This window comes from Leopardus geoffroyi, chromosome B4 (assembly GCF_018350155.1).
Source record: "Leopardus geoffroyi isolate Oge1 chromosome B4, O.geoffroyi_Oge1_pat1.0, whole genome shotgun sequence".
Lineage (NCBI taxonomy): Eukaryota > Metazoa > Chordata > Mammalia > Carnivora > Felidae > Leopardus > Leopardus geoffroyi.
The window spans coordinates 46,791,958-46,936,136 of record NC_059341.1 but is presented as its reverse complement, the minus strand read 5'-3'; the positions used below and the strand labels follow the sequence as shown (position 1 = coordinate 46,936,136).

At 44.2% G+C, this 144,179-nt stretch overlaps 2 protein-coding genes across 4 annotated transcripts; one reads left to right on the top strand and one right to left on the bottom strand.

The window, feature by feature from the left end:
- Positions 1 to 79,509: 79,509 nt before the first annotated feature.
- On the top strand, positions 79,510 to 95,544 carry GSG1 (germ cell associated 1). Of its 3 annotated transcripts, none has more exons than XM_045462844.1 (6): positions 79,510 to 79,747; positions 89,585 to 89,906; positions 91,319 to 91,489; positions 92,209 to 92,361; positions 93,039 to 93,150; positions 95,129 to 95,544. In XM_045462844.1, the coding sequence occupies exons 1-6, from the start codon at positions 79,700 to 79,702 to the stop codon at positions 95,469 to 95,471; spliced, it is 1,149 nt and encodes a 382-aa protein (XP_045318800.1). In that variant the 5' UTR covers positions 79,510 to 79,699; the 3' UTR covers positions 95,472 to 95,544. The 3 variants fall into 3 exon arrangements, with proteins under 3 accessions (XP_045318800.1, XP_045318801.1, XP_045318802.1); XM_045462845.1 differs by having other exon boundaries at positions 79,511 to 79,747; positions 91,319 to 91,366; XM_045462846.1 differs by lacking the exon at positions 91,319 to 91,489 and having other exon boundaries at positions 79,511 to 79,747.
- A 716-nt stretch (positions 95,545 to 96,260) lies between these two features.
- FAM234B (family with sequence similarity 234 member B) lies at positions 96,261 to 131,336 on the bottom strand. Its single transcript, XM_045462842.1, has 13 exons — positions 131,209 to 131,336; positions 120,099 to 120,497; positions 116,868 to 116,966; positions 113,331 to 113,519; positions 112,151 to 112,281; positions 108,381 to 108,528; positions 107,879 to 108,020; positions 106,733 to 106,876; positions 106,488 to 106,569; positions 103,596 to 103,751; positions 101,137 to 101,254; positions 99,355 to 99,575; positions 96,261 to 98,772 (listed from the first exon to the last, which is right to left on the bottom strand). The coding sequence occupies exons 1-13, from the start codon at positions 131,243 to 131,245 to the stop codon at positions 98,767 to 98,769; spliced, it is 1,872 nt and encodes a 623-aa protein (XP_045318798.1). The 5' UTR covers positions 131,246 to 131,336; the 3' UTR covers positions 96,261 to 98,766.
- Between the last annotated feature and the right edge of the window lie 12,843 nt (positions 131,337 to 144,179).

The window sequence follows — 144,179 nt, the reverse complement described above, 5'->3', positions numbered from 1 at the left end:
TCTATTCCACCGTTTGTAATGGCTACAAAGAATTCCATCACGTGTATCCACGTAATGGATACTTATGTCGCTTTGATTTTTTGTCACCGTAAACAAACCTGTGGTAAAACCCTTTGTATATAACATATCTATACACGTAATGACATATTTGCCATATTTTTAAATACTGTGTCCCTCATTCATTGGACTGACACAAAGTACAGATGTCATCACCCAATTGTGTGCAGTCTTAGAAAAGTCACTTAAGCACTCTGGATCCTATTCCTCATGATCTTGAGGGTCCCTTCCAGTATCAACATTTTTTGGTCACTTTCCCCATTCTAAAAACTCAGGCAAAGCATGTATAGATGGATACCAACCAGCTGTCTCTGGCCTCTTCCTTCTCTTTTTATCTCATGAACAATAATCGACAATTCATATTGTTGTCCTTCTGATCTATCATCTGAGCACATGAAGCCAAATAAGCCTGCCCAACCCTAAAGATATAGGGCTGGGTAGTTGCCAGCAATTTGAGATTTAAAAGATTCTTTAGTTCTAGCTAAATCTCCCTGGACTGCCCCGTCAGCGTTTTCAACTCGCACACACGCATTTCCCAAAATTCCAGGCTCATGGCATCATTTCACCCTCAGTTTATGCCTTAATCCCATGGCTCAGGATGTGACCCTAGTCAGCCCCGCAGGCTGGAGTCACACAGAACTCAGAGGGGCAGCAGGAGTTGTGCCAGTGATCCGTCCCTAATGAGCGCCTGGTCTCGGGGGGATGCCCTCAGCAACCTACAGGTGCAGGGAAACAAACAAGTCTGTGGTGGTAGAGCTTTTGCCAAAGAAGTTCGAGCCTTAGCTCAGAAGCAATAAAAGGCAAGGTCCGTGCTAGCTGGTGGAAAGCGACAGCTGCACGATTCCTCAGCCCTGGTGCTGGCTGACTGATGGATGGGGGAGGAGCTGGCTCACTGGGCATTTGTTGGATGTCTTCCGCCTGTTGAGGGAGAGCTTTTGGCACGATTCTGAGGATTAGGGTCCACCAGACTGTGGACTCCAGAAAGGAGGCCTGCTAAAAATCACAACAGTAAAAATTTACATTTGCATAGCACCTTATGGACATACATTCCTTGTATTTTAACCTCTTCTTCCTTTCTTTCTTCTCTCTCTCTCTCTCTCCCCCCACCCCTTCCTTTCCTCCCTTCTTTCCTTCCTCTCCTTTCTTTCTTTCTTTCTTTCTTTCTTTCTTTCTTTCTTTCCTTCCTTCCTTCTTTTACATTATTGGAAGGATAAAATTGAGGTTCAGAGAGTCCTAATTGTATGGCCAAGGCCACAGAAATATTAAGGAATAGCACCTAGTTTTCTTAGGCTTTGGGGTTTGTTGTTTTGTTTGTTTGTTTGTTTTAACTCTTTGTTAAGTTTTCTCTTTCCTCTACTTTGCTTACCTCTCTCTGGCTCATGGGAGCTAGAAGAGGTCTGCTGAAGATCCAGAATGGTCCAAAAACGTGGAGGACTTCCAGATATGTGAGGCGGTTTTGAACCCCTCCAGTGGGGTGCTATCCAAATTGAAGCTTCCTAGACCTTCATGGAGGAGCTTATGACTTAAAGAGATCCCTGCATCCATGCTCTCTGAGTGAAGAACTCACTCAACCCAAATGAGCCCTGCAATGGCCTCTAGGTTCCTTATCCCAGGCTTATCTTGCATGCCCAGAGATCTGGTGAGAACCAATCTCCCTAGGAAAGTTTACTTGAGTATCCTGCCCCACCAAATTCAGTGAACTATCTCAAGGTTGGGTCTCAGGCACCCTTTGGTCATATCCAGAGACTTTCCCCACAACTCTTAGTTGTGGACAAAGAATTAAATGTTATAAGGACTTTACGACAGAAGGTGTACATCCAGTAAATAGATCATTGGGAGGACTTAAGGAAACAGTTAAATTATCTTCTCAAAAGAGAGCATTAATTGTTTTCAGAGTATATAGAGGAGGGAGCTGCCATCTATGGGGTTTAAAAAGAAGTTATGGTCAGAGAAAAGGCCGTGACGTTGACATTCAGAACTCGGGCAAAGTACTTAAGGTTCTATTTGGGGAAATTCCCAGGGTTAGGAACTGCTGTGCTGTGAACAATCCATTCTAGGGAGATGGAGAGGCTGATGTGAAGGAGAGCACAGCCCCACTTGAGAAAGGGCTGCAGGGAACATTCTCCTGGCTGGGAGGGGACAACCCATCTGTGAATATCCCAAAAGAGTGACACAAATCAAGAAGTGGTAAATCACTGAGGCTGCAGAAATGGAAGGCTGCATGAGGGTAGGAGTCCTTCCTTATTCATGGATGCATCCCATGCAGCTACAACAGTTCCTGGTGCCTGATAACTACTTGTTGGGTGAATGAAGCAAAACCTTACCCAGGCTTGAACAAAGATTGTGGAGTACTCTCAGGAAGGAAGTAGACTGATCCACAACGGATAGTGTTTCCCCCTTAATTAACCCATCAGACAGTAACAATAAAAAATAAAGAGAACAGTACCTGAAAGAAAGCAAATCATTCACCACAATAGAAATGAGTAAGCTAAAACAAAAAACAAACAAACAAACAGCAACAAAAAAAACAAGCCCAGGTAAATTTTACAAATGCTACAACACCTACGGTGAACAGCTAATGGGAAGGAACTCGGGGGAAGTCTCCCAACCATGTGCCCACTTATACCGAGCATTTTAATAGAGGACAGAGGGAGAACATGACCGCAGGAAAGGAATGTGTCATGTGAGTGAGCAAGCTGTCTGGACTTTTAACTGCCACAAAATGAAAAGCATCACGGGGGTACTAGAATCACAGAAATTGCTGGGTTGAAGATAAGGCTCTGCTCAACAAATCCAAAATCAGATTTGTGATCATCTCTCTCAAACGTGCACTCCTCCCGTGTTCCTTATCAGCAGAGCCTTCCCTGACCCCCTGCTTCCTAAGACTAGGCGAAGTGCCCCTCGGTGCCCCCAAATCTCTCTGTGCTTACCCTCCAACAGACTTCCTCACTAAGTTCTGAGCTCCTTCACAGCAAGGCACTGTATCTTATTCTTTGCTGTACCTCAGCCCCTAACACAGCATCTTGCATATATACTAAGTACTCAACACATAACTGTCCCAAAATTAAATGAATTAATGGTTCCATCATCTACCCACCCAACCTAGAGTTCTACCCTCCATGTCCAAAGTCACAGTCTGAGTTAGTCCATTTAAAATGTGTTTCAGGGGGCTCCTGGGTGGCTCAGTCGGTTGAGCGTCCGACTTCAGCTCAGGCCATGATCTCGTGGTTTGTGAGTTCGAGCCCCGCGTTGGGCTCTGTGCTGACAGCTCAGAGCCTAGAGCCTGCTTTGGATTCTGTGTCTCCCTCTCTCTCTGCCCCTCCCCCGCTTGTGTTTGCTCTCTCTCTCTCTCTCAAAAATAAATAAATGTAAAATGTGTTTCAGGCCTGCCCCCTCCTCTCATTGCGCACTGCCCAGGCCTTTGCTCAGGTCTTCTTTTGTCTAGACTCTTACAAAGGCCTCCTGACATTGGTGTCCTTGTCTCTGAGCGCTCTCCGTTCTAATCCATCCTCCACATCACAGGTGGCAAGTCAGCAGTCCACACCTATGACTTGTTCCACCCTAAAAATGTTCTAAAAATACTATGAATTTGTTTTCTACATTTTAAAATCAGGGAAGCTCTAATAACATTTTGACTTTCCAAAGTTTCTTTAAAAATTAGAAGGACTCAGTTAAGCGTCTGACTCTTGATTTCGGCTCAGGTCGTGATCTCACAGTTTCATGAGATCGAGCCCTGCGTTGGGCTCTGCACTGACAGCTCAGAGCCTGCTTGGGATTCTCTCTCTGCCCCTCCCCCAATTTGCACACTCTCCGTGTCTCTCAACCTAAATAAATAAACTTCAAAAAAAAAAATCAGTGGGGCGCCTGGGTGGCGCAGTCGGTTAAGCGTCCGACTTCAGCCAGGTCACGATCTCGCGGTCCGTGAGTTCGAGCCCCGCGTCAGGCTCTGGGCTGATGGCTCAGAGCCTGGAGCCTGTTTCCGATTCTGTGTCTCCCTCTCTCTCTGCCCCTCCCCCGTTCATGCTCTGTCTCTCTCTGTCCCAAAAATAAATAAACGTTGAAAAAAAAAATTAAAAAAAAAAAAATCAGAAAGACTAGAAACAAAGGCACTTGATTCCCACATGGCTGCCATGAGCTGAAAGGAGCTGGAGGCATGGAGCTTGTCACCTTCAGCAGGGACATCCCCCTTCTCCCCACGTGGCCTGCTTCCCTTGGCATATGGGCCTGCTCCTCGACAGGCACGGATGCTTGTGACATCTCTCCCATTCTCCCATCAGAGTTATCTGCATGAAACACAGATCTGATCAAATTGGATCACATGACTACAATCTTACTTTGCTGGCAAAATAAAATCATGGTATGCATTCCATACCCATCACACACACTGGCTCCATCCATCTTTTTAAGCCTACACCTCCCTTTTTTATCACCCTGCGCCTTGAGCGTAATGGGCATTTTCCCATCTCTGAGGCTTTGCTCAAGCTCCGTTCTCTAGCCTGAGCGACAGGCCCTGTGCTGTAGTGGTCGAGAGAACATGCTGGAATCAGACTGCTTAGGTGCAAATCCTCTCTAAGACTTCCTCATCTGTAAAATGGGGGTAATACTAGTTGATACTTCATGGGGTTATGGGGAGGAGCAAATAAATAGTATTTGTGAAACTCCTAATGCAGGGCCTGGCACATAGCAAGGGCTTAACAGGTGATACTTCTGTTGTTGCTGTCGTCTTGCCCTTCTGTCCCTGAAGAAATGCCGTTCTACCTCCATGTCTGGATCAAATGTCGCCTTCTTGGTGAAGCCTTCCTCATCCTTCCACCCCACCCTAAACAGAATGAGTAATCTGTCCCGTCCCCAGGCACCAGAGGATTTTGCACATACCTCTAGGAAGGCAGTGTCCACATTCTCTCGCCTTTAGCTGTACGATGCCCATCCCCTACACGCACCACTCACTTGCTAAGGGCCAAGTTGGACATTTTCTAGCATCCAGTGCCTGGACCCCAGCTGCTCAGTGTTTCTGGAATGAGTTAGGTTGGACATGAAGACGGCAATAGCCAGAGAGCCAAATTTTTCCCCAGAGTTCTACACACCAAAGATTGTCACTTGATGCCATTTGTCACCTGAATGCCATCCGTAAAGGGCAATAAAAAAAGAAAAGGATAAATTCAGAGCACTAAGAGAAAACTACAGCACTTAACTGTATGGTTTTTGCTTTTCTCACCCTCAGTTTTCTTACCCGTACGATGGGAGATAATAATGCCTTTCCCACCTCACTGCAATATATAAGGATCCAATGAGGATAACGTAGGTGCAAACATTTGTAAACATTTGTAAACTACAAACGTGAATTTACATATGATGTTAATAACATGAGAATGAAAGCATACTATGTATTTTCTGATTTGGAATGGAGGGTAACTGAGTGTTTAAAACCCTCTACTCTTCTCTGCCCCTTCCCCACTCATGCTCTGTCTCTGTCTCTCAAAGATAAATAAACGTTAAAAAAAAATGGGGCGCCTGGGTGGCTCAGTCGGTTGAGCGACCGACTTCGGCTCAGGTCATGATCTCACGGTTGGTGAGTTCGAGCCCTGCATCCGGCTCTGTGCTGACAGCTCAAAGCCTGGAGCCTGCTTCTGATTCTGTGTCTCCCTCTCTCTCTCTCTGCCCCTCCCCTGCTCATGCTCTGTCTCTCTCTGTCTCAGAAATAAATAAACATTTAAAAAATAATAAATAAATAAATAAATAAATAAATAAATAAATCCCTCTACTCAGATCAAAACCCTTGAAGCCCTGCTCCTTGATCACTCACCTGGATCTCTGCAGCCCCTTCCTATCTGTCCAGGGGCCATGTTCTGGTCCCTTTCCACTCTCATCAGAGTGCTTTTCCCAAACTATTATTATGAGCCTCTACTATGGGAAGCTGTTCAATGGCTCCCCACTGTTGTTAGGACGTGGACCCTCTACGTGGCGATCGGCAAGGCCCTTCACAGTCTGATTGTACCTATCTCACCAGTCCTACCTGTCACCAACCCGTCACCCCACCCCTCATACCTCACATCCCTGCCACACAGTTCTAGCACACCTCCAAGGCTTTTATATCCTGCCCTGATGAGATCCCTCTTCTCTCTGGCCTGTTCTCTAAGATTCGGTGTGGGCATCAACTTCTCCAGGAAGACACTGTCTGCCCCAATAGGGATTCGGTGCCTGCCCTGGATGCTCCCACAAGCTCTGAGCACACCTGTCTTTAACATTAATCACCAGGAAACACAATATTCATTTACTTGTCTGTCTTCCTCTTTCCATTAGATGGCAAGATCCTGGAAGATAATAATGGTCTCTGGTGTTTGAATCCTCACCAATTACTGACCACGTCTAAGCATAGTTCGTCCTCTATTATTTTTTATTGAACAAAATTTATTTATAAGGGAATGGAGAATGTATTGGTTATAACATTAATGTACTACAAGTAAGTTCATCTCTTTCCCCCTTCCAAAAAAAAAAATAATAAATCATCTCCTGTCTTCAGGAACTTGCTTTTACAGACATAAAGAAATCAGAATTTAAGTGATGGCGGATGTGAGGCCTTTTAGCACTGTGTTTAAGCACACAGACGTTGGTGTTAGACAGAGGCTGAGTTTCCATTTTGGCCATATTACTTACTAACTGTGAGGGCATGTTGTGCAACCTCTCTAAAGCTCAGTTTCCTTCTCTACAAAACAAGTATAATGAGAGTACGTGCTTCATAAATTTTTTACGGCAATGGGACAAGATGATGCAGGTAGAACACAGTGCCTGGTGTGTAATAAGTGTTCAATAAATGTTAAAAATAAAGTGAGGGTGAAGAAGTCCTGGTAACTGCCTTTTGATCAATGAATCAGCAAGGGTTTGAATGTGTCTATTGGACCCTTGGGAAGCAAAGAGAGGTCTGGATCCCCAGCATGCCATAGACTCTGGATGGTACGTAGGAGGACAATGTAAGAAGCCTCGGAAATGCTTGCTCCCTGTGCAGAGAGGCAGGCCTGAGCTCAGGGGAGAGCACACCCATTTGCAAAGCGGCTTAAACACTTCAGAAACGGAATGTGGTCCTGCTCTTCAGATCACCCGGGCTGTTAGCCTCTCTCACGCACCATGGACTTTCCATTTGCTCTGAAACGCTCAGGTCCCTCAGCCCCACGCTTTTCCCCCCACCCTTCCAAGTGCCTTCCGGCCTTCTTGACTCACTTAACTTTTGATTCTCTCAGGCCTCTTCCAGGCCAGTTTTAAATGCCTGAAACTCTCACAGTGTCATAGTCAGTTGTATTAGGTTTTTATCATATGGCTTTTGAGCACCCACATGGGTAAACTATGCAGACCAATGAAAGAAAGGAAGAGATAGTGCCTGGGGAGGGCAGAAGTCCCAGAGCCAGCTCTCCCAAGGTCCCCTTCTGATTGATACTCCCAGGGAAGGACTGATAGGTGCGCTGCAACTCCGTGATGCTTGTGAACAGGCATCTTCTGGTAGGAAGGTTTCCAGGAGCTCCTGGACCCTTGGATGATGTTTGCTTTAGTCCTGCTCCTTGGTCACCCCATCCACCTTCTCTTTGCCTCTTCCCGACTCCCCTGTCCCAGCGGCAGGCCCCAGGCCCTGAACATGCTCCGGTGGCCCCAGGTCAGAGGATGTGACCCAACCACACCCCCACCTCTGGTGACAAGGGTACATCACCTAACCTGTCTATGTCCCCCATTTAGTCATCTACCGCGGGCAGAAAGCTCTAGAGTGAAATATGAGCTTGACTGCTATTAGCAGCCCCAGACCTATGACACGATTCCACAACAGCCACAGGGTGCCCATCATTTTGTGTCACAGAGTTATGCGATATCCTGATAATGGTAATAATGGGTAGGCTTGCTGAATGCTTTATATGTACCTTACAACACCCCTGGTTTGGGTGTGGTTTGTTTGTTTGTTTGTTTGTTTTTTAATGTAGCATTCCCAATTTGGAGATGAGGAAGCTGAGGTTCCGAGAATTAAGTAGCACACCTGGTCACAAGGTTAGGAGGCAGCCAAGTGAGACTTGAACCCACATCCCTCTAGCTGAGGGCACAGCCCCTGCTTTTCCGCCCATGCCACCACCACTTCCTGGGGCAAACAACATTCCCACATCCGTGCCACCTCCCAGGTCCAGCTGCAGTGGTTGGGACCCTCGGACATCCCTGGTAAATTTCTGGATGCTGATGTATCTTGCCCAAAGAGCACGGTTAGGCACTATGAGTATTTTTCTTTAAAGTGTGTAATATACGGGGCACAGATAAGAGAAGACACTCATTGCAGCGTGCCAAATCTCAGTATACCGACACCACTTTTGGCCCCTTTCATTCCTTCTTTGATTAGATAAAGTTTTGTCAACTTTCAAACGTATAGATTGAGCCCCACCCCCTGCATGAATTTCTGCTGGCTACTCCCTGGCCTTCCCCTCTGCTACGTACTTACTCAGCTTGGACCATGCAATTCCAGTACTCGTATCTTTCGATTTGTTACTCAAACGTCACCTTCTCAGTAGGAACTCTCCCGGTCACCTGTTCTAAAATGGCAACCGCTCCCCAACACTTCCTACCCCACTTTGCTGTTTTCCTAAGCTATCTCCTCACTGTCCCACAGGCTACATATCCTACTTATTTCTCCACTAGAGCATAGCTACCTGAGGGCAGGCATTTATTTATGCTTTTCCTTATGGCTGCATTCCCCGAGCAGTGTCTGATAGGTGCCCAGTATTTACTGGTTGAAAGCTTGGCATACTTGGTTTCCGGTTATATCAGTCGAATTAGTTCTTGCTCTTTCATTAACTATAAAGTCCTCAAAGACATTACACATACCCTATAGATCTTTTGTATCCCCACACGCTTGGGGAGATGCCAGGAACTCAGAAGTTATTTTTTTTAAGTTTTATTTATGTAGATAATTTCTACACCCAATGTGGAGCTTGAACTCATGATCCTGAAATCAAGAGTCTCATGCTTTTCCGACTGAGCCAGCCAGGTGCCCCAACATAGAAGTTACTTTAAAATCCACTTGCCAGGGGTGTTTGGGCATCTGACTTTGACTCAGGTCATGATCTCACAGTTTGTGGGTTTGAGCCCTGCATCGGGCTCTGTGCTGACAGCTCAGAGCCTGGAGCCTGCTTCGGGTTCTGTGTCTCCCTCTCTCTCTGCCCCTCCCCTGCTCACACGCTGTCTCTCTCTCTCTCGTTCTCTCTCTCTCTCAAAAATAAAATAAACATTAAAAGATTTAAAAAGTAAAATAAAATCCACTTGCCTGGTTGAGTAGCAAATTATGTGAAATTGAGGGCCATAAGTTCAGTATTGAGGGATGTGGATCTTTCCATCATTGTGAATTTACCTCTGTTTGGAGAAGTTTAATCTGCATGGCAGGGTTAGAGGTGGAGTCCTCAACGGTAAAAATTGATTTCTCTTTTACTCCAAGATTAACTGCTGGTGACCGTTTGTACCTTCTCAAACTAGTTTTCTCTTCCCCTAGCCCTGGAAGACAATTGGGTTCTCTCTCTATCCATCATTCTGACAGCTCCCTACGCTAGGAACGGAATTCAGCGTGTTGCACAAATTCTTGTGCCTGCTGGGTCTGGGTGAGGATGCACACTCCCCAGCCCGTAGCAGGAGTGAGTGGCTCAGAGGGCAGAGCCCAGCATTCACAAGCCTGCGGGGCTGTGTGCCGCCTGCTCTGTGCACAGGTTGTGTGTGCCCCGGGGAGATCATGGATTTCCACGGCTGTCTCACCCGCAGCAGCGTGCACGTGTGTACACGTGCCCGTGCACGTGTGTGCACAAGCACGTGTGTGCCCAGCCAGCTCTGCCTGATTCTTTGCCCTCCCGAAATGGGCTGGCTCCTCTGGGAGCATCGCTGTGTTGAAATCCTGTGGGAGGGACCAGCTTTGACCCTAAGAGAATGCAGAGGATTAGCTCCGTCTGCCACCACCCAAATCAGGCCACAAGTTGCAGTGGTTCGACAATGAAATCATCTTTTCTTCTGGTTTTGGTGGTTACTATTTTTAACTGGGTTGAATGGCCAGGAAGAACCTGAGGGGAAGGTAGCCAGAGCAGCAAAGACCAGTTTCCTGGCTTAGGAGCCCCACAGCCCAGGGATAGTTTCCTGTTTGCTGGAGGAGAGCTGTGTGTGTGTGCGTGTGTGTGTGTGTGTGTGTGTGTGTGTTGCTGGGGGTGGGGGGAGGGCCATTATTCCCTCACAGTTTTTAAGGTTTTGCAACATTTTAAGGAAGAGAAATAAGAAATCTTTGGCTCTGCCCAGGCTTAGACTTCACAGCAATTATTTTTTCTGTTGGGGAAGGAGGGTGTTGATGAGCAGGAGAGAGCAAAAGAAAGAGAGAGCAGAATGGGGGGGGGGGTAAGCTTTGGTGGAACAGGATGTACTTAAAATTCTCCCTGTCTGTTATCCATCCAAAAACTGGCCTCTCCATGGGTGTAGGAGGCCACGGCAACTTCATACATATTTATAGTATTCGACAGATTTGTGGAACACAACTCTAACGATGTATTTTAAATGAAGCTAGAAGAAATGCATTTCTATTTCCCTGGGAGAGTTCTTAATTTTTTTGTTTTGTTTTTTTGGATGTAACATGGTGTGGAGAGATGGTGCTGGAGGAAGTGTCACGGATAATGACAGTGTGTGAAGCTGACGTGAGTCTGGGTGGGAGCCGGATGACCCAATCTAGATCGGGCCACCCTGGAAGACCGCCAGCCACTCGAACTAGCCTGACTGTTCCCAGATCTGGGAGCCCCCAGAAGCAGGGTGAAGCTGAAAGATCCCACCACTTCTCTGCCTACCACGCTTTCCAAAGACTTTTTGATGACCTGATTCTCTCCGCTCATGTTAGCCCCCGTGCAAACTAACTCTGTCCCCTCAAAGGTCTCCGAGGATCAGGACGTCCCAGGGGTCAAGATTTCTGGAACCAGAATGCAGACGTCATGAGCCCAAACCCAATATTCTATTTCCTCTGGTTTCCCAATTATATCGCAGGAGTTTCTGTGTCCGAATCCCAAAATACATTTGTTATTTTCCAAATTAAATACGGGCCTCACTGAACTTCACCGGCCCACATTTTTTTCTCTGCATCAACAGCTTCTTTACTGACCTGACTATCAAAAATGCCAAGATGCGGGGCGCCTGGGTGGCGCAGTCGGTTGAGCGTCCGACTTCAGCCAGGTCATGATCTCGCGGTCCGTGAGTTCGAGCCCCGCGTCAGGCTCTGGGCTGATGGCTCAGAGCCTGGAGCCTGTTTCCGATTCTGTGTCTCGCTCTCTCTCTCTGCCCCTCCCCCGTTCATGCTCTGTCTCTCTCTGTCCCAAAAATAAAATAAACGTTGAAAAAAAAATTAAAAAAAAAAATGCCAAGATTCAACAAAAATATATTCACTATCACTCCTCCAATCCCAAAGCCCTTTTTTTCCCCGAGTCCTGCTAATCATTCCTCTGCCTTACTTCCTGTTTTGTGATCTTTTTCTCTATCCCAAAGGTATCAACACTAGTTCATCGTTTAAGCTTCTCGATGCTAGATAGACTACTGAGCTGTCTTCCTCGGGATTTCTTTGGTTTCCGTTTTTTTTTTTTTTTTGGTTTTTGGGTTTTTTTGTTTGTCTGTTTTTTGTTCTTGTCATTAATTGATAGCTCCTTAGCTCCTCAGAATAACCAGCTTTGGAGACCACTTCATATCCAATTCAGGACCTGTAGATGGCTCCTTACTTTCTCATCCCTACACCCACCTCAACCCCATCACCCCCTGCCACCATACAACATGGCCCTATGGCCCTAGTCATGTTCGTTTCCTATCCAGTCCTCCATTCGCCTGGAAGAGTCCCACTCCTTTGCCGTCTCACTAAGATTCCCATAGTTTCCCCTTCTCTCCGAACCAATCTTTGTCCATCCTTCCTTCAAGCCTCAGCTTGGCTCCACTGCTGGGAGACTGACCCTCGTTCCCTTCTGATGCTCCCTTCATGTTCTTTTCTTTGCCATTTTGATCAAATACCTCTGTCATGGCCTCGTGGTTTCATGTTTACTCAGTGACCCCCCCCCCCCTAAGGAAAAGTGCAAGATCGTGCCTGCCCTTTCTTCTGTAGCAGTTAAATGTTGTCATGTCACAGCCCCTGCTTCCTCTCCTTGGAGCCCAGTGTAGTACGTGGCACATACATTGCTGTTGGAGGATTGACAACAACTAATTGGCTTCCATTTGCAACTAATTCGACAGCAACCGGGCTTGCTCCGTCCCATTAACTACATGTGCCCATTGCAGCAAGGGGACATGTCGAGGGCTCGGAGTTCAGAGGGAGGCTCATGGGCGGAGCCCAGGGCTTGGCTACACAGGCCAGCTTGAAGAAGGCTGAGCTCCCAACGTGTTTTGCTTGTTCTGCAACTAGTGAGCTCTCTTTGTTTTTATTCTCATGTCTGTAAATTACGGGTGAGATGACTCAGCCAAGAAATCCCATGCACGGGGGTATCATGGTATTTTTGTAAATATGATAATCTCCGTAGAGTCAATCCATAAGGCAGTTTATGTATAATGATAAGGACTCCAAAATGTTTGCTCATATTTCCTGTGCAAACATGACATATAACCTGAGGAACCAGAGGCTTTGGTCTCCCCACCACCACCAATACCACATCCACTATTGGCGAAAATGACCAGGAGTGGGGATCCTCGGAAGGGTATGGCCTTTTTTCCCTTTATCTGCACTTAAAAAAGTATGTCAAGACACTTTCCTAAAAGTTTTTTTTTTGAGTGTTCAGAAATTACACCCTTTCCCCCATAAGTCTTTCTGGATGCCATAGGAAAAGTCTTCTGTGCATCCTCTAGAAATAGCATCTCTCATGAGAAGACAGCAGACTCATACTGCGGCTTTCAGCTTTAGGCCTTCTGTTGGAGGGCTTGTTTGATCCCCTCAGAACTGTCTGCAGAGCTCCAGAAGCAGGCCAAAGATGTGGAAGGTCATGACTGAAAAAATGGCTCTGCTGGGGCCCCTTATTATTGTCTGTACTCTCAGATGCTCTATGGAAGGAGGCAGAATGAGGGGCTAAATCTACACTTGACCACACTTCTATGCTATGCTCACATAGGCTTGTCCTCTGGTGGCCAAGAGAGGTTGTTCTTGAAGGTGCCGGAGTACGCACAAGAACATAAAGTTGTGGGAAATGGCTTATATTTTCTTTCAATAGGAACACTATCTTGTTACAAGTTCCAGAATGAAAACCTGTACTTTGTCTTGTTTGATAATATCTCATTCGGATACCTCCAGCTCTGTGCTCCATCACCAGGGCCTGCCAGTTAAAGTTCTGCATTTCCACAACCAGGGTCATGAACCTGGAAGGAATCTCCTCAAGCAGGTTCAGCTACAGAATTAAATCAATCCACCAAATGAACAAGGTGGTGGCAGGCTCATGCACCTTTGGCAAAAGTCATTCTGAGGGAAACGTCTCATTGGTAACCCCAAATCTTCCTTTCAGGGTCAAAGGGGTCATTTCCAACCTTCAGGATACGACACTGTTTTCTCCTTCTTTTCACTTCATTATGTCACCTCTGAGACATACGGGCATTATTACTATTTCTGTCAATAAAATGAATGGGAATAGATTGTTTTGGGAATTTCAGAATTTCTTGAATGCACAGAGAGCCTCCTGGCTGAACCAGACTGGACATCCGTGAAGAAGAGGCTCTGGAGTCAGGTGAACCAGATTTATCTGATTTCCAGCTGCAAGGCCTTGGATGAGGCATTCAGTCTCTCTGAGCCTCGGTTTCCTCATCTCTAAAATGGGGCTAATGCCACCTCGCTGATTGAGTCACTAGTAACAATAAATGTGATAAATAGAAGTAAATTCCTTGGCGCATAGGCATACAATAAATGATAGATTTAATCTAACATATCACCATTGGAGGAATAGGCACCACAACATGCAGGAAAACACTCATAGATGGAGAAAAGTTTATCGCTGAGGCATTTTCTCTAGCTTAGGTCACCGAAGGATTAAATTAATGCATGCAAGAGGGTAGAGCTAAGCATAACAGACAGGTGAAAAAGAAGGTGGAGAACAAGTCAACAGAAAAGAACATTCCACAGGAAATTACACCTTTGGAATCCAAAGACAAGGGCTGGGCTTTTGAACTTTAGTCACTGCTGAGGAGCAATGAGGTAGAGAGCTCATGGTGGGTGTCCTCTCAGGCAACAAATCCACGTGGCGGGGACCTGAGCTGCGACAGCAGAAAGGCCATTTCCCTCCTCTCCGGGAAGGCCTGCTGGCACCAAGGGAGGAAGTGAACCCAAACGCCATGTCTCCTTTAGCACACGTGTGACTCGGGGCCAGGAGGCATGGGAAAAGCCTAGAAATACAGGGTGGAGAACCGCTATAAACCTGGTGTCTGAGCGGAATGCAATGACTGCAGGTCCCCTGTGCAGCGTTGTGGAGCAAGGCAGGCTAACTGCAACACCAGCCTCTCTGAGTGATGATGATGAAAGCACTATACTTCCCGACACTTGATTCCCAGAGTAATGACATCTCTCTATGTATCCAGGGTGCACTAATCCCGGGTTCGCCCTTCAATGATCTCAATACCTTCCAATTAGATAATTTGCCTCTGATTGGTGTGGCCTTTGAGAAGCGTATTGGGCTACAAATCACAGGAGATTAGGTCCCACTAAGGAAAACAGAAGATGGCTAATTAACTTTTCAATTTAGTTATTATTAATTGTATTGTTAGCATATTGGCCAGAGATTATACCACTGTGTGTGTGTGAGTGTGTGTGTGTGTGTGTGTGTGTGTGCGCGTATGCACGCACGTGCACTCAGTATGTAGGCATTACTGCATATGCACATATTTTAATAATATAAATAATTAGCAACTTAAATATACTCATTTTGTTGGCATGTGTGCTTTAGATCTTGAGAATCCCTAGAGGGAAATAAAAATGCGGACGCCCCCCTCCAGCGGGACCAGCACAGAGTGAGTTATTTGTGTCGCGGAAAAATATTAGGCGGAAGCGGGAATCAAAATCATACTTCCAGGGTGGCATGGAAATTGAGGCAGAGGACAGTCTTTGCACGGAAGAAGAAAAGGGTAGGGGCAAGTGGGAAGGTGGGGAGACATACATCTGGAGCAGCCATTTGTCAGGTCTTCCCGGAGAAGGTGAAGATGCCAACAGAGGGAAAGAAGGGCGTTTTATGTCACGCAGCCAGGACTTTGACAGTGGCTCAGAGTCTCAGAGGTGTGACAAACCGTGATGACTTGGCCACAAGGCTTCAGTTTTCTGCGGTTCCCGCTTTACTCATCTGAGAAACCTGGGACCTCCTAGCCGGGGTGAAGGAACGAACCCGAGAGAACGAGTTGCTGATTCAGAAGCTGGAGCAGGAAAGGAGGTGCAGTTCCTGGCTTCTCCTCCTTCCGCCTTCTGGCCTCCCTTCTCTTCTCCCCATAAGACTCAGAGCCTGTCTGGCCGGCTATACCACCTCCACTGGCGAACCTCAGATTCGCTCAGGTCTAAGGGGACTGAGCTCCTGGGGGCAACAGCCCTTCGGAGTTTTCTCTCCAGCAGGACAGTTTGAGGTGTGGCCTCCAAGCATATCTGAAAGGTCAGCCCACGTGGGAATGATTCCTTGAGTTAGTCTGGCCCCATGTCCAAGAGTTTACCTTGGATTCCATGTCTCTCATTTCATCTCTCTTCCCCTTGTCCTACTTTCCCGTGCGGCTGGGAGCAGTTTTTCCATTTCATTTTGCAGACATGTGAGGCATCTCACTCCCCCGGCTCCCCCACCCCACCCTTCCACACATCTGGAAGAGCAATATTCACATCTGGAGACCATTCGCATCTGGAAGATTTTTTTTTTTTTTTGTGACATTCTTTTCTTTGAAACTCAATCCATGTAACCTCTTGTTCAAACGGGCCTCTGAACTACTGGAATCATTTGCAGAGGCTCAGGAAAAAAGTCCCGAGTTTTATCCCTACATGGTGGAATTTATGACTCAAACCAAGCCCAACATTATGTTTCTGATTGCTTTCTTTCTTTTCTTTTCTTTTTTTTTTTTTTCCTGTAGTAATTACTTTTCTGAGCTTCATGTTGGAAAGGACTGGAAGTGCCAGCCTAGGTCACACACAAGAGGAAGGTGGGAAGTGAGATGCTCAGCAAGCACATTGGTTTAAGTCTGGTGCCTAGCTAGGTGACTCTGAAGAAAATAGTCATTTCCTCATCAGTAAAATGGTTTTCTTTTGGGGGGGGGGGTTGTTTTTTTTGTCTAAAACTAGGTTAATGAACATGCTTCGTTGTCACATAAGATTGTTTGAGGATAAGGTGAGATAACGCAGCCTAACGAACCTGCCTGGTCTCACACCTGGGTAAGATAAGGATCGGTGGGGGGGGGAAGACCCCGAGGCTATTGCTCTGTGATGTACCACTGAGCACAGAAAGGCGGGAGTCTCTGGAACACAAATCCCACTGTTGGCCACATGCTGTCATGTTAAATGAGTTGACACTGGAGTATTTGATCAGTGGTTCTCCGTGCGCATACAAATCACCCGTCCGTTGTGGAAAAAAATGTAGATTCTGGTTCAGCAGGCCTGGGGAGGGACTGAGGTTTGCACTTCTAACAATCCCAGGTGATGCCTACCCCGTCCCCAGACATCCTAGGTACGAGGAAAGTAGAACTCCCCACCCCAAAACTTCAACCTCTGCTAACAAGTGAATCTGCCATGTTTGCAGTGCCAAACCTTCATCTCAAGCACAGTCAGTGGGAGGAGAGGCATGGAGAGAAATGAAATTCACATTCCTGAAATGCACAAAGACCTGTTCAGCATAACTTTGACCCTCTCCTGCCTGAAGGCAGAAGCCACGTGGCGTTGGGCGTGAAGGGAAAACTAACTGCCCCATTTCACCCCATTCCCTGCCTTCGAGTATTTCCCCTCCTGAGTCAGGTTCATGCCAAGTCAAGAGTGCCACAGCTATAGATGGCTGCCTCTGACCTTCAGTGAGCTGCTCAACTCCCAGCCTGGCTGCTATGAAAGGGAGAAAGACCAGTGCCTTTCAGTGGGGCACTTGCAGCCAGCCTCTCTTGCCCCTGAGCTGTGTTGCCTGGCAACCAGAGGGCAGGGGGACCAGGGTGATGGGAGTCTGTAAGGAGGCTGGGAGGAAATAATGGACCAGGAGAGACAGGGCTGAAGCCATCTGAGCTGCGGTCACACAGACTCGCACACCCAGCAGTGTGGAATGTTGTTATAAGCCTCAGAGGGAGGGTCCAGTGGGTGTGAACCTAGAAAGCAGGAGGCCAGAAGTTTACAAACATTCATTTTTCCCATTTTATTATTTTAAAGATACTAATAACAAAAAGGGGGGGGGGCATCCTCCTTCTTCGATGAGTTGGCGAGGCAGGAAGAAAAAACTGAAAACCTGCTTATAAAAACCAAGGGAATCATTAAAGGGTGTGGAGAGGAGTGAAAAGAAGTTGGTAAAAATTCTGTACTGAAAACTAAAACATGCCTTGGAACGTGGCCCAAAAATAGTTTATAGTAAGGTTTAAAAGCTAAAATAAGACGCCTTCTCCGGGGGGCTCCTAGTGGCTCCCGAATGAAGAGGGGTGGGGCAGCTCCACGCGGTCCCCCAGAGGGCCGGGGTGATGGACTGTGGGCCAGGGAGGCAGCAAAAGTGGAAGGAAAATTTGCTACTCCATCACCATTTCCTCCCAGGTTGAAAGGCTTCGTTCAGGCCCTGAAGAGTGTCTTTAAGACTGTTGCGCCTGCTTCTGCTCCGGCGCCCCTGCTTCCTGGCGTGCCCACATTTCAAATCCTACCATAAGGATGTCACCATAAGGATGAGCCTTCTAAAACACAGATGGAATCGCACTGCTCAAAACTTCTCATGCTTCTCCGTTGCCAACAAAGGAAATTCCAAACTTCTTAGCATGGTATTCAATGCTTTCCACAGCCCTGCCCCGGTCTCCTTTTCCAGAGTCATCTCCAGCTACTCCTACCGAGCCCCAGCCGCCCTGCAGCCCAGACACCCTAAAGCACACCAGTCTCCACCAAGCCCCAAACCCTTGGGCCCTTCTGTGTCACTGCACACTGTGCTAACTCCTCATCTGGCTCATCTCCCAAACGAGCCCTATTTACCCTTTTAAAATTACAAAGCGATAGAAAGGTAAAAATTTCAAAGGAATACATGGCAATGATTTAATAATTTTTAAAGGTGCAGAAGATTTGGGGGTGCCTGGGTGGCTCAGGGGGTTGAACGTCCAGCTTTTGATTTCAGTTCAGGCCATGATCTCAAGGTCCTGGGATCGAGCCCCACATGGATCAAGCAAGGAGCCTGCTTGGGATTCTCTCTCTCTCTCTCTCTCTCTCTCTCTCTGCCCCTCTCCCCATCTCTCTCTGTCCAGAAAGAAAGAAAGAAAGAAAGAAAAGATAAGAAATAAATTTAAAAGGTGCAGATTTAAAATGCAATGAAACAGTCTCTTGCCTTCTTCCTCCCCTCCCCAGGCCCTCTTCCTCAACCAAATCACCTGCCACTCTTAAATTTTCTTTCCTGGTGGTTCCCTTCATTTTTCTAGAATCTATTTCTTGCTTTATTTCTTATTTCAGCAATTTTACATAGGATTTTTGCCTTCTGACTCTAATAAATGAGTGTTTGGCACACATAGAACATATCTCTGTTTTTTATTTTCCCGGTGGAAACTTTTAATCACTTTAAGATCTGGGCCAAGAATAAGCAAAGTATGATAAAAGACTAAGAGCTCAGGCTAGGAAGTCCTTCTGGCTGGGTCCAGATTGCTAACTGCTTATCATCCCTGTGATCTTAGCCGATTGACTTAACCTTTTCTGTGCTTCTGATGTCTTCAAAATGGCAGAGGATACAATTAGTGTTTTCTTCACTGTGAAATCTGTACTGGTCTCTCCCTAGACCTTCAGCGAAACTTTCATCGGCATTTCTCTTCACTGCTGCTCAAGGGCAGAGGGGCTGTTTCCAGAATCCAAGTCCCCCTCTGGCTTGTTTCACTCTCTCCCCGACGGGTGTACATTTCCCAATGGCTTCCTTAGAGAGATGGCGTAACAAGACTCTCCACAACTCATCCGTCTGAAAATGCCTTTTCTTCTGCCTTCAAAATTCACAATGATTTTTGCTGGATACAGACTTCTAGTTGAAAGTTATTTCCTTTATCATTTGAAGCACTGCTTTATTATCTTCTAATATCTACTGTTGCTCTGAGAAGCCTTGGATGCCCATTTATTTGGGGGTTGTCGCTCATTTTTCTTCATTTCTCTCTCTCTGGAAACGTTTAAGATCTCTCTTTCATTATTAATGTTCTGAATTTTTATGTTGCATTAGGATGGCTACTAAGTAAACACTTCTTTCTTAACTTTTGTGTCCTTGAACTCCAGGAAATTCTCTTATAATGTTTCTTCCATAATTCCTTCCCACATAGTTTTCTTTTTAGATCTCCTCTCAGGTGGATGTTGAGTTCCCGGGTTATTCTAAATGTTGGTGGTGGTCATTTTATACTCTTTTTTCTTTCCTTTTTCCTCTATTTTATCCTCCCTCTTTTTAGCTGGCACTTCAAGGTGTCTTCTTCTTGTTTAATTGACGTCGTATCTTCATGAATGTCTCTGCGGTTACAAATTAGTTTCTTTCAAGCTCCTTATTTACCTTGAATTATCTCTTGTGTTCTCATGGGATCTTTTCTCTATTTCACAATGTCTCCTTTTCATGTACCACAATTCCCTCAAATACCTAGTCATTGACGGGATTAGCAAGGCTGACCGTGAACTCCGTATAGACCGACAGGCATTGGTTGAGTATTGGAAGAAATGGAGTATTGGTAGAAATGGAGCCCAGAAGTGGCATTAGCTCCAGCACTAAGGAAAGGGTGTTCAATATCGTTAGAGAGGAGCCAGCCGTCTCCCATGAGCTCACAGTGGAGAAGTAGGGGGTTTCTCTCAGCCCAAATCTCCCTCCTGCCTCCCATGAAATCTAGTGATTTCTCTAGAGAAATCTAGAGATTTTGAAATCTACAGTCTTGAGTCCTTCCAGGAATCTTCAAGAAAAATTGCCCTTGACGCCTGCCTGCACTGTGGATAATCTGTACTGCATCTTCCTCTGTCGACTTCATCAGCCCTCAGTCCTCCTCCCACTTCCTACAATCTGTGTATCACACAATTGTTTATCCTCTGAAGACCTGTCCACATTGTGCTCATTGCTGGTAGTTTATACTAGTTTTTATTCCTTTGCTGTCATGTCATGAGAGCTCAGAAGGTTAAAAAATAATAATAAATGTGTGTTTCAAGAAACCAAAAATAAAAATGGCAATTCTAAAAGTTTCCGGAGAGGAGGTTTAGATCTCCTGAAAAGGAACAGGAATTCCCAATATCAACAATAGATACTGGCCAAAAGAATAATCTTTCCAGTGTTGAAAGACAAGAACCTTTAACCAAGAATGTTAACACCGACTAAACTATTTTTAAAACTTGGGGCAAATGAATGCTATCTCAGGCATGTGTATAAGGTCCTTTAATATTCTCTTTGAAGAAGTACTCTAGTAAGAAGAGAAAGAAATGCAGGAAAACACTATGAGACTTATGTTAATTAAGAATGAATAAACACAGGGGCACCTGGGTGGCTCACTCGGTTAAGCTCCGACTCTTAGTTTTGGCTCAGGTCATGATCTTGCAGTTTCGAGAGTTCAAGCCCTGTGTCAGGCTCAGCGCTGACAGCACAGGGCCTGCTTAGGATTCTCTCTCACTCCTCTCTTTCTCTGCCCCTACCCCACTCATTCTGTCTCTGTCTCTCTCAAAATAAATAGATAAACGTAAAAAAAAAAAAAAAGAAAAAAGAAACATCATTTTTTCCCTGAAAAAGAAACAATAAAATGTAAGTTAAAAGATACGGAGTAGGGAAGTAGGACTGAGAAGACTCACAGAGTGTTCTATGATACGGATACATGGTGCCCTCCACACCCAGGCACATTACAAGTATAAAGTATCAAAATTAGCAAAGAATGAATTAAAAACTTGCATGGATAAATAACCATTATAGAAATTAAATTATCAATTGCCTTATGAAGCTAATACGTATAAACTTGATTCCAAAACAGGATGAGAACACAAGACAAAATTCTGTTATCTACATACATGGATAATTATATGTCTAATAGATATAAGAAACCCTTACAAATCAGCGTGAAAAAGAATGGAAACTCATAAGCAAAATGAGCAAGATGTATAATAACACGCACTTTAGATAATGGATACCAAAGATGAGATGAGATATGTATTTCTAGGAAGGCCTAGAAATCAGAGAAAATTGTAATACAGTGATATACTGCCTTATACACACGCAAGATAGAAAGATTAGATCTGGGTAATACCAAGTGATGGAGAAGATTCAGAGAAGGAGACTTGCTCATGCATTTCTGAAGCAACATTAAACCAGCCCAGCTATTCTGGAAAGCAAACAGGCAGGTGAGTGCACACCTTGCGCCCAGCAATCCCCGGTGCTGGGTATGCAGGAACTCATATATAAGGGTATTTGTCTTATCATTAGAGAATGCCATATGTGTGTCAGGGATTGGTGGCTGGAGGAAGTGAGAAATGAGGGAGGGGGCAAAAGGGAAATGGGGACGAAGATCAGGGATGAACAGGAAAAACGAATAACAAACTAAAACCAAAGTGCGACCTTGCATTCAGTGTTCACAAACTGAAGAATGTGTTTAACTCAACTCTCTGTATCTGAGGTTCCACAAAGCAAAGCTCACGATGCACAAGCCTCCATTTGCCACCTGGTATCCTCTCCTGGGTCAGGGCACTTGTGGTAGAAAAATAAATGAGCGGGCGCTGCCAGACTGTATCATAGCTTTGACCAAAGACCTGAGCTGTGGCACGGAGGTCACCTTCCCTGTCCCTGACCTTCCAACCATCTACCTCCCCCCCATTCATCTGGAAAAAAAGAGAAGGCCTCACCTTTGGTAAACAAACCCCTCCCTGGCCCTCATTGATCTCCAGGCTTAGTGTTTCCCACCCAAATCTCCTTTCCTTTGACAGAACCCTCGGGAGTGCATTGCTCAACCCCCAAGCGATCCTGTCCACTTCACCTGAGGTCACACTAGAGCAGTCAACATCTGTGGCCGTACTCACCAGAGCGTCACTGCAGCCACCGCGTGGGTCCCAGACCCGTGTGCAGAAGAACTAAGAAAGTAGATGAAGGCAAGACCTGTGTTTTCTGGGGGAAATTATTCTCACAGCTTACTCCTGCACCCTCCTAGGTAATAAATTGCACACCAGGATAAAGAAACTCCACCTCCGGCAGATAAGGATTTGAACGAACTTTTGAAGTGAACCAGTGATACAGACAAGACAGTACAAAGGTGAACTCTAAGAGCTCGTGAAGTTACAAGAGGCAGATCCTTTTAACGGGCGCATGGTTGGCCCCTTTTTTCTCCCGCAGAGGCCCACACCAGACTTCTCTTTTAGAACCAAATCTTCAGTGTTTCTATTTCCCCTCGATTCCTCTTCCATGGATCTTGCCTCATCTGATTCCCCAGCTCAGACACCCACACAGCATCATCTTCCCCACCTCCCTCAACTCACCTAGAGCAGGGACCCCCAATCTCAGACATCTCCAGACTTCACCAGACCTCAAAATGGCCTCACATCCTTTCCAGCTTGCTTGTCCTCAGCTACCAAATAGATGATCAGCAGCAGCCCTCATTTGATTTACCTTACAGGCAAAGCAGCACACTGAGGCCTTACGGAGAAAAACTACAGAAATAAAAGTTATAGATAGTCCTTGCCCTTAAGGACTGTGACTTAGTGTCTGTAGATCACCTGTTAAGTGAAAGCCATTATCCTCAGCACTTTGATATACAGTCCTTTACTTATCATCGCAATAACCCCAGAAGTTAAAGCCTCATTTTCTCTGTTTTCCAGATGAGTAAACTGAGCCTCTCAAAGGTTGAGTTTCTCGAACTGGCAAATGGTGAGTCCAGGATGATTTTTTCTTTTTTTAATGTTTGTTTTTGAGAGAGAGGGAGAGACACAGAGCAAGAACAGAGGAGAGGCAGAGAGAGAGACACACACACACACAGAATCTGAAGCAGGCTCCAGGTTCTGAGCTGTCAGCACAGAGCCCGACACGGGGCTCAAACTCACGGACTGCAAGATCATGACCTGAGCCGAAGTCAGAGGCTCAACCAACTGAGCCACCCAGGTGCCCCTGCCAAGTCCAGGACTTCTGACTCCAAGCCTAGGCAGTGTTCACAACAGCATAGTTGCATTAAAGACAATCAATCCGGGGTGCCTGGGTGGCTCAGTTGGTTAAGCATCTGACTTCAGCTCAGGTCATGATCTTGAGGTTCATGAGGTCGAGTCAGGCTCTATGCTGACAGCTCAGAGCCTGGAACCTGCTTCCAATTCTGTGTCTCCCTCTCTCTCTGCCCCTCCCTTGCTCATACTCTGTTCTCTGCTCAAAATTTAAAAAAAAAAAAAAAAAAAAAATTTTTTTAAAGCAATCAATCCTACTTGGAAATTCAGCGCACTGTGCCCTGAAATTGACTCAAAACATTTTCAAAATAGCCGGTCAAGGAGAACTAATGTGTGATAAAATAAACTCTGAGCTTGAGTGTTTTGCTCTTTTCTGTGGAAAGGAAGGGTTCAACAGAGAAAGGTTGCTAACGGGGACACCTTTGAAATCAAGTTTGAAAGAACAGAGGGCTCTAGTATTGGCAAGGGAGAGAAAATGAAGTGGGAACAAGCATCTTCCCTTACAGTTACTTAGACATTCCTCCTGTACCAGAATGAATTTTCCACTCTGTCTCCCAGAGTAGGAGGAGTCGTGCTGAAACGTGGCAGGGTGAATTCAGGTTAAATAACACAAAGAAATATCTCCGGTGATGAGATGGTTAAAGACCAAACTATTTCACTGAAGGAAGTGGTGAAATGTAGATTTTTTTTCCCCCTTCGATGATTTTGGCTTGCTCCTGCTGGAGACACGGGTTGGAATACGCGAGCTCTAGAAATCTCATCTGCAGACGGCAGTCCCACAGCTACCAGATTACTTTATTATGCTCACATAAAAAGGGTTCAGGGCAGCCTGTGTAACAACAATTACTCAACCCCAGACCCTCCCAGAGAGCTATGGCAAAGGCTTTTCTCACCTTTCCTCCCTGGTTCCCATACTCCAACAAGCATGAACCAGAAAGGGCCTGAGTCACCGGGTCACGTGACAGAAAGTGCACACGGGGCCTCTCCGCACTTGGCACGGCCTCATGAAACCGAAATCACCGGTGCCCTGCAAGCTGAGGAGCACCGGGCAGGTACAGGTTTGTGCTGGGGAAACAGACCAGCGCTGCCCTCTAGCCACTCGAGCTTTAAAGGAAACTCCTGCTTGGAAATGATGGAGTCCCAGGCCCAGTGGCCTGGCCGAAAGGCCAGTTGAGTGGGCCACTTAAGGCCCGTTGTTCACATTTGGGGTCTGTGGGAGGCTGCAGGGCCGGGCCGGCCGAGGCGAGGTCTCAGCACTGCACACTGTGGTCCACAGCAAAGGACGCTCGCGACGGCTCCTTCCCGGCCCTCTGGCTGCTGCTCAGCTGTGTGTCCGTCAGTCAGGCAGTCAGTCAGTCAGTTGATGAGCTCATTGATCGATTAGTTAGTTCGTTAGTTTTCTAAATAGCACAAGGGCACAGCCCACCTCCTAGAAAATGATGTTTCACGGGCTCATTAATGATTTCACTGCCCCTGAGGGAAATCAGAAAACTGCCTGGAACAGGAAGAACTCCTGAGGAAACGTTGCTCCTCCTGCGAGAATCATTTCCACCTTCCCAAGAATCACGGACTCAGACAGAGACTATTCAAATTAGTCAGATCCTAGGAATCATCCAGAGCAAGCTCCTTGTTTTCCAGGAAAGGAAGCCCAAGCCCAGAGAGATGAAGCGACTCGCGCAGGGTCACACATCTGGTCAGTGCCCTTCAAGCCCTGGGAGTGGACCAGCGCACATCCAAGGTGAAGGAGGAGGAAACAGGCCATTTCCCTCTTGTGTTTCAGGTAACGGGGTTTGCCTGATATTGACAAGTATAGTTTTACACGTTTTTGCCTCCTGTCCATGTCCCAACCACCACCATCGTCACCAAACACACACGTAAATTGCCCGTTCTACTGCTTCTGAGAACTCACTAAGCCTTTTAGTTCCATGAGAAGATCTTAAATTTATAGGTGCCTTTCATTCCTGCTAGCAGAAATGGGAATGGCTTCTGGCCCACAGAAGGGGGTGGCTATCCTTGGCAAGGTCAGGCTGAGTGGTGAATACAGGGTTTCTTTGCCATCCAGAGTTGTCATCCACCTTCCCCGCCCCCTTCTTCCCTCCCAATTCCCAGAACCCCCCTCCTCACCACTAAAGGGGATCAGTCAGGTGTAGACATGTGGGTCGTTGTAAGAGCCAGGGTTTTCAAACCAAAAGGCCTTCATACACGTTAGCTGCATGGCATTACTCAAGACATTTAGTGACTGGAAGCTTCAAATTGAGGACAGTAATGCCATGGTGCCATAAGAATGAAATGAGGTCATATTTTGGGAAAGCCCTTTTGAAATTGTTGAGAGGAAACGTAAGAGATTTTCATTGCCGCCTCTGAGCTGCCCTGTGCCTGATCATTCATTAGAGTTCACAGCCCGAAGGAAGGGTGTCAGCAGCAGGGCTGGGCCAGGGACAGGGCTGGAGATTGGAAACGTAGTCTTCTCCACCTGTGTACACAGGAAAGAGTCTCTTGCCACAGTCCTCAGAGGGGACTCGGTAGAGGCAGGTCGTGTCTGGGGCCAGATGTGAGCACAATCCCAGAATGCACTGTGGCTGCTGCTGTGTGTCCGTCTCTGAAGCTTTTTTTTTTTTTTTCTTTTTTTCTTTCTTTCTTTTTTTTTTTTTTTTTTTCCCTGATCTGGGTTCTCATGGAGCATTTTGAAGAGGCTGTGTCACTACCGGCCTGGCCAACTGGCAGCTTGTTCTAGGGCAACAACTCATTTTTTTTTTTTTTTTTTTCTGAGTCTGAGCTTGTGTGAGTGGAGAATATTGGAGATGTGGGCACGTATTCCCTGCTGCCCCGTGTTCTTTGACCACTCTGTTCACCCTCTGACTCCACTATCTTCAGCAGTCTTGACAGGACATGATAATCTCCTATCCAACGGAGAGTGATGTCCTTCTCCATCTCAAGACTTTGCTCCTTCCAGAAAGAACGTCCTCTCTTACTCAAGTTAACCACGTCACCTATTTCATCACTTCTTCCCAAACCCTCCTCTCTCCCTCACTAAGCATGGCTGACCCCATTCAGCAGCCCCTTCCATTTCTCCTCTCCACAGACCTTTTCCCCCTCTGCTTAGGAGCACGTTCAGACTTCTATTAATTTGCAAAATGCTCCTTAATGCTTCTTACGCTAATTGCCATCTTATTTTGATTTTCCTTCCATTGCCACACCTCTTAAATCAGTGATCTACACAAGCAGTGTCTTCTTTTCCTAAAATCAGTTATGTTGCCTTAACCTCATGCTCTATACAAGGGTTACTCCCAAAGGTCCCCAAGGTATTGTCACAAGATCAATGGCTAATTTTCAGCCCTCATTCTTCATTGGCAGTATGGATTCTCCACTCAGTGGGATTCACTCCTCCCACGACGTTGACGGTAACACACCATCTCATGTCTCCATCTCTCTGCCTGTTGCCATGTCTCCTTTGTCAATTCATTTTCCTTTTACTGGCTTCTTAACATTGACGTTTGTCGGGATCTAGCTCCCAGGGCCTCTGCTACTCTGTTTATTCTCTTCTTCTTGTTATTTTCACCCAATCTCTTAGATGAGTGTTTGTTTGTTTCATTCTGAAAACGTGTCCAAAATCATAATTTTTATATACAACTGCTCTGACCTGAAAATTCCTGCTGGATGTTGTCTTCCTCAGGGTCTTCATAGTGATTTGATATATATAAAATTAATTGCTTCATCTTTCCGGATTCTGTGTTTCTTTTAATAATACAACTTCTCTCTTAATTAATCACTGAAGAGTTAACCTTGAGAACCATTCTTAATTCCTCTTTCGTCCCCATATTTAGTCAACTTACCAAGTCAAGTTTATTTTTCTAAAAAGTTTTGCAATCTCCTTTTCTTCTTATCCATTTTATTCCTATTGACTTCGCCTTCCCTAATTCAGAAAATTCACTCTTCATTTATTCATTTACCAAATCTGTATTGAGTGCCTATTCTGTGCCAGGCTTTGTGCAGGGAACTAGGCAAGTGACAGCAGACAGACTGCCCCTGCTTCAGCAATGGAATTTACAAGCTGGTAAGAGAGACAGATGTTGCTCAAGAAAACATTAATGAACATATGACTGTAAGTTGAAATGAGTATTCAGAAAGAGAGGAACGCAATTAAGGAATGAAACATGAAGTATGAGTAGAAGTTGATTAGAAAAGTGGGTGTGGGGGCGCCTGGGTGGCGCAGTCGGTTAAGCGTCCGACTTCAGCCAGGTCACGATCTCGCGGTCCGGGAGTTCGAGCCCCGCGTCAGGCTCTGGGCTGATGGCTCAGAGCCTGGAGCCTGTTTCCGATTCTGTGTCTCCCTCTCTCTCTGCCCCTCCCCCGTTCATGCTCTGTCTCTCTCTGTCCCAAAAATAAATAAACGTTGGAAAAAAAAAATTTTTTTTTTTTTTAAAAAGAAAAGTGGGTGTGGCATGCCGAGAAAAGGAAGAAAGTTATTCACTGATGGAATAATTTATTCAGACTATTTGATCAAAGGGAGCAGAGTAGGTAGGTTCAAGAAACTTAAAAGCGGCCAGTGAGGGTGGAGCTGAGAGGACAAGAGGAAAAATGAGACTGGAGGGGGGAAGGGAAAGGCCATGTCAGGCCTGGTCCATCAGGGTAAGTTAACTGGTTGGACTCCATCTTAACATTGATGAGGAGCAAATGAAGAGTCTTTACTATTACTCACTTTGACTATAGCAAAGGCCTCCTGCCTGAGAGTCTGGTTTTCTTACTCTAATCTGCACTATATGTCACCACAAGAGTTTTTATAAGATAAAACTCCAACCTATCTAGATTTCTTTCCCAAGACCAGCTGACACAACTTGTACATCACAGCCAAATGGTTTACCCTTTGAGCTCTGGGCTATTTGGTGCTTTTTGACTCTGTGCCTTTGCTTACCCCCAACTCTGCTTCAATTGCCATCTGCTGCTCCGCTCTCCCGTACAGCTGCCTACCAATGAAGGGATCATTTAAATCCATTATTTTCTGGAAATCAGAAATATCCTGACCATTCTAACTAAAAATGGCTCTCCGTGCGCTCAACAACCATGATACTTGCCACCTGCATATTGCAAGAGCCTGAGTTGTAGAGCTAGAAAGTTTTGGTTTGAATCCTGGCTTGGAGCAAATTACTTAATTCTGGGAACCTCGGATACCTAATCTATAAAGTGAATAAAATCATTGTATTTATAGGCTTATTGGTAGAATCAAATCAGAACGCATTTCTAAAGTATCTAAAAGGGTACCGCACGCATAGAAAACATTGAATATTTGTTAATTACCTTGCCCCTATTCAGCTCTTACTTTCCTAAAGAAATGGTAGGCTTTTTAAAGAATAGGATTGTCTGTTATTTACTTTTGCATTTTTACACTTAGCATAGCGCCTGACCTATAATATCCAGTCAAAAATGGTGAATGATTGAAGAATTGTTTAATGAAGTGGAATTCAACATCAGAAAATCACTTAACTAACAAACCAGAAAATCAGATTAAAGGGAGGAAAAGTCTGATGCTTTTAATAAACACAAAATAATCAGCCAAAATTTAATTTGGTCATGAAAAAAAAAATCTTAACAAAGAATAAGATTCAATGTTCTTCATCCAAAATGTGTGTTCACTGAGATCCTATAGATAATGTATTTGATGGTAAAATCTTAAAAGCAATTACATTAAAGTCAGGAATAAGACAAGGATGATTGTAACAGCATGTCCATTCAGTACTAGAAATTCTAACTAATGATATAAGACAAGGATTAGAAATAGAAAGTGTACAGAGTCCAAAGGAATTTACAAAGCTGCTCCTACTGGAAGAGGATAGGATTATCTATAGAAAATCTATATAGAAAATTAGTATCAATAAAATTAATACAAGCATTCTGCAATGTTATTTTAAAAATCAATATATAAAAGTCAATAGAGCATATACATGCAATGAAATACTGTTCAGCCTTAAAAAGCAATAAAGGACTAGTATATGATGAAGCATAGATGTACCTTGAAACATTACGCTAAATGAAAGAAGACAGTCAGTCACAAAAGACCAGCTTTTATATGATTCTATTCATATGAAAATCCAGAATAGGAAAATCTAGAGACAGAAAGTAGATTAGCAGTTACTTGGGGCTGGAGGAGTGAGGAGAAATGGAGGGATCCGTGAATAACTTAAACATACCAGATTTCTTTTTGTAATGAAGATGATTGAAAATTATGGTGATGGTTGCACATATATATATATATTTTAATTAGGCTCCACGCCCAATGTGGGCTTGAACTCACGACCCTGGGATCAAGAGTGGATGCTCTACCAACTGAGCCAGCCAGGCACCCTGGTTGCACATATTTTTGAATATACCAAAACCCATCGAATGTATACTTTCAATGGATGAATTGTATAATATGTGAATTATAATTCAATAAAGCTGTTTAAAAGTCACAGATGTCTAAAAATAATAAACAATTAGCAAATTTAATGGAAGAAATTTCATTCACAAAATCAACAAAATCTGTAAAGTGCCTAGAAGACTAACAAATGTTGTGTAAAATCTTTATTGAGAAAATTACAATATTAAAATGCTTGCAGCACCTAGGGCATTTTAATGCCTGGGTGGCTCGGTTAAGCATCCGATTTGGGCTCAGGGCATGATCTCATGGTTCGTGAGTTCCAGCCCTACATCAGGCTCTGTGCTGACAGCTGGGAGCCTGGTGGCTTTGAGTTCTGTGTTTCCCTCTCTCTCTGTTCCTCCTTCACTCACACTCAGTCTCTCTCTCTCAAAAATGAATAAACATTAAAAAAAGTTGTTTTTTTTTTTAATGCTTGGGGCACCTGGGTGACTCAGTCTAAGCATCTGACTCTTAAGCATCTTGGCTCAGGTTATGATCTTATGGTTTGTGAGCCCAAGCCCACATCGGGCTCTGTGCCGACAGCATAGAACCTGCTTGGGATTCTCTCTCTCCTGCTCTCTCTGCCCCTCCTCCACTCATGCTTGTTCTCTTTCAAAATAAATAAACATTTAAATAAAATCTTTTTTAAAAACAAAAAATAAAATGCTTAAGAAAAGACCAGAATAAATGGAGAAATAAAACATGTCCATGAATAGAATATTTAATATTGAAAAAACATCAATTTTCCCTAAATAAATCCATAAAAGGAATATGATTCCATTCAATGTTTATTTGATCCTAACATTTGCATGGAAGGGAAAGGGGCTAAAAATAACCAAGACGCTCCTGAAATAGACAAAGTGAGAAACAAGGCTTGCCCTATCAGATATCAAACTTCTCATAAAGTAGAATTATTGACAGTGTATGAGTAAGGAATGGGCAAATGAGCCAACAGAACCAAATAGAGAGCTCAGAAACAGTCTTTCATATAAATTAAAACTTGATGTATGAGATAAGGGACCTTAAAAAAATCAATGGAAATTTTTTTGAAAGATGGAATATTTAATAAATCATCCTGATACAACTGATTACCTACAAAATGTTATCTCCCCCATCCCACCAACCACAGAAATAAATTCCAAATGAATCGAATACAAATTTGAAAAGAAAATTTCACAACTTTTAGAAGAAAAGTGAGAAAATATCTTCATGATCTCAGGATAGAGATTTTCTTAAATGAGCAAAACAAGCACTAACTTTATGTGAAAAACTGGATTGATTTGATTAAATGGGTTTTTCTAAAATTCTGCACTATTACAAATATAAAAACAAGGTGAAAAGATAAGTCACAGACTGGGAGACTATATTTTCAATGCATGTAATAACAAAAGATAAATGTTCAGAAAATATGAAATGCTTACTTAATTCAATATGAAAGAATAACCTAATAGAAAATGGTCAAAAGAGACAAATGAGAAATAATACAGGAGAAACCCAAATGGCCAATATACTTATGAAACTATACTCAACTCACTAGAATCCAGAAAATGGAGGTTCTTTTAAAAACCAAAGCTTGAGGGTGGGGGGGGGCGCACCTGAGTGGCTCAGTCAGTTGAGCATTCGACTTCGGCTCCGGTCATGATCTCGCAGTTGAGTTCATGAGTTCGAGCCCCACATTGGGCTTGCTGTGGTCAGTGCAGAGCCTGCTTCAGATCCTCTGTTCCACTTTCTTTGCCCCTCCCCCACTTGCATTCTCCTTCAAAAATAAATAAACATTAAAAATAAATAAATAAAGCTTGGGGTGCCTAGGTGGCTCAGTTAGTTAAGTAACCAACTCTTGATATACACTCTGGTCATGATCTCATGGTGGTAAGATAGGGCTCACACCGAGCATGGAGCCTGTTTGGGATTCTCTCTCTCCCTCTCTCTCTGTCCCTCCCCCACCTCGTGTGCACCCACCAACCCTCTCAAAATAAATAAATAAACATTTTTTTTTTTTTTTAAAGTAAAGCTTGTCAAGGGTGCCTGGGCGTCTCAGTCGGTTAACTGTCCGACTTCAGCTCAGGTCATGATCTCACAGTTCGTGGGTTCAAGCCCCGCATTGGGCTCTGGGCTGACAGCTCAGAGTCCAGAACCTGCTTTGGATTCTGTGTCTCCCTCTCTCTCTCTCTCTCTCTCTCTCTGCCCCTCCTCCACTCATGCTCTGTTTCTCTCTCAAAACAAACAACAAAAACATTAAAAATTAAAAAAAAAAAAAAGACCTCTTGCAAATAAATAAAATCAAAAACATCCATGATAGATGAATGAGAAGGTAACATGAATGGAGAATTTACAGAAAATAAAATATTGTTAATAAATATTTTCAAATAATTATTGTTAATAAACATTATCAAATAAATTCAAATGAAGAGTAAATAGATATTATTTTCCTTATTAGCTTAACAAAAATATTTTTCTTGGTAATTCTTAATGTTGTCCAAGGTGTGATTCCATGTCCACTCATATGCCACTGCTAAGAGTATAAATTACCATCAATGGTCAGAAAAACTGGCAGTTTGCATTAAAATGTCCAAAATTTTTTATCTTGCAATTACCCCTCCAGGTATCTATCAGAAATAAAGACAGGAATTCAATGAAGATTTGTGTTCAGAGACATTATGTGTTGCATTGTTTGTAATAATAGTCCAAAAAAGGAAGAAAAAAAAACAACCTAAATTATCCAAAATAAGGGAATGTTTTGATAACTTATGGATCATAGTTTACCCATAAGATAGACATTAAGAATAAGATGGACATAAGAATGATGTAGTCATTCACTTCTGATGATGTTTATTAAGCATTCATTTTTTTTTTTTTAATTTTTTTTTTCAACGTTTATTTATTTTTGGGACAGAGAGAGACAGAGCATGAACGGGGGAGGGGCAGAGAGAGAGGGAGACACAGAATCGGAAACAGGCTCCAGGCTCTGAGCCATCAGCCCAGAGCCCGACACGGGGCTCGAACTCACGGACCGCGAGATGGTGACCTGGCTGAAGTCGGACGCTCAACCGACTGCGCCACCCAGGCGCCCCAAGCATTCATTTTTTTTAATGTTTGTTAATTTTTGAGAGAGAGACAGAGACAGAGCACAAGGAGGAGAGAGGCAGAGAGAGAGAGGGGCAGAGAGGGAGGGAGACACAGAATCCAAAGTAGGCTGCAGGCTCTGAGCTGTCAGCACAGAGCCCAATGCAGGGTTTGAACTCATGAACTGTGAGATCACGACCTGAGTCAAAGTTGGGGGCTCAACCGACTGAGCCAACCAGGTGCCCGGCTTATGAAGCATTCTTAAAGATACTAGGGAATCACTGTGATTGAGGGTGAAGTGATAGGTAGGGGCACAGACCTGCATTAGTGTTGCCCCAGCAACATAAACATACACAGGTGTCCTCGTTATCTACATGTTCATTATCCAAAGCCTTCATAGTTGCAAAACTTAATGAAACAAGGAGAGGTTATTCGCAGGGTTGTGCAAATCACTAGCAAATAAGGATCTGGAGAGTTCAATCAATTAAAAAACCAAAAAACGCGAAGAGAAAATTAACAAGAGTGATGACAAGATGGGCCATTCAAAAGAGAATAACTTAAAAGTATTAGGAGAGGCCATTCAGGAAATTAACAAATGCTTCAAACCTCTTTGCCCAATTGGTCCTCTTTATAACTGTGCTACAAAATAATCACGTGTAAAGTGAAAGATGTAGTATTAAGCTATCTTTCATTTTCTTTGGGAAAATCATCCCACAATCCCTTCCCCCATCATTTTCTTTATTGACATTTTCTTCTAAGAATTAGTGTATAATTGCAAGTAGAACCTAAATTTTATTTGAAAGGTTCATAGTAAAATTATTTGTATAATTTTTATTATATTTTCAAGATAAAAATCACAATTAATCCTTTTCACTACTTATGAAATTTTGATTCTGATTTTAATTGATTAACTCCACATGAGTCTAGGTTAATAAAGTTTTCCTAATTATTAGCTATAGAAAATAAGGAGTAGAACAGCACTGTCCAACAGAAAGATAATGTGGCCCACTGGTGTTATTTAGGTGAAATTAATGTGAATGATATATTGTACTTATAACTATCCAAAGTACAATAATTTCAACATGTGATCAATATAAAAATTGTTCATTTTTTTTTTTTTTTTACTATATCTTCAAAATCCAGTGTGTATCTCTCAATTTGAACTAGCCACATTTCAAGGATTATATAGCTCAGGTCTAGAAGAAAATGCACCAAAATGTATTTCCAAAATGCATATAAAATGGTTGCACGTGAATGGAGGGATGAAGATATAAGATACTACCTTCATAATTTAAAACTTTTAGAACTTCGGCATTCAAGGATCCCATATCTTTAGCTTTCTGTTTTCATTTATGAAGGGTAATATTTTTCTGTCTCTCTCATTTGGGGCTTAAATGTTTAATATTTTTTTCCTGTTTCTCTTTATATTTTTTGCTAGTTGCATTTCCTTTTCTGCTTTAGCTCTTCTGGTTTTCTCAGCAAATTATTTCAATTTTTGACCATCCTTTTCACTGATTGCCTGGCAAACTTCCTCTTCTGAGATCATTTTAAAGCAACCCTTGACCCTGCCAATTTAATTTCTTTCTACCCTTTCCTGCTTTCTCATGGATCAAGATCTTTTTTTCTTATGTTATTAAAACCATATTGTTTTCTTATGAAACAGGCAGTTCTCTTAGACCTCTTTGTCTTAAAAAAAAAAAAAAAAAAAAACCCTCCCCAGGGGACCTTTTAAGCTGTTGGAATCCAGTTAGTTGATTTTCATTATTTTTTTCTCCTACTGATTTCCTTCCTTCCGTCCTTTAGAATCATACATTTATAATGCATTAAATGTATGGTCACTTCCAACCAGGTTGATAAATTTAAATTTTCTTTCCTTTTTCTAATGTTTTGTTTATTTTTGAGACAGAGAGACAGAGCGTGAGTGGGGTAGGGGCAGAGAGAGAGAGAGAGAGAGAGGGAGACACAGAATCCAAAGCAGGCTCCAGGCTCCCAGCTGTCAGCGCAGAGCCCCACGCAGGGCTTGAACTCACAAACCTTGAGATCATGACCCCAGCCGAAGTCCCACGCTTAACCGACTGAGCCACCCACGCGACCCTATAAATTTAAATTTTTAAATACTTATTCCGTGAACGTAAGTATCACATTAAGAGCTGTGTTTTAGATCCAGTGATCTGATTTCTCCCTCACGTGCCATAAAGGGCTATTTGTCCTACAGGAGCCTGACAACTTAGTTCATATCACTTTCATGCTGTCTCCTTTCAAAGAAGGTATACACAGAAATTGTTGGGCTACACTGTTGCATTCTGTGCCAAAAGCTTTGGGTAAATTCTTCAAAGAAAGCCGTGGAGCTTGCTCAAGAGATTATGTATCATTTTCTTAAAGGCCAATAGCTCAATTTCACTTTTTTGATGCCCTTAAAATCCCTGAATTGGGGCTTTTGAGAGACAAAAGAATTGAGGAAAGAATTATCAATATACGTATGACCTAAATAATTTTGAAATCTTCCCTGGATAATAGGCAACTGGCGCTCATTACTGTAAGAAACCACCCACTCAGAAAGTGGAAGAGTTTGTTTAAAACAATAGAATGGAACTAAAGCGGGGTTAAAAGTAATAGAGGTGGGGGGAGGGGTGCCCAGGTGGCAGCTTACTGAATACTAACAGCTTACCAAAGTGATCCAGACAAACTCACAGATGCTGAAATCCAACTCCCTGAACATCTGCTCAGGAACCCCCACAGGCCACCCACAGAAAACAAGAGGATTTTTTTTTTTCTCCCTCCAGGGGTGGGAGTGGAAGACTATGGATAATAGCTTCCTAATGCAGAAGTAGAAAAATAAAACAAACACTAGGATTTGGGGTGGAATGAATTAATGATAATTCATATTTGATACGCATTGTGGGTAAAAGTGGTGAAATGTACAAGTCAAACGAGATTATTTGGGGGAGGCTCATTATTTGTTTATATTCTGCCCTTTTCTGTGTAGGGCTTGAGGAGATTGGAGGTCACTCTGAAAACGTTAACATTCTATACACGTGAACATATAGAAGGAGATAAAAAAAAAAAAAAAGAAGAAGAAAAAAGAGGGAGAGGGAGGAGGGGAGAGAGGGAGGAATTTCAGTTAAGTGTATTTCACTTGTAGAATAGGTTTCCTGGAGGGGGAAAAAAACAAGACAAAATATCGGTTACCATGTGATTAAATTAAAAAACATTTACTGAGGGGCTCCTGGGTGGCTCAGTCGGTTAAGCCTCTGACTTCGGCTCATGTCACGATCTCGAGGTTTGGGAGTTCGAGCCCCGCATCAGGCTCTCTGCTATCAGCGCAGAGCCCGCTTCGGATCCTCTGTCTCCCTCCCTCTCTGCCCCTCCCCTGCTCATTATCTCTCTCTCAAAATAAATAAACTTTAAAAAAAAAAGACATTTATTGAGTATTTGCTCTGTGCTAACTTGCTCTGGGTGCTAAAGAGCATTGCAAGATGAGCAGCATCTTTAGATCTCTGCATAAGACAGGACCATGTCCTCCCTCCCACCACCACACGCCCACAGAGGATGGCCCAGTTTTTTGTTTTTTTTTTTAATTTTTTTTTCAACATTTATTTATTTTTGGGACAGAGAGAGACAGAGCATGAACGGGGGAGGGGCAGAGAGAGAGGGAGACACAGAATCGGAAACAGGCTCCAGGCTCTGAGCCATCAGCCCAGAGCCCGACGCGGGGCTCGAACTCACGGGCCGCGAGATCGTGACCTGGCTGAAGTCGGACGCTTAACCGACTGCGCCACCCAGGTGCCCCGGCCCAGTTTTTATCCCATTACAAGGCAGGAGTGCACACCAGGGTGGAGCCCAAACCAGTGCTAGGCCCCCTCTGAGGCCACTCGGGAGGAGCCCCCGAAAGTAGGAATGATTCCAGAATTTATCGGAGGCTTGCAAGGCTGACCTTGATCTTGAGTTATTGTGAGATCATCAATGAGGGGTCTCTGACCTTTCCCAGGACTTGGCTCTGTCCTCTCACTAACTTCTAAATGGGCTAGATTGGAGATCCTGGGAATGATCCAAATCAGAACTGGATGTTTAGGGAGAACATACCCATCATTATTTTTGTCTAGGTGGGTTTCTTATACCAGGTCGCTCTCTTTCCCCAAGACAAAGTAGAGGTGCTGTAGGTTAAGGGAAACCCTAGTGTCCGGGGCTGAAGAAAGGAGCCGCAGGGTCAGGAGAAAGCCCAGAGAACCCGGGTATGGGCACCAGTGGCTAGCTGTGCACTGTTAACCAAATTGCTCAACCTTTCGTGTCTTCATTTTCTCAACTTTCAAGCAATGGTAACAATCACCTACATCACAGTGTCACAGTGATGATTAAATGAGATAAGATACCCAAACATTCTGGGCACATCTAACACAGATGTTAATTAATGTTTATAAAATCATGAGGGAGGCACCTGGACAGGTGAGAGGATAGATTTCTAAGCAGCTAGGGGAGTAAGCAGGAGAGATTAGACCTCTAAGAAAGCATCTGGAGATACAGAAAGAACCTGATTCAGAAAACCGGAAAGAAGCATCCAAGCCGATGACAGAAACCACCCAAATAATCAGATTCTGCTCTTAATTTGTGAACCTGGGATGCGATTTTTATAATCCCATCGAGCCTACGTGCTGTCTGTGATAGAATGATAACCCAAGAGCACCAGAAGACAGCCCGAAATCCACTGCTGTTGAAGCTTTAGAGACAAGAAGCGTTGTGTTCCGGAAGCCATAAACATGGGAGGGACAGAGCTGGCCGCTTACAGCCATCTGGCTCCAGTTCTACCACACCCTCATCCCCATCCTGTCTGAAACCGCACCCCTGGGGCCCGCCTGAAGCTGGACCAGATTCCACATAAATTGGGGTGCAAAGTGCCTTTTCATAGACAACCACCCAGAGAAACTGTTTCTTCTGGGGTCCCAGTCCTGGGTTTCTTTTCCCCCTCTCTTGGTTCATTTTGCAACTTACTTTGTAAATTGTGTCTCTTAGCCACATAATAAAGCTGTGAGGAGACAAATGCTGAAAAGACAACCAGGGCTGCAGAATTGAGCTATCCTGGTGGGTGTGAAGTAACATCTCATTGTGGTTTTGATTTGCATTTTCCGGATGACTAATGATGTTGAGCATCTTTTCATGTGTTTAGTGGCCATTTGTACATCTTTGGAGAAACGTCTGTTCAAGTACTCTGCCAAATTTTTAATGGGGTTATTTGTTTTTGTAATATTGAGTTGTAAGAGGTCTGTATATAGTGTATATATTTTAGATCTACTTAGACCTCTAGATAAGAGGTCTTTATATACTCTAGATCTAGATATCGAGATCCTAGATACATGGTTTGCAATTTTTTTTTCCCATTCTGTAGCCTGTCCTTTCACTCTCTTGAGAGTATTTTTTGAAGCACAATATATTTTAATTTTGATGAAGTTCAGTTTGTCTATTTTTTCTTTGGTGGCTCCTGCTTTTGGTGTCATAGATAAGAATCTGTTGCCAAATTCGATATTGTGAAGACTGACCCCTTTGTTTTCTTCTGAGAGTTTATCTTTTCACCTCTTACACTTAAGTTCTTTGATCTGTTTTGAGTTAATTTTTGCATATGGTGTGAGATAGGGGTCTAACTTCATTCTTTTGTCTATAAATACCCAGTTGTCTCAGTACCATTTATTGGAAAGATCATTCTTTTCCTCACCGAAGGGTCTTGAAACACTTGTCAAAAATCAGTAAACGCATGGATTTATTTCTGGATTTTCAGTTCTATCCCATTGATCTACATGTCTATCCTTATGCCGGTACCATACGGTCCTGATTACTGTTATTTTAGAATAAGTTTTGAAATCAAGAAGTGTGAGTCCTCCAACTTTGTTCTTCTCTTTTTCTTCAGGATTGTTTCTGTGTTGTGGGTCCCTGTAATTCTGTATGAATTTTACAGTCAGCTTGTCTAAGAAGCAAGCTGGAATTCTGATGGGAATTACATTGACTCTGTAGATAAATCTGGGGAATATTTTCATCTTAACGATATTAAGTTTTCTAATCCATGAACTTGAAATGAATTCTATTTATTTAGAGCTTATTTATTTTTTAATTTTTATAATGTTTATTTTTGAGAGAGAAAGAGAGAGAGAGAAAGGGTGTGAGCAAGGGAGGGGCAAAGACAGAGGGAGACACAGAAACCAAAGTAGCCTCCAGGTTCTGTCCCAGCTGTCAGCACAGTGCCCAATGTGGGGCTCAAACCCACAAACTGCGAGATCATGACCAGACCCCAAGTCGGACGCTTAACCGAGTGAGCCATCCAGGCCCCCATAGAGCTTATTTAATTTATTTCAACACTATCTTGAAGTTTTCAGAGTATAAATTTTGCACTTCTTTTGTTGAATTTATTCCTAAATATTTCATTCTTTTTGATACTATTGTAAATAGAATCGGTTTCTTAATTTCATTTTCAGCATGTTCATTGCAAGTATATTCTACAAACTAGCTGAACTCATTTACTAGTTGTAATCTTTTTTTGTGAATTTCTTAAGATTATTGATACATAAAAGCATGTCTTCAAAAAATACAGATGGTTTTACTTCTTCCTTTCCAATCTGGATGACTTTATTTCTTTTTGTTGCCGGAGTGCCCTGGCTACATCGTCTAACACAATGTTGAATAGAAGTAGTGAGAGCAACATCCTTGTCTTTTTTCCTGATTTTTAGGGGAAAGTATCTAGTCTTCCAACCTTAAGTATGATGTTACCTGTAAATTTTTCATAGATGCCTTTTACCAAGTTGAGAAATTTCCCTTCAGTTCCTAGTTTGTTAGTGTTTTTATTGTGAAAGAATGATGTACTCGCCAAATTCTTTTTCTAAATCTATAAAAAAAAATGCTCGTATGGTTTTGTTTTTTTATTCTGGTGTATGATTATGTCGATTATACTGATTGGCCCACCAAAAGCTTGAGCTCACAAGAGATCCTGAGCACAAACCAATGAACTAATGTGCTCCTGAATTCCCGACCCACAAACACTGCGAGCTAATAAATGCTTATTCTTTTTTAAGCTACAAAAATTTTAGAATAATTTGTTATGCAGGAGTAGATAACTAATGCAGTATTGTTATCACTGTTCTATGAATGAGGAAAGTGAAGTTTGAAGTATTTATCTGCTTCATAACCCCGCTCTGGATTAGAATGGAAGTAGAAGTGATTTGAACCAGGTGTTCTGCCTCAACTGGATTTTCCTTCACAAATGTGTATATTTGACAATTCAGCCCAAGTTCACTGCAAATTGTTGTCTGGTAGGCAAGCCCAGCTCATATGATTGGGCAAGTAGTTCACTGCACAGAGCCAACTGGCTGAAGGGGCAGATAAGGATGCTATTCAGCCGATGATTTTCCTGCCAAGCTGTGCACCTGTATCTACCCAAAGGAAATGGCCCCTTTTCAAATGTGCCCAGAGGCAGAGTCTGATTGCCAAGCCATATACCCAGAGGGTTGATACCCATAGAGGTATTTTTCTTTTTTTTTAATGTTTATTTATTTTGAGAGAGAGAGAAAGAGAGAGTGTGCACATGAACAGGGGGAGGGGCAGAGAGAGAGGCAGAGAGAGAATCCCAAGCAGGCTCCATGCTGTCAGGGCAGAACCTGATGCAGGACTTGATCCCACAAACAGTGAAATCATGACCTGAGCTGAAATCAAGAGGCAGATACTCAACCAACTGAACCACCCAGGTGTCTTGAGGTATTCCTATTTTGTGCGGAGGCACTCTAGAGGTCAGTTAGGTTGTTCCAATAAAATTATATACAGTAAAACCCTGGATTATGAGTAATTTGTTCGGCGAGTATTCCACAAGACAGGCAAACATTTCTAATAAATTTTAAATTGATAAACAAGCAATGTCCTGCAATATGAGTCGCATGTGATGCCCAACATCACATGATCATGACTAAGCCAATGGTTCTTGAAATTCGCTTCGATATACTAGTACTTTGGATTACAAGCATGTTTCCAGAACGAATTATACTCACAAGCCAAAGTTTTACTGTAATGAGAAAAAGTTTCATATTTCCCTGTTTACTAGTTTTACATGCCCATTAGGCAACATTAGTCAATAGGACTAGTCCCAGACAAATGTTTAAGTCTATGACAAGACTTGTTCTCACCACCCTCTCTTAACTCCCACTTCTAACACCTCTTCCCTAGGAACTTGCCTTTAAGAAAGAGAAGAGCTTTAAGAAAAAGACCTCTTAATATATGAGTGTCTCTTATATGCCAGTACATGGCTGGTCACCTTTTAAACTCAATAACATTAAAAAAAATTTTTTTTTAATTCTTTTATGTTTATTTATTCTTGAGAGAGAGGCAGAGTGTGAGCGAGGAAGGAGCAGAGAGAGAGGGAGACACAGAATCCAAAGCAGGCTCCAGGCTCCAAGCTGTCAGCACAGAGTCTCACATGGGGCTCGAACCCATGAGCCGTGAGATCATAACCTGAGCTGAAGTCGGACACTTAACCAACTAAGCCACCCAGGCACCCCTCAATATCATTTAATGTTGATCGTTCCAAGAAGAAGATATTATCACCATTTTCCAGATAAGGAACCCCCTGAAGAGGTCAAATAATTTATCGAAGTCACACAAATGGTAAATAGTGACACTGAAGTTAGAAATCAGGCTCATCTGACTCCAGAAACGCTGTTTCGCCCACCACACCTCGTTAACAAATCTAAAGGGGCTGTCCTGCCAGGAACATCAGCATTCTTGCAGAGGACAAACAACATTCTGAACAAATCACATTTAAGACCCTAAGATATGAGATTATTGTAGGCATTAGGACCTACCAGCCTACCTTCAACATACCACATAAGTCACCACTCTGACCTAAAGGTAACCCTACTGACAAGTCTCCACGGTATAATCAGGCAATTCACTGAAGTCCACATCCTGGACCTCAGAGGCTGGTGTCCTCTAACTCTGAGACCAGAGAGAAGATCTGATACGGGAAGGCAGATGTTCATTCATTCCTTTAACCAATATTTATTGAGTGTTTACCATGTACCATGGATGTGGCAAAGAAAGAAGATAGAGGAGTAACCAAGGTAGATATGTTCCCTGACCTCATGGAGCTGAGAAGATAATTGGGCTCCTTAAACTGCCCCTTCCCATTTTCACACACGCACACACACACACACACACACATACACACACACACAGCTGAGTAGGAAGGAAACTATACACTTAACTCTCATTATAACCCCTACAGTAGTGGAAGGCTCAATTGACTAGGGCAGAGATTGGTGGTTTAAAAATAAGCAATAGCTGAGAAAGAAGAGATGATGCTTCCAAGAAATCTTCTTATCTTCTCAAGTGAAAACAACAGCATGCACACAGATGCCTCTCAGCAGCCATTCATGAGGCCAGAGGAAGAGGTTCAGACTACCCTCCCCCTGACCTAAGGGTGAAGAGATGGCGGCGGAGGGGGGGGGGGGGGTGGGGGGGGCGGGGAAGGGCCTGGAAGGAACACTGAGGAGAAACGACCTTTAGGAAATTTGGCTTTAGAGTCAGGAATGTCAGCTTATTATTGCCACAATTTGACCAGAGAATCTCAGAAGGTGGCACGAGTTTGGGTTCATTTCAGAACAACATGTAGAAAGAATTAACTGGCCACCCAAAACCTTATCTGAACCTAAAATGTCTGCAAAATTGGGCAACAACATTCAAAGAAACAGCCTTTTCCTTGCAGACTTTTAGTGCCAAGACTCCTTCTGGTCCGGTTGTAACTGAGTGAATATAGAAGCCAAGAAAATTAAGTGGAATTTTTGGAACATGATCCTGGGAGTGCTGTAAGCTGAGGACAGAGGTATTTGGGTTTATGAAAGTGGGGTGTAGGCTTATTTGCTTTAGGGTCCTTCCCATCCTCCAGAACCTTGGCCAATGTCATAGAGCCAGGCTGGCTTCCAGGCTCCCTGCAAAGACCCAAGTTCAAGGTGATCAGTCCAAAAACTTCTCTTTTTACAATATATTAAATGGAGAGTATTTGCTAACAACACCTGTGTAAGACGGAATAGGCCCAAAAGCTCCATATACCAGAAAAACTGGTTAGAAAAATGGAATATGACACCATGTCAAAGAAACAGATACATAAGTACTGATAAGATAGCAATGTGGGCGGTCTCGAGGGCTGCTGCACAGGGCAAAGAAAGGGCCAGTGTGCAGGGATCCAGGCCCTGCCTCTCCCGTCAGCCAGAGCAGCTCAGCTTTCCATCTTCATAAACTGGGGCTCTGGAAAAGATTTAATTGGGGGGAATAAGGTCCAAAAAGACAATATAGACAGAGAGATAGATAAAATATCTAAAACAAGAAAAACCCGATGGTGTAGAATGAATGCTGCATCGTGAGTTAGGAGACTGCTCCTTAGCCCAAACCACCACTGGGTCCCTATATGGTCTTAAGCAAGAACAGAACTTGTAAGTCTTGGGGTTGTTTCAACTGATAAATGCCCAGGGTGGGCTAAAAGTTCTCTAGGGAGCTTCAGCCCCAACATAAATTGACTCTCTGATTGCAAGGAAGCTCTAGACAAAGATTCCAGCTGCTTTTAGTGACCAGGGCTCAAATCCTCCCTTCGTCTCTTCCTCTTGAGAAGATGGGAGTTTTACATGGAGATAAACCTGAGGACTGTTAAGTCATCTCTAAGCTTAGAAAATCCTTGCAACTGAGCCCAGAATGCAATTTAGAGATGAAATGAGCACTCCACTGGGCTTCTCTCTCTCTCCCTCTGTTTCTCTGCCCCTCTCCCGCTCATGCTCATTCTTTCTCTCAAAATAAATACACATTAAAAAAAAAAAAAAAAACAAGTAACACAATTAGAAATTCAGCTCCTCAGTCTCACTAGGCACATTCCATGCCTTGCGTCATAACAACAACCCAGCACTCACTGTAATAAAAGCACGCTGTCACTGAAAACTCACATGGGTCAGACATGGGGCCCAACATTTCATACATATTGACTCCTTTCATCCCCACCACTTGGGACTATCATTACTCCCATTTTACAGATGAGAAAACTGAGGCTCAACCAGGTTAAGTGATTAGTCCAAGATCACATTGCTGCTCAGATAGCAAACCCAGATACCAATGCTGGGCAGTGTGGTGTCAGTGCTCCTGACTACTATGCCATTCAAAGTGGAGACCAATATGGTAGCCCTGTTGACTTTTGAAGACTCATCAGGGGAGGAAGGGGAAGTTATAAAAACAATGAAATGCATTGTCAGTAAAATCCAATGGGATGCCTCCAAGATACTTAAGAATAGGCTTGTCAAACATACTGAGTTATTAAGAAGCACTGGCTCCACGGGACAGAGGAGAGAGACTGACAAGTAGTTCTCAAAAAAAAAAAAAAGAAGAAGAAAAAAAAGATGAAATCAGGTCACTGACCATTGGCAGGATGAGGGAAACTTAAACAGGGAGGTCCCTACAGACAGGGTGAGGGAGGCATGCTGGCGAAGGGAAACCACCAGAAATTCATGCCAAGTGTCCAAGGGCCTGTCTCCATTGCTTAATGGGTCTGGGACTGTTTGAATGGGTCTTATACACCACTGCATTCCTGGTTTAGGTCTGAAAAAGGGTCAGTCCTGGGTCAAGTGAGCTGAGAGGGTTCTGCCTCCACCCACTGAGGTAGATTTCCTCCGTATTTGTGCTGATTTCTTCAGGAAGGGGTGAAAAGGAAGGGACATGAGCTATCATTTAATACAAGCCCCCTATAACATTGATTTAAATCTCCCACATATTCCCCTTTCCTTTTGTCCCTCAGCCTTTACCTTCTAGCCCAGAATTTCCAGAATCTCAGTCTTTCCCTCTGCTCCCCAGTCTACACTTGAGCTTAAAAATTCCACACAGCCTGCTCCTTTTGAAAAGCATTCACGTTGCCATTCTTTCTGCCCCAAGCAACAATGAAGCATCACGGTCCTTCATAAAGGGTCTGGAAAGGCTAGTCTTGCAGGACAGAGAGAAAGGGTCAGTGGTGACAGAGACCACCCCCCACCCCCCGCCCCTGGACTAAAACCAACCAGGAGCAGATGACAGGCACAGTTCCTGCCACACGCTAAGGACCCCAGTAGTATTTGTTGAAAGGAAGAGAGGGAGGGAGGCAGGGAGGGAAGGAGAGAGAGAGGGAGGGAAAGAAGACAGAAAAGATATTTTGTTTGATAGTTACAGCTGATTTGATGATTTGGAAACCTTCGGACTGTACTCAGGGGCTGCCAGAAGCCAGTGAATTTTTATTTTATAAAATGAATCAGATAATGCATTTCTATTAGTGACCTTGATGACTGCGTCGTCTATGAATTATGTTCGTATCGCTCTGTCTCCTGTACTAAAGTATAAACTGCTAAAGGCTAATGTGCTAAAATATTTTCTATTTCTGTTTGCCCCTCCTTTATCCACGGTGCCTTTGGGAGGCTTGAGCTCTACCCAGGCTCCCTTGCACTTCATCGAGTTCTCCAATGGGAGGCACCGATGAAAAATTGGAGGGTGAGAAGAGAGGATTTATTCCCACCTGCTAGGCCGTGTTTGGGCCACGGTTGTGTTCTTCTACCAAAAGCCACAACTCTCATCAAACGGCCCTTTTCCAAAAGCCACAGCCCTCTCCAGGGCTGATAGCCACTCTTTCCCGTCACACCTTCCACTGAGAGGTGGTATGGGTTTGCCGCCATATTCAGATTCATCCTGCACATCACACCATCCCTTCCTGGTTCTCTAAACCTTACCCCAGGGCTCTGTAATTGTCCTTTCATTAAACCTTCATTCGCATGTTTATTCATTATGGATCAGTCACTTAGTATGGAGCTGACACTATGTTAGAAACACGCCTTTTTGGTGCTGGAAGCGAGCCCTATTTTGCCTTCCTGCTGCTGTCCTGGAACCCCAACCCCAGCCCTACAGGGACACCCCCACCTGATTATTTTCCCTGTATTAAAATTCCATTGAGGGTGATTAATATACCTCCGGGTTTAGGCTTAGAAATCTCTCTTACAATGTAAATATGACTTCTGGGAGGATCACATTCTTATCTTGATCATTATTGGAAGTGAATAAGCTCATTAGACTTTTGGGGGAAAGTGGGTAAATATAGCATGTTTTAAAAGCCTGTGATTTATTAGCCCTTATTTCAATGTTATCGCTTATATGACTCCCTAAACACATAGTACAGCAGATGTTGCTTCTGATGGGGACTAGGGAAGGGAAAGATCGCCCATGGCAGTGCTAAGGAGGACGCCAAGAGTGGGTGACTAGAGGGGTGTGAGGATATTGAGGGCAAGCAAAAGGGAGTGTGTCCAAAGATAGGGAAGGACCCTGAAAAGAAACTGAATTCATTCACATATTTGTACGGGGCTGGGCAGGCCCCACCCATTTCCTTCCTCCTCTTCTCCACCCACCATTACTGCTCTACTTGAACTGCTACTTCCTCCTCCTCCTCCTCTTTCCCTCCTGTGTCTTTGGGCACCACTCATGTATTGCCTAAGTTACAGAGGAAATTCATGCTCATGATTGCCAAAAGCATGCCGGATACCTCTTGTGTACCGTTCAAACCGTTGAGGGTCTGGGGGAAAGGTAGGGAATCTGAAAAAGTGGTTCCATAAGGGCCCCAACATTTGTGGCTTTGCCTGGAATGAGTGTTATCTGGATGAAACATCCCTAGTCGGCAGGACTCATCCATCCAACGGACCAAGAACATCCATTCTTCCATATTGGTGTTCTCAAAATACCTGAAGGGGTGGTGTGTTGGCAAACAAGGAGACCTCTTCCTTCTTCAGCATTTAGATAACACCAGTGCTAATCACATCACACAGGGTTGGGGGTTAATGACTCTCTGGAAGGACTCCCGCAGCTACGTGATTCTCTGAGGCACAGGCTTCAGAGAAGAGGAGGGGTGTCAGCTCTGTGCTCACATGTACAGTGTTGGGCTCTTGCTCATGGGATTTGTGGCAGAGGCAGCTTCTTCCCACTGCAGTATCTTTTCACCTTGTCACCTGGAGAAATAACATTTCCCAGCCTCCACTAAGCTCTGGCCAATGTGTTATAAGCAGAAGCAATGTGTGGCAGCTTCCAGAAATCTTTTTATAAGACAGTTGTCATGTGCTCTTTCCACCACCACCATCCCCCTCTTCTTAACTTTCCCTGCCCTCCTTCTGCTATTTAGAGTATGGATGTGATGGCTGGAGTTTGTGCAACCACCCAAGACCATGAGACGGGAGCCACATGGAGAGGATAACAGAATATTAAGACTGAGTCCTTGACTGTGTATGATTGTACCAATCCTATACTGATTGCCTCTAGACTTCTTATATTTGAAAGGAAAATAAATTTCTCTTCTGTTTAAAACACTGTAATTTGGGTTTCTTTGTTATACGTCACCTGACCAGATTCTAATTGATAAAACATCTCTCCAAGCTTCGGGTATAATACCAAAGCTATCTTAAATAAATTCTAGCCCAGAAAGTCCACTGTCATTTCCTGAATTTCTCCAGAGGTGTCTTAATATGGACCTCACTTTCCCTTTCTTTCTGGGTAAGTAAAAAAGACAATATTCCATGGCCCCTAAAGATGCCCAAGTCAAGGTCAAATGACAAAGCAGAAAGTGCAATGGCATGTAGGGTCCCATCCAGGCCAAGTTCTGGTTCCTACGTTTCCAGAGAACAGCAGTACCCCAGCTTAACTATGGAATAGGTATGTGAAACCCACCTACATTTAGGGCCACGATCGAGATCAGTAATGATCCCATGTCTCTAGATGACTCGGGGACCCTTCATGAAAAGAGGCTCAGGAAACAGAAACACATCCTCAGCTAGAAAACAGCACTCCGTGAGTCAGATCCGGCACAAAACAGGTGCATTGGGCCATTTCAGGAAGTAGTTAACCATGGAGGGAAGTGGCAAGAAAGGAGAAGGGAGGATGGAGAACAGTGAGCTGCCGGGAGTGGACACAACGTTCCCCATCACTCTTCCCTGCAGCTGTGCTGGTCACATAATGTGTCTTGATGCCTTCGTGATCTTGCCTGATGAATCTCTTTTCTCATCACACTTCACCTTCTCTGCTACCGTTACGCGTGCCCCAAACATAAACGCTAGGTCATACCCTGGAGACACTATACCCTCCCATAGCTACAGGCCTCCCTCTGCTCATGCTATTCTGTGTGTTTAGAAAGCTCTTGGCCCCCTACCAGTTGGAATGACACCTCCTCAGGAAAGCCTCCTTAGATTTCCTCAGGCAAAGTCAGAACATTTTTCCTCTGTGCTTTCAGACCACTTTATACAGTCATACAAACTTCCGTTTTAGGGATAACCATGGGGCTGTTTCATATGTACATTTAATTTGCATGGATTTAACTGCACGTGCTCAGTAAACAGAAAGAGGGAAAAGGAGAAAACAAAGAGAAAGAGAAAGACATATTTTTATTCCAGACACCCTACAAAATATAGCTTCATAAAAGAAAAGCAAAATTCTTTTTTAATGGAAGCTCTTGGGGTACATGAGTGGCTCAGTCAGTTAAGCATCCAAGTTTGGCTCAGGTCATGATCTCACGGTTCATGGGTTCAAGCCCCACGTCGGGCTCCACGCTGACAGCATGAAGCCTGCTTAGGATTCTCTCTCTCCCTCCCTCTCTGCCCCTCCCCCACTTGTACTCCCACTCTCTCTCTCCCCCTCTCAAAATAAATAAATAAACTTTAAAAAAAAAAAAAAGGAAGCTCTCACTAAAATGTAAAATGCAAAGAAAAAAATGAAGGAAGTTTCTTAGAGTTTACTTACAGGATTTTTGAGGGGGTGACTTTCTAGACTGTCATTTCACTTTATATGCTGACTTTGGACTACAGCTTTGAATAAGATGTGACTCTTCTGCATAGTATCACATAGTGACTTCTCTAACTGTCCCTACACAGACTGCTCCAGGCTGTGAGCTTCTGAATGACAGCAATTTGTGTCATTCATTTTGGGGTCTTCTGGGCCTCGCACGGTGTTCTAGTAGACAGTTGGCGGCCAATAAACATTTGCAGAAAGGAAAGTTGACTGGTCCCCGCATTTCCCACTGGCTACAACTGAATTAGAATCTGAGGGAAACTGTCTCACCCCATTCACCTGTACCACACACACCTTCTCCAAACTGTCGTCTGGTCCCCTCTTTGAAGACACCTAAACACGAGCCATTCACTGTGCAAAGCAGCACACTTCACCGTTTCGTTAGAAAATGTCTGACAAAGTCCAATCATTAAGAAACGAGGACTGTCCAGAGAGCTCATTGGGGCACCATGAGCAACAAAGGGAGCTTAGTTAACGAATTCTGCATCGCCACCACCACCAGTAAAATTGGCTACAGGAACCAGAAGCCTTTCCTTACTGAACTGATAACACTGGCTTTCTGCTATTAGAGTTTGAGAAATTGAAGGTCCACTTCACTCTCAACAATGATCCTAAGAACTGTCTTTGATATCTCAATTATCCAGAGACCAACCTTCAGGAAGGCTCAGAATGGCTGTGAACCTGGAAGTAACAATGGAGTAAAACAGCAAAAACAACAACAACAACAACAACACTTTTCATTGGATGCATCAACTTTTGACCACCCATCACAATAGATCAGAGAGATGGAGACCTGAAGGTGACAGCTGTTGACTACTTGGCTGAGCCAGGGAGAAAATGAGCTCCAATCACAGCTGGTGCAGAGGGCACGTGTAGATCTTTGGTGAGAAGAGGATGTGTTGGTTGTTGTTTATTTCAGTTTCTCTCTCTTCTTCTATCCTCCCTCTACTTCGCTTTATAGGGGACCAAAAATCTTTGTTTTATATTCATCCATTAATTCAAGAAAAATTTTTTGAATCTCTGCTCTGTGTCAGATACCGTGCGGTCTTACAGGGACACAAAGTAGAGGAGATTTTACAACATTGGGTGGTAAGTGCTACAATGGCATACTAATTAGCATAAGAGAAGCATATATGAGAGGCACCTAACCCCATACTAGAAGACAAAATAACAATGACAATGACAACAATGGTAATTACTAAAGCATAGTAAGCGTTCGCTGTGTGTCAGATGCTGTTCTATGTACTTGAAATATATTAACTTATTCAATCTTCATTACATCTTTAAGCGATAGGTAAGCTTATTATCATTCCCATTTTCACCTGAACTAAAGTGGCAGTGGGGGGAAAGGAAGTAGATATTAAGGCCCATGATGACGTATTCGATGACAGATGTGAACAGGTGAGGGAGAGGGAGTCATCTAGGGGAAATCTGAGTTTCTGGTTTAAGTGATGCATGGATGGTGGTGCCATTACTGACAAGCAGTTTCACCGAGGAGTTCATGTTCCATCCAGAGCAACCCACCTTTGGGAGGAGAAGGGGGAGAAGTCAGCGATTCCCTAACCTTTCCCCATCCAATTCTCTGCCATGGTCAGGTGCATGAAGCCATTCTACTGATGTCTGCAATCCAGCCTTTCTGGGAGATTCCTATAGGATCCTCAAGAGTCCAGGAGGCCGAGTGGTCACATCAAAGAAGTTAGCGTGGATGTTGTAACAGTGGAGGAAAGACTCACTTGAGGGGCGCCTGGGTGGCGCAGTCGGTTAAGCGTCCGACTTCAGCCAGGTCACGATCTCGCAGTCCGTGAGTTCGAGCCCCGCGTCAGGCTCTGGGCTGATGGCTCAGAGCCTGGAGCCTGTTTCCGATTCTGTGTCTCCCTCTCTCTCTGCCCCTCCCCCGTTCATGCTCTGTCTCTCTCTGTCCCAAAAATAAATAAACGTTGAAAAAAAAAAAAAAAAAAAAAAAGACTCACTTGAGACAGAAGACCCTGTCTAGAGCCCGTCTGACCAAAGGCCACACAACAACTCTGGAGTCTTACCTCTGCCTATTCTGAGAGGGCTTTGGCTTGGTCACAAGAAATTGTGGGACTGGGCGGGGGTGGTGGGGGAGTGGATCTGCGTAGCCTTTAGCCTAGACTAATAAAATTTAGCCTACAAGTAAAATTTGTAGGATATGTATCAGATGCCAGGTAGTAGCTAGATACCTTTGAGTCCAAGGTTTAAAGAAGCTAGCCTCTGTCAACCCAGTAGGGAGGGTGACTTCTAGAAAACGATCTATGGTATCCATTGTATTGATTGTGAGAATACAAAGCAAAGACTCAACATCAAAGAACCTGAATGGAACAAGAAATATAGAGACAAGAAGGGTGGTTTGGAGAACTGTTCATGCAGAGAAAACATTGATGCTTTTCAATGGCAACTCAGAAGATAAGATCAAGAGGTAGGGGAGCAATTTATGAAATGGTACAGATGAGCTCAGGTGGAAACTAGATAGAATGGTATAAGAATAAAAAGCAATAAGAAGCACAGAATTGAAACTTACTACTGGAGGGGCGCCTGGGTGGCTCAGTGGGTTGGGCGTCTGACTTCAGCTCAGGTCACGATCTCGCAGTCCGTGAGTTCGAGGCCCGCGTCGGGCTCTGGGCTGATGGCTCAGAGCCTGGAGCCTGCTTCCAATTCTGTGTCTCCCTCTCTCTCTGACCCTCCCCTGTTCATGCTCTGTCTCTCTCTGTCTCAAAAATAAATAAACGTTAAAGAAAAAAAAAAAGAAACTTACTACTGGAGATGAGGGTCTTTTGGGTCACAAAGGCAGAAAGTCCTTTCTTTTTAATGTTTTTTTTTTTTTTTAATTTATATTGAGAGAGAGAAAGAAGGAGTGGAGAAGGAGGGGCAGAGAGAAAGAATCCCAGGCAGTGTTCCATGAGATCATTACTTAAGCCAAAGTCAAAAGTCAGATGCTTAACTGACTGAGCCACCCAGGGCCCCAAATGCAGAAAGTCTTTAAGAACTAGGGCCCAAAGGAGTAAGAGGTAGGAAATCTAAATAGCATAGAACTCCAGAGAAAGGATATGAACACCAAATAAGAATACAGATGACCCTGAAAACCTGTCCCTGACCATTCTGTGACTGCAAGTGAGAAAAGGAGTATCTGCCTCCGGGGACACCAGTAGAGGCACTGTTGGTGGTACAAAGTAGAAGCTGGGGTGACCGGCCAAAAACTAGGTTAACCAGAGAAGAAAACTACAAGTGAGAGAGAAGCAAGAGGGTAAGTAATAGCATAGAAGAAGATTGAGAAGGAGAGTGCGAAGGGAGGGTGGGCATTTATGAAACGGAGTTATAAGGTTGGCGACAATGGCAAAGCCACCAGTGAATTTAGGAGAAAATGTAATGTAGCCAAGGGGCAGATGCCTACATTTATAAAATCATCACCCATGGAAAGAAACTATAACCCTCCCCATGACATCTGTGTTGGTGGCCTCACTGCCTGACATGACCCTTCAGAGGCTGTCCAGTCCAGTGGTACTCAAGAAAAGAAACCTGTACCAGAATATACTCTGAGCAGATTCCCTCTTCCAGAACCGAGGTAGGCAAACTACAGCCCCTCCCCCCAGCCCCAAGCCACATCTACCAACACTGGGCACTTCCCAGCTGTGTCAATTTTTGTCAAAAGAAAGAAGAAAGAGAGAGAGAAGAGAAAAGTCGTATTGGAACACAGCCACACCCATTCATACTCATGTTGTCTATGGCTGTTTCGGGACCACTAAACAGCAACATTGAGTAATTGTGATGGACTGTGAAGCCGGACATATTTACTTTCTGGCCCTTTACAGAAAGTTGGTCAACCTTTGATCTAGAGGCCATATTCTCCTTTTAAAAGAAAAAAATTTTTAATGTTTATTTTTGAGAGAGAGCGAGAGAGAGAGCCAGCAGGGGAGGGGCAGAGAGAGAAGGAAACACAGAATCCGAAGCGGGCTCCAGGCTCTGAGCTGTCAGCACAGGGCCCAATACGGAGCTCGAACCCACAAGCCACGGGATCGTGACCTGAGCCAAAGTTGGTTGCTTAACCTACTGAGCCACCCAGGCACCCCTAGAGGTCATAGTCTAAAATGGTAACAGAACCTAACAGTGTGTTTAATGACACCATTGATTTAAACTTTGGTGCAAGCGCCCTCACTAGTGATAGGCTGGTAGTGGCCTGTGGGCTGGCTTCTGTGCACACTTTGAGTAATTCTGTCCGTAGGGCAGTGGGGGAGGATAGCTCCTGCTATCCCAAGGTCAAAAGTGAGTCCAAAGTGCATCCAAAGGTCAGGCTCTAAGGAGACAGAGCCACCGTTCCACGGTGTAAATGCAGTCACCCAACACTACAGAGACCTAGAACACACTGACACCCCAGCCACCATGTTTAAAAGATAGGGGTGCTCAGAAACCACCGAAAGGAGGCCCTGCCTCGAGGTTATTTTGATGAGAAGCGCTTATGTATATTTATGCGTGTTTATCCTCACAGTAAAACTTGCCTAACCATAAACTTCTGAGTGTATACTTCATTATGAAAGGTAAACCACCAAACTCTTTGCCAGGACAACAGTAAATATTTATTTTTATTCTCTGGAAACTTTTGTGAAGTAATTTCTCAATTTTAGCATCTAATTAATTTCCTTGGATCTGACTGTATGAGAAGTTCTAGGCAGGGTAAGGAACCATCTCCTTTGTTTCCTGATGTGTGTGTGTGTGTTTTAAATCAAGGATGGCAAGTAATTTCAGAAATACATTTATTATAATGGTAAGAGGGTAAGAAATAAGCTTCCTAAGTTCATTCATTCATTCGTTCATTCAGCATTGCCAAGCCTCATGCAGGAGGTGTTCTAGGTACTAAGGGTACAATGATGAGAAATATACACAGAAAAGATGGAGGTCGACGTAAGTTGGGTGAGGAGAGGACTCATCCATGAATTGATGCTGGCTCTGGTTCTAAATCTGATTCCAGACTAGTTGTTTCATTCATTGCCTTTGGCCTGCTGGGCCCACACAGTTCTCTGACACAGAGATGACCCTGGCTGAATGTGGCCACATTCTGACCCGATCCCTCTGCTGGGTCAGACTCATCTCATTGCCCGGACACCCCTGGTATACTTGACTCACTACCTCACCCGGGTGGCAGGCAGGCGAGTGTGGATGCCCAGAGGAGCTCTCCCTTAGCCACGCCTTCTCCAGCCTTTCCAGAAAAGCCCTCAAGGATTTCTGCAACCAGCCCTTCCAGTTGGGCAGAAATTTCCTGCCTTGGCAATCAAGAGGACTTGGCAATCAAGAGGTATTTTGTTTTGTTTTATTTTAAATGCACAGTACATCCCCAGGCAGCCCCACCCTCTGTTCTCATTCCATTAAATCTATTCCTTTTGGACCTTTATTTTTCTCCATTGGAAAGCGGGACTAGGAGAAAGGTAAGGAGAGAGGCTGGAAAAGTGAGAGTCTTCTATAAACATGAAAATTGAGGGTCCCCTGCACCCCTGTTGGCCTCTTGACTTTCTCCTCCCTCAAATCTGTCCCCTCCATTCATCAAATCACCCCAGCTTGTACCCACTCTCTCACCCCAAGGAGTAGAGGCTGCCTTAATTAAGCTGAAATATATAATGTCACAGGAGCTGGCAATAATTAAAGGGTAAAGCAGACATCTGTGTCTTCAGAAAATAACACATATGCATACTGCTCTTAATTTAAAACTAATAACAATGTCACGCTAATATAATTAATGCCTCATTTATTAGGTCCAGTGGGGAATGAACTGTTCTGCATAATTGATTCTCCCAGAATCCTGGAGCCTCAAATTTGGGAAATCAAATTGTTTTAATATCTTTCGTTGTTCTGGAAATCTTTCTAAATACATTGTATTATTCTCTATTTTGCTAAATAAAACGCACCCAATACATTTTGTTACCCTCGTAAGGACAGAACCGTTTCTGACATTATGTACCCAGTGCCTGGTGGAGTTCTCAGCCTCCCAATACATGTTCGTAGAACAAATAAATAACTATCACCTCCAATATTGAATTTTGATGGCAACAAAAACGAACTCTTGGGCTTTGCAGTTATAGGGAGCTCTTTGGCCTCATCTCAGATTGTTTTTTGCATTCTTATTTGTACTTTTATAATTCTCCTGTCTCCTTCTTCACCATAAAGTTGCCAGCTTCTTGCTTCTGTTTCTAAAAGTTCCTCCCTGCCCCATTAATGCACTGACTATAATCTGCCATAGATCAGAATTAAGCCTATTAGGTCATGCCTGAAATAAAAGCAAAGAAAAGAAGCAGAGTGGCTCTATGAATTTTTAATGCCCGTATTGGCCGCCCAAAGGCCTTTTTTTGCTTCCTACTGGATTCTCAGCTGTGCTTCAGATGACTGCTCTTGCTAAAGGAGTAGCTCTCAGATAAGACAAGCGTTACCATGAAAACTACAATAGAAACTCATAATAAATGAGTCTTACTTGGGTTAGAACCTCTCACCATAGGTCATCCAGGAAAAGATTGCCACAGATCATAGGACATCACATTTAAATTAACTGGTTCCTCCACACTTGTGAAGCAAAGCCAACTGAGATCACATTCCAGAAAAGGGCGGGGGATGATAGGCTACAATATTTCTCAAAATTCAGGAGTAAACTTCTGCCAGGATATTTCAAATGGATCTTCCATTTGCTGGTTCTCTGGACCCTCTTTGGGTCCCAGAAACTCCAAATTCATCACATAAGCAATCCAGCAGGACTAAGAGTTTCCCAGAGTTTCCTTGGAGTGGAAAGAATCTCTACTTTGTGCTAAACAGCTCTCTGACAACAGAGAGCAAATGGATGAAAACCTTATTTTCAAGTTTACCAAAAAATCATTTAGCCTTCAATAATATATTCTGTCACTCACAAAGAGTGCAATGAAGGCAGCAATGAACTGGTTCTAAATAGGGAGGAAATAAGGAAATGAGATTAGCTTAGCATCAGACCATTGGCTCCCACCCTTGGTGTGCCTCTCATATCATCTTGGTTCCAAAGCAAACTGGTTTAGGCATAAGTTTTCTTCCCTGTACATGGTCTGGTCTAGGGCCAGAGAGTTTCTGGTTGGTTGGAGTAAGTAAGGGAACCAGGAGGCAGAACTTGAGCCTTACCCCTGAGTCAGCAGCTGTCTCACCAGGTGACCTCAGGCAGGCTGTCTGAGCCCTTTTGGATTCTAACTCTCTGGTCTGTAAAAGGAATGATGACTATACCCCTCTGTTCCCAGCATGCTGTGAGACTTGGTTAATTGGTGTTTGGAAAAGCTTGTATCTTTGGATGAAAGCATTTACAAGTTTTGAGCTCTGTTCTTAGCTGAGCCTTTGTTCAGTTGGATTTTCTTGACTGTGGCAATGGACGGTCTATAATCCCTTTGGAGAACTAATTCCTTAACCCTAAGAGTGTGTGAATAGATGGCTTTATAAACCTCTTATGTCTCTCTCTAACTCATGTGTCATCTCATCCATGATCAACATAGATTGCTTCAACTCTAAGAAAAATCCTTTGAAAAGTTTGAATTTTAAAAATATATGGTATAAACTAGATTTTTCTAAATCAAATTGTGGATTAAATGTAGTAGTAAATGTTCCTTGCTTTAAAATTTCAATTTTGAATTTTTAGAAAAGATAAGGTTTTTCAAAGTGAATACACCACCTTCTGATATACTCCTTTCTTTAAACAGCTGTGTTGATGTATAATGACATACGATACAATATGACATACAATAATGACGTATAATGACATACACTGTTTAAACTATATGATTTGAAAAGTTTTTGCATATATATGCATCTATGAAACCATCACTATAATCAAGACAATAAACGTACCCATTATCCTCAAAACTTTTGCCTGGATTCTTTCACTCCGTAAAATTATTTTAAGATTTATTCCATACTCTTAGGTGTATCACAGTTCATTCCTTTTCATTGCTAGGTAGTATTCCATTGTGTGGATATACCACATCTGCTTATCTTTTTCTTGTTGATAGACATTTGGGTTGTTCCAATTCGGGGATATTACAAATAAAGTTGCTATGGATATTCGTGTACATGTGTCTGCATGGGTATATCTTTTCATTTCTCTTGGGTAAATACCAAGAAGTTGAATGACTAGGTCTTATGGTACAATATTATCTTCTGCGTACATTCTGAACAAACATATTGTATTTGGAGAAAAGCGTGATACACGTGAATCCCTACATATGGTTCTCTCGATGCCTAAAATTGTTTATCATGGAACCAAAAAAAAAATGTATACTTTCTTCTTTTTTCCTTATATTATGATAATAACAGAAAGAATTTGCTTTTGTGTTACACAATGCAATTTAAAAAATGCTTTTGCACACATTATCGTAATATGTCCTTACAAGTCATTTCTTCTTCTCATTCTCTGATTCACTCCAGTTGATTGTCTCCTGACATAACAGTAACACCTCCAAGACTGAATGAAGTATTCTAACTCTCCAAAGAACTACATATCCAAGGAGCTTTTTCTCCCTTGTCTCTCCAATGGCAACACTTACCCCAAGTCATACGCCCTTGCCAAAGGCTGCCTTGCCCTACTTCGGAAGTGAATCAGCAAGGTGCAGACCAGACCCTCCACTGTTGCCTTCTTTCTCTCTCATTCCGCATGTCTACAGATTCATCAATCACTGAGGCTGTGGTTCATATCTTACAAACTTCTGGACTCCAGCCCTTTCACAGATGTCCCAGCTAAGAACATACAGAAACTGCTCTTTGGGTAATTCCCAAACAACAACATCTTACCATGTTGTTTTGGTTAGAAAACAATATTATTGGGGAAATACTGTTGAAAACCAAACTTCACATGTTCACTGTTTCATGCCAGAAACAACTTCATTCAATGGTTGTAGAAAAATTGCAGCGAGACCTTTAGAACCTTCACTCCAGAAATCCCATCCTGCCTCTCTCCGTTCCCTACTACGCTGCCTGTTGCTAAGTCTTACTGCCTTTTCTCTCTCCGATCTCCCAGCATTTTTTAAGGTGTGGAGAAAACTGTCAAAGACTATAGGAGATTATTCTAAAAAGAGTATTTAGCTTTGGGACAACTGGTTTTCTGAATGCAGAAGTTAAGTTAGATCCCTCCCCACACAAAAATGTAATTTAATGTGGATTTACAAATTAAAAGTAGAACTACCCAAGCACTGGAAACATATGGAACTTTTAAAGTAATGTTAGGTGGGAGAAGTCTTCCTAAGCAAGACATAAAACCTAGAATGCATAAAGGAAATTATTGATAAATAAGTGGCTACGTAAATTTTCCATTTATGTAAGTGACAACCATTGTAATAAAGTTGAAAAGTAAGAAGCTGATTGGGAGAAAATATATCTCTTGCAATATATCTACATAGAGAAAGAAAGATTACTACTGCTAATATATTGAAAAGCTCCCTACATTGAATTGTACCCCTAAGATATATGCACTTTGGGGGCGCCTGGGTGGTTCAGTCGGTTAAGCGTCTGACTTCAGCTCAGGTCAAGATCTCACGGTCTGTGAGTTTGAGCCCCGGAGTCAGGCTCTGTGCTGACAGCTCAGAGCCTGGAGTCTGCTTCAGATTCTCGGTCTCCTTCTCTCTCTGCCCCTCCCCTGCTCATACTGTCTCTGTCTGTCTCTCTCTCTCAAAAATAAATAAATATTTTTAAAAAGTATGCACTTTGCTGTATGTAAATTTTACCTCAAAAAATAAAAAAGACTGTAAACAAATATTAAATCCTATTATTGATAAGCAACTGGAATATTTAGTGTACTGATATCTACAACTTAGCTCAAAATGCACAAAAATAAGGTAAATTGAGGGGTGCCTGGGTGGCTCAGCTGGTTGAACATCCGTCTTCAACTCAGGTCATGATCTCACAGCTTGTGAGTTCGAGCCCCATGTCGGGCTCTGTGCTGACAGCTCAGAGCCTGGAGCCTGTTTCGGAATCTGTGTCTCCCTCTCCCTCTGTCCCTCCCCTGCTCACACTCTGTCTCTCTCTCCCTCAAAAATAAATAAACATTAAAAAAATAATAAGGTAAATTGATAAATTAATAAAGGAAGAGACAGAAAGATATATGATAAAGTAAATATAGCAAAACGTTAATTATCCATCTAGATGGTAGGTGTGTGGATGTTTAAACTATACAATTCTTTCAACTGTTCTGTGTGCTTGAAAATTTTCATACTAAAATGTTGGAGGAAACCCCTTAAAATGAATAAGAAAATACATATAACTCCTGAGAGCAGAAAACAAAGAAAATCAACAGACAATTTGAGACTGTTTAAAAAATGGATAAAAGAGGGGCGCCTGGGTGGCGCAGTCGGTTAAGCGTCCGACTTCAGCCAGGTCACGATCTCGCAGTCCGTGAGTTCGAGCCCCGCGTCAGGCTCTGGGCTGATGGCTCAGAGCCTGGAGCCTGTTTCCGATTCTGTGTCTCCCTCTCTCTCTGCCCCTCCCCTGTTCATGCTCTGTCTCTCTCTGTCCCAAAAATAAATAAACGTTGAAAAAAAAATTTAAAAAAAAAATGGATAAAAGAAAGGACTTTCAATTTCACTTGGAATAAGAAAACATGTATAATGCTTGATAACATCCAACATAAATACACACACGGGGAAAAAAATATATGTGTAAGGATATTTATTGCTTTTCTGTTTAAAATAGAAAATAAGAAAGGGAAAAAAATAGAAAAAAAAGAAAAGAAAAGAAACAACCCAAACACCCCTCCCTGGGGAAATGGTTAAGTAAATGACAGCGTGTCATGGTCCAGAACCCTGTCAGCAGTGACAAAGCGTGAGGTAGTGCTTTTGGACTGACACGGAGGACATCCAAGGTCTGTTGTTCGCTGGGAAAACGGGCATCACAGAACATTGTGTGTAAATGGCCATTTGCATAAAAAATAATAATAAAACTACGTGTGTATACAAATATACAGAAAAGGTGTCTAAAAACATACATACGCAACCCATGATTCATCTTAGGAAAGAGTGAAATTAGAAGGAGGGATAGAAGACAGAGAAGGACATTTAAACTTCTACTCGGTAGAGTTCTAGATTACTTGGACTTTTTGCAACAAGCATGCAATACTTTGGTAACTTTTTAAATTGCCTAAATTGATCCAAAATGCTAATAATGACTAAAATCTACATATCACTAAAGCGCCCTGTGCAAATTGCAAAATTCAGTCAAGAATGCACATATTTTTCCCCGCCTAACATCAAAAGCCTGAAGTCTTGCAGACAAAACATCTGGTGATCTTTTACAGGATTTTTCTCTACTTTTCATCTCAATGTGTCAGCATTCGTGTCTATGAGCGAAACAGTCACAAGCCTATAAATCATGTGAAAGCTCTTTCTTCTCCCAATTGCATCCCCCCGGGGCTTCACCCGACTCTGGATACAGTCTGCTCCCAATAGAAGCTCCATTGACAGAAAAGTGTTCTTAAACATAATGGAACACATTCTGAGCGAAATACCAAAGACTAGATGGGTCAGAGAGGGGAAAGTTTTACAAAAACACTGCACGCCAAAGGAAAGAGAAGCAAAATGAGAAGTGAGCAAAAGCAGAAGGAAGATGAAGGCAGGGAGCAGACGAGGCGAGGGGGGAGAGTAAGGAAAGAGTTTCAAAGTTAATGTTTGCAGTATTTTGACCCGTGAAAAAATTCAGAAGGAATTTCGCCACCTAGGCACGCACACATACATGCATGTGGAGCTCTGTTCGGGAAACCAGAAGAGACTTTCTAGAAGCAGACAGGATGGTAAATCGTTCGTTCAGAGTGAGAGTTTTGGGTCTGCAGATATGCAGACATGGAAAGAGGAGCGGCAAGTGTTGAGTCAGGATACATTCTGAAAGATTGCATGCCTGCAAGGAACGGGTTCCCTGCCCACGGAGGGCCTCGGGGCATACTACAAACATCCTTGTGAGTGGGGAGGGCATTCAACTTCTTGCCCAACTGCAGCTTCTCTGGTAGGGACTGGATGGTTTGCATCTGGAATCTGGCAACAATACCTATGCTCAGGTGAAGATGTAATGTAACCAGGACCAAAATGCCTTTCGCAAAACATGTTTCTCACTACCGCTGTTTCTTACTACCATGGGGGGGGGGGGTGGTGGAATACCCCCCACCCCATGCCATGCTGTCCAGGGAGGCAGCGGTGCCCTGTGCACATAAGTCCTCATTTCACACTTCCATGTAGTCAACACACACATATTGGGTACTTAATTCATGCCAGACACAGTGCTTTGTTCTGGAAATGCAAAACTGAGTCATATGACCCTCTCCCCAAGAATCCCACAGTCTGGTGGGTAAATATTTACCCACCAAATAGGGCAGATGTTTGCAAAAGGCACAGTGACAGCACAAAGTCAATCTCGAGCAACTGCTGGGGAGGGGAAGAGTTAGACCCAGTGTCACAGAAGGTGAGCTCTGAGCTGTGCTTTAAAAATGAATCAGGGCTCAAGAAAATGAGAAGATAAGCCAAAGACCGGAAGAAAATATTTGTAAAAGACATCTGATAAAGGACTCTCATCCAAAACATGCAAATAATTCTTAAAACTCAACAATAAGAAAGCAAACACCCCGATTAAAAAATGGGCAAAAAACCTGCTCAGGCACCTCAGCAAAGATACACAGATGGCAAATAAGCATAAGAAAAGGTGTTCAACATCATATACCATTAGGTGATTGACAATCAAAACAGCAATGAGATATCACCACACACCAGTTAGAATGACCCAAATCCAGAACACTGACAACATTAAATGCTGGTGAGAGTGTGGAGCAACAGGAACTCTCACTCACTGCCGGTGGGAACCCAGAATGGTACAGCTACTTTGGATGACAGTTTGACACTTCCTTATAAAACTGAACGTACTCTTAGCAAATAATCCAGCAATCACACCCTTTGGCATTTACCCAAGGGAGCTGGAAATGGATGCCCACGCAGAAACCTGTATGCAGGTGTTTATAGCAGCTTTATTCATAATCACCAAAACCTGGAAGCAACCAAAATGCCCTGCAGTAGGTGAGTGGTTAAACAAACTCTAGTACATTCAGACAATGGAGTATTATTCAGAGCTAAAAAGAAATGAGCTATCAAGCCATGAAGAGACATGGAGGAATTTTAAATGCATATTGCTAAGTGGGAAAAAAAAAACCTTACAGCTACACACAGTATGGTTCCAACTATGACATCCGTCCCCCCAAAAAAGGTAAAACTATGGAGGTAGTAAAAAGATCAACAGTTGCCAGGAGTTGGTGGGAAGAAAGGATGAATAGGCAGAGCCCAGAGGATTTTTAAGGCGGTAAAACTATACCATACGTTCCTATAATAGTGGATACATGTCATTACACATTTCTCAAGACTCATAGAATGTGCAACACCAAGAATGAACCCTAATCTAACGATGGACTTTGGGTGATAGTGATGTATCAATGTTGGTTCATCAATTGTAATGAATGGACCACATCTGGTGGTCCATCCAGATGCTGATAGTAGGAGAGGGTGTAAAGGAGAGCCAGGAAGTAGATGGGAACTCTCCGTGCTTTCCATTCCATTTTACTGTGAACTTAAAAGTCCTCTAAAAAATAAAGTCCATTTAAAAGAGAAAAAAAAGTCAATAGGAGGTATAGCACTAGCTACCACACATGTCAATGCAGGTTCCCCCTGTAGGTAAAAGACACAGGCGAAGTCAAGCCCTCTGGATTACAAGTGAAACACTCATGTGAAGAAATAAAAAATATATTTTAAAAACTCATAATTGTATCTGATGAGTTTACCATGTGACCAAGGTCGAGGAAAGCCAGATTATGAATCTAAGGCACTAAGCCCCGAGAATGGTATGTTATAAATTCCCAATACATGGTGGCTGTTGTTATCATCCTCCTTTGCTTCATCATTATCATCATTATTCAAAGCATTCCAGGGAGGGGGCCACCTTGTTAAAGGCACAGAGATTAGAAAAAGAAAAAACAGACGTGGAGTTGTTGAGTTTATAGAGAGTGTCTCTGGAACACAGAAATCGAGGTAGAAGCAATAAGGAGACAAGCCAGGTCTTGTGAAGCCATAATTTACTCCCAAAGAACGTTTTATCCTGTAGATAAACAGAGATGGTCTAACGCAAGAGAGTACTTGAGAACAGATGTGCAGCTCTCAAAGACTGGGAATGGGAGCCAGCCTGGAGGCTGCTGCCATTGTCCAAGAGAGGAATTGTGCACTGCTCTGGAACAAGTAGCAGGAATGAAGGGTGGAGACGGAGATTGAACCGGTAGAAATGGTAGACTTTAGTGACCACTGAGATGTTAGAGGAAGAAGAAGAGAGAGAAGTCCAGGATGGCATTGGGGTTTCTGGTTTTAGTAAGGGAGAATGGTGGAGACACTAAGGGGAGGCACAGGTTGGGACAAGGCAGTGAGGTAAGGAGAAAAGAGCAAACGGTATATGAGCTCTCTGCCCATAAGTACACCCCAGATGGCCGTGGGCATCATGGCACCACCGACGACCAACATAGGTGCATGAAGCACTAAATATGGCCCTGCCACTCTGCTGAGCCTTCTGCCCACACTATCTTATTTGATCCTTCCAACAGCCTTATAAAATAGACACTGCTGTTATCCTTGTCTTACAGATGAAGAAACCAAGGCTTACAAACTTGCCCAAAGGCAAGCAGTAAGTCGTGGAGCAGAGCTCTAAACCCACGTCTCTCTGACTGCAAAGCTCACGTCCTCTAAACCAAAATGTCTGATCTCGCTGAATCGCCAGCACCTCCAGCCCTTTCTCCTTGTGACCCGGGACATGCAGCTTCATCCTCAAGCACAGCCAATCCCCACCTGAATGCATAGCTTGGTGAGAGAGCCCACTTCTCTCAGCTGGGGACCCTTGGCGGGACACAGCCTGCACAGCTGTCCATGGTGGCCCCGTGCTCTATTTCCTAAGCACAGTTCCCTTGTTCTCATCCTTAGGCAGGACTGGGACAATCGGAAGGATTTCAGCCCTACAGGGGGGCATGTTCCACTTTGGCTGAACGGCACTTCCCAGAGAAATGGTCTTTTTCTGTGTGTGCCGCTGTCCCCCTTGTGTGCACTGCCCTGGAACTAAATAAGACATCATGATGAGGTGATTTTCATTAAAAAAAAAAAAAAAAAAAATACACCTAGGGATAAAAACTGTACCAAGAGGAAATAAAAGATGGATGCGTATTTGGTACCTTTGTCATGAAAACCTTTGGGACTCTGAAATTTGCTCTCCTCAGCAATGTGCAGCAATGGCAATTGCAATAGTTAATTAATGACTCTGACTTTTCGCATAGCAGTTTCCAAATGCTAGTCCTCAGGCCAAGTAAGTGCTTGAGGAAGTGTCACTACAAGATAGAAGGAGAAAAATAAGCACACTGCAAAATGCTTGTGTGTGTGCAGGTCTGTTGCATACATAGGTACAACAGGATAACTTTTCTAACCGCCTTTCTTAGGAAGAACGCTCCTTTATTTTGAGACTATTATCTTCCCATTTTTAGAGCAGTTTTTACATTCTAAGCAGCAACTCCAAAATTCTGGAACAACTATTGCCGTTAGCCAGCCTTATTTCATCATTCAACCCAACGTGCGTTAAGCGTCTGCTCTCTGTGCGGCTCTGGGGATGTCCCAGGGAGCAAGTGCCACCAAATGCTGCTCTTCAAGAGATTCCTGGCGGGAAAGATGGGTATTGACGATGTCATCAGAGCACGAGGAACACCAAGAAGGAGAAGCACGGGACATTGCAGAAGCATGTGACAGGCGTCCTCGCCTCGCTGCGGGGGGATCTGGGAAGACTTCCTTGAGAAAAATGGCATTTAAGCTGAGTAGGAATGAGTAGGATGAGCAGAAATAAACTGAATGAAGTAGCCCTAAGTGGCAGCAAAAAGTGAGGCAGTTTCGAGGAACAGAAGGGGCTCAAGAGCCAGGGGGCTGGCTATGTCACAGGAGCACTTTATTGTTTACATCTAGATGGTCTGTGGCTAAAGAGGAAAGTTCCCCCACCATAGGGTAAGCCTGAATTAAACCCATAGTCTGCGTCTCCCAAAAATGCTCCTGATTGCTTGCAGCAAAGTCACCAACAAATAAATGCCTGACTGCACACTATCAAGTAGTGTTTGAGAAATAAATGTTCAATGAGTAAGATTCTGTCCCTGGCTGAGGAGGGTGGACAAACAGGTTACTTTGCTGATCACTCTGTGCTTTGTTTCGTTTTGTTTTTTGTTGTTTTTTTTTTTTTTTTTGCTTTTTTTTTTCTGATGCCTAAAATAAGAGGGTTAGTTCTTAGTGCTCTAAGGTCTATTCCAGGGCAAACATTCCATAACGATAAATGTGTAACAGCTACCATTTATTGAGCATTTAAAACTTGAAGTCACTGTGTTAGATGTTGTATCTGTATTATCAGCAATCCCCATCACAGCCTCACGAGATAAATGTTATTACCACCATTTTATGGATGAGAGACTCTGAGACATAGACCAAAAGTTCCAAGGCCATGCTCTAGTACATAGCAGATCCAGGATTCAAACCCAGTGCTGTCTGATTCTCAAACCCATGCTCTCTCTTACCAGTTTGTGCACACTACCGTGAAGTCTTGTGATGTTCTATGATTCAGCTCCTTGTCCCTTTGATATTCTTCAGCATGGCACTCAGAGTCTCTTCTGAGCCACTCTTCCCCCTGGCTGTAATCACACTTGCCTTGGGGCTGGTCCATGATACTCATCCCCCGGCAGCACTCTGCTTATGATGTTCATCCCTGTTCCCTCCATCCCCACCTCCTTCCCCCACTAGAATAAAATCAAGTAAGCAACTGGACAATGGCCCGGAAATAAAACACACTGAGTGGGGTCATACAAGCACACAGGAGCAGACGTTATAAGAGAAGCTATTTGAAGTCCAACCGGGCTGATGGATGGAGTAATTCCTATGGAGTGAGTAACAGGATAAAGGTCTTGGTGGGCCCGTCAGCATCCAGAATCTCCTACAAGTGTGACAATTGGACCACACACACAAGTATACAGGCATGATGCTGGCCAACAGTGGCCCAGGATACAGCGATGAAATTCCTGAGACTGTGGGACTGGGTGGACGACCAAGGCAGGCGCTTCAGCCCTGAGGAGCAAGGCAAGAAAGAATGGAGCCCAAGACTGGGGTTTGGCTCAAAGAAGGAACCAAATCATTTATGAGGGGTGCCTCATATGAGCCAGAACAGCAACAGAACCCCCCCCCCTGCCCCCAAAACAGGACGAGGGCTGTTCCCAGGTGCTGGAACAAATTTGAGTCTGATGTCTTGGACAGGGAATCAGTGAGATCATTACACTTCTCTTGGCTACTTTGGTTCTAACCCTAGCCCTGATGTTTACTAGCCGGGCAACCTTAAGCAAATTAGAAGACAACTCTCCATGAGTCTCTCAAGTTCACACGTCTCTATGAGAGAGGCGTTGATTACTCTTTGTTCCAGACTTAGTTTTTCAAAGACACTTGTGTAACAAACAGACTTGGAAGATAGAGTGTCCCTTTGGAACAAAATACAAGAAGGCTTATTGCCCTTCATAAAAGATTTGGGTCCCCTAAGCTCAAGCTTCCTCTTTTATAGTGAAACCCACTTCAGGTACAAGTATCATCTGGTCCACCTAGATTTACTCAACAAATTACATTCCTTCCACCACCTCTTTCAGAGAGGTGGTGAAAGGATCCTCAAAAGCGCTCACCATAAATGCTAATGTGCTCCATTGTTAATAAGTGTTACTAACAATACAAACCCTACAACTTCAAGTCCCCGCTCATTTCTCTGTCTCCATTTTGACCTTTTCAAATAGGTGTCAGGACAGAAGTTAGTCACATAATTTGCACATATTGTCAAAAATGTTTATGCTTACTTCTTAAGCATAACTTTTAGCTCCCTGACTTGATTATTAGTGTTTGAGGGCAGGGATCATATTTCCCACCTCTTCTGGATCAGGTATCTACACTTAGCTTTATGATAAAGATGCCCAGTAAACACTTGTAAATGATTGAGTCTCATATGTCATCGTTCTACATACCTATTACCAGGAGAAGCTTAAGGAAGGTCAATAGGAAAGAATGTTAATTGTTTTTAATCAGTTTTACTGTCTCTGTGATACAGGCTTTATAGCCTGGAAAGAGGGCAGGCTGATAAAAACTGTCCGTGGGATGGCAAGCCCATTGAACTTATCTGAAAGGCTGATTTAGCAGTTAATATGTTTATAGGATATTTGCATCAAGTGTATTATTGAGCACGGGCTTAAGTATTTATATATGCAAAGCAAATTGCAATAATTCACGTAAGTTTTTTCCAGCAACTCATCATGTGGAACAAGCCATCTGCCCACCTACAGGAAACAGTCAGGGTCAAACCTCAGAAGCCACATCTTCACCCTGTTCCTGGGATCTCTGAGCCACAATGCATGCCATCTACTTCAAAAAGACGTTAACAAAATTAAGCTCTAAGCTATTAGGGCCAGCAAGCAATAACTCCTATGAGAAAAAGCAAAACTAAAGCAATGAGAACCAAAATCAAGCTTATTCTACAAATAGTGACTATGCTATTACTATCATTATAGACAACGGGGTATCCAGGCAGTTTATTTTCTCCAAGACAGTTGTCCTACAGGGTGATAGAGGTACCTGGGTGGTGGCCTCCTAGTCTAATGGCTATACGTCTCGGACACATGGTTAGTAATGAGTTGAGAAGGCTCTCTCAATTAGTTGTGCTAAATATACGAAAGTGTTCCTAGAGTCACCAGCACAAATCCAAACCGATGCTGTCACTGAATATGACAGTGCACAAAGTAGAATGAGTATATCATTTCACAAACCTGCAAGTGAGGATTGGCACTCAAAAAGCACCCAAATGTGGAAGTCTACCAGTGTTATAATCTGACACACTATCAACAGCCAAATTATGGAAAGAGCTCAAATGTCCATTGACTGATGAATGAATAGAGAAGAAGTGGTATACACACACACACACACACACACACACACACATATGTATATACACACACACACAATGGAATATTACTGGTATATATTTATATTACATATATATTTATATTATATATATATAGTTAGTGGTATATATTCGTATATTAGTTTTATATGTGTGTGTGTGTGTGTGTGTATATGTATATGTATATAATGGAATATTACTCAGCCATCAAAAAGAATGAAATCTTTCCATTTGTAACAACATGGATGGATGGAGCTAGAGTGCATTATGCTAAGTGAAATAAGTCAGAAAAAAACAAATACCATATTTTTCACTCATATGTGGAATTTAAGAACCAAAACAGATGAACATAGGGAGAGAGACGGAAAAATAAAATAAGACAAAAAACAGAGAGGGAAGCAAACCATAGGAGACTCTTAAAGATAGAGACCAAACTGAGGGTTGCTGGAGGGGACGTGAGTGGGGGAGGGGATGGGCTAAATGGGTGACGAGCATTAAGGAGGGCATTTGTTGGGATGAGCACTGGGTGCTTTACGCAAGTGATGAATCACTGAAGTCTACTCCCGAAACCAATATTACACTCTATGTTAACTAACTTGGATTTAAATAAATTCTTGGAAGGAAAAAAAAGAATCTGACCACACTTCAGCATGTTCATCTCCTGTGAGTCGAGAAATACAAGAGGCCCTACTTTCTGGTCTAAAGTACAGATGGCCCACCACATTCCTTAACTTAGATTTTCACACACACACACACACACACACACACACACACACACACGGCTTTCAGGTAACATGATAACCTGGGAAAAGAAGTGAAATCAGAAATGTTTCTGATTCATCATTAGCATTCACTGAATGTTCATTCAGTCCTCTCTTTCCTTTCTCCCTAAAAGAACCAGAAATGAGAGCTAAGAACGTGCCAAGAAGTCAGAGACAGTAAGAGACCACAGCCCGCTTCATCAAATGCTACCTCCATCCTGGCCACTCACACGTGGGGCGGAGGGTGAGAGGAAAACCCAGACACCTGCTGCCGTTGAGAATGGAAACACTTGTCTTTAAAAGCTTGTGCTGTGATGAGACCCGCCCAGATAGGTCCAGGTTAGCATCTCCAGGCAGAGTGCTCACTTGGGCCGTCAGAAACAGAGCTTTCCCATCTCTTTGTTTCACCAGAACATGAAGCATTTGCAGTGCGAGTGAACTAGACTGAGAGCCAGCCTTTGGTCCTTCCCGGTTGCACATTTGACAACCCCTACGTCACCCACTACCGTGCACGGCGAACCACGCCGCCCAGGATCGGGCAAACTCCGGCACATCCTCGATTAATGAACTCCGCGGACTTCATTAAAAATCAGAAAACGTGGGTCAGGTCTCACAAACCAATATATTATTGTCATTTGTTTCCACCTAAGAGGTGAAATTCCAACCTTGGGCAAGTCAAAATACAACCTTGGGCAAGTCAAAATACTCTCTCTATAAATTAAGTACAATTATGCCTGGTGGCAGATATCAGATATGTCGAGTATAAATAGCTTTGAGATCTCAAGATGAAAGGTCCAGTTCTCTTTGCTCTTTGTGATGTTATTTGCAAGAATCCCCAGATACTGTCCTTTTCCTCTTTTGCCCTGTGCCTTCCACTCCCCTCCCCAAACCCCTTGGAAACTGAGCTCTAGGGAATGCTCCAGACCTTTTGTATCCGATTTGCCACAGGGGAAAGAAAGATGGGGGAGCTCAGGGTTGAATTCTGAGATTTAGAGATTATTTGGAATAAACTCACCCCTGCAAACCAAAATTTCAGATAACGAGCAATTTTATGAAGTGCTGTATCAGAACGACTTGTGGTAGCTGCCATACAAAAGGTAATGTTTTAATGAGTGTTTTTGCTTCTTTTATTCAAGGCCTTGGAATCCTTTAGGATGAAAGGTCCTGGGAGCCTGAAAGGGATTAATGACAGGCTTTGCGTGTTATTATCCTCCCACAGAGGCAACTACAATCTAGAGTGCAGAAGGTGAGTGTTCAGCCTGAAGCACTCAGGTGACACGCCGTTTTTGCTGCTGCAGAAATCCTCCGCGAGAATGACCCTCAGTGCCAAGAAAATAAAAGGAGGGCAGGAGAACAGTCACCCTCATCCCAGTAACAGCATGCTGAAGACAACAGTTTGAATTTTACATTTTCCAGATGAGGAAACTGAGGCAACAGGAGATTAAGTAACTTGCTCACATTTGAAGATCTTATAAGTGGTGCGAAAACAGAATTTGAATCCGGGGGCACCTGGGTGGCTCAGTCGGTTAAGCGACTTCAGCTCAGAGCCTGGAGCCTGCTTCGGATTCGGTGTCTCCCTGTCTCTCCGCCGCTCCCCTGCTCCCTCTCTATCTCTCAAAAAATAAATGTGTTAAAATTTTTTTTTTTAAGAAACAGAATTTGAATCCAAGTAGTCTAATTCCAGAGACGAAGCTCTTGACAGGGAGACAAAGCTATTTAATCCTGTCCATTTCATAAAAGATCAGCTCAGGTGGGAATAGAACTCCTTCCCTGTTCCTCTCTCTGTACCTCTGCTCTCAGTGTGGGGGAACACCCATCCTACCCACGAGAGGAAGAGAGGAAGAGAGCAGGCCTCTTCCCAAGAGAGGAAGCTCAAGGAAAGGAGGGGGGAATCTGCTGAGCATTGGCTCCTCGAGTCTGCCTCGGAAGCTGCTGTGTAAAGACAGATTGAGAGATCTAATAGCTGGAGGCTGAAGGAGGGCCACACTGAGCTCTGGACAGACACTTTCCAGCCCAGACCATGCGGAGCTCATTCAGAACAGCCAGGATGGTGAAAGAACAAGATACTACACCCAATAAGGAGTTGCTGAAGGAACAGGGCATATTTAGCCCGGAGCAGAACAGACTTAGAAAACAGGAGGGCTATCCTCATGCACCTGATCTGTTCTCCTGGAAAGAGAGATGAGACTTTGCCAGATGAACCCAAGGGAAGAATTTACGCTAATTTTAGCTAATGCTCAGAGCTGTCCAAAGACAATCGCACCGCCTAGTCTTAGCAAAGGTGTTTAGGTACGAGCCAGAGGCCCACCGGCATCCTTGTTAGTAACACATCCTTTCACTTTCAAAAGGGTCCTGACTTGGGTCTACAATACTGGTCACCAGAAAGAGGGAACACAGACCCTGAGCTCCTGGATGACCTGTGTAGGTTTCAAAACATTTCTAAGGGTGTCATTTTTAAACTCACATATACAAGACTTTTTGAGATAGTAATCCCGTTAATGATTCGTAACTACAAGGATTATACTTTTTATCTACTTTTCCATCATTTCCATTGTGGTGATGGAGCATAGTCCTTCACAGGCCTGCTCCGCTTTCCTGTCTGTGCGCTCCCACCGGCAGAGGAAACAAGCCCAGAATGTTGTGCTGAACGGAAAAGGCAGGAAAGTTCTGTTTGACTTGGAATTCTGCAGCATGTGGCAGCAGGGTGGAGGAGTGACTGAGCTCTCTGAACAGGGTGTTCTTTGGGGCCTAGAAAACTTGCTGAAAGAATCTAAGTTCCAAATAAACCGGGAGGGAAGGGTGGAAGGGACAGGCAGGGACCAGGCCAGGGGAAAACAGCGTTCGGGGACACAGTCTCACCCTTTGGTGTGGCAGCACCACTTTGTTTTGCTTCGTGCTCTTTCTTTTTTAAAGAAAATACATCACCAGGCTAGGGCTAAAGTAGCCATTTGAACTACAGTTTATAGGGAGGGAGGGAGGGAAGAGAGGCCTCTGAAAGGAAAATCATTTAAGAAAAAGAAGTAAAGAGATCCTCATGCGGTCTAGGTACCAGGTGCCTCCATCGGAGGACGCGAGCTAAAGTTCTCTCAAGTTCCTTTTAGTTTATGACGTGCTGATTTTTGCAAAGAGGAACTGCAGTCCCGTGCAGTGTGAAAGAGCAGAGAACATCTGGTTGGGGTCACCACTTCCCTGCTTGATTCTGGGGCTTTCCCTAAGTCACTTCACCTCTTTGAGCCTCAGGGTCCGCATGTGTCCACATGAAACCTTGAGGACACCATGTTTCCAAGGCCCCTTCTTTTTTTTTTTTTTTTTTAAGTTTATTTATTTTGAGAGAAAGCGTGAGCGGGGTAGGGGCAGAGAGACAGGGGGAAAGAGAATCCAAAGCAGGCTTTACGCTGTCAGCGCAGAGCCTGATGTGGAGCTCGAACTCACAAACCGTGAGATCATGACCTGAGCAGAAATCAAGGGTCCGACGCTAAACCGACTGAGCCACCCAGGCGCCCCACCAAGGCCCCTTCTAACTGAAGTTTAGTGATTCTATGATTAAAGTCTAAAAGAGCTTGTAATTGCCCTGGGCACGTCCTCCAGGTAAGGCAATGAGATGGGAAGAGCGGCAGGAAGGGACTCTATCCATGAGAGTTCTTGACATGCTTGTAAAAAGGAACTGGGCTGATGAGGAACGCAAGCAGGGAAGCCCCTGGACTTTTCCTCTGTCTTACTCCATGTCTGATGATCACCAAAGAGAAGGGCAAAAACCACTTCAATTGCCCCCCTCTCCTCTGGAAATATCCTCGAAAAATAAGATAATGGTGACAACTGATAGCATCCCTTCTTCTGAGGGGCTGAGGAGGCACAGACAGGAGGCCTATATGACATCATCAGCTGATTTTATCAAAGGCCAGCTCAGGCTTCAAGCTCCACGGACCAAGTGTAAAGTGAGTCACCCAACACCACGAGTTAAAGCAAAGAATCGGGAAGGAGCAACCTGGCAAAATGTGGAAGGGAAGAGGGGAGGTCTCAGGGTAGGCATATTTGTAGAAGACCCTGAAAGCCCCAAGAAGCCAGAACGGCTCGGGACTAGTTACCTTCCCACATGGAAATTCTGTTCTAGGTCCTCAACAGCATCCCCAATGCAGCCAGTTGCCTCTTAGATGCCTACACAGGCTCTGGACAAAACAGTCACCAGTCAGTGCAAATACACGTGTTGGAGTGAGGGGAACATATCTGAGCACGTCTCCTGCTGCTTCTGGAGAACCAGGTTTGGGTCTGTGCTGTTTGACAGCCCAGTTTGCGAGCCAGAGAACTAAGGCCACCGAGGGAACACATCCGCTAACGTGCTCTGTACAGCAATCCCTCCCGAAAGCCAGTGCAGCTTTGAATGTAGCTGTCCCCTCTGGGCAAGAGGCCACCAATAAAGCCCCATGCCCCTAGGTGAGTGACATCATAATAGTAGCTGTGTGTGCAAAAGCCTGTGTGTCAGGCTTTACTGTGTGCCTAGCTTTGATGTATGCTATCTCATCAGATGCTGTAACAACCCCGTGAAGTAGATAAAACTGATATTATCACCCCTGTTTTAAGAGTAAGAAAACTGAAGCTCACAGTGACCCAATGACCTAATCAAGCTCCCACGCTAGGGAGTGTCTGAGCTTACACAGACTTTGGTCCCAATTAAGGAAAGGCAATACTTCAAAAAAGAAAGAAGGAGCCTACCCACTCCTCTTTGCTTTGCTTTGGAGTTTACTTGTATTTATGCCACTGTGGCTGTGAGCCCCAAGGAAGAGAAGTGTGTGCGCTTTCCTGCACAAGAGGCTCTAAATACCTGGCCAATCAGCAGCGTCTCCCTGCTCACTCCTCCCACACACTACACACAACTCCCCAGAATCACACTGGGTGGAAAAGTTAATAACGATCCCTGCCGCACTCCGACACCAATTAGTACCTAATGTACGGAACACCCACGCAGTCCTCACCAAGCCCTGCAGGGCTTTATGGCCACCGAGAAAATGCTGTCTTTATTCTCAAGGAATTTACAGTCTTAAGAGGAAGTAGGAGAAGATGCATATCAAGTTACGCATGGCATAAAATGCTTCACAAAATGCCAGGATGACTGGGAGTACCCGAAATCTACACATAGGTGGACGACGTCTCCAGTGGGAGAGCGTCCTTGGGGTCGGGTCACACTTCTACGTCCAAGGCTAATTGCTTGACCAAGTATATTTGCCTTGCTCGCTGTCCTTATTAAGTAAAAATGCACGTGCGTACTTTCAAAGGCGTGCTTAGATTTCACAGCCTTGCATTTACTACTACGATAGCTAATACGCTGCACACTTCCCTTTACCTTTTAAATGCCTTTTGTGTCAATTAGGACTATTAATAATAACAGCCTCCATTAAGTAGATGTTTACTCTGTGTCTGGCACTGTTAAATGCTTTGTATTTGCTATCTCATTTAATTTCTTCTAAGACCCTATGAAGTAGCTGTTTTTAGCTTCACTCTTCAGATACAGAAACTGAGGACTAGAGAGTTTTGAATAAACCGACTCAAACTCATGCAGCTTATAAGGAAAAAGTAGACTTGAACCAAGGTCTGTCTAAATCCAAAGCTCCTAAGCTTAGAGTCTTCCATTTTAGCTTTATGACACCTTTATGAAGTAAGTAGGAAAGGTTTTATTAACCCCATTTTAAAGATGAAGAAATGGATTTATCCAGAGTATCAACAACTTACCTAAGAGTTTTGGCACTAATCCTGCAACCCATTCCACTTAACAGTCTATCCCATCGTCTTTCCACAGTATCAGCCACTACATACGTGAAGAGGGAAAGCCAGAATATTATAATAAGCCTTGAGACCTATCGTAAGCAAGAATGCAATCCATGTGTTTTTTAAATTGTTATTTGCTACATGAGTAGCATCGCATCCAAATGTCAAAAATTCTACCCTTTACCCAGTAGAGAATGCAGGTGGTTTGGACTCTTCAAAGCCAAGCTGGAAATGACCTACATTTGAGAAAACTCCTGTCCTGGGCTCTCTCAAAGCCACACGGTGCCAGAGATGGTTGGAACCTTGAGCAGACTCGTTTCAGCGTTTACCACTCGAAACTAGCAGTTACGTTGGAATCGCCAATGATTCAGACTCCAAACTCCCCCGGAATCCCTCCCTGCAAGCCCTGTCTGCTCTCAGTTTGCCTCCATAGAGAGTCACCTTCTCTGAACTTCCGCCATGTTTGTTAGTCATCCTAGTAACTTGGGTAAAATGTGCGTTCAGGCTGTGATACTTTCGCTTCCACAGAAACCCTCTGAGACCTACGGTCCTGCTGTAACTTACCAGAAATTCAAGGGTCGTGATCTATACAGTCATATCCTCGGGTTGCTCATGGATAAAATAATATTAATGAGTCCACCTGACTGCATTACGGGGACTAAATGAGACAATGAACAAAAAAAAAATCCCATAGCAGAATACGTTGCAAGTAGTCAATAAATACTAGCTACCCAATATTGTATTACATCACATTATACCGTATTATGTTATTAACAATGTAATATCATTATATTATTACTACTCATGACGAGTTTGAGTATATTGAATTTAATTAAGGAGAGTATGACTAATCAGTATAGGCAATGGGATTTTTTCTTTAAAAAACTCTGAGTAGGATCCTTTCTCGGCCAAACAATGGTTTAAGAAAGGAAAAGACAAGAGGTAGAATTATTTGTATAGTCAATTTGGATCACGTTGTGCCTGTGATGTCTGAATGGATCAGGGGAAGAAGGCAAGGTTGAGAACCACCTACCTTTCATATATGGGAGGGAGAAGAGGCTTACATGAAGAGCTTGTATTTTGGGGACCTTTGCTCCTTTACTCGCAGAATCCCTACGTATTCCATTTTTCTGTTATAAATTAAAAGCAGTAAGGCACAGAGAAGACATGCCTTCCTGCAAGTCTGTGTATGAGCTGGGAGTGAGGATGGAGACTGAAGTGATTTCCATTTCTACCACTGTATTAGTTTCCTAAAACTGCTGTAACAAATTACCACAAACTTGATGGCTTAAAACACCAGAAATGTACTGTCGCCGACTTCTAGAGGCCAAAAGTCTGAAAGTTATTCCACTAAGCCAAAAGCAAGGTGTCGGTAGGGTTGCACTCCCTCTGGGGGCTCAGGAGTGCATCCTTCTTTGCCTCTTCCAATTCCTGGCCGCCGCCATATTCCTTGGCTTGTGGCCACATCACTCTGGCCTCTGCCTCCACGGCCACATTGCCTTGTCCTCTTCTGTGTGTGCCCAGTCTCCCTCGGCCTCCCTCCCACATAATGTTCAAAGTTCATCTAATAACAACTTTGTCCCATCTCTGGGATTGGCCATTTCTTTGAGGAACTCTTGGTTTTACAGGCCAAGATTTGAATGCTAGGTGCTCATTGCTACTGGGGAGCCTTTACTTCTAGGCCCTTTCAGTAGACAAAGCTAGAAAAAATATGCATATATTTATGCATATACATACAAACATAATACATAGGTGCAAATTATACATATACACACATGCACACACACATGTACAGGTATACATATTTAGGTGTCCATATATATTTATATGCATACATATGTATATATGTATACATATAATATATATGTATATATATAAATAATACATATGTGTACATATAATACATATGTATATATGTATATATATAATATATATACAAATATAAATATATATATATATTTTTTCACACTGATGCCTCTAATTCCAGTCCACCCAATAAGGTTCCTTCTTGCCTTCCCCCATTCCATAGTTTGATGTCACTTTCCCATATGGAAATTCTAGCTCCCAACTGCATTAACCATGTTTCCATTTGCCCAGTGCCACAATACCTCTGAAATGTTTCCAAATTGCTTGACACATCTACCACAAGATGCATTAAGGATATTTACTAAAAGGAGTTCAAGAGGTGGCTGCCATTCTCCTCAACTGAACTTCACCCAAGACAGAAGGTAAGTAGTCACTAGTTACTTGGATTTGCTCTATTCCTTTTTCCCCTTCAGGGTGGTTGTAGTGTTTATATGAAATACAATCGCCTTCGTTTGTTTCCCGTTTGTTTTCAGTTGTAGGTTTTTCTTTCCCTTCCCATCTTGTTTTAATTTTATTTTTGAATACGTAGAACATTAACATGCTTCCAAAAGTCAAAACGACACAAAAAACATTGTTCTCGGTGTAGTGTCACTCCCTCCTGAATCACTTCCATCCCTGCCCCCCACCAAGTAATCAACTTCATTGTTTTTTGGTTTATCTTCCTGTTTCTTTGGTAACGATAAGCAAATATTTATGTTTTATTTGCCCTTCTTTCTCACACAAAAGACAGCATGTTCTATATCCTCTTTTGCACTTTCCAGTTTTTCAGTTAATATTTCCTAGAAATCATACTATATCAGTTCATTGAAATCTCCCTCATTTTGGTGTTTTTTAATTTTTATATAGCTGCACAGTACTCCATTGTTTGTATGTATCCATAGTTAATTCAACTAATCTATTTTGGGAGATTCAGGTAGTTTCCAATATTTCATGACTGCAAAGAGCACTGCAATGAATAACTTTGTGCATATATATTTCCATATTGCTGGAGGTGCATCTTCAGGGTAAATTCCTAGAAGTGGGATTTCTGTGGTTAAGGGATAAACACACATGTAGTCTTGCTCAATGTTGCCAGTTCTCCTCCAAGGGGCTGGTACCATTTTGGATTTCTACTAGCAATGAATGAAAGTGCCTGTTTCCCCCACAGCCTTATCAATAGAGTTATATTGTCAAGGTTTTTAATTTTGCCAGTCTGCCAGATGAGAAATGAGATTCCATTGTTTTTTTTTCCAATATGCACTACTCTGACTATAAATGAAGGTGAACATCTTTTCATATATTTAGGGCCACTTATATGTCTCTTTTCTTGAATTGCCTGTTTCTTAATTTTGCCTGTTTTTTTCTAAGGGAATTTTGATCTCTTTTCTCCCTTAATGTCTGAAAAATCTTTCTATGTTAGGGAGAGTAGCCTTTTATCTGTCATATGTATTACTCATATTTTCTCCCAGTTTATGATCTGTTTTTTACTTTGTTTATGGTGATTTTTGCCATGGAGAAGGTTTTTGTTGTTTATTTGTTTTTTAATGTAGTCAAATTTATCAATCTTTTCTTATCTAGTATCTGGATTTTTAGCCATAGTCTGAAAGCCTCTTTTTCACCCAGATTATGAAGTAATTTGCCCACACGTTCTTCTGGTACTTGTATAATTTCATTTTTTTTACATTCAGATCTCTTGTCCGTTTAGAGTTTATTCTTGTATATGGCATAAAAATGGATACAATTTACATTTTTCTAAATAGCTATCCAAGTGTGTCCCAATGTCATTTGGTAAAAAGATCATCTTTGCCCCAGTAATTATGGAGATCACCTTTATCATATACTGGGTGTCTGTATGGAGCTGTGTGTATTTCTAGACTTCTTCTTCTATTCAATTGATCTGTTTGCTAGTTGTGTACCAGCACCACATTGTGTTCGTTATAGAGGCCTTGCAGCCTGCTTTAGTATCTGTTAGGGTTGGTCTCCCTCAGAGCTCTTTCCTTCCAGTATCTCCTAGCTAGTGCTGTGCGTCTGTTTTCCTAAATGAACTTTAATATCAACTTGTCTTGCTCTTTAGAAATGCTCACCGGTATTTGTATTAGGGTTACATTAAATTTGTAAATTAACTTAGAGAGAACCGACATCTTGATCAAGTTGAAACATGCCAAGAACAAGGCATGTGAATTCCTTTTGTTCAAGTTATCAATAGATAATTTCAATCTGGTGTCCTCCCTTAGGCATTTACTTAGGCATCTTAGTGAATACGAAGCTCCCCATTGTACAATCGGATCATACATGCTATACAAGTTCAGAGGAAAGGGAGAGAGGAGACAACTAGAATCACAAGAGAAGGCTCTGGGCTGAATAGAGACTGGAATCACGCGTCCTGAAAGTTGTGTAGGATTTAGGTGGGGTAGCAAAGAAGAGGGGGGAATCCCAGTGAGGGGCACGCAGGCAAAGCTCAGGGGTGGACTGAGGGTGACCTGTCTCACAGGACAGAAAGCCCCCATCCAGACTCTTAGCTGGAATAATGGGAAAGACACCACCTTGCTCTTTAAACCTCAGAGTTACGTCTCAGTGTCAATAGCTCCCAGATCCTCGTTATGTATTATTAAAATTGTATTAGTGAACATCAACTAGATTTCCAGATGCTGGAATGATAATTTCTGCACATTCTTGCCTTTTCTGGGAATGGTCTAGAGCTGTGTTATCCAATACAGTAGCTACTGGTCACGTGGTTACCGAGCCCTTAGGTGACTAATGCAACCAAAGAATTGAAGCTCTCTTTTTTTTAATAAGGTTTTTTTTTTTTTTAAGTTTATTTTTATTTATTTTGAGAGAGAGACAGAGAACAAGCAGGGGAGGGTCAGAGAGAGAGCCAGACAGAAAACCAAGCAGGTTCTGAACTGTCGGCGCAGAGCTCGATGCTGGGCTCGAACCCACAAACCATGAGATCATGACCTGACCCCAAATCAAGGGTCAGACGCTTAACTGACTGAGCCACCCAGGCACCGCTGGAGCTCGTTTCATTTTCATCAGTGTCAGCTATTTTTCCATTGAACCCAACTTTATTGCTCTGAGGAGGACTACATTTTATTCTGATGATACCACCGCATAAGATACCATTGTCGCATCACAACATGTGTGTCCATTTTACTTTTTTAAATGTGGCTCCTAGAAAATTGTAAATTACATGTATGGCTCATATTGTATTTCTCTCTGTCGGCACTGGTCTAGAACCTCCCGCCTCAGTGTGGTCAGCAACATGTGGGAACCATCCCAGGCCTTCAGAATCTGCTGGTTCACAAGGATCCCCGGCAGGGAGCGTGTTCTTCTGCCCAGGAACAGCAGCGCAGGTTTGGATGACTCAGAAGATATCCAGGTCTCTGGCAGGTACCCCAGAGTGGCCCCCCCATCCTTCTGGGGGTGGCGAGAGGAGGCGGGGGGTGGGCAGCAGAGATATCCCTACCTCCCACTGTGATGTCACAGAGAAAACCTCTTGTGTCAGCCAGCCCCACCCGCCCTGGGCCGCAGGATATCCTTTCCATCTCCGGCAGCCCATCTCACACCACCTCACCCCTCTGCTGGCAAGAGGGGACCTGATTCGTCTTCACACCAGAAACTCATTCCGTGCAACCGATTAAGGCAGAGCCGAAGAGAAACGGAAACACCCTTGCCTCAGAGCTTCAAAAGTGAATGAGCAAACCCTCCCAACTGACTCAAAATGTTTGTCTCACCCAGAAGGTAGGTACCAAGACTTATTTTTTTTTTTCGGTTTTATTTAAATCCAGTTCGTTGACACACAGTGAAATGGTAGTTTCAGGTATACCGTATAGAAATTCAACAGTTCAGTACAACAACACGTCATCACAACAAAATTTTTGAAATCTCATGACTCTCCTCTGCATCATACCCCTTATGGTGGATTTGTAATACAGCTTATAAAAATTCACTGCCTTGTTTCACATGCTCATGGTAAGGAGCTTGAGAACACGCTATGGGATTATACAAAACAGGATCAAAATTTGTTACTCAAGCCCCATTTTTACTGATAAACCTGGTGATGGCCATACCTCGGCCTTGGGGTTTTTTTCATCTTCTTCCACTATACTTCCCTTCCCTCCTCCTTTGCCTCTTCATCTTGCTTTTCCTTGCTGCTCCCAGGACTACTTAGAGCCCTCTAGTTCTCCTTTCCTCCCTCCCATCTGTATGATTCCCGCTGCCAAAATCTGGTTCCTGGTAAAAGGCTCAGCAGTAGTGGTAACCACAGAGCTGTGTATCACTCTAATGAAGAAAGAGCAGATTTTAAGTTCTCTGCCAGAAAAAGGTGAGGCATCCCCATGGTCCTGCTGGTAGTGAGCTCTGATCTGGAATCTACTGGAACTAAGGACAGCACAACCTTAGTTGGGCTCTTTCTGGTCTCAGGGAACCTGGGAGAATCTGCAGGGATCCTTGCAGCTCCAGAAAGACCCTCACGGTCGGCAAAAGATGTCTTGGCTTGTTTAGGAGAACTCACATCTGGAAATGACTTGCCTCCCATCTGAGATAGTTGGGAACTGCCATCTTTCCACTCAAAGGGTTACTAGAAAAGCAAATGTTCATTCTCATACTTCTTGCCTTTCTCGGGAGAGAAAAATGAAGCTTACAATTCACCAGAGAAATAAAACCCGCACGCACACTCACGCACACAGAGCAATGTGGTGTGCTGTTAATTGGCTGGATATTAGGGATCACAAAAGAAAGGAGAGCAACCCAAAGTGAATAGGTCATAAATAGGAGAACCCACAGAAATGGGCAAGAACGCGATAGAAAAAGCCAGACATGGTAAATTTTATTGACTATTGATTTAGGAGAGACAGAGGGGGTATGGAAGTTTATCTGTATATCTGAAGTATAAAACACAATGCGTCGCATCATTCTGTGTACGTTTCCATAATCTGTCCTGCGATCCCTGTCTTTAAGTGTGTGTGCCTCCCCTTTACGGAGGGGCAGCCTGGGGTTGAAACAAGAGACTTTGAATATTGACTCCACCATTTACTAGCATTGCGGCCTGGAGCAAGTCAAATGCTCCCTCTGGAAACCACCTGTCCTTCAAGGCCTATTGTGAGGGTTCAAGGAGATGTTTGTGAGGAGCCTAGCAAGGTGTCCGGAACACCGTAGATTCCTTTCCCCTTCCTCCACACTTTCACGAGGCCTCTCGGTCTTCACGGCGGGACCGTGAGGAACAACTCTCTCTTAATTTACTTCTGAATCACTCAGGTAGGTTGTGTAACTTGGCCGAAATCGTTAGTCCAGCGGTGGGCGGAGTAGTGACGAGAACCCAGAACTACTGAGGCTTCTTGGTGTCCCAGTTTCCCCTCTTGGGCCCACGAAAGGAGGCAAAGACACAGTCTTGCTTTAGAACAGCGGCCAGGGGCCTGAGGCTTTAGGGGAAGGGCGGGGGCTGGGAAACGCCGGACTTTGGGCTCCCCTGCACCCCGAACCTCCTGACCCCGAACCTCAGGCCTACAGGCCGGGGCGTGACGAGATGATCGGATGACCCGGGCGGCGCAGGAGCCGCCGCCGGCCAGCAGGCCAGCCTTGGGCACCACGTGGCGGCGGCCCGGCCTCCCTCCCGCCAGCTCTCGCCGGCTCCTGGTCTCGGGAGGCCCCGGGCCGCGGCTGTCAGCGGACGCAGGAGCCTGGAGAGGAAGACCGGCCCCGGTCCCCGGCCCCGGTCCCCGGCCCCACCCGCTCGCGTCCCCAGCGCTCAGCCACTAGGGCGGGGCCTCGCCAAACAATTCAAAACACGCTCGGGGCGCGTCGCCATGGCAACGCGCGCCCGCTGCTAGGCGACCGGGGAGCCATAGTAAACCGGGGGCGGAGGTGTTACTCATGGAGGGAGGGGGGCGAAGGGAGTCGGCGGGGACTCGGCGGGGCTCGGACACCGCGACTGCAGGGGGGAGGGAGAGCAGAAAAGTAGGGACGAGGGGGGCGCGCGCGGAGTGCAAATGGGGCGGCCCAGCTCCGGGCCCTGAGCATCCCTGGGGAGGCCGCTCCCCTTCGGCGCCCCTTCCCGCCCCGCGGTCCCCAAGAGCCCCCAGCCCCGGCAGGCCCCGAGGGCTCGGTCACCCGCGCGTGAGCGATTGCCCCACAGGATGTGCAGATGTGGCTGCCGCTCTGATTCACTCCAGCTGCTTAGGGCATGGAAGAAAGGCCGCTTCCTCTCCTGGAAATGACTGCATTAGCAAAAGCCCTCTAACAATTCCACCAACAACGGAAAGGGAAAGGCGACAGAGGAGAGGCCCCCAAATACTATTCTTCAGTCCTTCCCACTGGACATAAGTAGAAGAGTTCCCAGAACTCAACTGGGGACCCATGTTAGAAAGGAGTCGTATTTATTCTATACGCCCCTGTTCTGGGGCCATGCGCACACTAAACACTTGCGTGTGAGGTTAACCTGAGGCTGAGAAATCCCACAGCTAAGGGTCCTATGTTAATATTTTGGACATTCGGCATGGGCACTTTGGTGACATGACTCTTCCCTTCTGGGCTGGGAGGCCTATCAAAATGTCCTGCGTGAAGACATTCCTCATTTTATCAGTGATTCTGTGAGCTGTGGAGCTGTGAAATCTCAGATGGCTCAAGATATGTCATCCGAATGGGTTCCAATCACTAGGGAATCACAGAGCTTGGGAAAGGACATGGCATTTCCAATCCGTCACTGGCTTTTAAGCAATCTGTTTGTACCCTGCTATCTGTGAACCAAAGATAATACTCGTTCGTGAGATCACTGCTGTTTTCTGGGCTTTGCTCATCAAAAAGCAGGAATGTTTCCACAGGTGGGAGGAAATGTATTGGCAGCGGATCTGTTCAGTGAAACTATGGGTGCATCGGTGTAGAAAGGCACAGGGTGTGTCTGTGGACCTGTGGACCTTCTACCTTCTCACTGTTCTCCTGTATGGGAATCAGGAAGATTTGCGCGTCCCTTGACAATAAAAGACTGTTTGGGACACTTTTCTTTATTCACATGTGCTCTTCACCCATAGGCTTCCTCATTGTATTCTGAGCCTGGTTTCCATTACAAACCTCATTCACTGATTCCCGGATGTTAGAAAGTGCTGGGCGCTGACGATCAACAATGAATAAAACACAGCTGCTCCTGTATCTAGCGACTTAAAGTCAAGTGAGCATGTTATGAGCTGCCTGAGAGGCACACGGTAGAACATGCAGGAACAAAGAACAGGGGCTTGTAGATCGGAGCCCGCGACAGCAGAAACATTTCGCATTCCACTCCAGCTTTTTGTCTGCTGAGTAACAGAAAGGGATTAGTTAATGGGTCACGGGCCAGATGATCTGACTCCTGGGCAAAGGACAGAGATACTACTGCTAGGGAGGGCAAATGAACCTATCCTGGGAGAAGAGGCCACTATTGATAATGGGGCGGGGGACAGACAAGACTGGATTTGCCACGAGGCTTTGCCTTAGGGAAGTGGTATGCTATGCAATTTTCTCTGGCTCAGCATTCTTACCCATTGTTTTAATCATGTCTAATGGACACTGTATTCACAAAACAATAAATTGGATTCCTGTTTACAGAGTTTGTGTGGGTGTCCCCAAACCATTGTTTCCCTTTGTGTGTACTTAATAAATATGGTTTCGTACAGTGCAGGGAACAGGGACTGAGGACCTTAGCAAGTACAGGTTAGTCCCAACCCTTGGTTTGGTGATGTCATAAATGCTGAGTCACCTATACATCCCCATGGGGAATCGTCCTGACATGGTAACAGTCCAACATACCAAAGTAAAATACTGTTTTGGGATGTGGAATCTTTGTGTCTGTCCTGAGTCATGAGCTTCTGAGCCCAACCTAATTATAGTCATGTTGCATTGACTAGCAATGACTTTTTCTGTTCTAAGAGAGGAAAGAGAAGAAAAAAATATTAACATGCCTAAATTATAATGAAAGGAAGTGAGTGGGATGCCAGACAGAGAAACTCATGGTTCATCAAAAAGGGGAAATTAGACATTGTGGCATAGGGTCCTCGGGGAGGGAGGGTGTCCTCGAGATGGATCACAGCTAGTAGCCAGCCAGCCCAGCCATGCAAAGAGCCAGCCTTCAAAGGGGTGGATTCAGGCTTTGGGGAGGCCTAAAGTAATGTAACTTTGGAGGCTCTCTTTAAGAAGAATCATACAAAATGAGGAGTATGTAACGGTCTGGGAAAGGGCCTGAGTTAGCAGGAGACCCCAGAGCCAAAGTGTCCCTGGCTTCACTCAGTCTACCTCTAGGCCTCCTCACATAACCTCCAGCCTGTGCCGCTCCCGTCCCCTTTCCCTTGGAGAAGACACATGTAATGCTATGAGGGCAGAGGGGGTGCGGTTTCTGAGCAGAGGCAATAAAAACCAAAGACATCAGACTGTGCCAAACAGTGACTCAAGCGGGATATGAGAAGCGTCTGCAAGTATTTGAAGGGTGTAAGCACAGAGCAGGGAAAAGAATTGTTCACTGTTCTGGGGTGGAAAAGGGAATGAGGATACGATTCAATGAAGAAAAATGTGCACAAAACTCATCAGGAAACATTGGCGAACTCTATTTTCTGACACCGTGGAGTTGTATTTCCCATGGGAAGTATTTGAGGATCTATTGAGTCACTGGAACTGGAACTGGCCACACACACACAAAAAAATGTGCTACAGGAAATAATCCTGCGAGATGCCCTCGAGGGAGCGGCTGGATGCTCCCAGAGATCGTTCCGAGCCCTGAATTCCAAAAGGCTGACACATGGCATTGTATAGATTAGTGAGTGGGGAGGAGGCCAAAGGAAGAAAAAAGAGCCATCCCCCGCAGGGAGGGACAACCACCTGCACCCCCTGACTGGAGTTCAGGACGGAAGAGGAAAAACATGAGGAGACAGTGCCACCCAGCGTCAGGACAAAAGCTGTAGCCAGTTGAAACGTGAAAAGTGACCACAAAATTCCCCCTCCCTTCTCCCAGAGAGAGAGCTCTGCCACAATGAATTAAGGGTCCTTTGGGTGAAACGGAGAATCAACGCCTGGGCATAAGCACATGCGTGTCAAATGTGCTGTTACATCAGTCCTAGAAGAGTAGGAAGCAAGATCCAGAGACACCCATCTGGCTACAATCTGGATTAATTCTGTCAGAGGGGAGCGGGCCTTTGAGTCCCCAAACTAACTGTACAAATACACAACAGGAAAACCATGGCTTGGTTGGTGGCAAATCTGGAAGAGGTGGGGGAGGGTCGGGGTAGAACACGAAGGGTTTCATTAAACCTAAGCCCAAAAATGAATCAAACAGGTATTACTTCATGGTACATTCATTCCCTGGCTGTATATTTTCCAGTCTGTTCAGCCTTTTCCTCATTGTAAAGCCGAAGTGGCAACTTCCAAGCTCTTTACCTGCGGAACCAGAAACCAGAAGTCCATCCCTGGGTATATATGAAGAGATTTCTACAATTGCGCATTCCTGGACCTCACTCGGCCTTACTGTGGAATCTCAGGATGGGGCTCAGGAATCTGAGTATCTTTCAGTTTTCTGATGCTCAGAGGTTGTTCTGATGCTCAGGCAGAATTGAGAACCTCTGCTCTCCAATTAAAGAGTGGCCTTTTAGGGGCGCCTGGGTGGCTCAGTCGGTTAAGCGTCCGACTTCAGCTCAGGTCCCGATCTCGCGGTCTGTGAGTTCGAGCCCCGCGTCGGGCTCTGGGCTGATGGCTCAGAGCCTGGAGCCTGCTTCCGATTCTGTGTCTCCCTCTCTCTCTGCTCCTCCCCCGTTCATGCTCTGTCTCTCTCTCTGTCTCAAAAATAAATAAACGTTAAAAAAAAATTTTTTTTTTAAATAAATAAAGAGTGGCCTTTTGAGGACGGGACGATCAAGCCAACTAACATGAACCACAGAAAGCATTACGAGAGGGGTGCAGTATGGAAGGACAGAGAGGAGGGGGTTGTTCTTTGAGAGAAAAGAAACCTTTTCCAAGAATGAGTGGCCTTACCACTACTCTTGATAAGAGGCAGATCGCCAGATAAAAAGGGACTGAGGACATTCCAGGTAGAAAAAAGAGCGCCTGCAAAGGCACCCAGGACAAAAAAAAAAAATGTGTGGCATCGGGTATTTGGAGAATCAAAAGCAGCTGCAGCACAAGCTCCATCCTTGCCATCCCAATTAATTGGTACAATTTTTGAGGACGGAAAGAATTCCTGGTTCTCAGGTGGCTGGCCGCAGGAAGATATGCAATCCACCCCTTACTGATTTGTCAAATTACTTTTTTAAAGTTTTAGAAACACTTTTTAAAAAAATAAACAGGGGCGCCTGGGTGGCGCAGTCGGTTAAGCGTCTGACTTCAGCCAGGTCACGATCTCGCGGTCCGTGAGTTCGAGCCCCACGTCGGGCTCTGGGCTGATGGCTCAGAGCCTGGAGCCTGTTTCCGATTCTGTCTCCCTCTCTCTCTGCCCCTCCCCCGTTCATGCTCTGTCTCTCTCTGTCCCAAAAATAAATAAATGTTGAAAAAATAAATAAATAAATAAATAAATAAATAAATAAACATTCTTCTTCCTATGCCCTGTACTATTTTCTGTGACTGCCATAAAATCAAGCCCAGTCCCACCAGCTACCGAGGGAACGGCAGTCAGATGGAAACTGAATCTTCACTTACTTTTTAAAGACCCGTCCCTCTGAGAATGCAGGTCCTTGCTTCTTTGTGCTTAATCCTGGATCCCTATTGGCAAGCTCTCCCATGTAATCTTCCAGAACAGCTGGGCCATGATTGCATTGTCAATTATTAAATGCCCACATTCCCTGCAAGGCAGCGGTTTAATCAAGAGGCACTCCAAAAAAATAGGAGGTAGAGGAGGAGGGAGGGGCCGGGAGGTGGGAGGGTGGGAAGGCAGTTTCATTCTGTCAACATTAAACCAAAGGGATTTGGGGCACAGATGGCATCCGTGGTCCTTCAGACAAGCAGCAAGTCGCTGACCATGGCCAAGGTAACCCAGCTTCCCGCTCTTATTGCTCAGAACGTACATTCCATGGTTATTTTGCACCTGATTTAGAGGTGTGTCTGTCTCATCAATGTGTTGTCTATGTTAATTCTGAGTTTTTCTGTTAACCTCTGTCGATGGAAGAATTAGTGACGTTTTGGCACCTATGCACTTCCAATTGGCCTGAGCCAGAGTGTCAAGGGAAGCCACTCTCTGCCCCTTTTCTCAAGAGTAGAGAGTCACCTTGGCGCGGGACTTGCCAGCATATGCAAAGATAAAATTTTCTTATGGCTGCTACCCCTTCATGATGACCTTATAAAGAGACCATTGCAAAATTAGACTTGGCCTTCCAATGCAAGAGGTATCTGAATCCTGGAGAGAAAAGGACATGTTTAGAGGAGAAATAAAATACAGGATGAAGGGCGCAGTACTGTAAGTGTTGAAGATGATTCTCGAAAGGGCTCTTGAATGAATTCCCATTCAATAATCAAAATAATTCTTGAACGAGTCTCCTTGTGTCCGTCCTTGGTAGGACACTCCTTCTAGAAGCAGCCTCTTTGAGCTTTACTCCAAGCTGTAGTTCATCCTTTGTCTCTCAACTCACTGCTTCCTTAAATTGGTTATCACCTTGGTGCTGCAAAGTGGTTATACCATGGTGTGGGGTTCATTATTCTTATCTGGCAACAGTCTGCAGAATAATTTACAAATATGTGTGACTTGAAATGGATTGAGGGTAAAGAAAAAAATCTGATGTGATGATAGTAGTCAAATCTCCAAGCCATAAAGTTGCTGAAAATATAGAATTGCCTAAATCATTAGCTCAGTCTGTATACAGAATGATTAATGAAGATGTTTCATCTGGAAGTCCATTGCCTGTTCAAGCAATGGATGTGAAAATAATTAGAAAGAGTAACTTATAGTAACAGAGCAATGACTAAACCAATAGATTTCAGAACTAAAAACAAGATGAAAGCATTCTTTTGGGGGGACAGGGGCAATATGTGACTTCCATACCTGGTAATATAAGATCTTTCTTCATTCCTGATGCTGTGGTTTTCAGTCTTTACCAAGGTCACCCAGAGTCTTGCACAGACTGACAATTCTTGGGGGATTTAATTTGTTGAGTGCTTTTTTAAAAAAATCATATTAGCAGATTGCTTTCCAGAAGTTGTTTTATCATGTATTTTATGTATTGATTTTTATATGCATATGAACCTTATATATTTCTTATTGCCATAAATAATCTGTCCTTTATCTGTGGTATGCACTGTTTTAGTCCCTGGAAATTCTGAAGAACAAACTGTTACATTTCTAAGATAAAGTTCTCTGTTAAATGTAGAAAATGCTAAGCTGGAGATGATGAGGCAGATTTATGAGCCTGTCCCATTTAGCTATGGTTTTATTTACGTTTCTTAAGCTAAGAAGATTTAGGTCTGATTAATTCTGATATGAGAGATCCCCCGGAAAGCTCAAGATGGTTTACTTAAGAAGCGTCTGTCAGCAACTAAATATGGGCTTCTTTTCTGTTCCGTATGTATTAATGTAACAGTATAAACAGCTCCATAACACAAAAGTGCAAGACTGGTCAGATTTCTTTATTTTCTAAAGTTCAGTCTGGCTCCGAGCCACCACTCATCAGGGTTGAAATATCTACGATTAGTCATTTTTCAGCTGGCTCTCCTCTTAGGCTAAAAATGAGGAGGAGGTCAGGGGCTCCGGCCAGAGCCACACGGGCCACAGATCTTTCTGCGGCCACACACTGTCCCCGCTGTGAGGCAGGCACCACTGCTGCCTCAAGCAGTGGAGATGCCCCTCCAATTCCTCCCCAGTGGCCAAGGGCACCCTCCCTGTGGCTCCATGACCATGACACTTGGTATCCAGTCTCCATGGGCACCACCCAGATACCTCCCATTTGAGATTCTGTCATCTCTGTGGCAGTGTGTGAAAGCCGGACCCAGATCACCATCTCTCAGAACCTATAGCCCCATCTCCTCTCCCGGGGTCTCAACACCCCCGCGTCCCAGTTGGTCCACTGCCTTCTTTAATCCTGAAGGCCCTAATCCTTGCTCCCTGCCCCCTGACTGGGGTGAGCCACTTTAATGTTTATCGAGAGAACATATCCCCCTTTCCTCTCCTCTCCGAGGAATCTGTCAGGCAGAGAAGAGGGCAGCAAAAACTTGTGCTGTTACAATAACAAATACCTCGGGCCATCAGGGCTGCTACGTTCCAGTGAAGACAAAATCAAAACAATTCTCAGCAAGAGCATTAGAGTGACCACAATTCTTTTACTCAGCTTGAGATAGACTAGCTCAGTGGCTGAATCGCATTCTGACTGAGGTTATTATCTGATCCTTATTCAGATCATCCTCAGTAAACATGTTCGTGTAATAAGGTCCAGCTTAAACAAACAGCATCGCCCACGGTGTCTTCTCCGGGCCACTGCTAAAGCTGAGCCTCCACACGGCTCCTTGGAGAGAGCCCCCGGGGCGGGCTGTGCCTGGCACAGGGGAGGGGCGTGGCTTGAGCCCAGGGAGCCTCAGGATCGGGCACCCTGTCCAGATCTCCGAGGGGGCTCTGCAATCAGCTTCTCCACTCCTGTGGGTCTCTTACAGGTGGAGCTCTCGCAGGGCTTCTATGGCCAACGGGCATTCCTATCTGCCATCCTCAACATGCTATCACTCAGCCTCTCCACAGTATCCCTGCTCAGCAACTACTGGTTTGTGGGCACACAGAAGGTGCCCAAGCCCGTGTGCGGAAAAAGTCTGGCAGCCAAATGCTTTGACGTGCCGGTGCCCTTGGATGGGAGCAGCACCAACAACACATCATCCCAGGAGGTGGTGCAATACAGCTGGGAGGCTGGGGATGACCGCTTCTCCTTCCATACCTTCTGGAGTGGCATGTGGCTATCCTGTGAGGAAAGCGTGGAAGAACCAGGTGGGCTCCTCACCCAGGGGACCTTACACAGCCAAAGAACCAGGGGGCAGTGGCACTCACCATCCCCGGCTGGGCCCCACCCCCGGGCTCGGCATCTCCCACCTCTGTGTTGTGTCCCTTCTCCTCGGACTCCCTTTTTCTTTCTTTGAAGTTTTATTTATTTTTGAGAGACAGAGAGAGAGCGAGCCCACGTGAGCTAGGGAGGGGAGGGGCAGAGAGAGAAGGGAGAGAGAGGGGCGGAGAGAGAGAATTTCAAGCAGGCTCCCCGCCGCCAGCACAGAGCCCCAAACCCACGAACTGTGAGATCATGACCTGAGCAGAGACCAAGAGTCTGACACGTAACCAGCTGAGCCACCCAGGCACCCCAGGACTCCCTTTTAATAGGGTCAAAGGCCATCTGGCTTTTCCCCTCCTGACTGTCTCGTAGACCCTCTGGTTTAAAATAGCATTACCCTTAAAGGGTTTCATTTAGACCTGTAACATCATGACAATTCCCACTCTAGTGAGTTAGGATTGCCGTTTGGAGACCCGAGGGAGGAGAGATGATTCTTCTAGAAAAAGCCCTGGCTCTGCCTAGCTGTGACCTTATATGAGCAGCTTCCTCTCTACAGACCTTGATATTCTCACAGGTGAGATGAAAGGATCAGAGTAGGTTACCTGTAGAGCCCCTTCCTCCCCGCCCCCAAAAGGGTTTTCTCCTTCTAAGTATTCTCATTATAATTTACCAGGTCAGGAAACTGAAGCCCAAAGAGGGTAACTAGACCCTGTAAGGGTGCTCTTGACCCTCCCAGGTCTCTTGCCACTCAGCGCATACTGGCAGAGTGGTGCCCTGTCATTGTGCATTCCTTTCCTTCACTTGTGGTTCTCGGTCAGGAGCAGTTGGCCTAAGGACACCCCCCTCCCCCCTGCGCAAAGCATTCAGAGGTCACTTGCTAGTGAAGTTTCTCTAAAGCCCAGAATTGTGTACAATTAACCACATGACATTTCTCCCAATTTGGGCTAAGGGAAAAAGGAGATGGAAGAGAAATATAAATGCGTGTATATTTAGATTTAGTATGAACGTCCTGCTTAGCACTGCTCCAACCCCAGTCCTGGAAACAATCGAGAGCCATTCAGACCAGTGGTACAGCGGCAGCAAAAGGTTGACACTAGGATTGTGAACCCTTCCTGGCACGAGAAATGGGGACGTTTCCCCGCGGAAGCCCTCTCAGCGATGTTCTCGTCTTCACTGTCTGGAATCGGGGCGGGGCGGGGCTCGGGGAGAAATTAATCCTGAGGAATTCTAGCCTATGTCATTGCCTGCCTACTGTATGCGGGCAGGCACTGGTCTGAACGGAGGGAGCTGAACCAGGTGGGAGACTGGGGGCAAAGTTTTCACCCCTCCCTGACGTCAGACCTCGTCTGTGTTTCAGGGGAGAGATGCCGAAGTTTCATTGAACTCACGCCACCAACCGAGAGAGGTGAGAAAGGACTACTGGAGTTTGCCACGTTGCAAGGCCCATGTCACCCCACTCTCCGATTTGGAGGGAAGCGGTTGATGGAGAAGGCTTTCCTCCCCCACCCTCCCCCGGGGCTTGTGGCAAGTATGTGGGTTTGATAACAAATTTAGTTGCCCTTGACTTGGGCCTCTCTGGCCCAACCGTGCTCTGCATTGTACTGTGATCTCCTTTTCTCTTCTTCTGAGCCCCACAGGCTGACACGCACTGCTTCCAGAGTTGCCGCTCATTCGTATGCAGGAATGCAGAACAGGAACAGCAGGAACAAATAAAGTTCACAAATAGAAAACCGCTTCCAACCAACCTCTCTAACTTCCTCTTATTGCCTAGTAACCATGTTGAAAAGCTTAGAGGGTTTTTCCCTCCCATATATACATATAAATATATTTTTTTCTATATATATTTTTTAGTGGAATGGAGTGAGAAAGGGGAGGGAGGGAGGGAGGGAGAAAGAAACAAAATTGATCGTTCCAAATTCAATAAGGAGAAAAGAAAGACAAAAATGACCCATAGCAGTCATGCCCCTGGAAGATTTTATGACCATTAGATGGTTTCTTCTGGAATCTCCCTAACGGTGTTTCCAGCCAATCAAGTTTACTTGGTTATATATCAGGTAGTGAGCAGAGAGAGCCGAGGGGCTGACAGCAAAGGACCCAAATTGGAGGAAGCTCCCAAGCAGGTTCCAGCTCTGTCTCATTCTCCTCTTCTCTGACTCCGCAAGGCTTTTCCCTTCCGATAGTCATCATTTGTACCACGTTCAGTTATTTAACTGCCTGGGTGAGGGCTCTTCTTCTGGTTTCTGACAGAGATCCTATGGTTATCAATGGGAGCCCAGTTCTCCTCCATTGGACTTGAATTCATCAGCTTCCTCCTGCTACTGATGGACCTGCTGTTCACTGGGAACCCAGGCTGCGGGCTCAAGCTGAGCGCCTTTGCGGCAATCTCCTCCGTCCTGTCAGGTGCGTGCCTCCCAGGGCTGGAGGGGGTGGGTGTCCCGGCCACCTTTGAGGCACCCCCCGGAGGGCGTGTATGTCTGTAAGGAGGGCAGGAACAGGGTGCCCACAGGCGGTATAAAGAATGGACGCTGCAGGCATGTTTAAGTTGAAATGAAATTTTGTATTAGAGCGTTATGTACTCTGCAAAATGATTTATCTCTAGGTTCTTTTTACGTGCAAGCTTTCCCAGTATGTGAAATATGGTTTGGTTTGCTTTTCAGTTGTACATATACACACACAGCTTTTCAAGACTCTTTTGGATCAAGTAAGAGAAAGAGATGCAGATATCTATCTTACATCTCATATCTTATATCTGCAGATATAAGACAGATCAGGAATAAAGCTCACGTACAGGGCCTGGGTAGGAAGAAGTAAAAGCCCCAAATGCAGCATTGACGCAGAAACTTTTCCCATAACCCTACACCTAAAGCCTGGGGCAGCCTATTGGAAAGCTATGCATTCAAGGAGAAGCCCCCATTGCAGATGAATCTCCCTGGGAATGTGGTGGCAGCTGGGTAATGGAACTTCTCAACCTAGGCTGCACCTGATGCAAAACAAGGCTGTTGCTCCAAACTCCTATTCCCTGTAGACGGCAATGCCAGCGTCTCTCTAAAGGCGCTGCCTTCCTGTTCCCTCTGTAGGCCTCCTGGGGATGATGGCCCATATGATGTACTCACAAGTCTTCCAGGCAACGGTCAACGTGGGTCCAGAAGACTGGAGGCCACATGCTTGGAATTATGGCTGGGCCTTCTAGTAAGTGCTTACCGTCTCCTGAGCCTTTTACCCCCCTCCTCAGCCAACCTGCATTAGATGTTCTGCCCTTAAGCAGGTGCTTGCTCCGTGTCGTCCTATCTTCTCTTCATCCTTCATCCCTCATCAGGGGTCTGTGGACCAGCGGGCTGGCCCATGAGGTCACATCTATTCTTTCCCCACCTCCTGGGGAGCTACGGAAGGGATTCTGTTTTTCTGATGATACGGTGGTAGCAGTTGCTTCTTCGCCCAATACACATGTTGCTTTGGGAAACGAGACTGGTTTTATGTGACTTACGGAAGCGATGCTCCATGTTTTATATATTTTGTGGCTCAAGGTATTGGAGGACAGAGCAACGAAGAGATAGCCTTGAGATTTGGTTGGAGTCCCGTGGCCTGTGAATGGCTGACTCTTCTCCTGTAATGAAGAGTAACTTCCTCCTACTTCCATTCTTATCCCACCAAACTGTGTGAGAAATAAAACCTCCCCTGCTGGTCATTCCCTAACCCTTAAAGAATGAAGGGGCCAGTTGTTTTCGATTTCTCTTGAAGAGAAGCAGCCACCATGACAAAGTAAACACCAAGTAAACATCCCCTTTAAGAGTTCCTCGCCTTCTCCCTTGAGGAACATGCTGTCTCGGCTGCACGGGTGCCAGCTTGGAGTTGCCCTACTGTCTGGGATAAGTGTGAAGTACTTTCATAGTGCCGAAAAGACACGGTGCTGGGCTCAAGGAGGCAATATGGAAGCCCATCCATGTCTGTTAGGAGATCCTATCCCCTTTTCTCATGATAGGAAACAGGCCATTTGATTCAGGCGTCTTTGGCCTAATCCACCAGCCACCAGAACTTATTTTCCAGACACATGGTTTTGCACCTTGTGTCTATCTTTAAGCCATTCTTGGCATCAACATCTGCGGAGCTCAGACTACAAAACCCCCATCAGAAGCATTGCCAGCCTGAGCCCACTGAGTCTGTCAGAGGCAGCAGATAGGAACACACTGTGCCAGCGTGTGGCCTGGCTTTAACCATCACTTGACCTCCTGAAATTCCTCGCTAACCTCACACAACTTCCTGTTTCCTGGGCTTCCCAGAATCATGGGGAGATTTAGGGGTTGACTTTCCAAGTTTTTAGGAATGTGTTTGATATAGTTCCCTGGTGGGTTTTTTTTTTTTTTTTTTTTTTTTTTCCTTGTCAAATCCATCCAGCTTCTCTTAAATCTCCGGCTTCTCTTCCATCCATTATAAACTCCCTTAAGCCAAGAACCACACTGTTTTCATAATAGGCAAATTCCACTATTACAACCTATAATACCTCCAGTTTTGTAGTATTTCCTGAACGACTCTGAGAGGCTCAATTTGTGAACCCTAAGAATGCTAACCTCAAAACGAAGAAGGCAGGAATGATCACTCTCAGCATCTGATCTGAACAAAGGAAAATCTTTGGCAGGGTGTGGGGGGTGCTGAGGGGGTGCGTTGGGCTGCATCCACTCTACACGGCTGAGCTACAGGTTTGTGGAATCTCGGGAGATTACAAGGGTATCTGCAGCTTGGGAAACAGTAGTCCAGAGAACTGTGTGTGTGTGTGTGTGTGTGTGTGTGTGTGTGTGTGTGTGCGCGCCATGTGTGTTTACATATGTATATAAAACAGGCACACTGGGAATAAAGGAGCTCAGCACTGACAACGGATCAATCCAGTGAAAACGAATCTGTTAAACTCCTAGTCTGACTCTTAACACTACTGACTACAAGAGTCATTCCCTTGGACTACAAAACGTTCAGAACGTATCCTACTAAGACAGACCAAATTAAGGCCTCGTGCCCATGGTTCTTGACGTACAACGTGGTGGAGGGAGCACACGCAGGTCCCTAAACCCTAAGGGGCATTGGCCTAGTTTGCTGGTAGGAAGGAATCATGGTATTTTCCCTGAAACCTGTAAGGAGGTCAGGTTCTTACTGTGCAATTTTTTTTGTTCATCCCTAGCACGGCCTGGGTTTCCTTCACCTGCTGCATGGCATCGGCTGTCACCACCTTCAACACATACACCAAGCTGGTGCTGGAGTTCAAGTGTAAGCACAGTAAGAGCTTCAAAGGAAACCCGACTTGCCTGCCACATCACCACCAATGTTTCCTCCAGCAGCTATGTGCAGCCCACACAGGGGGTCCTTTGACCAGCTACCACCAGAATCCCAATCAGCCCATCCGCTCTGTCTCTGAAGGAGTTGACTTCTACTCAGAGCTCCGCAACAAGGGATTACAACAAGGACCCAGCCAGGCTCTTAAGGAAGAGGCGGCGGGGTCAGTCGTAGAGGAAGAACAGTGTTAGGAGTAGTGGGGGGTTTAGAGGGCAGGCTGAACCCAACCTTACATGTTCGTTATCAACATGTACGTAAGCCAAAGTCTGTGTCTTAAGCATGGTTTTGATGGGTAAGAACAAGAGTATCTTAAAGGACAAGACCAAAGGGGTGTGTGCCTGGGTGCCATCGCTCCCTTTTCCTTTCCCACTCCGTCTCCTGTCTCGTTTCACCGTCCCCCTATCTCCCACGTTCAGAATCACCTCCTCTCCTTTACTGATTGCTTGTTACGTGCCAGGTTCTGGGCTAAGCAGCACAGTCCCTGTCCTTTAGGAGTTTATCAGTTTGGTCATCTATCTGGGATTTGGGGGAATGGAGGTGGGCAACTCAACAGGTGATTGTGACTCACCTTTCCACGATGCACTTGAATTTTCCTGGAAGCCTCAGAATGGAAAACGAAGGCCCTTCCGGGAGCTTGGACATGTAGAACAGATGTCCTCCACACTGCCTGCTGCAGTGTCCTGCATCCACGTAGGAGGGTACCCAATAAAAGTTTAATTAGGTATTAACCCAGAGGCCACCAGGAGACTAGTATACACGAGAAGGCTCCCACAGCATGCAGGGACAGGTCCACTTCCAGAAAGGGTCCACTGAGGCTATTCCTCATGGGATTTATGGTAAGGGAGACGTCTCTAATGAACAAGGCCACAGCACATACTCCTCTCTGGAGCCCCAACTCATCCACCCACTCACCGTTTCTCTTTTCCGTAAGGGAAAAGAAACCATTCCAATGGCTAAGGAGAATGAGGATAACACACAACCATGTTTCTACACATAATTTTTATTTGTTCTGCAACAATTCACATTTTTAATAGTGCTTCCTGACCATATACCAGCTGGCTCTTCTGTAGTATGGGCAATAAAAGTAGCAATTCACATTCAAGGGGGTTGGTATCAGCATCCCACACTGCCAAGGAGGAGTAGAGACCATCTACGGGATGGGGGGATGCCGTCTAGGATCGAAGAGGCTGTAAGGATAGCAAGGAGGAAAGCTTGGGCGAAGGAAGCCCCTTGCATTTGCGGAAGTCACTACTATCCCTAAGTGGCAGTCACGCTGGCCTTGCCGGCTCCCCATGTTGTGAGTGGGGGGAAGGGAGGAGCTCTTCCTATCTTAGATGTCAGGTTGGGTGGGTGCCTGTAAGGAGAAGGAAGTGTGGGGACCTATCTGACAGACCAGCACCCAAGCTTGTCAGATGAAGCTTCCTCAGTCCTCAGCCACCATTTCTACCCTCTGCATGGCTGCAGGAGGGACGACAGCTTGTACTGTGTCTAGCAAAAAGGGAAAATTATACTCAAAACAGCCTATGTTAAGTTAGTCTGTAAACACATCACGAAGAATGTAGGGATGTATGCTTTCCTAGCTTCCTCTTACATAGTTCTGGGACTCACCCAGCATAAACACAATCTTCTACCAAAAAGGATCCCCCCAGAGCAGGCCCTCCGTAAATGACCTTGCATTTTATTCCTCTACCTAAAGTGGCTGGCTTCCCACAGAGCCTCAACATGGTAGAGAACGAAGTTTAGGCATAGATGGCTCAGCGCAGGCCACAGGACAACAACCCAAACTTTAGGTATTCAGTTGACTATAGATTAGTCCTTAGAATTATCTACTAGGCCAAACAAGATCCTAGGCTCTTCCACCCAAGTAGATTCAAACCCTAGAAATGAATCTAGAATCATCCCCATCCTCTTGGGTTTTCATCTAATTAATTGTTTCCCCAAGTTTACAACAAGCTGGACCCACACGTGCTTCCCAAAGTATTGAAACCAGATTTGCTTTCAGAGACTATGGCAAGGGGGTTTCCAAGAAACATCGCAGGCCAATCTGCTAGTGCTACCAAACTCGTGTTATGTCATAATGCCAACCAGTGGGCAAGTAATATACATCCCTTTAAATCCGGGATCCCTAAATTTCTGTAATCTCTAAATTTTCTGGACTCCCTTTATTAACACAAGCTAAAAACACAAAGGCTCAAGCAAAGACAGAACCTGAGTTGCACTCGGGCACGACCTATCAAAATTATTCAAGAATTTGAATCCCGGCTAACGTGGGATTTTCTGCTATACAAACAATGACCTAGAAGTTTAGAAGAAAACTTAATAGAAGTAACATATGTATTGAAGAAGGAAGAAATAAGCACTGGAAGTAATTCCAAAGAACTTAATTATAAAAGTTATAATATTTACATGGGAATTTTCCCAAAATACAGTGCTTCCAAGGCTCTACAAGGAAGGAGATGTGCAGGCAAAATGGTTGCATACTGGACTCAAGCAAGAGTAAAACTCCAGAAACAGCTTTGCTGTCATGCAAGCAAAGCAAAAACATCTCGGCAAGTGAGAGGCGATAAGGAGGATGCCCCGTAGGAGATGCTAAGAAAGCAGAGTAGAGATGAGGCAGGGATAAGGCTACCCACCTCAATCGTTCCTGACTTCACACACGTAAGGACCACACACACACAAGCACTCCTGACGTTACTGCCGTGAAAAGGTCATGATGCGCAGGGCAGAACAATCAAGACCACATGATACCATTGTTAGAGGTCGGTCCCCAACTATACTACTCTGGCTCCCCTTCTGACAGGAATATGGTGGTGGTTATGGTAACTAAAAATATAGAGATGGAAAGTGTGAGGAGGGAGGCTCTGTATGATAAGAAAGTGCTGGATGGCTACCTCAGCCCCTCACTGCCAGTCTTCTCCCTGCTGTTAAAGTAGGGAAGAAGCCAAGGTACAGGTGGTGAGAGAATACAGAGGGAAATGACAAGTGGCCCTGAATATTGGAGGCAGGGCACCTGACGTCTCAAGATGACCAAATAACCCAGATGTATTTCAGAAGGACAAGAAACCGGGTCCCTGAAGCTTAAAACAGACCTAGAAAATGTTTCATCACAATACTAATACATACACACGCGTGGCATGATGCAAAACAAAATGTTCTGGGGAAGAACTTCACTGGAATTTCCCAGTAAGAGTTTATAAATTAGACATACAAAAAACAACATGGAAGATTCACATTTGCATACTATCCACAGAGTGCCCAGAGGGGGTTAACGCAGGGACTGAAAACGTAGGTCAGATACCCCAGCCAAATGGATGGTGCTGTCATCAAAGAACTCTGATGCGCCTTCCAAAGTGCTTTGCAACAATTGCGCAGACGTGGTAAAATGAGGTTGAAGTCTTCCTTCTCTCCAAAGCACTGACTCTGCGCTGATGGGGGAGAGAGAGTACCACCCTGCTCACTTCTTCTGAGACTGAAGATTCCATCAGACTATATCTAGGGGAAAGAGCGCAAGTATCAGAGACTTTATTTTTTTCATGGTAGAGAACTGGAGGAAACCTAAAGGTCAGGCTATTCCTCTACTTTTCTGTCCTTTTGTCTAGCCCCAGTAGTTCATAAGTCTTTCCGGAAAGGTCCAGAGACTTTACGTTTTTCCATGACAAACTCATGAACACTGAACTAGACCACAGTATTTGAGGGGTGGGGGAATCAGCATTTTGAGCAAGACAATTCTCCAGAGTAACCGCCACAATCACTGCATGACGTTAGCACCACTAGGCCCAACCCAGAAAATTAAAGTAGAAGCCACCCACCTCAGTCACTGAGACTGTGAAAACCATGAGCCCACATTTCCAAATGTCCCCTAAGGGAGATGGTACCATCCCCAGCTAAAAACAATTGAATATTTCTGAATGGTCATGAAGCACCCTAAGAAAAGAGTGCTGCTCTAAAACAACTGGTTCTTGACACCCAAGAAGACTCCCACTCTCCCTACCTTCTAGAGAACAAAGTCAGAGTTGGTAGTATTTGCCCCAAACCCTCAGTGGTAACCAAGTATTTCTTTCAGAAGCGATTCACCTGGTAGGGAAGATCAACAAACTTTATCCTAGAGAGGAATCTTCGCAGCTCCCCGCGGCCAATTTTGGGGGTGGTATCCTCGAGTTGGACCACCTGGCCTTCCATCAGCGCCCACCGTAGACTGAGCTTGCTGACCACCAGGGGTGCTGGGTGGCCTTCGGAGCTGGGCCCTGTTGTCCTGGTAACATAAAAGGCATCTTTCCAGAGGTCGTTAATTCCAACTGAGGAAGGACAAAAACAAGAGCAATTAACATAAAGACCAAAAACTTCTGCTAACAGGAGAGTGGCTCGGTTCAGCAGCTAGATTCATTCATTCATTTACTCTTCCATTAATTCGTACACAAAGTTTATTGAGCACCTAATAAATGCAGGGCACTGAGCTAGGCAGTGGGTGCACAGTGGGAATGACTGGTGGCCGGCAAACCAGCACATTCCTCTCGGTCTCTGAACCTTTCCTTCTCTGAAGCTGTTTCCAAGAAAACCCCAAATCAGGAAATGAGGATATGCCAACTCTGGTGACAATTTGGTAAAAAAGTGAGCACGACAAACTAGAACTTCTGAGAATTCCTGGACTGTCAGTGCGTGGTCACAGAAGCTATGTGCCTCCCCAGTGCTTATTTGGCCTCATCCTTAAAACAGGGATCATAAAAATGGTCTGGATTCTTAATCACCGTCATTTAGCCCTCACTGAATAATATTTGATGCTAATATTGAGAAACGGCTCATTTAGATCCAATCACAGGATTCTCCCCCACCCCGGCCCCCCACCACACACACAGCCAGCAGGCCAGTATGCCTGCAAGTTCCAGATCAGGTGTTCTTCCCGATGTATCTCAACAAACTGAGAGCCACAATCATTGGCTTTAACTTCAAGGCAAATGAGTTTGTGCACAGTGAGCCAGTCTGTGAATGGCAAGAGAACACAGAAGTAAAGGAAAAGGGGCCAGTCTGGTCTTCCTCTCCACGATACCCACAGCAAGGACTACAGACTCGCTTAGGCCAGAGAGAGGCAAAGGATCTCGGTGGAGGAGACCATCAGACACTTCCAGACCAGGAGGTGGCAGTGGCTGAGTTTCCAGAGCTTTGACCACCTGAATCACAGGACTCCAATACAGGATCCAGATTTTGCTGTATGGTATTATTTACATACATATATAAAGCTGAGGAATACTTCTAAAATGTTAATAGCAATTATGAGTGGTCAGATTCCGGCAAAAATTTTTTTTTTCTTTCTCCTTTGATTTTTCTCTTGGCAGCCACTTCTACGCAATGGGCATGTTTACTTGTACTAGTCAAAAGAAAGCCTCCCACTGATCCTAAACCAATATCCTGGGACAACATGCTACCTCCATCATATCCCTCACAGTTAATTCTAAATCCTAAGCTCTTGGAGGGTCGGGAAACCAGTCTTATTTGTATTCCTAGCACCTGGCATGGTGCCTGACATACAGGTGATGCTCAGTGAATGTCTGCTGAAGGAGTGGCTGTGGGAATCACATCCCCCCAAGAACCTCTGGGACATGGGGCTGCACTGGCCCTCGGCTTTCAGGCCTATTCAGAGAATTGGGTCCTCAGCCTGTGAGCCAAGTGCTCCTCCCAGAGGGAGCACTCCGGCCATGGCCCTGGGCACCAGGACGCCAGAGAAAATGCATGGAAGTGCTCAGCTGTCATTTGAAAGTACACATCCCTCCGCTGGTAGGACGGTGGTACCCTCACACACACACAGCCGGCACATCTCCTCCCCTCGCTGTGCACGCAGTCCCCACTGTCACTGGGACTCACCCTCTGAAGCCGTCACTGTGCCCGTGGCATTGGCCAGATCGAGAAGAAGAGAGGGGAATGCTGGGTGCAGGAGGTAGAGGTGGTGAAGGCTGGGTGGCCCAGTTCCCGGGATGGCGTCCTGACAGTGAGAAGCAAAAAGGAAGAACGCAGGTAACTCTATGTTCCCACATGTCAGGTCCTCAGACGAAAAGGGCAGAGGGGACAGCGATTACTCACTCCTCTCTGATGCTATGACCTGATCCCAAATATAAGCATGTGTTTGAGAAAAACTCCCATATAAAAACTCCACATATTTCAAAGGGCTCAAAACAGACTAACCACTAATTTCTTCAAACCACTAGAGCTGGAAAATGCCCTCTCCCTTATGAGAAAAAAAAGAACGGAAATGTGCATGCCCCAGGAGAGAAGTTTGATGGGGCGGCTCCCAGTCTTCTGCCCGTGGAGTATTACAACATCTCTTGCAGTAGGTGGGGCTTTGTGGAGACAAAATGTATGTTTGAAAAGACATCTGTCTCCTCTCACTGGATATTAAAGCCAATTACAAGTGTCAAGCTCAAATCCACAAAACTCTTCTCAGTTCCTGAGATAAACAGAGCTTTGGCCACATAGAAGCAAATCATTAAAAAAAACATTCCAAGGCCCAAGTGTCAGTCGTCTTTGCAGAAGACGAGCACATTGGCCCTTCCTTTACCGGTGTGACTTTTGCGCAAGGATGACATTCCATTCTTGCACGTGTGCAGCCATTCGGTTGTTAATGCACAAAAATACCACGGATGGGTTAGTAAATGACTGCTCTACCAAGCTCCTCGAGGACCTCCCCTCCCCTGGGAGCATCCTGGGGCTCTGCTAGTGGAGGAAGTGGAACCCCATATTCTTAGCATAAGAAGTCCACTGAGTGAGGAGAAACACAGGCGGGAAGCTTGCAGCCACGCTCCCACCACCACACAGAAGAGGGCGTTTTCCACACACACGCTCAGGAGCCCAGGCTTGAGAGGACAGACCTCTGGCTCTGTCCACGTGACAAGCAAGGAGTCAAACTCCCTCCTCACTGCCTAGGGAATGGAGCCCAAATTCCTAGCCTGAAAACCAAGGTCTAACGGCATTTAACCCAAATCTGCCGTTTCCAGCCTCTTCCTACAATTATTTACCTGCCCACCCATGCTTCAGCAACCTCTACTGCCCTTGCCCTCTCTAACCTCTGCCAACCTATTTCCCCCTTAGACTGTCTAGCAATCCCTGCAGCCCATTTCCATGCATTAATACAATTCTCGGCCTTAGGTCCCACACCTAAATGCCACCCCTTTCACAAAAAGCTCTCTAACTGCCCCAGACAAAATTAATATCCTCTCCTTTTGTGCTTCCACCTAAACCTCTTATTTGTGCTTCCTTTGCGGCATTTGTGACACGCCTTTGTTTTGTGGTTATTTATAGACACTTACATTTGAGAGTCACTTGCTCCAATCCCCTCATTTTATTAAATGAGGAAACCGGGAAGTTTAAAATGTTAGGCAAACTATTCGTGGGCACACGTTGGGGCAGAACAGAATTAGGACTAAAACCTAGATTTTGAGTAAATCTGATCCTCAAACTGGAACATATTAGCATCTTCACTGACAGATAAAGAGCATGAGGCTCAGAAAAGTGAGGTGGCTCGTCCAAGAGTGCACGGTTGATGAACTCAGGATTCTTCATCCTTTGGGGTCCCCCCCCATCTGGGGACCATCTGCCTTCTCCTCTAGAGGACCAGCACTCTTTCCAGGCTATCCTTAGGTCCCTACAGAGAACACGGCATCTGGCGCAGAGTGAGTGCTGGTCAAGACGTATTTAATTGAACTCATTCAGGGTGGGTCTTACCAAAAACTCCCAGGCACCTAATACAGGTGGCACCCTGCCTCATCAGCCCCACTGAAATGCTGTGTATAGCACTTAAGACATTCCAAAATCTGCCTTCTGGGCATAGGACCTTCTCTCCCACACTTCCCCCGGGTAAACCCTCAACCTCAGCCTCAGCCTCGTCATCCTCTCCAACTGCTTGCCATCCCAGCCCCACACCGTTTCTGCAGGCTCCATTTATTCGCCTCAAAGCCCAGCCTCACCCTCCATGAGACCTCCTCTGCCCATTCCAGACCAGTCACAGTTAGTTCTCTTCGACTGTGGCACAGATGGATCATCTGGAAATCTGGACCTTGTGGCTTTAGAAGACCTATCCTTTATCTAGCCTCCCACTGTCAGCAGCCAGGGGCTGTGGGCTTGCACAATGCTCGGCCGAGAGGAAGGCCAGGGCAAGCAGCGCTCAGGAGGAAGCAAGGTCTTGCCCTGCCTGCTCGAGTGCTGCTGTGATCCACCCCCGCCCCCCAGATGCATGGCGGCTCCATGGACCCCCGCAGGCCCAATCAGCCCAGCAGAGCAGCTATCACCTCACCAAGTGACAAAGGCCCCCACCCCCCAGGCCCACTTACAGAACTGGGAGATACCGCCGACATCCCCTCGGCCCAGAAGAGGAAGACAGACTTCTGATCTGAAGTAACCGCCGAGGTGGTTGGCGTTTCCTTCATGTGGCAGGGAGCGTTGTAGGTCCAGGTAACAGAGCCCGAGTCCCCATCCACCACCATCATCTGCAGAAGAGGGGCCTGTGAGTACAGCCCGTCTCCAGAAAGGCAGCAGGCCAAGAAAACACACAGAGCAAAGAAAACCCGCAGAGATCCAAATAACACATGTATTAACAGGTTGAGCTTATTACATGTGAACAAACTGGGTGTTCGGAGCATTATATAAGGCCTAGGGACCAAGCCCCACTTTTCAGCAGCTGTTGTCTCCATTTTGTAGAGTGTAAAGGATTGTAGAATTCTCCAGTGGGAAGGAGATGTTAATCATCTGATCCACCTCTCATTCTCAGGGCGAGAGGGTGGAGGCCCGGGACAGGAAGGGACTCAGATTGTTCAGGGTCTGTGACAGTGCTCCGACAGAGAGCGGCCCTTGGAGGGGAGCACCTACTCCCGCTCCTTCCCTCCCGCAACTGCAGCCACCACTTTAGGGAACAATGACTAAGTGGACACAAGTCCTATGGGCTGTGCTAAAAGCTTTCTGGGTTTGATGTTGTCACGGCACATGTAGCTCAGCCCCAGGGTGGTCTCAAATTCAAAAGAGCACATCTAAACAGATGAACACATAAACTAAGAGATTCACTTAGTTTACTTAGATTTACTCCTCAGCTGCGTCTCTCAAAGGACAATTAAGGGGCCTGAACTCATCATCCCTGACACACTGCTATCTCCTTTTCACCCCAAATACCTCATACCTCACGGTTTTAGAGCCTCTTCTCGGCCAAAATCCACAAGAAATTCCCCATCCACCTCTAGCCCCTGTCTTTATGGCCCTTCTCCTCAAGGGTCTGTTCTTGGATAAACGGAAGGACTGTAGCTCTGGCAACAATCACTTCCCTATTCTTCCAGCCTCTGGGTCCTGCCCTTCTTTGTCCGTGCTCGGACTCTGCCTCATGGAAGGTCCTGGAACCACACAGAGGGACAAACTCCCCTGAGCCAGCAGTTCAAGATTCCCTCCGGCAGTCTGAGGAGAAAAGTCTTGAGACACCACACTAAAAAATTTTATCCAGTCACACATATTATTTAGCTGTCATAATAACCCTATGAAGATAGGTGATACTCCCACTTTATAAAGCGATGGAGAATCTGCAGTTGGGTGAGATTATGTAATTCACCCAAGGTCACTAGCAAGTAGTGGAGCCAGGATTAAATTCCAGGTCCAAACCCTCAGCATCTCAGCTCTTAAGCAAGCTACATATCCCCTTCTCCCTTAATCCCGCTGGAATGCCCATGGAAATTCCAATCTCTACCTGAAATCTTTTTGAAACACAACCAGACATTGCTTCCTTCCTGGACAGCACTGCTAGAACTGCTCCCTGAAGTGATGCTTCTATCATCGGCTCTGTCCTCCACTCATGACCAAATAACCCTACTGCCTCCAATACATCACCTAAATTCTGCAGCCTTGCTTTTCAGGGCTCCCCATCATCAGCTGAGCTCACTCTGATCTCTCTGGAGGAAATGCCCCTTGGCCTACCCTTATATACCGACCCAGCAAACCACTTCTCTGCTTTCATGATTTGAACATCTCACCTGCAACCAACATGAAGCACCTCTTGACTCCCTGCACTCTATCTGCTCCCCACGTCCCCATGGTACAGACCTCCTTTACCTACCCACCACGATGTGGTAGGGCTGTGTGCCATACAGGCACCCCAAAGACTACGAACTACACAAAACCAGGACCTTGTCTTCATTACTGCTGTGCCTCCACAGACATCATCTGTGCATCTGGCACGGAACTTGGCACATATTAGAGGAGATGATTAAGTGTTGTGTTTGCTCACAGGGGACAGGGCATAATATATAAATATATATGTTACAGTAAAGATAAACTGAAAAGATTGGTCAGTTATAAAAAAGAAATTTTAAAAACTCTAATTCTCCCTGTAATAAGAATGAAAACTGTCTATCCAATCATTATAACCTCATAATATGCAACCTCACATAAAATCAGGAAGACCTATGGAACATGCCATATCTGGGCCACTGGTGTCAGTGTTTCTAGCCTAACAAGCCTTCCCAACCACCCTTCCTCATGTAAATGTGGTTCAGCTTTCCAGGTTCTGCTCATTATCTTTCCCTCCTTTGTTAAGTCTTTCATAACAACCCAACCACCCCAGATATCCTGCCTTCTCTGAAATCTTGGGAAGATATGTACTGAAGTACTAAGTTCATTTATGCCTGCCTTTCCCCACCAAGAGACTCCAGAAGGTTCCTATTGCCTGACTGTGAGTTAAGAATCCAGAAAGGGGGGTGGAGGGGGGGCGGCGGGGAGGCGGGCAGCACCTGGGTGGCTCAGTCGGTTAAGCATCCGACTTCGGCTCAGGTCATGATCTCATGGTTTGTGAGTTCGAGCCTCACTTCAGGCTCTGTGCTGACAGCTCAGAGCCTGGAGCCTGCTTCAGATTCTGTATCTCCCTCTCTCTCTGCCCCTTGCCTACTCACGCTGTCTCTGTCTCTCAAAAACAAATAAACCCTAAAAAAAAAATTTTTTTAAAGGAAAAAAAAGAATCCAGAAGTGGGAACTCATGTACAGGAAGGAAGTTAGCTAGACAGGCTTCCAATGTTATAGACTGTAGCACCGAATTGTGAGTTTTCATTTTATCCATCAGCCAGAGTTTGAGTTCTCTGAAGGAAGGGACCAAATTTTAGGTTCTTTTTATTTCTCACAGGGCCTAGCATATGGCTGGACACAATATATATACCTTATATATGTCTTAATTGATTTGAGTCCCAAAGTTTTACCTTTTTCATCCCAACTCCATCCTGTATCTGTAGAAGGAAGTCTAACGTCTGATCATCAGTGAAATACCCAGGAGTAGGCTGGCTGCAAATGAGAACACAGTGATCAGTGGTGAATAAGAAGAAGAGGAAAACAAGGAATTCTCTTCTCCTGCATTGCCCCACATATCAAGCGATTGTTCTGAGGAATTTTGACACATGGGAAAGCGGATCAGAACGGCAAACACACAGAGGAACATGCTGCAAACCTGTGCAGGCCTTGCAGGCTCAATGTCCAGGAAGGTGTCAGATTTTGCCCCCGCAGCAGGACAAGGCCTTGTCTGGCTGTAATAAGGAGGTTGCTGCAGTTGGAATCAGGTGCCTTCACCATCTGGAGTAGCTCGACACCATCACTGAATTAAACAAGAGCCCAACAGTTAGCCTCCAGCTGGGATGAGATTCCCAACCCACCAGCTTGGGCTTTTGGTCTTGGTACTCTTGTATTCATCTCCCACCATTATCTCATCAGGTGGGCACTCTGTCATTCCAGGGAATGTCAGTTTAGAAACCAAACATCCCTAGAGAATTCATGCAAGTTCAAAAGGAACTCCCAGGAGAAGCGCTGCAGAGCCATATCTCTGATGTTAGACGCCCTGGGAAAGATAACAGAGCCAAGGATAATGGCAAGGAAGGCGGATGGAAACCTGGACAGGAGGCCTGAAACTGTCACTAAGCTTGGACAGCAACTCACTTGACACTGCATCAAATTATTTCTCTGTCTGGACAACTGGGACAATTCTATTTAACAACTGCCAAACTGACTGAAACAATGTGATACTGCCAGAGAAAATGCTAGAAAATGATTTGAAACTTCTGACAGAAAAGAATGAAGACAATTACCATCCAGGCCTGGGGTTAAATGGGTAAAATCCACTCCATGTGGAAAATGGCATGCTTTGGATTAAGAACTAAACAAAAATAAAAAATAAGATTTCATGGATGCTAGCCTTGCTTCTGCCAAAATGAGTTTTTAACTAAGAGAAAAACACAGAAAAAGAGTAGGGCAGATGCTTCAGCACAGTTTTACAAGCAGGCATTTTAAATAAATCTGTCTCCCTACCTGAAGGGTTCCCAGTCTCACCTATCCCACTCTCAGAACCCTAAACAAATATCCTTCTTTGCAACCTATGTGCAGAGTGATCACAAATCATGATCCCCAACACATAGCTATCAACACATTATGTTACCAAGAAAAGAAAGTTTCTAACTCACCAGACCAGAAGATGGTATATTAAGGGCAGGACTGTTTCCCCCCAACCTTCTGCCCACTTATTCACCAGCCCAACCAAACTTGGAGACTCCATAACACATGAGATCTCAGATCTCACTGTGACAAAGTCAGACATCTGCCCTACCTGTAAATGTCAATGAGCTCAGACAGGTTGATAGATCTTCGCTTCTCCCATTCTGGCTCTTCTATCTGCAGAGAAGGTGGTAAGCTGTCTCGATTTTGGGCCTGAACAAAAATGTCCCGCAGGGCGACAGCTTGGATATTTCCTAGCACCACAGGAAGAACCAACACTGAGAAGTTGAATTTACTAGAACTCTCCCAGGGTGAGGATCTGAGCAAGAGACACAGAGCCGAATCAGATGGGTCTAATATAGCCCACCCAGTACATATCCAACATGGAGTAACTGGAGAAGTGATTAAGCGGATGCTGCACAGTCTTTGGAGAAGGCAGCTGAGAAAAGCAGAGTTAATAACCCGCAATGGGTGGGGGAGAGTGAGAGGCCCCTGGGACAGGAGGTGGCAATAGGGCTGGTGACAGCAATTCCCGAGCTTTCATTGTCTCAAAAGGGAGGCCTAACGCACACACACAGATGGGGAACAGCAGCAAAACTACACTTAATTCTTACCAAAGCCAAAAAGGATATAGACAGCCCCGTTTGTGGTGACGTAAACCTGAGGACCAATCAGATTCCCCACGCCCACGATGTTGTACTTCACAGGTCGGCCCACCGGACTCCCTGTCCGGCCAGACACCAGCAGAAAGCACAGATCTGGCTGAAGAAGCAAAAAAACGGGAGTCAATAGATGTCATATCGTCTCCTAATCAAGTAGCTTCTACAGAAGTCGCTGCGCTCTGATTAGCTAAGGGTTCAGAAACACTTCCCAAAGTTGCACAGCACAAAGCCAAACCTGCTTCCCTTTTTTTCCCTGGAAGCAAGAAAATGAAGCCAATGTCCCATTCCTTGTTAGATATGTGCAAAAAGCATCTTCATGGTAGCTCAGGCAATTTCTCTGAAGCATGGTTGTTGCTGATTAACAGTCTTCTGAGGCACAGAGTTCTAGCCGAGAGCTAAGTATAGGACAGCTGACTGCTGGGTCTCTATTCTCATACCCAGAAATCCCCAGTCATATTTGATCCCAACTAAAATCAACACGGGCAGTCTCTCCTATCATAACATGTCTAGCCTGGCCACTATCAACCCTCAAGCAGAGATCAGCAAACCTATCCTGTGAAGAGTCAAAAGGTGGATATTTTAGGTTTTGCAACTCAGGTGATTTCTGTAGCAACTAGTCAACCACCACAGTGTGAGAGCAGCCATCGATAATAATAAATGAAGAGGCATGACTGTGCTCCAATAAAACTTTAGAAAAACAAGCAGTGGGCCAAATCTGGCCTGCAGGTCAGTTTGTCAACCCTGCCCTAAAGGGTTTTCTTTAGGAATAGAGTCACCGGTCACTACAATATGAGGATTGTAGTGATATCCTGACTTAAGTAAAGCTTTTGACGAAGTTTAGCATCATGAATTCTTCTGGACAAGATAAAAAGATATGGTTTTCAGTGCACCTAGAGTAAGAGTCAATGCCAATCCAGAGGGAGACTTTTGGTGGGATGTCACAGCACTCTGCCATTATCCCATTGCTACTAATCATTCTCATCAAAGACTTGAATGAATAGCTTATCTCAAGCTTATCACAGAACTGAAAGTGATAGCTAATATGCTATATGACAAACTCAAAATTCAAAGAAGTCTTAGGCTTGGAAGATGGGTCAAAATCTGAAAGAAGAAATGGGGCCACTAATGAGTTGATTAAGTAAAAGGTGTGGGTGCTTTAACGGATTATAAACAAAAACTAAATCTTAGAAAGGCTATCGCAATCTTCAGCTGCATTAATAGAAATATAAAGCCTATATCTAAAGAAGTAATAGTTTCCCTATGCTGGTAAAACTGGCTATATCACAAATAGAATATTGTTTTCAGATATGGGTACCACATTTTAAAAGAGATATGGATAAAATGGAGTGCAAAGGAAAAGAAAGCAAGAAAGAGAGGGGTCTAGACTTCATTTTGTACAGAGTACAGTATAAGAAATTGGGGGTAGCCTTAGAGTAGCAGGTGTAGTGGGACGAGGCTAAGGGCTAATAGGCCTACATGAAAGCATGTAGAAAGAGGATTATATTCTTTCAGAGTAGCTCTGTGGGGCTGAAGCTGGAACAGTGAGTGGAAGCTATGAGAAAACAGAATTCTCACCAATGTGACAGAATTTTCTTGACCTGACCAAAAATGAAATGAACTGCCTTACAAATCAGTGATATTCCCATAGCCTGAGTACTCATGGAGAGTATGGATGCCAATGTGTCTAGAATACCGTATCAGACTATAGCACAGTGGAAGAGGGTTCACCACATGGCTTTTAAGGTCCCTTCCCTAGAAGATCCAAACTGTCCTAGACCAGATCAGTTCCTCTCACCCCAAACCAGGTCCCACTGTCCCAAGCCCACCTCACTCTAAACCCAGATCTAAGAACAGAGTCACTCTAAGTCATAGGCCTCATATGTTCTATTCCTCAAGAAGAGAGAGCCTTCTATACTGTAGCTTAGAGTAAACCAGCTTAAGTTTCCCAGGTTCTTTGTTGCTGGCATCATGGTCAAGAGAGGTCAGTAGAAAGATGAGGCTACTGCTGTAAACCCATTGCTTCACTAAGATTTTTTTAATCTACCAACCATCTATCAACCATCTATCAACTTTTCAGGCAGAATGTGTAAATAAGTAAATTCTGTGACACAAGTTGGGCGATACACTTTTTTTGCTGTTTGGTTAAGACAAAAAAAAAAAAAAAAAAGCACAGAGTTGGAGCAGACAAGAAGCTAATTCCTCTAATACAGGCCACCTCACTACGGAGGGTCCTTAGAAGCCAGAACCTCTAGCCTGTCAACCACCTCTGGCTAATAAGAAGCCAAATGGGGTATTAAGGCCGAGATTTTTAAACTTATCCAGGATACAGAAACTTTTTCAATTTCTTGCTATGCCTCTGCTAAAACCATACTTCCATTGAAAACAAACTCCCCATACTTTCCACTTTGGCACCTTCAGATAATCACTCCCTGATGGGCATAGTCTTCAAAAATTTCCCTACACCCTGGTCTCTTTCTTCACAATGACTGTAATAAAAAAGGTTATGTAAACAATAGTTGAGTTTTGGGTTCAATCTACTTTGAGACCAACTGGCTAGCTGAAGAAAAACTAACAGAAAGCACCCTTAAAACAAACTAGCCTTCAGAAATTTACCTAACTTCTTTGTTTTCATCTTACAAAGTATCGCCAGGTGTCCTAGAGCAGTGCTCCTCAACACTTGTGATTGGTGAAGCACTTTCAGTTAGTCTCTGGTGCTCCTAGCAGAAAACCATAAAACACTGATAGATTTCACGCTATTCTAAATAATTTTACTTGCAGATTTTATAACTATACTCCACGTATATGCATTACAAAAATCACAGCAGCAAACACAAGGTCTACTAAAAATTAACATATGCTACCAAATAAAGCAAAATCATCTACATCCACAGTTTTCCACAAATACTATCTGCCAATTGTTCCTGGCAAACTCACATAGGAAGTCTGAGAAAAAGACTTAGAGGAACTCTGACACAAGCTTGAGGAAAAGCTTTAGGAGTAAAAACTTAAAGTTGAGATAAATCTGTTCATTAACATATTCTTTCCTGTGAATCAGGAGGGAAAACTACTATTATTTTAACTGTGCACAGAATAACTAATTCCAGTACCCCACAGCTCCAATAAAGCAGAATTGAGAAGCGTAATTTAAGGACCAACGTACTAGACTCAAAGTCTGTATTATCATAGCCTGCGTTACAACTATCCTTTCTTAGGTCATTGTCGTTATTACTTATTCAATTTACAACATGCTCTATGTACATGAACTATCAGCCTATCTTATTGTTTTATGTAAAATAAAAATTAAGTATACATAACTAACAACACAAACACATGGTCCAATAGGCACTACGTTAGGCACTTAAATACATTAGTTCCAACTTTCACAACAATCCTGTGAGTAGACAGAACCTTCCCATGTCCAGGGCCCAGCTGGATCCCATGGCTTGCCCACGGCCACACAGCTACAGCAGAGCAGGAATTGAAACACAGACCTATTTGGCTCCAGAGCTCTACCATGTCACAGTCAATGGGAACATAATGAGGCTGCCGGGGAAAATGAGTTCATGATCGTAATTTACTCATTAAATCTCACAAAGACTACTTGCTTAAACCCAAGCCCTCGTAAAAAGGTTTCGAGCAGCATTTATAATAACAACACTGGGAGCTGACTAAAGTTGGAACATTTCCTATGAGAAACACAGACCATTTAATATAGGGCATACCTGCAATTCCCCAACGGCCAGGACTACAAGATCTCGAACACCATCTTCATCCAAGTCTGGCAGCACCACCCCTGGGGCAGCCAGGGTACCGTTGGATAAGTAGTTTGGGTTTAAAGTCCAAATGGCTTTCCCTAGGGGAGGGCAAAGGGGCTGATCACAATTTACAGCTTTCGGACTCTGGAAAAGGCAGACGCCATGCTCCCAGATCAGAAAAGAGAAACCCAATGGGCAAACGACAGACAGCAGCTCTTCCTTACTTTTTTAGTTTTTATCTTACAGGGGACAAACGGAGCAGGGAGTGTAAGCTGAAATCCTCAAGTGTCTGACTCATAACCTGTGTGATAACTTCACGCCTAGATTTTTTAGATAAAATAGAAGTGCTGAAGTCTCTTCCAGAAAGAGGAGCCCACTTGTCTGGGGCAGAGAAACTGGTCTGTAAGAGATTATTACAACTATTAAGGAAACATCCAGGGGCAGCCAGCCAGACCAAGTCTCCCTCCCGCTACCACATGTTCACATGAGCAGGGAAATTGTAGGAGGTTTTCAAAATGACTTCACTTCTGCAGTTAACTCACATTTAAATTTTTTTCGCTCAAAGTTACCCCACTACCAAACTCCAACCTCTAAAACTGGGAAGGTTGCTATGCATTCATTCAGCTTCGCTCGAGTCCAAGGTGTTAATAAGCAGTACACTTATGGTGGTGTCGGGGGCCTTCATTATATTTGATTCTCTTTCACTCCTTGTGTCATGGATGTCTGAGTATAATAAGAAGTCAAAAGGCCAAATCAACATGCATCAACAAACCTTAGTTTCTTCCCTGACCTTTGCTGAGGTGGTTAATGGCCAAGTTTACACAGGGACCCCGTATATATCAGATACAAGAGACAGAGCTTGGCTGTCTTTTGTACACAGCAGGAAGACTAGAAACCAAAAGCCTCAGGGTAGTTTCTGTTTGGGCAATTCAGTTGAGCCCCAGCCTAACACCAAACAGGTTTAACCGTGGATCTATTACTCAATCTATTCAAACCCTTTCTCTATCTATCTTAATACTCACCTTCCCAAGTAGTAAAATCAGATTTTCCATCATGCGACAGTGGAAAGGCCCCTTCCACACGAGACTGTTCTGACCAGAGACTGTGACTCACTGGAACAGAGGCTTTTGTGGAAAGTGATCTTTACCTGATGTCGCATTGAACGCACTGAACATCTTATGCGTCCCTGTCACGAGGCAGATGGTTTCAGCCACGCTTCCTGGTATCAGATCCAAACATGTAATATCTCGGGCCTCCTCGGGGAGGGGACTCAACCAGAGTGTGCTGCCATTCATCCCCGAAAGGCACACAAGGATAGCAGCTGGCCTTGAGACACCTAAAAGCACTCGAGAGATACAAGAAAAGAAAGGAGACAGAGAAGATAAACAGTACAGGTGAGAAGGAGGCCAGAAAACCAAAAGTAAATGGTGCCGAAGCAGCACCTCACACCTGCGTATTCTGCTCCTTCCCATATTTCTGGCTCCAAGTCTCAATAACAGAGTTCCTCTCATATCTGCTCAACACACTTCTCACATAAGACAAGAGGTTGTTGACCTCGTCCGGGCCACCTTGTGTGCATGTTGCACCTCCTCCAACACGCTTGTTTACATGTCCGTCACCTCAGCCCCCACTAAATAGCAACACTCGTAAGGATAAAGACTGTCACATTAATTTCTGTATCCTCAGTGCCTCACAAAGCACCTAGCACACACAGCAACCAATCGTTTGCTGAATAAAAGACAGGAGCAAAATCTAGAACATGGGAAAGTCACTGCGGAGAACAAAAGCAATCAAGAGGGTAAGGCATGCTCAGAAAAGTCAGACTGAGCTAGAACATGCACAGAGCAGGGGCAAAGAAATACCTGAGTTCTGAGATGCCGGGGTGGCTCAGTCAGCAAAGCCTCCGACTCTTCATGTCAGATCAGGTCATGATCTCATGGTTCATGAGATCGAGCCCTACATCGGGCTCTGTGCTGACAGTGTGGAGCCTCCTTGGGATTCTCTCTCTTCCCCTCTCTCTGCCCCTCCCCTGCTCTCTCTTTCTCTCTCAAAATAAATAAATAAACTTGGAAAAAAAAAAAAAAAAAGAAATACCTGAGTTCTAATCATCGCTAGCAAGTGCTCCCTGAGAGCAGAAAAAATAAAACATTTTAAAAATAAAATCCTGAAGATTACACGTAGCAATGATCAGTAGGCCTTCCTGGTCTAGACTCCCATGGAATCAGCTGATATAGCCCCAGTCAGGAAAGAATACTTGGGAAAACTTAATGTCTATGTTCAAGGACAGCTGGTAAGGGATCAGAGTAGCTCATCTCTTTAGTAAATAATCCTTTATGTCACTTAATTAACAATTAGAATAACAACTTTCTCTCTTGCCAGTTTTACATTCGCTTTCAGGATAGGGATGCTGACTCATCTCAACACTTTCCACTTCCAGCAACAACCAATATGGACAAAGAAATTAAGTTTTAGAGCTTCCCTGTACCTATTCCTCAGCACTGCTAATTAAATATACAACCAAAAAACAAGAGAGAAGCTGTGGCTCACTGTTTCAGACCCTGTTGCCAGAAGCATTGATACACATGACAAATTACGGTAACATATGTTAGCTTCCGGACTTCCCAGGGTTGCTGTGATTAATATACTGTGCTGTCCTTCCTCCTTAAGGACCCTCTGAGACTCCAGATCAGTTCTCTGAATCATCTTTTTCCAGGTGGTAACGGGTTATCCCTTCCCCACCAGACTATGGCTCCTTGAGGCAGAGACCACATTCATCTTGTTTAGCTCAATATGACTGGCACAGTTCTATGTAAGGTGCACAGCAGGTATTCAATTCATAGTTGTTGAATAAATGGATGCACAAACGAATAAATAAATAAGTAAATAAATAACATAATCCTTCTTGTGCTCAGTGGCACAGATCTTTGAACCCACTGGCTGGGGTTATGGGCACAGCAGTTTGACATAAGGGTCAAGGATGTGAACTCCAGAGACTCTCAGCTATACAGTTTGATCCCAGCTCTACCATTTACCAGCTATGGGACTTTGCCAAGTTCCTCAAACTCCCTATGTCTGTTTCCCCATATGCAAATGGGGAACAGGGGGATATTAGTCTACCCCATAGGATTATGTTGAGAGATAAATTTGTTCATAACATGTTATACACTTACAACAGTGCATAGTACACAAGAAGTACCATATGTTAGCTCCAGTGTTTTCATCATCTGTAACAAAATCAGGCTAGTCTGCATTGTGCCCAAACCCATGGCCTTGCCATTAGGAGTCCTGATATATAGCAATATGTGTAAAACAATAACTAAAACAAAGTCTCCAAATCTAAAAGGGGATAGGGAAAATTTTTACTTCAAAGGCTAATAGTCATAGACCAAAAAAATGTAATTAAAGTTCAATCATATAGAAGTCAATTAAAGTCAAAAGTCAACCCTCTAGGCTGAAGTTTCTCTCTGCAAACAGATCTATTCCTAAATTGCTTCTACAGATTACACAAGACCCAGAAAGTTTTTTTCTAATAATGTCAGAGAAGAGGGCAGCTTAGCATTCCCTAAAACATACCTAGATGTTTATTCCAGGGACTGGATGATTAAAAAGTAGCTACTAGGGCATCCTCAGCCTCAAACCAGAGTTCCTGTATCAGTTTACAGACTACAGTTTGAATCCACTTTAATGGATGCTGTAGGACAAACCAGAAGCCCCCATGTACCTACACTGAAAATGCAACTTTTTTTTTTTTTTTTTTGTGAGACACACACTCAATCAGGTTAAGTTGTGGTAAGGTTTAATAAAGAGACTGTTTACAAAGTTGTGGTCTGGGTACAGACAAACCACAAGGGATAGTACAACCCCTTAGAACTGTTACCACTCCCAGGCACAAAGAGACAGGAGAGGAAGTGATTCCTAAAATCCCAAAAAAGAAAGTCCTATGAGAAGACCACCTTAAGAGAGGATGTGACCTATGATCAAGGATGTAGCCAGCCTGAGCTCACCCTGGCAGGGAAGGAGCCAAGGGAATAAATACCCTCCCCTCAGTCTCTTCCTCTCCTCCAACTCCTTGCCTGTGCTTGCTATTGGCCAAACCCAATCAGAAGTTGGCAAGCAAGGAAGCCTGTTGACATAATGCCTACTGGTTGGCCTTCCAGTGCAGAGAGCAGGGTGGGAGACCAGAGAGAACGAGAGAGGACTAAACAGGAGTAAAAAGAAAGCACCTGGCCAAGATATATGTGTGTAAAAATATGTTAGAACATGAACAGAAGCTTTCTGCTGGGGATGGGAAGGTTGGATTGGATTAGCATTTACTATAATCTAAGAAGCAATGGAAAATTGGCCGGGAGAAAACTCAAGAACCCTGAGAACTAATGCTGTTCATTGGTGTGTAGACAAGTCACTTCCTCTCTGGATCTCAGTTTCTGTATTATGGGACTGGGCGACCCACTAAAAGTTCTTCCAGCTACAACTCTCCATGATTCCTTGAAATGAGCTTTGCTTACACACAGGAGCTTTCCAATAAGGTTAGTCACATATGATAGACCCATGATGACTTTCTATTGACTCCAGATCCTTTTCTATAGTGCCCTTCCGGAGACAACCCTCATGTTTTCTCTTAGTTCACAGCCCCTCCAATCAATGAACTTCTCCTGTAGCAGCCTCTATAAGACATATCTCTTACCGACCGCACTCCCATTCCTTGAAGTTACGAAGGAGAGAAGTACATCACGCAGGCCATCTCCATTCACATCAGCCAATTCCAACGGAGACAGGTCCCCACCTGATGAACACATAAAAACAAAAAAGTCCTGAGTTAAGTCACCACAAACCAGTTCTCCCAGGTTACAAAGGGAACAGACACAGAGCACTGCCAGCACCTCCCTAAAAAATAGGCAGACTTCTGGTTCCTAGATAAGACAGAGTACACACAGTACTGCCCATTCTTCTAAGTGCAGCTCAAGTCCCCAGGCATTACTGAGAAAACAAATGTAAGAAGACTCTGGAAGGTGCAGAGAAGGTAGCATGGCTAGAGATTGCAAAACCCACGAATGACAAGGTGATGACTCCCCTGGGCTTTCTTTTGGCCTGAAATGTCCCAGACGAGGTGCTGCAGAAGCTGGCAACCAGAAATGCCAGCAGGTACAGACAAAAAGGGTCCAAGAAAAGCTGGCTCCCCTAGCCAAAGGACCAGGAAAGGAGCAGCATAGCAAGACAGGCAAGTTTTAGATGACAAGAGTTCTACACCAACCAAACACCATACAGATAGAACTGTGTCCCCACCCCACCCCCACAGCAAAGGCCAAGTGAGAGCCTAGAGTTCCACTTTGCCCAGCTGTAATAAGGCACCCTTCCCCCACCCCAACCAAGGTCACATCGGAGAAGGCCAGGTGGGGAGCCAGGACTTTCATCCCTGCCTAGTGCCCTCCACACACACAAGGGAAGCCTATAGTTTTACCCCTACCTGGCATGAATGAGGCAGCTCGCGCCGCCCCTGCCTGGGTGGTGTCAGCAGAGGCCTAGCAGGGAGTCTGGGCTTCCCACTGAGCGGTGACAGATAGTGCCACCCTACCCCTCAACAGTGTGGAGTCAGAGGACACCTGCCAAAGTTGGAGAGAACTCATGCACAGCTGGTGGAAGTGTAAATTGGTACAACCACTATGGAAAATAATTTAACGTAAATTGAACACACACACACCTTATGACCCAGCAGTGTCACTCACAGGTTAATACTCTAGAGAAATGCTCACACACTGCATCAGCAAACATGTACAAGAATCTTCTTAACAGCATTATTCATTTTTTAAAAAATAGAAGTCACCTAAATGTTTATCAACAGTAAAATGAATCAAAAAATCATGGGATAATCATACCATGGGAAATCAGTGATGAAAATGAGTAAGGTCCAGTTACAGTATATCAATATCGATGAACTTCAAAAAGCATTTTATAAACATGCTAAACAAAAAGAAAAAACAAGTCACGGAAGCCTGCTTAATTACATTTATACAAAGTTCAAAATGGGAAAAATTACTTTACCATGTGGTAAAACTTTAAAGAAAAGTAAAGAAATAATGACACAAAACTCAGGGCAGTAGAACTCCGGCAGGGAGAGGTGGCTTTGGTGAGGAGGGACACATGGAGATTTCAACGGTCTTTATAATGTCTTATTTCTTAAACTCGGTGGTGGATACATCAGTGATTTGTTCCTAGCCTTACCACATATACAAATATTATAAGAGCTCAGAATCATCAAAAAAGGAAGGAAGAGGTGTGCCTGGGTGGCTCAGTCAGTTGAGCATCCAACTCTTGATTTCAGCTCAGGTCATGATCACAGGGTCATGGGATCGAGCCCTGTGTTGGGCTCTGGGCTCTGAACTGAGTGTGAAGCCTGCTTAAGATTCTCTCACTCTCTTTCTCTCTCACTCTCTCTCTTTCTCTCTCTCTCCCCCTCTGCCCTTCGCCCCTACTTGAGCTCTCTCTCTCTATAAAATAAAAAAAAATTTTTTTTAATAAATTGAAATCTTTTAAAAAACGAAGGCAGGGAGAGATATCCTGTGTGGTGGGAATACAGCATACGTCACATCTACCCAGTCTTGCCTTAAGAGAAAGTAAAGGTGAGAACACAGAACTCATCAGAAGCTAAATCAACTAAAATTAGTGAAGTGTCAGAGGTAAAATATTTCTAAACAAAAATGATGTAGGGGTTTGGGAGTATTGTAGGGGAGGGAAAATTTCTCCTCTACCTTCTTAGGGTTCCTAGCTGGGACTGAGTAATAAAACATAATGAGATAACCGGTTAAGAAGACAGACTGACGTGACAAAAGGACTCAACGTTTACTGAATGAAATTTCACATGGACGTGGGAGCCCCCACAGAAAAATAAAGACCTGGAGAAGTGCTTATTGTACTAGGTTGAACAAAGAGTGGTAGCCATGGGAAGGGAGCTAACACGTCTAAAGAGACTAAAGGAAGAGAAGAGTTATTTTTACAAGGTCTCTGTTTGCACAGACTTCCCTCAGCCTCAACCCCCTGTCTCTGTTGATTAGAATGCTTCTTTCCTCCTGGTACTGGGAGGGCATCTTTCACATAGGAGTTTCATCTCCTGCTTCAGGGAAGAATTAAAGGTCAAGGTCAGAGTGCCCTTCTTGCATCTGCTGCTATTCATGTGCCTTCAACTCAAAATAAACAATATTTTCTTTGCTGTGACATATTTTGGGGTGGTGTTCTGAACCCCCGCACCCCAAGGCAGTTCATAAAAGACAGGACTGTTTGGCACTCACAGCTCGGATGGAATCGCATTCTGGACCCAGAGCAAGCTGTTTTAAAGAAACCTGCCCCAGAATGAGACAAAATAGCTAGAATTACTTGGGTGGCACCAACCTAACCATTAGGAGCAAGAAAGAAAACTTACCGCAAGAAAGCAAGTCGACTTTACTTGAAGGAAATTATTTCAAAATTCAAATTGGGTGAGGCTCCTATAATCGACAAATGCCTGAGGGTCCTACAAAGCCCTGGCCTCTGGTCTGGCCAGGCCTTGAGCCTTACTTTTCTCTGTAAATAGCCCGTCTCACAGCTTTGCTCTCCCCTGACAGTGTTGGCTGCACTGCAAGGACCCAGCAAACCAATGCTCTGTCCTATCTGCATCTAATTAAGACCAACGCCAATAGAAACACAACAGAGCAGCGACCTTCCCAAGCTTCTGGAGCTGTATCAATCTTTTTGTTTTATTTCCAATTTTAACCTCCTAACCACCTCCACACACAGGGAGAGGAATGCTATATGACACACATTTATTTGTAAAGACCTGGAGGGAATTTTCAACGTCATCAGCATACAGTTTTACAGAAGTTTTACAAAATTACATGTAAACTTGAAGTTTTCCACAATTGGGGCTGGAAATCCTGCAACTCACCTCTCTGGGGGCCCAGGTGGCGGCTCCAAGTGCTGTGCAGATCTCTGGGGGGACAGGGGATCAGGAAAGCACATACGAGCACCAGGATCATGGAGATGACCAAAGTTAGCAGGAAGACAGATGTGCGTATGTAAGACACGATGGAAGAGGTTGCCTTCTGCTCCAGGCCCCCAAGAGGTTCTGAGGGGTACCCCTCTGTGGCGACTTCTGAAAGATGCGGCTTTGCAGCCCCCACAGCCTCAGCATCTGAGTCAGGTTCTGGCACTTCTCCCAGAGGGCTCTTCCCGTTTTTGACCCCTCCATTCTTCTGCTGCAAGTTGAGCACAAGGTCATCCTCACTCTCGTCACTGTCGGCCTGTGTGAGGGGGTCATACTCCCCTAGATCTGGACTTTTCTTCCCTGAAACACAGAAAGACGGAATGTCAGGAAGAACTAGGAAGGAGAAACCCTCAACAATTACATGGCAACTGTGAACAGCTAAAAGAACACACAGAAAACAAAATAACTTAAGTTTACAAACTTAAATCTTGATGGCTATCTATAAAACAGATGCCAGCAAAATGGGGAAAGAATGGGGGGAAAGAAAATCAGTGTTCTAGAATTATTGCTTTTATGACTTTAAAAAATTGGAAAAGAAACAAAGTGGCAAATTTCAAATACCTTTTTAGTTTTTTTTTTCAGTATATGAAATTTATTGTCAAATTGGTTTCCATACAACACCCAGTGCTCATCCCAAAAGGTGCCCTCTTCAATACCCATCACCCACCCTCCCCTCCCTCCCACCCCCCATCAACCCTCAGTTTGTTCTCAGTTTTTAAGAGTCTCTTATGCTTTGGTACCTTTTCAGTTTAAAAAAAAAAAAAAAACTCTTAATTTGTGTGAATCTCCGTAAAGAAAGACATGGCTCTTATATCAACCTTCCATATGCCTTATGTGCAGATTTCCTTTGATTTTCTTAGATCTGTGATGTTCCAATCCTTCCCGGAACTTGCCTAAACTTCAGAAGAATCGTTCTCTGGGCACTGCTTCTCACAGTCGGATATTCGTGGCTTCCTAATGGTCTCCACAGAAACAGCTTGCAAAGTAGAACACTGTCACCTGAAAACTCACTTCTGAGAAACTTCCTATGATTCTAAAGCCCTGTCAGTACATGTTTCAGTAAACACTGTTTACCTTTACAAATGCTATTCTGAGCAAGTATTTTAGGAGGGGTGGGATCAAGCAGGAATGCAGCGGTAAAGGATTTTTCTCAAAGCTGGCTTACACAACAAGCGCCCTGTTTTTACTTAGACTCTACATTTATTTGGGGTAGCTGACAGGTGAAAATTATAGGAGAGCTGAAGCAACACTTGCTCCCAAGCCACTCCTTGACCCTCACCGCCAATGACTAACTGCTTTTATGCCTTTAGTTCATGCTATCACCATGCAAAAACCAAGAAAAAATTTCCAGTGTTAGAAATTACATGGTAAGTTGTACAAACATAAACTCCATTGTTAAAGCTTTTATTAAGAAGAAATGTAAAGGGGCACCTAGGCTCAGTCAGTCGAGCGTCTGACTCTTGATTTCAGCTCAGGTCATGATCCCAGCATCGTGGGATCAAGCCCCACATCAGGCCCCTGTCAGATTCCATGCTGAGCATGGAGCCTGCTTAAGATTTTCTCTCTTTCCTTCTGCCCCTCTCCCCAACTCTCCCCTCCATCAATCAATCAAACAATCAATCAATCAATCAATCGTGTTTAAAAAAGAAAATTAAAAAAGAAAATACGACCCAGTTAATTAAAAAGGAAAAAAGAAAAATTCTTGATGTTGATCTCTGCCTCTTGTCACTGTGATCTTGGTGATGTCACTCCATATATTATGTCTCATTTACTCAAGACATAATATGAAGCAATAAAACACTATATAGAAACCAATATGGGAAGTAAAATCTTTAGTGTAAAGCTTAGTGCTTGGTACACAGAAAATCAATAAATAGTTTATTAAAAAAATAAACATTACACAGATATACTTTATAACATTAAGTATTTTACAAAAAAAAAACACAGAAGATACTGAGCAAACTGGCATTCTATTAACGAGACACTCCTATATATTTTCACTTTCAAAGCTATTCATTTTATCAACAAATATTGGATTTGTCTTGTAAAGGCACAAATTGTAAGAAAATAGACCAATTATTAGGAATTTAATTCAAAATAGTATTTCCAAATTATGCTATAAAGTCAGTACAGGTTTTAGGCTAATCTTCTACAATTTATATATCTACTCCGTGAACCAAATTATTTTATTAATTAGGGTACCCCATTTTCTAACTGTCCCATATAATTTTAGTTATAACAATCTGCAAACAGAACCATAGGCTGTTATAATAATATTAACTCTAAAACTTAAAACGAAAATTTTTTTTAACTAAAAGGATATACCTGATGGGATTCAAAATGTGATATATACATCCCATGGATTACTATCCCACCTTAAAAAGTAAAGAAACTCTAACATGCTATATAATACAGACGAACCTTGAAGGCATTATGCTAAGTGAAATAAACAGAGACACTGTATGATTCTTATATGAGATATTTATCTAGATTAATCAAATTCATAGAAACAAATTAGAATGTAGTTTCCAGGGCCTGGGAGTATGGGTAAATGGGGAGTTGTTATTCTTTAATGGGTACAGGTTTCCCTCACTATCAAAAACTAGAGTATTCCTGTCAAAATCCTCCTAAGCTGTAATAGCATAAAACAAAGAAGCAATTATCATTAATTTATATGGAAAATTTTTTTGAGCTTTCCCAGACCCAAGCAATAACCTCTCCTAGGCTTTTCTGATACCTCAGGGCACATCTTGCTAATGGATGCACAAAATAAGTTGGGATAAAGCACAGATGCCCCCAGACACAGTTCAAAGCCCTGGCGGCTTGGGGCTGAGATGCTGAGGGTGGTTCCCAGGCAAGCAGCTCGGTGGGACCCCTCCCACGGCTGGGGTGAGCGCTGCCTCTCTAATGACAAGCACCGAATGCTCTTTTCACTTTTTGCCTTTTTTCACAAAAGCGAAAATCCTCTGTGGATTTCTTTAGGTTAGTGAAAATAGGCACTGACACAGGTCTTCCATAAAAGCAAAGGGACATACTGCAAACTATCAAAGAGCAGGGGATGCCTTACAGAGTTTCAGCTTTGCTAGACCAAGTTCTAGACACTGGTTGCACAACAATGTGAATATGCTTAACAATACTACACTTAAAATTGGTTACATTTTATTTTTTTTTTTTATTTTTTTTTTTCAACGTTTATTTATTTTTGGGACAGAGAGAGACAGAGCATGAACGGGGGAGGGGCAGAGAGAGAGGGAGACACAGAATCGGAAACAGGCTCCAGGCTCTGAGCCATCAGCCCAGAGCCCGACGCGGGGCTCGAACTCACGGACCGCAAGATTGTGACCTGGCTGAAGTCGGACGCTTAACCGACTGCGCCACCCAGGCACCCCATAAATTGGTTACATTTTAAACGTGCATTTAAAAATGGTTGAGAGGGTGACTTTTATGTGTATTTTACCATGATTTTAAATTTTTTTAATTAAAAAAAAAAAGACTATATCTAACAAAGAGGAAATCAAACACCCACCATGCAGTCACTCAGCATACACCTGAACATAAGCAGTATGAGGGAAACTCACTGCCCTCCAATCCAGAAAGCAGTTCCATACACTGATTCAAGAATCTGTTTCTGGCCATTTGCCGATTATCTGCCCTAGTTCTAACTTCTGGGACCCCTCTTCCACATGCAAGTCCTTCAAAACGTGAAGACACCAGTCATAAGAAAAGTATGGCATGGTGTTTAAGAGTTCAAGTCTTTACAGGCAGACAGACAGACAGACAGACAGAGTCAAATCTTGGCTCCATTTCTTGTTAATCATGTGACCTCAATTAATTTCTCAGCTTTAGTAAGCCTTATTCTCCCCATTTCTGAAATGGGGCAATTATTTTTCCCACCTCATGCAACTATTTTTGAGGATTAAATAAGATAACATATGCATGGTCCTTAGGGTCTGGCTTATAGTTGCAGTCAACAGATTTCAGCTTCTATTATTACTGTTGGCATTATTTCTCCCAAATGCCCAATCTTGTCTTCCCCAGGTTAAACGTCTCCACCTCCTTCAACTCATCACTTGAAGAAGCACCGTTTCACGTGTCCTCAACATCCTGGTCGCTCTGCTCTGGACACAATGTGATATGTCAGTGCTTCTTAAAGTATGGTTCTTGGAACTGGATACAATCCCCAGGGTGCAGTCTGACCAGGCCAGGGGAGGGCAGAACCATGTCCTCCCTAATCTAGAGAATACGCTACAATTCGATTACTGTAACCTAATATCTTGCCAGCTTTCTTGGCAGTCACATCACACAACTGATTCAACTCAAACTCCCAAGTATTGTCTACATACACTCAGGTCATCTTATATAACGGTACAATTGGATTTTTAGCATCAAGTGAAAAATTTAGCATTGATACTTACTAAATTCAACCTTGCTTGTCAGTTGCCACCTTGCAACAAATATACCAGTCTAAGACAGTCAAAGTAAAACCCTTACTAAAATATTGGCTAACAAAACAGTTTAAAAGAAATGCATTTTATGATATCACACACTATCACAGGCAGGAAGAGAACTTGGCTGTACATGCTACAGAAACTAGTAAAATCTTTACTAAACCTATAAAACTAATTTGCAAGCATCCTTTGAAAATCAGCTGCTCTTGAAATGCTCTCTGTAAAATACTATATACTTCCAGTTGATGATAGCAAAGGAAAGCATTTCTGTCAGTATTCGTCCTAAAAACTGGGGGGTGGAGGGAGGGGTGTAATAAAATGGGAGAAAAGAAAACAAACACATTCCCAAACTACAATTTATGAAAAATTGTTGCCAAATGCAGCAAAACTTGTATCCTATTGAGGAAGCACAGTAAGAGTAGATACATGCATCTCAGGTCCCCACCAGTGAGCAGAGTTCACAGAGTTAATAATGACAACAATAAAGATGATGGCAATGATGCTAACTGAAAAGTAGGAGTGCCTACTATCCTGGGCACTGGTCCAAGCATGTACATGTTAATTCATTCCATCCTCATGACAACCCTGGAAGGTAGGTATCGTTGTTGTTGTTGTTGTTGTTGTTGTTATTCCCATTTTACCAACAAGAAATGAAAATATAGAGAGATAAGTTGCATAAGATCACAGAACTAGGGAGAAAGAGAGCCAGGATTCAAACTCAGGCAATCTGACTACAGAATTCACAATCCTAACCAATCAATTGTATTACCTCCCTTGTTCCATGGATATATAGCCAAACTGGTTATCTCTTGCTTAGAAAGACCAAGTCTGGGGTCCCAAAGGCATCAATGGGCCCCATTCAACACCATAGAAGACTCAAAAGCAAGGTAAGAGTAAATGTGAAAGGCTTCTATGTTTACAGGAAGCAGGCTGTCAGCCTGGCAGGTAAGAAAAGTAGCTGTAGACAGTCAGACCTGAAGAGGAGGATTTTTTTTTTTTTTTTTAAACAGGCTGGGGCCCAAGTAGATTAAATTCTAGCTTCTAACTGCCCTGGCTCACTCCCCCAGCCTCTGCCTGCATGTCAGCCAAGAGCTAGCTATAAAACAAATGACCATTAAATATGATTTATAATCAGAAAGAAGCCATCATTAGTACTTATTCTATGAGATACTTCAAAGTTCTGCAAATATTCAAGAAAGACGCTACAAAAAAACATAGCCAACAAAATCTACTGAGGAACCAATGCTGGACAAATTATGCCACAAAATGGAAGAAATAATGAACAGATACTTCCCCAGGGAATCCAAGAAATTAAAGAAAACAGTTTCTCTGAAATAAGAGTACACACACACATACACACACACACACACACACACACACACACACATAATATTTCTAAGAATAAAGGACAACTGAATAGAGAAGATGAGAAGTAAACAAGCAGGGCTCAGAAAAACAATGGAAAAAATAATAAAACAAGTTTAGAAAAGATACCCTTACTGGAATGAGCAAACGGGCAGACATGGCTGAAAAGAGTCCGAGATATACAGGGCAGACTGGTGGAAAATCAAGCAAAATGAAATGGAAACAAGAATGGCTGGTAGTTCCAAGCACTTAGTATGCCCTCTTCCACACCCTTTTACTGCCTTATCTCTGCAAATCTTCATAACAACTTTTGGAGACAGAAACATTATTATCTCCGTTTTCAAGATGAAGAAACTGAGGTTTGGAAGTTTAAGTAACTGGGCCCACAGTTAAACAGCAAGTAAGCAATAATGCAAGCATTCAAATCCAGGCAGTCTGGTTTTGAGGTCTCCCATGGAAAAGATCAAGGCTTTCAAGAAGACTAAAAAGGCATAGATACGGACAGCAAAAGTGACCCAATATATGCGTAACTGGAGAAGACAACGGAAAAGAAAATGGAACAAAAAACAATAATTAAAAGACATGCCAAACAAGCTCCTGTAATATAGCAAGACCCAAAATGGTAAAGGGTACACTGAGCCCCAAGAAAAACTGATACAGAGTAATCAATACTGAAATACATTGCAAAAAAGGGGCTAAACTTCAAGGACAAAAAAAGAATCATATATGAGCAGCCAAGCCAAGGGAAAGAGAATCCAGTCACTAAAGATGGGAACAAAAACCAGGCTAACTTAGTAGTGCAATTGCTGGGTTGTAGGGTTTTGAAGGGGCACATGCACCCCAATGCTTACAGCAGCACTATTAACAATAGCCAAAGTATGGAAAGAGCCCAAATGTCCATCTACGGATGAATGAATAAAGATGTGGTGTATACACACACACACACACACACACACACACACACACACACACAATGGAGTATTACTCAGCAATCAAAAAGAATGAAATCTTGTCATTTGCAACTACATGGATGGAACTAGAGGATATTATGCTAACTGAAATTAGAGAAGGACAAATATCATATGACTTCACACATATGTGGAATTTAAGATACAAAACAGATAAGCATAAGGGAAGGGAAGCAAAAACAATATAAAAACAGGAAAGGGGACAAAACATAAGAGACTCCTAAACAGAGGGTTACTGGAGGGGTTGTGGGAGGGGGGATGGGCTAAATGGGTAAGGGGCATTAAGAAATCTACTCCTGAAATCATTGTTGCACTATATGCTAACTTGGATGTAAATTTTAAAAATAAAATAAAATAATCAGGCTAACTTCTTATCAGTAACCTATATTATCAAAAGATAGTGTATTTTTCCAGACATTACACAAAGCCCAGCTTCATTATTCCAGACTATAAACTTGATCAGAGAACTCCTATGTAAATATGTTTGCTATCTGTCACAGAAAGACAAGGGATTGTGAAGTATAAAGTACACCAACTTGCCTGAAGTTATAATCATGATCAAATCCACACTTCAGAAGGCAGGGCACTTTAGCACTCTTTTCTCTACAGATTACAGCCACCACCCATATTTTTAATCAATGAAAGGTTTTCAAAGAATAAAGGAGAGGATACTGATTTCATAATGTATCAATATAAATGAGCTTTCCACAGCTATCACTTTTCACCTTAGGAAGACTGAGGATGCCAGTTACACAGCATTCCCAAAATGGTACAGAGGAAAACAGGAAGGAAGTGCAACTGTATCTTCCCCAGGTATGTTCAGGAAAATATGGTGTAAAACACACCATTCTGTGATATGTACTGTACATAGACTACACTCTACTGCAATTAAAGGTAAATCACATCATAGATTAGATTATCCAGGGCCCATAACGATTCTAAATTACACATAATAAAACAAATCGTTACAGTAACATTGCGCTCTGATATACCTTTCAGGCTTTGACCTTCAAACTTTAAAATGGACTAAAAAAAATATTTACTTAAGATAAGTTGTTCCACAGGCTGCTTTATGAATGTCATATTGTCCTTCTGTTACTAATTTACCCTATCATATGCATGTGAGCCAAACATCTTTCCATCTTGGGCTTAGTGGAAGGGTAAGAGACTGAAATAGATTCCAAGCAACTGTCCCTTCTTCACCAACTTGATGACATCTGTCATTAGTTCACTGTTACATTAGGCCTTCCTTCAGGAAGCATATTCCTAAATGAGCCTGGTGCTAACAAAGATGATAATAAGAACTAACACTTACTGAATAATAACAAACCTCTTCAGTGCATCCATTTCTTCTACTAAGACAAATAATCCCGGGGCACCTGGGTGGCTCAGTCAGTTAAGCATCCAACTTCGGCTCAGGTCATGATCTCACGGTTCATGGGCTCATGCCCCGTATCCGGCTCTGTGTTGACAGCACGGAACCTGGAGCCTGCTTCAGATTCTGTGTCTCCCTCTCTCTCGCCCCCCTCCAGCTCACACTCTCTCTCTCTCTCTCAAAAATAAATAAACTTTGAAAAACAAATTTTTTTATATTTTTTTTAACATTTATGTATTTTTGACACAGAGAGAGACAGAGCATGAACGGGGGAGGGTCAGAGAGAGGGGGAGACACAGAATCTGAAACAGGCTCCAGGCTCTGAGCTGTCAGCACAGAGCCTGACGCAGGGCTTGAACTCACAGACCGTGAGATAATGACCCGAGCTGAAGTCGGAAGCTTAACCGACTGAGCCACCCAGGCGCCCCCCCCCCAAAAATTTTAAGCCAAATAACCCCATGAGGTAAATATGTAGCAGAGTGTGCAGTACCTAAAGAATTTTCCATAATAATAGTATTACGACACATGAACAAACTAAAGCTTAAAAAGATTAAATAACCAATCTGGTAAACACTGGACTTGAACCCAAAGCTGTGTCATGCTCTTAGTTACCATTCTAGTCTGCTTCCTTACACATAGAAATAGTGAGGATGTCACTGTGGTGATCATTTTGCAATATATACAAATATCGAATCATTACGTTGTATACCTAAAACTAATAGGATGTGTCAATTAGACTTCAGTTTAAAAAAAAGAGACGATGTTAACTAAGGTACCATAACACAGTAGCCCAAACTGGATAACAGCCTCACAGTCCCAATCACAGGAAATCCAAAAAAAAGTTATTAAGAAGGCAACTTCTACCTAATATAAAAACTAAAAATTGTATTTGGGGCAGTGGGGAGAAACGACAAAAGGGAGACAAGCAAAAGTACTAACAAAAACAAACAAAAGAAACCACAACCCACATCATCGAAGAGAACACGTGGCCATTGCACCCGGGCCTTAAAAAGTATGGAACATACCTGTCTCTTCAGGTCCAAGGCGCTGTTCAAACACAGGCCCAAGGACCAGACTATACTTTCCCTACCCTGTCAGCTGACTGAGTTACTTCAACCGAATACTCCAGGGAGTGATAGTGTCACAGCCTTACGACGTGAGAATGCAAAAGGGCTCAAGAGTTTCAAAAGCGTTTTTCTTGCATTCCCATCCTTAGAGAAGAATAATTATCTATGCTGGAAAAAAAGAAAAGGAACTTAAAAGAAAGAAATCTAAATATGTCTGAAATCTCATTATCCTTGGAGAGGATATCATCCTACACTAAGGATATACAAAGGTACTCTCTTTAAAGTTAATTAATCCTGGGGCGCCTGGGTGGCTCAGTCGGTTGAGTGTCTAACTTTTGATTTCGGCTCAGGTCATGATCCCAGGGTCGTGGGATCGAGCCTCACGTCCAGCTCGGTGTGGAGTCTGCTTAAGATTCTCTCTCTCTCTGCCCCTCTCCCCCGCTCATACTCTCTCTGCATTCTCTTAAAAAAAAAAAAAAAACTAATCCTGCAGGTAAAGGCACACATCCATCCCCCACTTCATTCCAATGTTACATACACATTCCAAGACAGATATTATCAATGTTCCTTCCAATGTTCTAATGAGCCCATGTCGGGGGAAAAATGTCTCAGGTCATGAAGTCTGGGGACAGAAATGCAAATTCATACCCAACCCAGTGTCATCCATGGCACAATGTGGCAGCAGGCTGGAAGCTCCTTTAGAATAAAGTCCCTGTGATACACCCTGTGATGCCATATGCTGGATTATCCACCAGACACCAAACTAGCCCTTTCTTCTGATGCCAGTGAAAGCAACTGTTTTTCCTACTAACCCTGCTTTTCCCACTATCACCGTATCAGCAAATACATGTTTGCAGCTTAATGTTTAAAATTTATTTGGGCAGGACAAATATACTTTTATTTAAAAAAGCAAGCTTGTAGCGGCACAGTCCCATTCTGGAGGTTTAAGCGAAAATTTTTAAAAACTTGAAGCTGCTGCCCAAAGTACTGAATTAGCTCTAGAAGTTGTCAACACTACCAGTGTGCCTCCTTAAAGAACAGTCCACAATTTATCTGCAACTTTCGGGGCCAAATCCTTTCCCTCCTCAATACTTAGCCTTGAGAGTCAGAGGCTGATCAATAGGAATCAAACCCCAGGATCTAGAATCAAGAGACCCCAGAGGTTCTAGTCCAGGCGTTTCCAATACCGTTTTTCGGACCTTGGGACAAGTCAATTAGCCAAATAACTCTCATTTTCCTCTTCTGTAAACCAGAAGGGGTAAACACCTGTCCCGCTTACCTTATGGCTGCGTCAGTGTTGTCATTAAGTGGAGAGGCTGCTCCAGAGGGTGGCCCGCTGTCCTGCAGCTCCTGTCCCCCCTCGCCCGCAGGGCCAGCCCAAGACAGAAAGAGCTGGGGACCCTGCGGTATGTGGTCCGCGGCGCTCAGGAAAGGATGCTCCCCTCACCAGCCCTCCCTTTGGGATGGCGGCGACGCGCGCTCTGACTGCCGCCCTCGAAGCAACGCCTGCCTGCTCCAGGCCACCAGCCCCGCGCGCCTCCAGCGCTCCCTCCCTTGAGTCTCCCAAGCTCGCCCCGCGCCCGCGACCCCCGACCAGCCTGGCGCCCCTCTCGCCCCCTGGTGGTGACAGACCCCCAGCCCGTGGGGGCTGCACCGGCTCGCCTCCGCGCGCCTGCATCTACGCTGGGGCTGGGACCAGGCCCCAACCGGCTTCGCCTCCAGCGCCTCGCCTCCCAGTCTCCCCAGGGCCCGCGGGAGCAGGGTGGTCGCGAGGCTGCGACTCCTTACCCGGGAGCTTGAGCGCCCTGGACAGCACAGTCGCCATGGCGGAGGCCCCGGTGCGCGTGCGCGCGCCCGCGTCCTGCCGGGAAGTGTAGTTCGCAGCGGGCCGTGCGCGGGACTGGGACCGGGGAAGGTGGGAGCCGCGAGGCAGAGCGGAGCCGGGGGAGGCGCGGGGTTGCGGCACCGGATTCCACGTGCACGCTTCTGCCCGCTCTCCTCCCGCCCACTCGGAGCCAGATCCTTTTCCCGGCAAGTCACTTCACTGCTCCGAGTCTCACTTTCCTGCTCAGTGAAATGGGGAAATAATAACTACCCCGGAGGCTTGCAGTGAGAATGGAATGAGATAGCAGGTATTAAAGCAGGCACTGGTTGTGAAATGAGCCTGGGCTTTGGAGTTAGACGGGATTTGAATCCTACCTGCATACCTTGCCAGCTGGGCCATCTTGGTCAAGTCACTTGGCATGACTAAGCTTCAGCTTCGTTTTTTAAATGGAGACCCTACCTAATTCACAGGCTTATTGTGAGAATTAGATAATCTGTTTAAGACACAGGGCACACAGTAAGCGCTCAGTAAATGTGTTTCTTTATGTTTTTTAGGTAAAGGGTGAGGTTTCTTAGGCCTCTAACCCCCGTCTGGTGTTTCCAGTTCTTCCCAGGTATCTACTGGACACTCTACCCTGCAGCTTCTGGCTTGAAGGGTGTAGGAAGCAGGAACTGACCTGCTTCTTCCCCACAGGCACCAAGAGATCAGCATTTTAGCGCAGGATTGCTGAAGATGTTATTTATCTTAGACTTGGGACGGGTCTTAGAGGTCACCTAGTCCACCCTCCTTGTTTCTCTGAGGAGAAAACTAAGATCTAGAAAGATGATGTGACTTCTTAGTGTCAAACAAAAGCTCTAAGATACCTCTCTCTTGGACTCTGCCTCATTCCCATGAGAAACTGTCAGTGGGTATCCTGTGGGTGTAATTCACATCCCATCACCCTTTTCCACTCAAAAACATGTCATGGACTCTGACAGGGCACAGAGTCTGGGGACAGGCCACTGAGTTTGAATCCCGACTCCACCATTTCCTAGCTGCCAGATCTAGGGCTTCTTGCTTAATCTCTCTCTGCCTCAATTTCCTCATCTGCAAAATGAAATAGTTCCAATCCCACAGAGTTGTCCTGAGAATTAAATGGATACATGCAAAGCACTTAGAAGAGTGCCTGGCACCTAGTACCTGTCATGTAAGTGTCAGTGCTTCTTTTTACTAATAAGTGATTAATTTTTGACAACTTAATAATTTAATAACATAAATTTAATAATAATTTAACGGATTGGTAATTTATCCATTTATTCTTTCAGAGTTCTACAATACCCCAAATGTTTACTCTTTGCCATATCTCTGGAGGTATGATTAAAAATCATATTTTACATCTATGTAGGTCATCCTGGACCAACAGCACTACAGATCACAGTAAGCCAGTAGTGGCTTGCCTGAAACCAGATTAGCTAATTAGAACACATTCTTGAGATATGGAGACTGAGGAAAATAACTTTAAAGTGAGCAGGATGGGGGGCGCCTGGGTGGCTCAGTCGGTTGAGCGTCCGACTTCGGCTCAGGTCATGATCTCACGGTCCGTGAGTTCGAGCCCCACGTCGGGCTCTGTGCTGACAGCTCAGAGCCTGGAGCCTGTTTCAGATTCTGTGTCTCCCTCTCTCTCTGCCCCTCCCCTGTTCATGCTCTGTCTCTCTCTGTCTCAAAAATAAATAAACGTAAAAAAAAATATATATATATAAATAAATAAATAAAGTGAGCAGGATGCAGGATATGTCAGTGTTAGCTGCAGAAGAACAGGAACTTGAGTTTCTAGGAGAAAGCAGGTGGGCTGGAACAGCCAGAGTACACAGAAAGGAAAGAGATAATCTATCCACTTTTCATAGTAAAAGGGCATATGCTTCTTATGTGACGGAAGTAAAAGTGTACAGCTTAAAGTGTGATTAAAATTCTGCTTCAAAGGGCATAGACACCAAAAGCACCAACGTGTGTACATAATTACCTGTGAGCACATAAACGCGGGTGAATGTACACATATCCCAGAGCTGTGTCCTCTCCGGCCCCTCAGCTTTCCATGCCTAATCTTTGTGGCATTTACAATCTCCCTATAATCACCCCAGCTTTGCCCAAATGATGTTCAGGGGGAAGCAGATCGCTGAAGACTCCTTCTCAGCTCCCTGAGCGGTCCCCTCTCTTTGTTTTCCTTGGCCCTTCCAGAAATCTCTTCCATCCTCCACTTTTTTTTTTTTCATCTTAACACAGGACCCCCAGCTTAGAACATTGTTTCTCAATTTCAACGTGCTTTGCTTCCAAATGAAGGAAAAAAACCTCAGAGCAGCCACCAAATGAATCAAGATCCTGGCCTTTTACAAAGAGGAAACCTGCAAGTTCCTCTCTCGTTACCTGCAGGAATGTGCCTTCAGTGCCCAAACACCCATTGAGGTCACTATGGAAAACGCAAACATCCTGGGTTTCCCGACTGCCCAACTTGGCTTACCTCCTGGAGAAGTGAAATAAGGGGTGGCCGGGGAGGGACGCCTGCGGACAGCCTAACCTGCCTGAGTGTTGTGCCTGCTACGTGGAGAAGAAATTCTATTTCTGGAACTCATTAACTGAAGCCAGAAGGGCCCCTTCTCTTCTTCCTACATGATCTGCATTGGGAGAGTTCCTTCCCAACCTTCCAAGGTTCCAATACTTGGTAGAGGGGACCCATACTTGCTGCTTCTTATTACCATCATGCTTTCCCAAGTTTTGCTCAAAATCTCGAAGCGTCCTACATGGGTTCATGATCCTATCTGGTCATCTAATCCTTAACATTCCCTGGATGCCGTCACCACTTCTGCTGGCTGTGACCCTCGCATTAGCATTCACCGCTTCCCCTGGGAACCCGTACTGCTGTGTCCACCAGCAGCTACAACCCCTCTCTCTTGGTACTACTGAGACCTCCAGGCCTCCTGGCCATTTCTACTTCCTTTGAAAACTGCTCCTTCTTCCTCTGTCTCCCATCAGTTAACACCACTTCATATTTTAATGCTGTTAACATGGCAAAGCTGTTTGATGCAGTGGCAACTAGGGAAGACTGGCTGTCTTCTTTTTTTATGTTACTCTTTATTAGAAAAATACTAACACTATGCTGCCCATTCTTCAAGGTCAGATGCAGTATTTTCATTAAACAGAGATTTCCATTTTTACTTAGCAAGTCAATCAGGGCAAGGTTATTGCTGTTAACGAACAACCTCACAATTTGTATGGTTTTAGAGGATAAGAGTTCATTCGGGCTCATGTCACCATCAAGGTGAGAATGGGGATAGGCAGCAATGGGGTTCTATTCCTCCCATTTATTCAGGGCTTCCATCTGGGGCTTCATTCTTCATCCTTAGGGCCTTGGATTCCTCCACTGGATTATCTGCATCCCCAATCATGCAGGAAGTTTCATGTGCCAGGCCTGGAGGTGGTATATGTGACTTCTGCCCACATTTATTTGGCCAGAAATCAGACAGAGAGTATGTATGCCCGGAAGGTATGAGCCCAAGAAGGAAAGGAAACAGTTCAGTGAGTGTCTTTTCAGTCTGTGCTATATTACACACCCTACCTCTTTATAGCATATAGACCTGAGTTCTTGGTAGTGGGGAGGGGGTTCGGCACTGCTGTACTTAGAATTACCCTTCTCAGGGCGCCTGGGTGGCTCAGTCGGTTGAGCGGCCGACTTCAGCTCAGGTCATGATCTCGCAGCCTGTGAGTTCGAGCCCCGCGTCAGGCTCTGTGCTGACAGCTCAGAGCCTGGAGCCTGTTTCAGACTCTGTGTCTCCCTCTCTCTGACCCTCCCACCTTCATGCTCTGTCTTTCTCTGTCTCAAAAATAAATAAACGTTAAAAAAAAAAAATTAAAAAAAAAAAAAAAGAATTACGCTTCTCCTCTAGAGGCTAAAGCTTTGCTCCTGAGCTGAGCTTGTTGTCCTGAGCTAAGACTTCCCAATGTGTGTCAGATAAGGAAGGCTTTCCCAGGAGGTTCCTCAATCCCTCCACAGACGGATGTCCAGGAGGCATTTCTACATCCGTCAGCAGGACAGAGACAAGTCTGAACCCATTTGTAGACCCATCTCAGGCTCATCTCTACCCTCTGCTTCACTGGTGCCAAAGGCATGGATCAGGAAGCAAAAGAGAAGCAAATCGCAATGACAGCAGGGGAATTGAGAAGAGCAAAAGAGGTGCACAGCAAAGATTACTTTGGGGTTAAATGCCAATGTCAAGAATCCTACGAAATCAGCCTTGCATCTGGATCAGGAAGTTCTAAAAGGGCCCGCGCAAGTGGCATATTCGCTTCTCGTCACAGACGACTTGATTCTATGACCAGAAGTGGTATGGCTTATTGCAGGTTTATGTTCTCAGAGCGTCCTTTAGTAAAACACAAGGGCTCATCCAGCTTAGATTCATACACATAGAACTTTCTAGAGTCTAGACTATAAAATGCTTTCTGGGCCCTGAGATTTAAACAAATGCTTCTTCTTAAGTCTCTGGCTGGAACATATGTTTAAGAATGGCAATATAATTAAGGACAGACCTGCCCAGGGCAACTTGGCTCTCCTTCATCTGGGCCTTCATCATAGCTTGTTCCTATGTCTACCAAAGCACTTGTGGTAGTAATGGGCATGCCAATAGTTACCATGTACTGAGTACTGATCTCCTACAGGAGAAGACATTGTTTCGGACCCTTGCCAACCTTGATCCAAAACTCAGCCCTTCACCAGCTTTCAAAAATAAAAAAAAAAATTCAGTGGACCAAGTATATTGTGAATTGTGTAGTTTTCCTGAAGATTTAAGGGGGCCAGAGGGTGGAGTCACAGGATACACATAGAATTTCACCAAAAAATATTCTCCTGGGCCCTTGCTCCTGGATCCATCACTGGGTCTTCCTCCACCAGGACCCCCTTGTGTCTGTCCTACGTTTAAGCTAAGCTCTTTCTTCTCCTCCCTTTTATGCCTCCTGATGCCCTTAGCCTTGACATAGGCTGGAATCTTACCTCCATCCTACAGTTGGCATGATCTTTGCCTGGAAGCCATCACGTCACACAGTGGAATTCTGACACGATGTGTGCCATGCTGTCCCTCCTTAATTCTCACAAGGGTCCTGTTCCTTAGGTCTTACCCCAATCTTACGACGAGAATGTATAAGCTAGATGGATAAAGCCACTGGCCCAAAGTCTTACAGCTCCTTCACACTGGAAGGAGGATTTGAATGCAGGTTTGTGGTTTTTATTTTTTTTATTATTTTAATGTTTATTTACTTTTTGAGAGAGAGAGAGAGACAGAGCATGAAGAAGGGAGGGGCAGAAAGAGAGAGAGAGAGAGAGAGAGAGAGGCACAGAATCTGAAACAGGCTCCAAGCTCTGAGCTGTCAGCATGGAGCCCGATGTGGGGCTTGAACTCACAAACTGGGAGGTCATGACCTGAGCTGAGGTCGGACGCTCAACTGACTGAGCCACCCAGGTGCCCCCAGGTTTGTGTTTTTTAATCACAAGCAAGGACATCAAATACATGACACGTGGACTATAGTTTGTCTTCCTTCATCCCTGGCACACATCAGTCACCACCACATTCTTTCACGGTGAGCCTACACACAGCTTCCAAATCCTTAACTCAGCTATCTGGGGAGTCACAACCTATCAATTTCTAAAAACTGGCCTAAAAACTGAAAACTATTCGTAACCCTTGCCTCACTTATGGCATGGTAACCACACTACACACCCCTTTAAAGATGGTACCTGATTCTCAACAGGTGTTCAGTGTTGAATGTAGCTGATGACCGGCCAACAATTGCTCTAATTGGTCAGGAGTCCTAGATGATTAGTCAGACAGGTTCTGATTGGTCAGGACCTATGTGGTACTGGTTTGTTAACATCTAGACTATACCCCTGGCTGAGTCTTTTCAGTTCTGCACTTCTAGCTCACTGGTTAAGTCCTAAGTAATGCTCTGAAAGTCAGTAAACTAGGTTTTTTGTGTAACTAACTCCTTTTTTCTGCCCTTCTTAGAGTATCACAGACAACTGCGTATTGTAATCTTTTGAATATATGTCTACCACATTAAAACTCCCATACAAAATGTTGACTTCTTAAGGAATAGAAGATTCTTGTATCTTTTTTTAGCCCTATACAATGCAGAGGACATTGCTTTCAGATGTTTATTGGATAAATGTGAATTCATGAATAAATGACTCGTGTGAATAGGATGAAATCAATTTAGCAACAAGGTCTTTAAAAATGAGATCCTTTTTATAATGAAGGAAACCTTTTTCCCCCCTAAGTTCACATTCCTTGATTCATGCAACCCAAATGTTCTTTCACCACTGCTCATGCTGCCAGGGCCATGGTCCAAGCACCCAGCCTGCCTGACTTCAGGAAACCCAGTCCCTTTGCAGATCTGCCCCTTAGTAGTGCTTACACACACCACATATGCCTCGTGCTGTTACTTCTCCCCCATCACTCTGGTTAGGTGGAGTCAGCTTGTCTGATAATTACCTCCGGTATTCTCATCTCTGCATTTCCATAAGGCATCATACTACAGACCAAGAAGCATTGACACTTATATCAAGTGACCTGCTCCTGGAGTCCACAGGCTATGTCCTTCTCAAGGGGCCACTCCTGGCCAATTCTTTCAGCAGAGCTGAATGTAAAATACATTCATGGGGCACCTGAGTGGCTCAGTTGGTTAAGCCTCCAACTCTTGATCTCAGCTCAGGTCATGACCTCATGGTTTGTGAGACTGAGCCCCAAATCGGGCTCTGCAGCTGACAGCATGGAGCCTGCTTGGGATTCTCTCTCTCCCTCCCTCTCTCTCTGCTCTCTCTCTCTCTCCCCCATCTCAAAATAAATAAACTTTTAAATATAAATAAATAAAATAAAATAGTGAACAGAAGCAGCAAGGCCTTGCAATCTATGGGGAGAGATGGACATCAAGCAAGTAATAAAACATGTATCATTACAAATGGTGATAAGCACCATGAAAGAAAAGAACCTAGTGCCATGAGGGAGAATTACAGGGAGAACATCGAATAGGTAGGGACTGGGGGCGGGGGGGGGGGGGGGGGAGGGGGGCGTGGGCACAGGAAATGGCTCCCTGGGAAACTGAGACCTGAAGAACAGGTAAAGGTTGGCTGAGGAAAGGCTGAAGAACAGTGCATGTGAAGTCACGAGTCAGACAGGAGCTTGGTTGTATGGAGGAAACCAGTGTGCCTGGAGGACAGTTGCAAAGAGCCGGTGGTGAGAGCAAGAGGTGATGGGAGTCAGACCAATCATGCAGACGCCTTAAAAACTGTGACATGAAGGACTTCAATCAAAAAGCGATCTGATCTAGTTGGCTGCTATGTGAAGAATAAATTGGAGGAAAATAAGAATGGACACAGAGGGAGCAGTTATAAGAAAGATATCATGGTGCATGAGGTTTCTCATGCTTTGTCTTTCAGACAATATATGCACGGATTCTGATTTTTCACCTGCTTTCCTGTTCTGGAAAGAAAGAAAATATGGGGATTATCTATTCTCCTCGTATCATGCAAACTATTAAACCTCACAGAACTCAAGCGTTTTCTCCTGGGAGCCTGACTGTAGATGGCACAGTTAACCACACCCAGCCTGACATCAGCAGCCAGCCTCTCTGTAGACACAGGCAGCTTGCATCCATAGGAGTCCTGGACCAAATCACACACAGACATAGGCTCCCTGGCTCTCTCACACCCTGAGTGATGTCACCGGGCTATGTGGAACCATTGCCTTAGGTGACAGCCCAACATGCAATGTATGGAAATAAAACTCTTTCCCTCTATATTGATCTGCCATGAGGGGAATATAAACGGCTGCCATATGAAATATACCATATAAAACTATGTTTTCTCTAACACACAATTATGTTAAATACTATCCAGGGGCGTCTGGGTGGCTCAGTCAGTTGAGTGTCCGACTCTTGATTTTGGCTCAGGTCATGATCCCAGGGTTGTAGGATCAAGCCCTGCATTGGGCTCCAAGCTGAGCGTGAAGCCTACTTAAGATTCTCTCTCTTGGCCCCTCCCCCACTTGCAAGCACATGCCCACTCTCTTTAAAAGAAAAAAAAAAAATAGAGGCACCTGGGTGGCTCAGTCCGTTAAGCATCCAACTTCAGCTCAGGTCATGATCTTATGGTTCATGGGTTCAAGCCCTGCATCAGGCTCTGTGCTGACAGCTCAGAGCCTGGAGCCTGCTTCAGATTCTCTGTCTCCCTCTCTTTCTCAAAAATAAAAAAACATTTAAGAAAATTTTTAAAAATACTATCCATTATTTTCATTCCTATACAATTAACACTTTCAGCTTTCCTTATTTGAAGCACATTGTTGTTATTTAATGAATTACGTTAAACCTAAAAATCATTTCTGAAATCTTTGTCCTAAAATTATGTCTTAAATATTTTTCATTATAATCTTATGACCAAAACTTATTTCTTAAATAGTTTTCATTAGGATCTTGCCTCTAAGATAATCTAATAAAACCCAATTACTGTTTACTTCCGGCTGGCTTTCTGGGTTTGGCAGTGAGCTTGTCTGGTCAGCCTGGAGTTTACTATAACACAGGACTTATTATGATGCTTCATTTCTCTCTAGAATGTTCTTTGAGGTTTCGAGAGGACTGATCACAATGGCAGAGTTGACAGCACGTATGTAACTAGAAACCCTCCAAAGGTTGGGAGACAAATACATCCACCCTACCTTTGCCACCACAAATATTTTCATTCATTCTTTTTTTTCTTTTCTTTTCTTTTCTTTTCAAGAGTTGGTCCTTGGGGTGCCTGAGTGGCTCAGTCAGTTAAGCGTCCGGCTCTTGGTTTCAGCTCAGGTCATGATCTCACGGTTCGTGAGATTGAGCCCCATGTTGGGCTCCACACTGACAGCACAGAGGAGATTCTCTCTCTCTCTCTCTCTCTTTCTCTCTCAATAAATAAAGAAATAAATAAACTTGAAAAAGATACTTAAAAAAAAGAGTGTGTCCTTAAAGAACTAAAGGCTCTGAGAAAATTTTTCAGAAACTCTATATAAAGCTGATTTTTTACTTACCCAATTCATAAAATCACATTCATTTATTTTTCTTCTTTCCTATCACAAATATCATTCTATCTTAATCTTCCACACCTGGGAATTTTATTTTTTCACCTGAGTAACAACTTTTTATTTCCTTACCCCGGCCTTAAAGACCAGAAGTGGGTTGCTTAGAGATGACATTTTGCATACGGTTGTGTCCTCCCTCCCAACACAGATTGTCTCATTTTATTTCTTTCTCTGGGTTAATCTTAAGAATTTGAGTTTTGTTCTTCACCTGGAAGGTTTTGCATGAAACCAATCTTTTTGCCACTTCCCTAGTCTTAAATACTAGTGCGGGTCTTATTTGAGGAGATGTTTTATAATAGGTTGTTATATTTTTTCCATCACTTTTTGGGGGGACACTTATTCCCCAATGCTCAGATTTCCTTACAGAGGGATTTCCACTAGAACATCATGGAAGAAGTGAGTTTTCTGATCCGGTGCGATCAGAAGAAGGAGGGCATGCTTAGCATAGCTGTTTCTCCTTGGGACTCATACATTCATTCATTTTAAAAATTATTCATTCAACCAATATTTGAGTGATCACTACTTTCCAGGCCCTATTCTAGATGCTGGGGATAGAAGATCAAACAGCACAGACAACACTCCTTACTCTCTGGTGTATGTGTTTGTGGGAGCAGAGGAGCCAGGGAGGGAAAAAGGTAGATAAATAAAATATATGCTGTGTCAGATGGTGATATATGTTATGTAGACAAGAGAGAATAGGAAAGGGGAAATGAAGGATGGAAGCTGTAGGTGGTGAGGGGGGCGGAGTGCCCAATTTTAAGTGGGATGGTTAGAGAAGATCTCAGTGAGAAGGTGACATCGGAACAAAGATTTATGGAGGCAGCATGAATAGGAAATGAAAAGTCTTGGAGGCAGAAGCCTGGCCTAGTTGAGGATGAGCAGAAATGTGGCTTGAAAGGATGGCTCTAAAGAAAGATTAGTAAGAGATGAGATCAGACATGGCCAGAGCAGAAACAAGTTATGCAGAGTCTGTGGGAGACCCAAGGAAAGATTTTTTGGCATTTAGTCTATGTTAGGTAGGACTTTGAACGTTTGGGGGCACGGAAGTGTTGATTTGACTTAGATTTCAACAGGATTCCTGTGGATCACTTTCCTGTTCTGAGAAAAGACGATGGGGATGCTAGGGTTGATGAATGTTTTTGGCTAGTGCAATGATCCCAGTGAGAACTGATGATGGCTTAGACAAGAATGGTGGCAGAGGAGGGAGGGAGAAGTGGTCAGACTCTTAATTTATTTTGAAGATAGAGCCCAAAGGATTCTCTGATGAATCGAATATGAGTTGTGGAAGAAAGAATTAAGGAGACCTTGGGGCTTTTGGCGTAAGCGACTGGAAAAAAAACAATGAAAGGGAGACGGAAAGGACCAGGATGGAAAGAGGAGATCAAGGTTTGGCTTGGGGTGTGCCAAGTTAGACATCCAATTGGACGTGCAAGTAGAAATGGCAGTTGGGCAGTTGGATATCAGAACATGGAGACAGGGAGAAGTACTAGGTGGAGATGTAAATTGGGGGTTGTTAGCACGGAGCCCACATTCGAAGCAGGTCAGCGTAAGGAGTGAGTGTGGCTGAGGAGAGCGGGGGGAAGGGGAGGGGTAGTAGAGTGAGCCCTGTGGCATTTCAACATTCCTGGTTCTTGGAGAAGGGGGAGAACCAGCAGAGGAAGCCAGCAGGAGTCACCAGTGAGATCAGAGAATAACCAGGAGAATTTGGTGTCCCAGAAGCCAAGAGAAAAAGTATTTGGCAGTGGGAGTGCATCAATCGTTTGAAATGCAGCAGAGAGACCAAGGAAGAGTAGCCTAGGAGTGATCTGCCTGCTTTCAGAGCGTTTATTTTGGTCTGTTCTCTGCAGTTGGCCTGCTGGGTAGGTCTTTCTAATTCAAAGAAAGAATCTGCAAGCCCTTTTCGGCCCCAGATCCAAGCCATGTTATTCAGTATAGCTTTCTTTTAATAGTGAAGCCGGTATTTTTGTCTCCAACTTCCCATCCCTTTGCTCTATCCTTAGTTCAGTCAGAGCTATGCAGGGAAGATGGGTATCAATTTATTGTCCCCCTAAACCTTCAACAATCAAAAATATTCTTTTTGTATCCCTCTGCCTGATAGGTGTCTGTTCTCTCATACTACGTTTCCCAATGATGTTATTTCCTCTTCTTGCCCTGTCTTAGGTTCTTTCCCAGGCTACTTTCTTCTCTAGCCCCCAGCTTTTAACACCTATTACAGGAGCTACAGATACCTTCACGTGGAGCCAGACCCTGATCTAGCCACGGAGCGGTTCCTTCTTCTAATGGGGAGCCAATGGAATTAACACACCATTCCTAATTATTGTTCTTAAACAAGGTACTACAAGATTTGTAAACCTCTTCCCAGAAGCCAGACTGTACATCAGACACACAGGAAAAGAAGGTACATTTCTTTTTTTTACACTGTCACCGTTAAAAGCCCCTCCTTATGGAGAAACCAGGCTTGTATCTTTTCATATTTCTAAGAGGACAGGAATAAACATGCCCCTTGGTGACCCAAAGGAAGTGGAGGAGATGATGGGTTATCTCCATGATCCCACAGTATCTTCTCTGAGCAAAGTAATATAGAGAGTGAAAAACAATCCTACTGGTTGAAAAAGTCACGAGGTCATGCCTGCAGGACATTCAGTTGCCCGCTCTCTTCCGAGTCCAGATAGACAAAGACGCACCAAATCTGGGCCAAGGACCCCTGGGAGCTTTAAGGAAGACCCCCTGAGGCAGACAACAACAGCAAGGAAGGTCATAAAGGTGTTGGGCAATCCTCTGGTAGCCTCTGGCCCTTGGTGTCTGGGATTTCCCTCTCAAGATCAAAAGCATCAAAATGCAGTCTAGCTGAGACACGGCACTCGCCCCAATTTTGGAAGAGCCTAAAAATAAAACCCATTGGGATTTATTAGAGACATAATAGTGCGTGGGACTACTCTTGCATGAAATTAAACTTATTTATTCTTCATTCTATCTTTTACGTTGGCGTTAAAGAGCTTGGATTTGTTGTTGTTGTTTGCCTTGCCATTGCTTTACAAACGATTAAGTAGGATTCTGAGATTTACATGAAGCTATTTTCTTATTATCATCAACAATATTTTCATTCTAACCTCTCCCCCGGGGGCTAAGATTTTATCCTTTTATTCAGGAGACAGTGCCCGAAGCTACATTCTCATGCCTGTGAAAAGCCCTTATTTTTATGTATTTACACAAAACATTCTCCTTCAGTAATAGAGTCTTAAAGCCAGGTAGATTTCTGACAATGGGCATGTCACATAATGCCAACCCACTCTTAAAAGTACAAATTCCCTTTTCTTCTCAGCCTTAAACATTTATGATTGAGTTCTTTTATTGAGAAAATCTGTGCACATCTCTCTTTCACCTTGAAACTGGGCTAGAAATATTAAACACTGGAGAATTTATTATCCTTTGGCTTTACATGATATAATTCTTTCCAAGTGAAATAACAATTTAATTTTCGATCTATCTTCCATTACATCATTATGCAGGTTTTAAAATATTAATCTCATCGATGATATATCATCTCCTCCAGATCCTGGTATATGGTAAACTCCATGTTCTTCAGTTTTCATTTAAATGAAGAAATGGAGGGGTGCCTGGGTGGCTCAGTTGGTCTGACTTCGGCTCAGATCACGATCTCGTGGTTTGCGGGTTCTATGCTGACAGCTTGGAGCCTGAAGCCTGCTCCCGATTCTGTGTCTCCCTCTCTCTCTCTGCCCCTCCCCTGCTCTCTCTCTCTCTCTCTCTCTCAAAAATAATAAAACATTAAAAATAATTTAAAAATTAAA

Excerpts from the sequence above, each read along its gene's own strand:
- GSG1 (XM_045462844.1), top strand. The coding sequence starts at position 79,700 with ATGAGCAAACCCTCCCAACTGACTCAAAATGTTTGTCTCACCCAGAAG. Across the intron at positions 89,907-91,318 it reads GGAAAGCGTGGAAGAACCAG|GGGAGAGATGCCGAAGTTTC; the intron begins GTGGGCTCCTCA and ends TCTGTGTTTCAG. Across the intron at positions 91,490-92,208 it reads TCCCCCGGGGCTTGTGGCAA|AGATCCTATGGTTATCAATG; the intron begins GTATGTGGGTTT and ends GGTTTCTGACAG.
- FAM234B (XM_045462842.1), bottom strand. The coding sequence starts at position 131,245 with ATGGCGACTGTGCTGTCCAGGGCGCTCAAGCTCCCGG. Across the intron at positions 106,570-106,732 it reads AGCCTGCAAGGCCTGCACAG|CCAGCCTACTCCTGGGTATT; the intron begins GTTTGCAGCATG and ends TCTCATTTGCAG. Across the intron at positions 99,576-101,136 it reads CACAGTGACGGCTTCAGAGG|TTGGAATTAACGACCTCTGG; the intron begins GTGAGTCCCAGT and ends GTCCTTCCTCAG.